This window comes from Crinia signifera, chromosome 2, assembly GCF_055691185.1.
Source record: "Crinia signifera chromosome 2, ASM5569118v1, whole genome shotgun sequence".
Taxonomy (NCBI): Eukaryota; Metazoa; Chordata; class Amphibia; order Anura; family Myobatrachidae; genus Crinia; species Crinia signifera.
In genome coordinates, this window is record NC_139218.1 from 17,846,110 (window position 1) to 17,990,288 (window position 144,179).

At 47.2% G+C, this 144,179-nt stretch overlaps 1 protein-coding gene and 2 long non-coding RNA genes across 3 annotated transcripts; all 3 read right to left on the reverse strand.

The window, feature by feature from the left end:
- Positions 1-14,245: 14,245 nt before the first annotated feature.
- On the reverse strand, positions 14,246-68,321 carry LOC146058679 (uncharacterized). Its single transcript, XR_014469895.1, has 5 exons — positions 68,201-68,321; positions 18,179-18,274; positions 15,877-16,026; positions 15,670-15,750; positions 14,246-15,290 (listed from the first exon to the last, which is right to left on the reverse strand). It is a non-coding gene; the product is annotated as an uncharacterized LOC146058679 (long non-coding RNA).
- Positions 68,322-89,480: 21,159 nt separating this feature from the next.
- LOC146058680 (uncharacterized) lies at positions 89,481-92,144 on the reverse strand. Its single transcript, XR_014469896.1, has 4 exons — positions 92,003-92,144; positions 90,175-90,324; positions 89,968-90,048; positions 89,481-89,587 (listed from the first exon to the last, which is right to left on the reverse strand). It is a non-coding gene; the product is annotated as an uncharacterized LOC146058680 (long non-coding RNA).
- A 44,728-nt stretch (positions 92,145-136,872) lies between these two features.
- On the reverse strand, positions 136,873-143,471 carry LOC146058681 (uncharacterized). Its single transcript, XM_083170940.1, has 5 exons — positions 143,319-143,471; positions 140,661-140,756; positions 138,518-138,667; positions 138,313-138,393; positions 136,873-137,932 (listed from the first exon to the last, which is right to left on the reverse strand). The coding sequence occupies exons 1-5, from the start codon at positions 143,451-143,453 to the stop codon at positions 137,840-137,842; spliced, it is 555 nt and encodes a 184-aa protein (XP_083027066.1). The 5' UTR covers positions 143,454-143,471; the 3' UTR covers positions 136,873-137,839.
- Positions 143,472-144,179: the final 708 nt, after the last annotated feature.

Consider the following 144,179-nt stretch of genomic DNA (forward strand, 5'->3'; position numbering starts at 1 on the left):
ACACCAGAAAAGTAAACCAAAGCCAACAACTCCTGAGTTATCGGAGAGATGGAATGAAGCAGACCAGTTCAGAAGGGAGCACCACAGACTGACAGAGAGGCTGGAAAGCAGTGGCTGGAACCAGGAACACGCTGACTGAGGCACAAACAAAGCTGGTACACAGGACGTTGGATACAAGGTGCTGGGACCGGGAACACTCTGGAGCAGGAACCCTGACAAACAGAATTGCACTAAGAACTATAAATGGCACGGTCTGAAAGCTGGGAGAATACCTAAATACCCAGAGGCCTAGCAGGCAGCCACACCCAAAGACCAAGGTGTGCATGAAACCCAGGCAAGGTGGATCAGCAAAACCCAGAGCACTGATCCAGCTAACAAATACAAAACCCCCACAGAACATAGTGACTGCAGAGTTACACTGACCTGCTGGAGGTGGATCGTAATAATAAGAAACCTGATAACTTTTTTATTCTGGGATATGGGAGAGGATGATATCCCAGTGGGAATCTCCCCGTTTCTTTTTTCTATAATCAGGACTAGAAAACTGCAGGGGTACAATAGTAAGGTTTTTTTGGGGGGTGACTAGAAGAAAGTGAAGAAGACGGTAATGGTAAATTGTCAAAAATATGATGAAGACATTGAAGAAGATGACAATGCCGAAGTTGCCTCCTTCATCTTTGTCTTCTAGTTTGACATAATGTTCTTGTTTTGAAAAATCTTGCTTGTTGGTGCCTTCTTGATCCTTAATTATCAGTTTGTTCTATGTCAGTGAATTGTCATTTTATCGATGTCCTGTTGTTTGTCTATGGCTTGTTTTTTGTGTTCGCTGGTGGCATGTTTCTCTATGGCTTGTTGTTTGTCTTTGTCTTGTTGTTTTTTGCCAGTGGCTTGTTGTTTGTCTGTTCAGCTTGTGGTTCTTAAGTATTTCCATATGTTCTTGAAGAATGTTGGAATATAACGAAGGATTCTCCTGATCTCTAAGGTGACCATTCCCCAGGCGCAGTCTGTATATTTCTGGAAAACAGGATAAGAATCAGGTTAGTTAGACAGTAAAAGTGAAGTAATAGCTGTGTTACAATATGTATCATCCCTCTCAGATGCTGGACAACTTGGGAGATGCATTCAATCAGACTGACATTTCTGCAGTGCCACCTAGTACCTTATTCAGTGGTGCAGTTATGGTGGTAGGGGTGGTACAGCATACCATTAAGACATATTTAGCCAGAACAATGTACCCTGTACCACCAGCCCAAGTGATGGCACTCCAGGGTGCAGTGTCTCTGTCAACATGGACAGAGACCCTGTGCCCTTCCAAAATTCACCACCATCTTGGTCCTATTGGAGCACTAGCATCTGTCAGGGGAGCATTGGATTCCATGCAGTAAGCATAAGCGCCTACCCCCAGACAAGTAGAATGTAACCCCCATGACAAGGAGAATGTAACTCCTGGGCAAACAGCATGAAACACCTTGCAATGAGCATGTAGGGTCCTACTAGGGGCATTATGTTTAAACGGCATTACAGGGGGCACTATGTCAGGTATGTGGCATTTTATGTAATGGGGACAATGGTGTGTGGCATTACTGTGTATGGCATAATGTGCACTAGCCATTATGGTGTGTGGCATAATGTGTAATGGGCATTACGCGGTGTGGTATAATATGTAATGGGCATTATGGTGTGTAGCATAATGTGTAATGGGCAATACAGTTTATGGCATAATGTGTAATGGACAATATGATATATTGCATAATGTGTAATGTCATTATGGTGTGTCACAATGTGTAATGGGCATTACGGGCTGTGGCATAATGTGTAATAGGCATTACAGTGTGTGGTAAAATACATAATGGGCATTAGGGTGTGTGGCATAATATGTAATGGGAATTATGGTGTGTGGCATAATGTGTAATGGGCAATATGGTTTCTGGCATAATGTGTAATGGACATTATGATGTACTGTATTGCATAATGTGTAATGGCATTAGGGTGTGTGGAATAATGTGCATTAAGCATTTATGGTGTGTAATAATATGTAATAAACAATTATGGTTTGTGTCATAATATGTAATAAGCAATTATGGTTTGTGTCATAATATGAAAAAGGCATTATGGTGTGTGGCATAATGTATAATGGGCATTACTGTGTGTGGTATAATATGTAAGTGGCATTATTATATGTGGCATAATGTGGCTACGCCCTTATTGTCATTTATCCAATCCCTAGTTTTGTGTGACCTTGCACCCTCTTAACACGTAACCACACCCATTTTGGTGCACATCTGCAGAGCATGCTATCAATACCACAAAAAAAAAACTCTGCGTGCACCACTGATTATTATACTGTAGTATAAACCACTTGCTCATTATACAGGTAGATGTACTATGATACTATTTATGTTGTGTCAGACCAAAGGAGGATTTTCCACAAGGCAACCTAGGCACTTACCTAAGGCCCAGCAGGTTCCAAGGGGCCCCATTAATATATGCTGGCTGTCCAAAATGTTCCAGGAGGAGCATTGTGCGACTACCACGTGACGCCATGACTTCCCATGGACCCACCCACATTCCCAAAGTCCCTTTGATGTTCATTAATAGGATAAAAACTATTTGGACTCCCAAAATAGTTTCATCCACTGTATGTGAGCAGTGAGTTACTATACACATGACACAGGTATTACACCTACTTCCAAAACACCCAGAGTCTGGTTCAGATGAGCATTTATCGGTAGACTGTGCCTGTACCTAGGTTCTCTACCGCTGCCGCTAACAATCAGCAGCAAAATTATAGTGCTATGTATTGTTTGAAGGAAGGAGGGCCCCAAACTGGTATCTTGCCTAGGGCCCCATGAGGGCCAAATCTGCCTCTGTGTCAGACAATTCCCATAACATGCCCAAAGCTTACCTCCTTTTCCAAAAAGTTCCAGAGCTTGGAGAAGTGATCTTCTTTATATGAGTATGTTGATTGCTGCTCTCTGCCGCCTGAACAAAGTACAAGAAATATCCACATAAATCATTGGGGAGAGGGATCACTACATTCAATACATTGGGGAGAGGGATCACTACATTCTGGTGTAAAGACAGTAAGGGGTAAATTTACTCAAATCGAATGGCTACGAATGAGGCATTTCATCCAGGAATCCCATTTCGGAAATATCATTTACAAAAAAAAAGTCAGAGTTTGTATAATACGAACAAAATTCATGGTCGATCATATATGTATAAATCAATAGACCATCAGCCAAACCATCAATCAAACTTGGCAAGACATTGTGGAAGTACTATATATACATATATATATATATATATATATATACTATAATTTGTATTAGCAAACTCTGCCGATAGACCGCCTTTTGGCAGCAGGGTTTGCAGAAGCCTGCTCAGATCAGTCAGATCCATGCAGTGCTTATGTGTGTAAAAGTAAAAGATTAAAAAGGTTTTTATTAAATGCGTTGAGTCCCCTTCCTAAGCATGTTTATTGAGAGATGATTTTAGCGGCGTTAAAAAACTTGTTTGACATCTAACTTGGTCAATATAATGATCTGCAATAATTAAACTCCATTTGTAAATTGCATGCGACTTCTTAGACAGAAGTGACACAAAAGGGGTAGAAGTGAGGCATAAACAGGAGGTTAGGATGAGAGATGGATGGGTTTAATGAAATACTGGGTCTTCCTCTGAAATTGTCACATCCAGTCGCATTTTGGGTGTAAATGTCGCTCACATTTTCCGAGTTGCAAACTATTCCGACAGTCTAGCATCCGAACTTGAGCCGCAAAAAAAGTCTCTCATTACATCCCAGCCTATGTCTCTTTTCCACTATATTTTTGGAACCAGCAAGCCCAGGGCTGGTTATGATTCACCATCGGAAAACACTAATCCATAAAACAGACCCGATCACATTCGTAGCCATGCAAGTTATAAATCGCCTGGAACACGGCAGCTTAGTAAATTTTGCCCTTACTGTATGGCAGGAGCCAATGAGTGAAATAAGCAGAGGCGGATTTTCCACCAGGCAACCTAGGTACTTGCCTAGGGCCTAGCAGGTCCCAAGGGGCCTCATAAGGTTACCCTGGTCATCCAAACTGTTCCCAGAGGAGCATTGTGCTACTATGTGTGATATCATGACATCAGGTGAACCTTCCCGCACTCTTTGATGTTCTATGAAAGTATAAAAACTGTTTGTAAAGGGAGGGAGCCCCACACTGGTATCTTGCCTAGGGCCCCATGAGGTGTAAATCCGCCTCTGGAGCTAAGTGACATTATACTTACACAGTCAGGCAGCAGTCCCGTCATCTCATGTAACAGACTCTTTATCTTCTCACATTGCTGCTGCTGCTGTCTGTAAGGTCCTTGGTTGTGGCAGCAAAAAAATCTGAAGCTTTGGATCATAACATCTCCCATAAGGATTGCCGCATCGTCCACCTGAAAGTCAGACGTACATCTATATAATAACATATATAATATATTCCAGGATGTGACACAGAGGGACATTATCTCTGCTCTACCTGCTCGTTATTATATTGAGTGATAGATAGAAATGAGTCTGTAATTTATACACATAAAATGCAGCATTAATCATCTATATGTCATGTTGTGGTGTGTGTAAGAATTGTGTACCCTGACATACACAGTACGGATGCATTCTGTAACTCCCAACATTGGTGGTCTTCTAATAGGGACCTGCCACTCCGGAGGTGCACAGAGGATATAGCAGGGTGGGGCTATCTCACTGGCTCAAAATGCCACAATTCGCAGCTATTTATGGGGTGAGGCTCGATGCCAGGACTAGCCCGCCCCCAACAGAGTTTTCTACAGCTGCTGGCATCAGCTAATATTTGCTCCCACTCCCTCTCATTCTCTTTCTGCTCTTCCAATTATTTACTTCTCTTCATGGCATAATGTGTAACAGGGGGACTGTCTGGCATAATGTGTTACAAGGGTTTGCCCTACTGTAACATATGATGGCTGGAAGCATTTTGGCCTAAGGAAGCTCTGCCTGGAATAATGTGTAATGAGAGATCTACTTGGTGTATTGTGTATAAGGGGTATCTACCTGGCATATTGAAGATAAAGGGTCTCTACCTAACATAAGGTGTTATGAGGATGTGACTAATGTAGTAGTAGTAGTAGTAGTAGTAGTACGTTTATTTATAAGGCGCCACAAAGTGTCCGCAGCGCCGTACATAGCAAAAAAAAAAATTACAAGGTAACGTACAGGGTGTGTAGAAAGATACAGTATAAATAGGGGTATAGCTGGTAGAACTAAAATCAGCATCAGTTCAGAAGTAGGTGTCAAAATAGTCAAGGAGACCGAAGATGAAGTAGAGGAAGGGAAGAACAGGACAGGAGCACAGGTGAGGTAATGAGGTAGGGTGAGTACGTGAGGAAGGAGGGCCCTGCTCATAAGAGTTAACATACTAAAAATAGGTGGGTGGACGAACGAAATACAATAGGATAAGTAGGAACGGAGGCAGGATAGGAGGATCAAAAGAGGTTAGGAGGAGGGATAGGCTAGTCGAAAAAAGTGGGTTTTGAGGGAGCGCTTGAAGGAGGTAAGGGAATCAGATAGCCTGATGGGTGGTGGGAGGTTGTTCCAGTGCAGGGGGGCAGCGCGAGAGAAATCTTGGACACGGGAGTGGGAGGAGGTGATTAGGTGAGAGGTCAGTCGGCGGTCAGCGATGGAGCGAAGAGGACGGGAGGGAGTGTGGATAGAGATCAGTGAAGAGAGGTAAGGAGCGGTGGAGGAGGAGAGAGCCTTGTAGGTGGTGGTGAGGAGTTTAAAGAGAACTCGGAAAGGAATGGGGAGCCAGTGAAGAGATAAACAGAGGGGGGAGGCGGAGGTAGAGCGGCGGGAGAGGAAGATGAGCCTAGCAGCAGCGTTAAGAATGGATTGGAGAGGTGCGAGGCGGGTGAGAGGTAGCCCAGAGAGAAGGATGTTGCAGTAGTCAAGGCGGGAGATGACAAGAGAGTGAATGAGAATTTTGGTCGCGTCAGTGGAGAGGAATGGTCTGATGCGTGAGATGTTGCGTAGGTGAAAGCGGCAAGACTGTGAGAGAGCACGAATGTGGGGGGTGAAAGAGAGGGAGGAGTCAATGATGACACCGAGGCAGCGCGTTTGGTCGGTGGACGTGATCTCGGTTTCACCAATGCTGATGGAGATAGTGGGAGAAGAGGGGATGTTCGGGGGATGGAAGATTAGAAGTTCAGTTTTAGCCATGTTTAGTTTCAGGAAGCGTTGGGTCATCCAGGCTGAGATGGCCGTGAGGCATTCGGAGACCTTGGACAGAAGTGATGGGGATAAGTCGGGGGAGGAGAGATAGATTAGGGTATCGTCAGCATAAAGGTGGTAATGAAAACCATAGGAGCTGATGAGGGTGCCCAGAGAGGTGGTGTAGAGGGAGAAGAGGAGAGGGCCAAGGACTGACCCTTGGGGAACACCGACTGGCTGGGGGGTAGTAGGAGAGGAGGAGCTCGGAGTGGAGACGGAGAAGGAGCGATCGGAGAGGTATGAGGTGAACCAGGAGAAGACCGTGCCAGTGATGCCAAAGGAGCGGAGGGTGTTGAGCAGGAGAGGGTGGTCAACAGTGTCAAAGGCAGCCGACAGATCAAGCTGGATGAGGATAGAGAAGAGGCCTTGTAATGTAATGTGTAATGAGGGCTCTACCTGGAATAATGTACATTAGGGTATCTACCTGGAGTTATGTGTAATGGGGACTCTGCCTGGCGTAATGGGTGCTCTGCCTGGCATAATGTATGTAAATGGGCTCTACCAGGAGTAATGTGTAAAAGTGATCTCTACCTGGCATAATGTGTAAAAGGGGCTCTACCTGGAGTAATGTAGGGGTTCTAGTTGCTGTAGGTTATATGAGGGATCAACGTGGCGTAATGTATACGATGGGCTCTACCTGGCATAATGTTCATGAGGGCTCTACCTTGTGTAATGTGCATAAGTGGCAGTGCTGTGTGGCATAAATTGAATAATGAAGACTACTGTGCTGCAAAACATGAATTAGGACAGTTGGGAGGTATATGGCTGGTGTAGAAACACAACATACCCGGGACACAGTGAATAGGGATTTGCTGTCAGATCTGTAAGCAGAGAACGTAGATGTGTTGCACTCAAGGGTCTGTGGAGGTTCCCAGCTGAAGCTCTGGGGAGGAAAACACAAAAATAAGAGTATAAGTAATGTCATTCCCCCCTCTGACATAACAGGAGCAGTGTGCCAATAGTGCAGTATACGGGTATGACAGCCAGATTTACACACAGAATAATACAGGTATGACTATAAAAGTTATTACAATAATAAATACATATATATGATATATAATATATAATATGATATATTATATTATAAGGTATACTGGACAGATTTATTAAGCTCGGTGAAGTGATAAAGTGGCTGGCACTTTGGATCCAATTCAGTCCTGATCGCATGACAAATTTGTTTTCAAAATGGGCAAAACCATGTGCACTGCAGGTGGGGCAGATGTAACATGTGCAGAGTGAGTTAGATGTGGGGGAGTTATTTTGTTTCTGTGCAGCGTAAATACTGGCTGCTTTATTCTTACACTGCAATTTTGATTTCACTTTGAACATAACTCACTAAAATCTAGGTCTCTGAACAATTTTTCTCTGCAATCAAGTCTGAATGAGGCCCTTTATCGCTGACCAATCAGCTCCGAACTGCCAAGTTACAGGCTGGGTTTAAAATATGACAGTACCATCCACTTTATCACTTCACCGAACTTAATACATCTTAATAAATCTGCCCCACAATCAGTGGTGGTTTTTAGCAATGGGCTGCAGGACTGCAGCCTCTCCAGGTTAAATCCGCCACTGTTCTCTGCCTAAGTAATGCCAGATGCTCTGGCTTCACTGTGACTGGCACTGACTTCCTATTGGAAGTCCCACCTGCCAGTCACCCAAGGCAGTCCCATTAGGAGGTGTTCCTTCCTTCCGAGACGCCTCTACATTGATTGCTAAGCGTCAGACCATAAAAACCGGGTTCTGCGCATGTGCAGTACGAGTACGATACTGCGCATGACCCAGGACACTGAATATGCTTATGGGGGAAGCTACAAAGGCAGCCCGTAGAGTCTGGGGGACAGCACATGTGCAGCACCGAAGCAGCTGCACATGCGCCAGCCCCGCGGCGGGGACCAGGATTGGTGGTGGCAGCGGCGGGGACCGCGAGCACAGCGATGGCAGCGAAGGGGGCCCGCATCACACCAGCCCCCTCCTCCGCAGAGGTAAGAGCCGCCACTGCCCACAATTACTTTGTATTATTCTTATGATTTTATAGTCATATCTGGAGTATACTGGAGTATGAGAGGTTCGGCTCTGCCTCCCATGTAACTAACGTTATCACCATGTTAACCTATTGTCAATGTCAATCTAATGTATGTCATCCTTTTGTCAGTGTCACTCTATTGAATGTCTACCTAGACACTGTAGACGTTCCAACTACTTTCCATCTCTGGAAACATGGCGCCAGCAGAGGAGAAAGCAATGCGTCAGTCTGCCTGCTATCTCTTGTGCATGGCCATCATTCTGAAGGCAACACTAGCAACTGGCACAGGTGCCCAGTGGCATGGGGTAAGCATGCTGGAAGGGAGAGGCGGGCAGCATTTTGGGCCTCACAGGGATGCTGCGATTGTGAGTCACATCCCTATTTTCGTGGCTTTGAGCTGCTGGCCATGCCCTCAGTCCATCTATCTCTGTGAATAGATAGACGCATGCGCATGCCCACCATGTCGATCCACCGCCTCTCTGGTAAACAGAGCAGTGAATGACAGGGGATTCCCAACTGCCCCCACCAAGGGACACCGCTGCCCGCGGGACAGTCATGATTTGTGGTGACAATCGGATGCCTCATGTACAGAACAAGTTTTGCCATTGGGGATACTGGAGACTACATGGGGAGTAGGATCCTTCGGTACTTGTTTCCTAGCACGGCCACAATCGTAACTAATCGTGTCCCTTAATTAAGGGACACGATTAGCCCGATGGACCCGATTTCCTTTGAAATCAGGTCCATTTTGCCGGCTAGGAAACAAAAATCGGGGGCATCGCGTCGGTCGGGACCATTAACATTGGTCCCGACGCGACCGACGCGATGCCCCCGATATTTGCATTGACTTCAATGTTAAAAAAATTTTTAACATTGAAATCTTGTCGGGAACTGTAAAATATCGGGGGCATCGCGTCGGTCGGGACCATTAACATTGGTCCCGACGCGATGCGACGCGATGCACCCGATTTTTACATAGGATTCAATGTTAAAAAAATTTTTAACATTGAAATGGTGTAAAAATGTTAAAAAATGTGAAATGGGTCAATATGACCCATTTCACATTAAAAATGTCCCCGTCGTCGCCCCACGATAGACGGCAACCCGAAGCGTGGCGAGCGCAGCGAGCCCGCGAGGGGCGGCGGTACGCGTCCTCCGACCTTTTCATGCCCTACTATCCACTAGGGCGTGGAGTGAGAATAGAATAGTGTGGCGAGCGCAGCGAGCCACCGAGCCCGAAGCGTGGCGAGCGCAGCGAGCCCCGCGAGGGGACGCGGATACCTTCACAGGTAAACGCGTCCCTTCGCGGGCTTCACAGGTGTCCGTGGCGACGCCGACAACTGTGAAGCCCGCGAAGGGACGCGATTACCTGTGAAGGTATCCGCGTCCCCTCGCGGGGCTCGCTGCGCTCGCCACGCTTCGGGCTCGGTGGCTCGCTGCGCTCGCCACACTATTCTATTCTCACTCCACGCCCTAGTGGATAGTAGGGCATGAAAAGGTCGGAGGACGCGTACCGCCGCCCCTCGCGGGCTCGCTGCGCTCGCCACGCTTCGGGTTGCCGTCTATCGTGGGGCGCTGTGTACACGCTTCAATTTGGGGGGGTTTGGAATTTTTTTCATTAAATCCAATGTAAAATTGGGTCCCAGGGACCCAATTTACATTGGATTTAATGAAAAAATCGGGTCAAAAATCGGTCGGATCGGTCGGTCGCATCGCATGCGACCAAATCGCATGCGATGCGACCGACCGATTTTTTTCAGCACGACCACCCCGATCTTAATCGGTGTGGCCGTGCTAGGAAACAAGTACCGATCCTTCTGCTGACACATGTGGGGGAACTTTGCTTTTGCACAATCATCTTTCTGCTGAAGCGCAGAAGGGATTTAGAGCAAGTGCTCTATGGTGAGGAACCCACCGCGCTCAGCAGGGTCTTAGAGAGCTCCATCACCACATCTCTCTTTGGTAGTTTATAGCCACTGTCTAATCCCAGGCTGAGCAGAAATACACAGACTATGTAAATCTTAGCAGTCATTATGGCTATGTTGCTGACAGATTCCTTGTATGAGTACAGAAATGCTTCTTCTCACCTCAATACCTCATGTTCCTAGTGTGATGTTAGTAGGGGATAAATCTATGCAGCCCTAGACACAATTAAATGAAGGTGCCCAGGCTCATTATTACAGCGAGATCTCTTATAACAAGACAAGCATATCCAGCGCCTGCTATCACCATGTCATAAGTAAAACGCTTTGTTCTATTGATGGGAATCGAACCTGGGTCTGTTGCGTACATGGTGAGAGACGTAACCTGATGTGCCACAGAAGCTCACCAAGTAGTGTCTGTGTTTAGAGATACTTAAACATTGACAGTGTCTCTAAACTCCGCCCATTTCCTGTAACTGCAGCCAATCCCACAGAAGGTGCAAGAAATTATGCAAATAAGTAAAATATGCTCCTGTACGCACAGGCTGCTTCAGATAGTTGCTGGGTATTGTAAATAATAAAAATCCATAAACCATACAATGGAGAAGACGTATCTATAGCAATAAACAAAGTGAGGAACAAAAAATAACAAAACTAAACATAAAATAAAACTCTCCCTCATATAAACGTTTTCTGGTGTATGGAGACATAAATACCAGAGTGACAGGCAGAGCTGCCAAGTCAGCTTATAAGGAGCAGATTTGGGCTTGTTATTTTTTGGAGTTGCTTATTTTTTTGGGATGGTTCCTTGTTGCTTGTTTTTGGGCTTATCTTTTTTTTAGTAGCTTGTTTTGGTGACTGTTCTGTGAAAATTGGGACCGTTGGGAGATAGGTGATGCCTCATGTACAGAACAAGTTTGGCCATTGGGGATACTGGAGACTACATGGGGAGTAGGATCCTTCTGCTGACACATGTGGGGGAACTTTGCTTTTGCACAATCATCTTTCTGCTGAAGCGCAGAAGGGATTCAGAGTAAATGCTCTATGGTGAGGAACCCACCGCGCTCAGCAGGGTCTTAGAGAGCTCCATCACCACATCTCTCTTTGGTAGTTTGTAGCCACTGTCTAATCCCAGGCTGAGCAGAAATACACAGACTATGTAAATCTTAGCAGTCATTATGGCTATGTTGCTGACAGATTCCTTGTATGAGTACAGAAATGCTTCTTCTCACCTCTATACCTCATGTTCCTAGTGTGATGTTAGTAGGGGATAAATCTATGCAGCGCCAGACACAGTAAATGAAGGTGCCCAGGCTCATTATTACAGTGCGATCTCTTATAACAAGACAAGTTTGTTACCTTTATCCAATGCCTGCTGTCATCATGTCATAAGTAAAACGCTTTGTTCTATTGATGGGAATCGAACCCAGGTCTGTTGCGTACATGGTGAGAGACGTAACCTGATGTGCCACAGAAGCTCACCAAGTAGTGTCTGTGTTTAGAGATACTTAAACATTGACAGTGTCTCCAAACTCCGCCCATTTCCTGTAACTGCAGCCAATCCCACAGACGGTGCAAGAAATTATGCAAATAATTAAAATATGCTCCTGTACGCACAGGCTGCTTCAGATAGTTGCTGGGTATTGTAAATAATAAAATCCAAAACCCATACAAAGGAGAAGACGTATCTATAGCAATAAACAAAGTGAGGAACTAAAAAAATAACAAAAATAAACATAAAATAAAACTCTCCCTCATATAAAAGAGTTCTGATATAAGGAGACATAAATACCAGAGCGCCAGGTTGTTGGCTGTGTGCATTTATAACAATTGCTGGCTTTCCTGTTCATTTTCCTTTGGCCGGTGAGAAGAAAAGAAGATGTCGTCCCTGTGTGTCTGAACCTGCTGCCGGAGTAATGTGACACCCTCAGCCACAGTCCCTGATGTGATGTATATACCGATGGAGCACCTCTCATTCAGCGCTGGGACTCGCTAGGATTCCACCGCTGGCGAGATGGTGCTCCATGTGACTGGGACGCATGAGTGTCCCACACACGAACGTCCCAGTTTACAGGATACGCGAACCCTGGCGGCGGCGGCGGCGGTGGAGGCTAGCATCGGGGAAGATTTATATTTAATGTATGAAAACCATCCAGACAACACGGATAAAAACTAGACCGCATTCACCGTATGCGTGTCTGTGCACAGAAATATAGCAAAAGTCCAAAATAACTGAGTAAACAATCCAAAAAAAAGGCCTTATACAGTCCATATAAAAAAAAGGTACTTGTTTCCTATCTGGGCGCCCAGGTTTTCTACGTACGGCACCGTAATGAAATCGGATCGCATCGCATCGTACACATACACGATATTGAACGATGCGATGCGATGCGATCCGATTCGATTTCCCATAGGAAACAATGTGAAATGGCTCAATTTAGCCAAATTATCATAGGAACAATAGTAAATGGGCCAAAAACACCCCTGAACATTGAAATGTCCCCCCAAAAGTAGTTGACGCCACCCCGCCATCAACGTGAACCCGAAGCGTGGCGAGCGCAGCGAGCCCGCGAGGGGCGGCGTTACGCGTCCTCCGACCTTTTCATGCCCTACTATCCACTAGGGCGTGGAGTGAGAATAGAATAGTGTGGCGAGCGCAGCGAGCCACCGAGCCCGAAGCGTGGCGAGCGCAGCGAGCCCCGCGAGGGGACGCGGATACCTTCACAGTTATACGCGTCCCCTCGCGGGCTTCCCAGGTGTCCATGGCGACGCGGACACCTGGGAAGCCCGCGAAGGGACGCGTTTACCTGTGAAGGTATCCGCGTCCCCTCGCGGGGCTCGCTGCGCTCGCCACGCTTCGGGCTCGGTGGCTCGCTGCGCTCGCCACACTATTCTATTCTCACTCCACGCCCTAGTGGATAGTAGGGCATGAAAAGGTCGGAGGACGCGTACCGCCGCCCCTCGCGGGCTCGCTGCGCTCGCCACGCTTCGGGTTCACGTTGATGGCGGGGTGGCGTCAACTACTTTTGGGGGGACATTCCACTGCTCTGTGGGTTTTTTTGGGGTTTCTGGCCCATTTACCATTCTTCCCTATGCTGATTTGGGTAAATTGATCCATTTAACATTGTTTCCTATGGGAAATCGAATCGGATCGCATCGCATCGCATCGCATCGTTCAATATCGTGTATGTATACGATGCGATGCGATCAGATTTCTCTACGGAGAATAGCATGGTGCGCAATTAACTTAGTGGGCGCCCAGATAGGAAACAAGTACCAAAAAAAATATATAAAGAAAGTAAAAAATAGAAAAAAACATTTAAAAAAAGGAAAGTGTTTAAAATTCCTTCATACATACAATCAGTGGCTAGAAGGTAGGTGATGGCTGCTCACACACTGGATCCACCAACGCGTTTCGGTCGAATTACCTTCTAGCCACTGGTTGTATGTATGAAGGAATTTTAAACACTTTCCTGGTGAACATCAGTGGTAATTGCTCAATTCAGAGATTTCTTGATCACAGATAGAAGGCCCAACGCGTTTAGTCAAATCATGACTTCATCAGGGGCAGAAATTGCAATCAGCAGTAACTATGAATGTTCAGTACAAAAAAGACTTAGGAGTCAGGTGTCTCAGAAATAATCCGGTAAGCTTCCAGCAATCAGAAAAAATAAGGGATTTTTCTAGCTTGGTATAACCAATCAAAGATATTTGCCAGATGTGATAGAATCCTCAAAGCAAATTGGCAAGGATAAGAGCAGTCACATACAGCAGGGGTTCACCATACCGGCGCCCCCCTGCTCCCGGGCCGGAATCAAGTCCCAATCCGCCCCTGTGCACACATTCCACTGAGGCAGCTCCTCTGTAATATTCTCCTTATGCATGTGGCACCTTTGTCACCTTCATTTTAAAGACTTGCTTCATTGTTAAATAAAATATACAGTATTTGAGACTGAGACATAAATCTAATATACAGTAAATAACATTTTATTTCTTTGGCATATATTCTTAATTGTTCTGTTATCTCTGATATTCAATGAATACAAATATACTTCACATATTTTCATAAAAGTGTATTTGTAATGATGAAAAGTCCTCAGATGCCAGGAAATTGCTTTTTATGCACTGTAATAGGATCACTATAATATAACAGGTAATAGCAGTAAAAGCCGCACACGCAGATGTAGAAGTTTGTAGATGTACAGAGCATAAGAAGTTATTATAGAAGTGGTGGAATCCCTGAGACATTGGAGGCAGTCGCTACCTGGCACCAGGTGTCATAGGGGCACCAAGAAAGAAAGAAGTGTGGGGGGGGGGGGGGGGCGGTTTGAGCTAGGAGTTTGTTTCTGGTTACAATGCAACTGCCAAGAGACAACACAACAGCGGGAGGTATACAATATACACAGACAACGTGGAGCACAGTGTATATTACTTTACAGATATTGGTTTGGGGCATACTACAATTGTTCAGTTGATGGACGGCTTGGGGAAGAAGCTTTTTAAGCTTCTAGTTGACTTTACAGGAATAGCTCTGAAGCGTCTGCCAGATGGAAGCATTTTGTGCAAGACGTGTCCAGGATGCAAATGGTCTTCTACGATTTCCAACACGTTTCTTGATCCTGGACAAGTACAGATGCTGAACAGGGGGGAGGTTGGTACTGATATTTTCAGCCGTCCTCACCACCCTTTGTAGCCTGCGTCTGTCCCCCTCACTGGTGGATCCATACCAGACTAGGTGAGGGCCACTTATATCTTTGAGGTGGATCAACACCAGTCACTCAACACTTTCATGACCACAGACATTAGCGCATTTGGTCTGTAGTCATTTAGGGACGTGATAGATGATTTCTTAGGGATCGGGACAATGATAAAACATTTGAAGCAGGAGGGCACCTTGCGCAGGTCCAGTGAGGTGTTAATGATCCTGGTGAATATGAGGGCAAGCTGGGCAGCCTCTGTCTGATCAGCCGGTGATGCGTTATTGTTCTATGCGGGAGCAGTGTTGATGAGCTTGTATAAGGAGTCTCCTGATCTTATTGATAATGCTCCCCCTGGTGCACACATCAACACTCTAGGAAACAGAATAAGAATCAGGTTAGTTGGATACAGAAAGCAACAACATGTAATCTGTCTCCTCCTCTCAGAATCTGGCTGGCTGTGGAAATCTGCTGATACTGACACTGTGCCTCCTTAACATTTTAAAGTTCCTCATCAGGACTCATGCACTCCCAAAAGGGGTGTGGCTTGTGAAAAGGAAGTGTATCCATACAACAATGCTGCAGTTGCGATCCACACCCCTTTTTTTCACATCACTATGGGGGCGTGGCCAACGCTATGTGAGCTTTACTCAACAGTAAGATGTACCCATGTCAGGCCGAGAATCAATGTGTACCCTGTACTAGGGGACGGATGTTAGATAAGTCACATTACATACTGCACACACATCTCACCTTTTTATCTCTCACAAGGTCCCGGAGTGTGGAGAAGTAATCTCTTATTCCCTTACTGATACCCGGACGAGTTCTCATACTCTGAAACAGAAAATGACAAATAAATCCCCTGGTTCCTACAGTCTGGGTCTGACGCACAACAGAGAACACACAGTAATGACTGTAATTATGTGATGGGAACACCAGGTGGCAGTATCATACACTTACACAGTCTGGTAGCAGCCCAGTACGGCCATGTACGATCCCCATTATCTTCTCCACGTCTTGCTGTTTGTACTCGAGCACTTGGTAGTGACAGTAGATGAATATGGCGACTTGTTCCATAACTTCATTAACAACGGCGGCTGCGTCCTCCTTCTGATGGCAGATGTACAACTGTATAAGTTACTGTATTCTGTGATGTGCGAGGAACAGATCTCCCTTCTAGATGCTCTTCAGTAGATGAAGAGTATGGGGCCTTTATAGGGATAGCTACTAGTGTATGGGGGCCTTTATAGGGATAGCTACTAGTGTATGGGGGCCTTTATACGGATAGCTACTAGTGTATGGGGGTCTTTATACGGATAGCTACTAGTGTATGGGGGCCTTTATAGGGATAGCTACTAGTGTATGGGGGCCTTTATAGGGATAACTACTAGTGTATGGGGGCCTTTATAGGGATAACTACTAGTGTATGGGGGCCTTTATAGGGATAGCTTCTAGTGTATGGGGGCCTTTATAGGGATAGCTACTAGTGTATGGGGCCTTTATAGGGATAGCTACTGGTGTATGGGGGCCTTTATACGGATAGCTACTGGTGTATGGGGGCCTTTATAGGGATAGCTACTAGTGTATGGGGCCTTTATAGGGATAGGTACTGGTGTATGGGGGCCTTTATACGGATAGCTACTAGTGTATGGGGGCCTTTATAGGGATAGCTACTAGTGTATGGGGCCTTTATAGGGATAGCTACAAGTGTATGGGGGCCTTTATAGGGATAGCTACTAGTGTATGGGGGCCTTTATAGGGATAGCTACTGGTGTATGGGGGCTTTTATACGGATAGCTACTAGTGTATGGGGGCCTTTAAAGGAATAGCTACTGGTGTATGGGGCCTTTATAGGGATAGCTACTGGTGTATGGGGCCTTTATACGGATAGCTACTGGTGTATGGGGGCCTTTATAGGGATAGCTACTAGTGTATGGGGCCTTTATAGGGATAGCTACTGGTGTATGGGGGCCTTTATACGGATAGCTACTAGTGTATGGGGGCCTTTATACGGATAGCTACTGGTGTATGGGGCCTTTATACGGATAGCTAATGGTGTATGGGGGCCTTTATAGGGATAGCTACTGGTGTATGGGGGCCTTTATACGGATAGCTACTAGTGTATGGGGGCCTTTATAGGGATAGCTACTAGTGTATGGGGGCCTTTATAGGGATAGCTACTAGTGTATGGGGCCTTTATAGGGATAGCTACTGGTGTATGGGGGCCTTTACACGGATAGCTACTAGTGTATGGGGGCCTTTTTAGGGATAGCTACTAGTGTATGGGGGCCTTTATAGGGATAGCTACTGGTGTATGGGGGCCTTTATACGGATAGCTACTAGTGTATGGGGGCCTTTATAGGGATAACTTCTAGTGTATGGGGGCCATTATAGGGATAACTACTAGTGTATGGGGGCCTTTATAGGGATAACTACTAGTGTATGGGGCCTTTATAAGGATAGCTACTAGTGTATGGGGTCCTTTATAGGGATAACTACTAGTGTATTGGGGCCTTTATAGGGATAGCTACTTGTGTATGGGGCCTTTATACGGATAGCTACTAGTGTATGGGGGCCTTTATAGGGATAGCTACTAGTGTATGGGGGCCTTTATAGGAATAGATACTAGTGCATGGGGGCCTTTATAGGGATAGCTACTAGTGTATTGGGGCCTTTATAGGGATAGCTACTAGTGTATGGGGGCCTTTATAGGGATAACTACTAGTGTATGGGGGCCTTTATAGGGATAACTACTAGTATATGGGGGCCTTTATAGGGATAGCTACTAGTGTATGGGGGCCTTTATACGGATAGCTACTAGTGTATGGGGGCCTTTATACGGATAGCTACTAGTGTATGGGGGCCTTTATAGGGATAGCTACTAGTGTATGGGGGCCTTTATACGGATAGCTACTAGTGTATGGGGGCCTTTATAGGGATAACTACTAGTGTATGGGGGCCTTTATAGGGATAGCTACTAGTGTATGGGGGCCTTTATAGGGATAGCTACTAGTGTATGGGGGCCTTTATACGGATAGCTACTAGTGTATGGGGGCCTTTATAGGAATAGATAATAGTGTATGGGGGCCTTTATAGGAATAGATACTAGTATATGGGGGCCTTTATAGGGATAGCTACTAGTGTATGAGGGCCTTTATACGGATAGCTACTAGTGTATGGGGCCTTTATAGGGATAGCTACTAGTGTATGGGGGCCTTTATAAGGCGTGTGGGCCGCACCCCCCTAGTGACGCCACTGGTACCTTTGAGTAGATAAATAGGGATTTGATTTGACGGATGTCTTCGGACGGATCTGTGCGATTGCACTCAGTGGTTTGAGGAATTTTGCTGCCTGAGATCTGTAAAGGAAAAGAACATTTTAGAAATGCAATGGCTGCAAATGAAGCTTTGGGTGTAGCTGGAAGCCCAGGGCCTAATTCTAATGCTGATGCTGTCACACACACACAGGGACCATGGGCGATGTTCTCGCACTAGACCAACTGACGCCTGACTGCACATATGCTGCATTCACAATGGACATGCCCCAACAGGGCTGCCATCAGGAATTTTAGGGCCCGGGACTCATTTCATGTCCGGGCTGTAACATTTGTCTTGACGTCTCATTTGGAGTTGGCGGCCCGTCCGTCCCGATGCTACACCTCACTAATATCAGTACTTGTAACAATAACTTTGCACGGGCCTGCCCGGAGTCATCCGTCCAATCACAGTGGGAGAGCGGCAGCCGATTGCTGATAGAGGGCAGAACAGGAAATAATGTATTTACTGTTTATTTTCCGATGGCGTTAGAGTTTGCGTTTGAGTTAGCATTTCCGTTAGAGTCATTGGCCCGTCCGTCCCGAGCCTATGGTTTATTTTCCGATGGCGTTAGAGTTTGCGTTTGAGTTAGCATTTCCCTTAGCGTCATTGGCCCGTCTGTCCGTCCCGAGCGAATGGTTTATTTTCCGATGACGTTTGAGTTTGCGTTTGAGTTAGCATTTCCGTTAGCGTCATTGGCCCGTCCGTCCCGAGTCGTTGGCTTATTTTCCGATGACGTTTGAGTTTGCGTTTGAGTTAGCACAGGCATTCCCAACCACGGTCCTCAAGGCACACCAATAGTGCAGGTTTTGTAGATATCCAGGCTTGAGCACAGGTGACTTATTTAGTATCTGAGGGATTTTGATTAAACCATCTGTGCTGAAGCCTGGATATCACTGAAACCTGCACTGTTGGTGTGCCTTGAGGACCGTGGTTGGGAATGCCTGAGTTAGCATTTCCGTTAGCGTCATTGGCCCGTCCGTCCCGAGCCAATGGTTTATTTTCCGATGGCGTTAGAGTTTGCGTTTGAGTTAGCATTTCCATTAGCGTCATTGGCCCGTCCGTCCCGAGCCGTTGGTTTATTTTCCGATGGCGTTAGAGTTTGCGTTTGAGTTAGCATTTCCATTAGCGTCATTGGCCCGTCCCGAGCCGTTGGTTTATTTTCCGATGATGTTTGAGTTAGCATTTCCGTTACCGTCATTGGCCCGTCCGTCCGTCCCGAGTTGTTGGCTTATTTTCCGATGGCGTTAGAGTTTGAGTTAGCACAGGCATTCCCAACCACAGTCCTCAAGGCACACCAACAGTGCAGGTTTTGTAGATATCCAGGCTTGAGCACAGGTGACTTATTTAGTATCTGAGGGATTTTGATTAAACCATCTGTGCTGAAGCCTGGATATCACTGAAACCTGCACTGTTGGTGTGCCTTGAGGACCGTGGTTGGGAATGCCTGAGTTAGCATTTCCGTTAGCGTCATTGGCCCGTCCGTCCCGAGCCAATGGTTTATTTTCCGATGGCGTTAGAGTTTGCGTTTGAGTTAGCATTTCCATTAGCGTCATTGGCCCGTCCGTCTCGAGCCGTTGGTTTATTTTCCGATGGCGTTAGAGTTTGCGTTTGAGTTAGCATTTCCATTAGCGTCATTGGCCCGTCCCGAGCCGTTGGTTTATTTTCCGTTGGCGTTAGAGTTTGCATTTGAGTTAGCATTTCCGTTAGCATCATTGGCCCGTCCTTCCGTCCCGAGTCGTTGGCTTATTTTCCGATGGCGTTAGAGTTTGCGTTTGAGTTAGCATTTCCGTTAGCGTCATTTGCCCATCCGTCCCGAGCCAATGCTTTATTTTCCGATGGTGTTAGAGTTTGCGTTTGAGTTAGCATTTCCGTTAGCGTCATTGGCCCGTCCCGAGCCGTTGGTTAATTTTCCAATGGCGTTAGAGTTTGCGTTTGAGTTAGCATTTCCGTTAGCGTCATTGGCCCGTCCCGAGCCATTGGTTTATTTTCCGATGGCGTTAGAGTTTGCGTTTGAGTTAGCATTTCCGTTAGCGTCATTGGCCCGTCCCGAGCCGTTGGTTTATTTTCCGATGGCGTTAGAGTTTGCATTTGAGTTAGCATTTCCGTTAGCATCATTGGCCCATCCTTCCGTCCCGAGTCGTTGGCTTATTTTCCGATGGCGTTAGAGTTCGCGTTTGAGTTAGCATTTCCGTTAGCGTCATTTGCCCGTCCGTCCCGAGCCGTTGGTTTATTTTCCGATGGCGTTAGAGTTTGCATTTGAGTTAGCATTTCCGTTAGCATCATTGGCCCGTCCTTCCGTCCCGAGTCGTTGGCTTATTTTCCGATGGCGTTAGAGTTTGCGTTTGAGTTAGCATTTCCGTTAGCGTCATTTGCCCGTCCGTCCCTAGCCGTTGGTTTATTTTCCGATGGCATTAGAGTTTGCGTTAGCATTTCCGTTAGCGTCATTTGCCCGTCCCGAGCCGTTGGTTTATTTTCCAATGGCGTTAGAGTTTGCGTCTGAGTTAGCATTCCGTTTAGTGTCATTTGCCCGTCCATCTGTCCCGAGCCGTTGGTTTATTTTCCAATGGCGTTAGAGTTTGAGTTAGCATTTCCGTTAGCGTCATTGGCCCATCCGTCCCGAGCCGTTGGTTTATTTTCCGATGGCGTTAGAGTTTGCCTTTGACTTAGCATTTCCATTAGCGTCATTGGCCCGTCCGTCCGTCCCAAGCCGTTGGTTTAATTTCCGATGGCGTTAGAGTTTGTGTTTGAGTTAACATTTCCATTAGCGTCATTGGCCCGTCCGTCCGTCCCGAGCCGTTGGTTTATTTTCCGATGACGTTTGAGTTAGCATTTCCGTTAGCGTCATTGGCCCGTCCGTCCCGAGTCGTGCTTTATTTTCCGATGGTGTTAGAGTTTGCGTTTGAGTTAGCATTTCCGTTAGCGTCATTGGCCTGTCCCGAGCCGTTGGTTTATTTTCCGATGATGTTTGAGTTAGCATTTCCGTTAGCGTCATTGGCCGTCCCGAGTCTTTTGCTTATTTTCCAATAGCGTTAGAGTTTGCGTTTGAGTTAGCATTTCCGTTAGTGTCATTGGCCCGTCCGTCCGTCCGTCCGTCCCGAGCCGTTGGTTTATTTTCCGATGGTGTTTGAGTTAGCATTTCCATTAGTGTCACTGGCCCGTCCGTCCCGAGCCAATGCTTTATTTTCCGATGGTGTTAGAGTTTGCGTTTGAGTTAGCATTTCCATTAGCGTCATTGGCCCGTCCCGAGCCGTTGGTTTATTTTCCGTTGGCGTTAGAGTTTGCATTTGAGTTAGCATTTCCGTTAGCATCATTGGCCCGTCCGTCCGTCCCGAGTCGTTGGCTTATTTTCCGATGGCGTTAGAGTTTGCGTTTGAGTTAGCATTTCCGTTAGCGTCATTTGCCCGTCCGTCCCGAGCCAATGCTTCATTTTCCGATGGTGTTAGAGTTTGCGTTTGAGTTAGCATTTCCGTTAGCGTCATTGGCCCGTCCGTCCGTCCCAAGCCGTTGGTTTAATTTCCGATGGCGTTAGAGTTTGTGTTTGAGTTAGCATTTCCATTAGCGTCATTGGCCCGTCCGTCCGTCCCGAGCCGTTGGTTTATTTTCCGATGACGTTTGAGTTAGCATTTCCGTTAGCGTCATTGGCCCGTCCCTCCGTCCCGAGTCGTTGGCTTATTTTCCAATAGCGTTAGAGTTTGCGTTTGAGTTAGACTTTCCGTTAGTGTCATTGGCCCGTCCGTCTGTCCCGAGCCGTTGGTTTATTTTCCGATGGTGTTAGAGTTTGTGTTTGAGTTAGCATTTCCATTAGCGTCATTGGCCCGTCCGCCCGTCCCGAGCCAATGCTTTATTTTCCGATGGTGTTAGAGTTTGCGTTTGAGTTAGCATTTCCGTTAGCGTCATTGGCCTTTCCCGAGCCGTTGGTTTATTTTCCGATGGCGTTAGAGTTTGCGTTTGAGTTAGCATTTCCGTTAGGGTCATTGGCCCGTCCTGAGCCGTTGGTTTATTTTCCGTTGGCGTTAGAGTTTGCATTTGAGTTAGCATTTCCGTTAGCATCATTGGCCTGTCCTTCCGTCCAGAGTCGTTGGCTTATTTTCCGATGGCGTTAGAGTTTGCGTTTGAGTTAGCATTTCCGTTAGCGTCATTTGCCCGTCCGTCCCAAGCCGTTGGTTTATTTTCCGATGGCGTTAGAGTTTGCGTTTGAGTTAGCATTTCCGTTAGCGTAATTTTCCCGTCCGTCCCAAGCCGTTGGTTTATTTTCCAATGGCGTTAGAGTTTGCGTTTGAGTTAGCATTTCCGTTAGCGTCATTGGCCCGTCCCGAGCCATTGGTTTATTTTCCGATGGCGTTAGAGTTTGCGTTTGAGTTAGCATTTCCGTTAACGTCATTGGCCCGTCCTGAGCCGTTGGTTTATTTTACGATGGCGTTAGAGTTTGCATTTGAGTTAGCATTTCCGTTAGCATCATTGGCCCGTCCTTCCGTCCCGAGTCGTTGGCTTATTTTACGATGGCGTTAGAGTTTGCGTTTGAGTTAGCATTTCCGTTAGCGTCATTTGCCCGTCCGTCCCGAGCCGTTGGTTTATTTTCCGATGGCGTTAGAGTTTGCGTTTGAGTTAGCATTTCCGTTAGCGTTATTTGCCCGTCCCGAGCCGTTGGTTTATTTTCCAATGGCGTTAGAGTTTGCGTCTGAGTTAGCATTCCGTTTAGTGTCATTGGCCCGTCCATCTGTCCCGAGCCGTTGGTTTATTTTCCAATGGCGTTAGAGTTTGAGTTAGCATTTCCGTTAGCGTCATTGGCCCATCCATCCCGAGCCGTTGGTTCATTTTCCAATGGCGTTAGAGTTTGCCTTTGACTTAGCATTTCCATTAGCGTCATTGGCCCGTCCGTCCGTCCCAAGCCGTTGGTTTAATTTCCGATGGCGTTAGAGTTTGTGTTTGAGTTAGCATTTCCATTAGCGTCATTGGCCCGTCCGTCCGTCCCGAGCCGTTGGTTTATTTTCCGATGACGTTTGAGTTAGCATTTCCGTTAGCGTCATTGGCCCGTCCCTCCGTCCCGAGTCGTTGGCTTATTTTCCAATAGCGTTAGAGTTTGCGTTTGAGTTAGCATTTCCGTTAGTGTCATTGGCCCGTCCGTCTGTCCCGAGCCGTTGGTTTATTTTCCGATGGTGTTAGAGTTTGTGTTTGAGTTAGCATTTCCATTAGCGTCATTGGCCCGTCCGTCCGTCCCGAGCCAATGCTTTATTTTCCGATGGTGTTAGAGTTTGCGTTTGAGTTAGCATTTCTGTTAGCGTCATTGGCCTTTCCCGAGCCGTTGGTTTATTTTCCGATGGCGTTAGAGTTTGCGTTTGAGTTAGCATTTCCGTTAGGGTCATTGGCCCGTCCTGAGCCGTTGGTTTATTTTCCGTTGGCGTTAGAGTTTGCATTTGAGTTAGCATTTCCGTTAGCATCATTGGCCTGTCCTTCCGTCCAGAGTCGTTGGCTTATTTTCCGATGGCGTTAGAGTTTGCGTTTGAGTTAGCATTTCCGTTAGCGTCATTTGCCCGTCCGTCCCAAGCCGTTGGTTTATTTTCCGATGGCGTTAGAGTTTGCGTTTGAGTTAGCATTTCCGTTAGCGTAATTTTCCCGTCCGTCCCAAGCCGTTGGTTTATTTTCCAATGGCGTTAGAGTTTGCGTTTGAGTTAGCATTTCCGTTACCGTCATTGGCCCGTCCTTCCGTCCCGAGCCATTGGTTTATTTTCCGATGGCGTTAGAGTTTCCCTTTGACTTAGCATTTCCGTTAGCGTCATTGGTCCGTCCGTCCGTCCCGAGCCGTTGGTTTATTTTCCGATGGTGTTAGAGTTTGAGTTTGAGTTAGCATTTCCGTTAGCGTCCCGGGCCGTTGGTTTATTTTCAGTTTGTCTCTGGCCATTGGCGTCCCGACGTCCCGTTGGCGGCCCGTCCGTCTGTAACCTGTTCATCAGCGTGTGTCGCGCTGTTACCTGTCATTTGGTAGTGATCCTATTCCAGTGCATGAAAGCCTGATATACTGTACATGCATCATTTACTGATCGCAAATCTCACTACACTACATTAATATCAGTAATCCATACAACAACGGCATTGCTACGACAATGGCATCACTATGACTATATAATCCATACAACAACGGCATCAATGCAACAAAGGCATCCATCCGACGACGACATCCATATGACAACGGCAGCGTTTAATATATTAAAGATCTAGCCGCACTTACCCAAATCGTTAAGACCTTTGAGATGTCTCCTCTTGCCAGTAATCCCATGTAGTTGGTTGCACTCAGATGTATTAGAAATGTAGAGAATATAATAAGCTTGGCAGCCTTTCCCAATAAGATGGTGAGTGAGGCCATGGTGCATTATGGCGAGAGTCTGTGTTGTTCCATTCTTTTATAGTGGAGCTCAATGGTGGTTGAGTTGACACGAGGATATTCCGCCCCCAACACGAGCCCCCAACACGAGCCGTTGGGAGTCCGCCCCCAACACGAGCCGTTGGGAGTCCGCCCCCAACACGAGCCGTTGGGAAACTGTAACAGACTTCAGGCCAGCAACGCGTTTGCGTTTGCGCATTTCCGTCCGTCCCGATCCATTGGGAAACCATAACAGACGTCGGGCCACCAACGCGTTTGCGTTTGCGCATTTCCATCCGTCCGTCCCGATCCGTTGGGAAACCGTAACAGACGTCTGGCCACCAACGATTTTGTGCATTTCCGACCGTCCCGATCCATTGGGAAACCATAACAGACGTCGGGCCACCAACGCGTTTGCGTTTGCGCATTTCCATCCGTCCGTCCCGATCCATTGGGAAACCGCAACAGACGTCGGGCCACCAACGCGTTTGCGCATTTCCGTCCGTCCCGAGCCGTTGGGAAACCGTAACAGACGTCAGGCCATCAACGTGTTTGCGTTTGCGCATTTCCGTCCGTCCGTCCTGAGCCGTTGGGAAACCGTAACAGATGTCGGGCCACCAAAGCATTTGCGCATTTCCGTCCGTCCGTCCCGAGCCGTTGGGAAACCGTAACAGACGTCAGGCCACAAATGCATTTGTGCATTTCCGTCCGTTCCGATCCGTTGGGAAACTGTAACAGACGTCGGGCCACCAACGCGTTTGCGTTTGCGCATTTCCATCTGTTCCTCCCGAGCCTTTGGTTTATTTTCCATTTTTCCCTGGCAATTGTAGTCCCGACGACCCGTTGGGATTGGCGTTAGCGTTGGCGGCCCGTCCGCCTGTAACGGGTGTTTCCGGGATTTAGCCGCCAATATTACTTTATAAATGCGGCCCTAAGCCTGAAGCTGGGGACACAAAAGCCAGCATATAAGTGACATACTCATATGGTCATTAATACAACTCACCCATTTGAGGTAGGTCGTCTATTTTGCTAAGAATAGCTGAAGGGTATATTCCAAGAGCCGCAGAACAGTGCATGTGTCACCACTACATATAGCAATTACTGTGTAGCAACTGTGAGAACCTGATGTGAATAAAATGTTGCAACTGTGTAGTTAAAATCATTACAGTGTATGTGATACCCTCCACACATAGCAGTAGATCTGTTTATACGCATTGACAGCAATTGCAACTTTCTATAAGTCAATAAAGATACAACACAAATCAAAAATCGTTTATTAATCTCTTTACACATTGGCAGAGCAAGATTTGCATCAGAGACGATTCTGAATCTTCAATCATCTTTCTTCTTTCTGTACCTACCTTACACGTACTTTTACATTTGCACATATTGTACTGTTATTCCAAGTCATGTGTGACTTAGTGGATGAGGAGTGCATCCCAGCAAAACTGATTTTCCTTTTTTTCTTTGTTTTTTCTGATACTCAATATCAAACTTAGAGCTGCGTTGGGTGAGAAAGACACACATGCTGATGTGGGAGGAAGACGAAAATCCCTCCTTGTGGAAGGAAGACAAAAATACCGATATCCGAGCTCTTGGGTGAGAAATGTGACACACTGATGTCCGAGTTGTTGTGGGAGGAAGACACACATGATGATGTACAAGCTCTTTGGCATGGACGACTCAAATGCCGATATCCGAGCTCTTGTGGGAGGAAGACACACATGATTATGTCCGAGATCTTGGGTGAGAATTGTGCACACACGGATGTCCGAGTTGTTCGGCCTGGAAGATGCAGACACGTATATATAAATTTTCAGGCTTATAATTTGCACATGCAGATGTACGCGCTCTGGGTGAGGAATATGCACACGCCGATGTCCAAGCTCTTCTGGGTGAGGAATATGCACACGCCGATGTCCAAGCTCTTCTGGGTGAGGAATATGCACACGCCGATGTCCAAGCTCTTCTGGGTGAGGAATATGCACATGCCAAGCTCCCAGGCAATGTCCAAGCTCCCAGGCAAAGAAGAAGCACACGACGAGTTGTTTCAGCTCTCACAGCTTAATCTCCAATACTATTAATTAGTTGTGCAGCTCCTACACATTCTCTTATACCGCACCTTGTCAAGGTGCGGTCTGAAAAGGCCACCACGGGTCGAGCAACACAGGTGTTCAACCCTGGTAATGACCAGGGTTGAACACGGCTGTGACCCGTGTCAAGTGTAGTGTGAGCGGGTGCCTGGATCGAGCGACCCGTGTCCTGTTCACAGTATGGAGGAGGCAGCACTGTCAGCTCCAAGTACGGCCTCCTCCAGAGCCCCCGCTGACGCCCCGCCACCCAGCTCCGCCCCCTGTGATGTCACCGTGTCAGTGTTATCCCTCCGCCCCCTGTGATGTCACCGTGTCAGTGTTATCCCTCCGCCCCCTGTGATGTCACCGTGTCAGTGTTATCCCTCCGCCCCCTGTGATGTCACCGTGTCAGTGTTATCCCTCCGCCCCCTGTGATGTCACCGTGTCAGTGTTATCCCTCCGCCCCCCGTCAAAACTTTCAGACCGCATTGCCGTGTTGCTCTGGGGATGGGACCCGTGTCCTAATCCCGTGTGCGACACAGCACTTGCGGTCTGAAAGTAGTAATATAGGAAACAGGGCAGCCCCCACCAATGTGGCGTGTTAGAGAAGGATCCATCGTCATTGGCTAGTTGCAGATCTCACTACATCTTACATCAGTACGTGTAGCAATCACTTTGCAGGGGCCTGGCCAGAGTCATCCGTCCGATCACATGTGGAGAGCAGAAGCCAATTGCTGCAGGAAGGCGGGACAGGAGAACAAGTATTTCCTGTTCATTTTCATTTGGCCGGGGAGAGGAGCAGACACCGTCCCTGTGTGTCTGAGCCTGGCAGCCGCTGCTGGAGCGATGTGACCCCCCCCCCCCCAGGCCGCAGTCCCTGATGTCATGTACATATGCAGCAGGTGCTGTGTCCTTACCCACAAGGAAGAGATGTGCAATAGAGCTGTGAGAGTGGCACGGAAGCACTGCCTGTATGGTAACACGGAAGCCAGTAACACGCGCTGCCTGTATGGTAACACGGAAGCCAGTAACACGCACTGCCTGTATGGTAACACGGAAGCCAGTAACACATGCTGCCTGTATGTTAACACAGAAGCCAGTAACCTGCGCTGCCTGTATGGTAACATGGAAGCCAGTAACACGCGCTGCCTGTATGGTAAAACGGAAGCCAGTAACACGCACTGCCTGTATGGTAACACGGAAGCCAGTAACACGCACTGCCTGTATGGTAACACAGAAGCCAGTAACCTGCGCCGCCTGTATGGTAACACGGAAGCCAGTAACACGCGCTGCCTGTATGTTAACACAGAAGCCAGTAACCTGCGCCGCCTGTATGGTAACACGGAAGCCAGTAACACGCGCTGCCTGTATGTTAACACAGAAGCCAGTAACCTGCGCCGCCTGTATGGTAACACGGAAGCCAGTAACACGCGCTGCCTGTATGTTAACACAGAAGCCAGTAACCTGCGCTGCCTGTATGGTAACACGGAAGCCAGTAACACGCACTGCCTGTATGGTAACACGGAAGCCAGTAACACGCGCTGCCTGTATGGTAACACGGAAGCCAGTAACCTGCGCTGCCTGTATGGTAACACGGAAGCCAGTAACCTGCGCTGCCTGTATGGTAACACGGAAGCCAGTAACACGCGCTGCCTGTATGTTAACACAGAAGCCAGTAACACGCGCTGCCTGTATGGTAACACGAAAGCCAACAACACATGCTGCCTGTATGGTAACACGGAAGCCAGTAACACGGGCTGCCTGTATGGTAACATGGAAGATAACAACACATGCTGCCTGTATGGTTACACGGAAGCTAACAACACATGCTGCCTGTATGGTAACACGGAAGCCAGTAACACGCGCTGCCTGTATGGTAACACTGAAGCCAGTAACACGCGCTGCCTGTATGGTAACACGGAAGCCAGTAACACGCGCTGCCTGTATGGTAACACGGAAGCCAGTAACACGCGCTGCCTGTATGGTAACACGGAAGCCAATAACACGCGCTGGCTGTATGGTAACACGGAAGCCAGTAACACGCGCTGCCTGTATGGTAACACGGAAGCCAGTAACACGCGCTGCCTGTATGGTAACACGGAAGCCAGTAACACGCGCTGCCTGTATGGTAACACGGAAGCCAGTAACACGCGCTGCCTGTATGGTAACACGGAAGCCAGTAACACGCGCTGCCTGTATGGTAACACGGAAGCCAGTAACACGCGCTGCCTGTATGGTAACACGGAAGCCAGTAACACACGCTGCCTGTATGGTAACACGGAAGCCAGAAACACGCGCTGCCTGTATGGTAACACGGAAGCCAGTAACACGCGCTGCCTGTATGGTAACACGGAAGCCAGTAACACGCGCTGCCTGTATGGTAACACTGAAGCCAGTAACACACGCTGCCTGTATGGTAACACGGAAGCCAGTAACACGCGCTGCCTGTATGGTAACACGGAAGCCAGTAACACGCGCTGCCTGTATGGTAACACGGAAGCCAGTAACACGCGCTACCTGTATGGTAACACGGAAGCCAGTAACACACGCTGCCTGTATGGTAACACGGAAGCCAGTAACACGCGCTGCCTGTATGGTAACATGGAAGCCAGTAACACGCGCTGCCTGTATGGTAACACGGAAGCCAGTAACACGCGCTGCCTGTATGGTAACACGGAAGCCAGTAACACGCGCTGCCTGTATGGTAACACAGAAGCCAGTAACACACGCTGCCTGTATGGTAACACAGAAGCCAGTAACACGCGCTGCCTGTATGGTAACACGGAAGCCAGTAACACGCACTGCCTGTATGGTAACACGGAAGCCAGTAACACGCACTGCCTGTATGGTAACACGGAAGCCAGTAACACGCGCTGCCTGTATGGTAACACGGAAGCCAGTAACACGCGCTGCCTGTATGGTAACACGGAAGCCAGTAACACGCGCTGCCTGTATGGTAACACAGAATATCTCCGGCACTGTGAGGGATAACACTGACTGGGTTATATCACACCTGACCTGCAGGGTATTTGTGTATCACACACATGATGGAAAGGACAGGGCTCTTACTCACTAGTCCGGGCACTACCTGAGGAAGGAGTCAGTTGCACCGGGAACACGTTGTGAGTGCCCTTTACTGTATGTGAGAATTGTATCATAATATCTTTTATTTTATTGGTTTTCTTTAAAAGTGATTTTTTTTCATTGTCATTCTTGTTACAGATGTTTCTATTGGACCAGAAATAATGTCACATATTTTCCTTATAATAAATTTATACTGAAGTTTATTTTATGAGAATGAAGAGGTAACCAGGGCCGGTGCTAGGGTGTCCGGCGCCCTCCTGCAAACCATACATTTTGCGCCCTTTCACATTGCCTTTGCAACAAGCTGCAGCCCGATTGTGGGAGTGTATGCAACATGCGATCCTATGGAGGATCTCGGGTGCATGTACATGTATGCATAAACCATCTCAGTGCTGTGTCCGCAAAATGTTGCAGGCACTAAAGGTGCCCATATACGCTGGGAGAATCGCATATGTTATTGGCTAGATGGCATTGCACGTCATGCATGCAATGTGTGTGCGATGCGATCCGAAAGCAGTACAAAAAGTATGTGCAGCACTCGTGACTGAGGGGGAGAGAAGGAGGAGATGGAAGAAGAGGGGATGAGATAGAGCGGAGTGTTGAGGACTGGCAGTGGCACTGGCACAGCACACTGAGAAGAGGGAAGGAAGGGGAGGCGGCGCTGCTGCCTGTTCGTCATTTGATTGACAGCTGACAGGCGCAGGGAGCAATGGGTAGGGGGCGGATCCGGACATGACATGTCATCCAGGCATTCACAGACAGCGCTACATGACTCAGCGCAAGTGTCCGTGAGGAAGAGGGGGCAGGTCGCAGGAGGAGGACCAGGGCCGGCGCCACCACTAGGCAGCCTTAGGCATTTGCCTAGGGCGTCGGCCACTGGAGGGCGGCAATTGTGAGCAGCCCCCCCCCCCCCCCCCCTGGATGGAGGTAAGTTCCGCCGCTGCATCACCCCCCCTTCCCCCTCTGTAAAGTGATTTCTCTGTGAGCGACGCAGCATCACCCCCCCTTCCCCCTCTGTGAAGTGATTTCTCTGTGAGCGACGCAGCATCACCCCCCCCCCCCCGTGAAGCGACCCTACGGCCGCTTCGCGCGAACATTCCCTCCCCCCCCCCTGTGAACCTACGCAGCCAGCAGTGCAGCATTGCCCAGCGGCAGTATCACCCGGGCGCAACGCACCTTACCATGGAGCAACGTGGCGGCCACAACTCAGCCGTCCCCCCGCCCGTTGGAACAGGTGAGCACCGGGGCGCCCCCCTCCCTATCCCGCCTGGGGCGCTCTGGTGACTTGCACCGGCACTGAGGAGGACAGTGTGTGCACGGTGCAGGGAGCTGCTCAGCTTCTCCATACTGCCGCCCGCTGTCAGACAGGCACTGCGGGCAGCATGCAGGAGGCGGTGACAGTGAGGGCTGAGGCAGCTTTAGCAGAGCAGGGAGGGAGACAGCGCCTTTTCAGCATGGCGCCTCCCTGCTTTGCAGGAGCTGCTGAGTGGGTAGCGCCGGCCCTGGAGGTAAGCCCTCTGTGCACATTGTAGTCTGCATTATGGCCATATACTGGGAACACCCCGGCTACTATATACAGTGTCTCGGTTATACGCCTGTGAGAAACAAGACAAAGTCTAATAGCTCTGTGACACTGAGGACACTTGTGCAGCATGGTTGGTGCAGTGGTTAGCATTACAGCCTCAGGGCACTGGGGACTTGGGTTTGTATGTGTGGTTTACATCTGTAACCTGTTCCTCGGTGTGTGTCACACTGTGACCTGTCATTTGGTAGTGATCCTATTCCAGTGCATGATAACCTGATATACCTGCATCACCTCTACACGGGTGTGGGTTGTTAGGTCTACACTAATTAAGTCGACAAACATTGGGTCGACACCACTAGGTCGACAGGCATCAAGTTTGACATTGGTTTAGGTCAACATGGGTCAAGGTTGACATGGGTGTAGGTGGGCATGGGTCTAGGTCGACAGAACATTAGATCGACACAAGCATTAGGTCGACACGGCAAGGTCAACAGTCAAAAGGACATGGACACAGTTTGCTGTGCGCTTCGCTTGCGATGCTTCGGGCACGGTGCATCGCAACGCTTGGCACATTATTTTATTTTCGTATCACGCCCTAGTGGATGGTAGGGCATGAAATACCGCCTGTCGGCACTGAAAACCCCCATGTCGACCTTGCTGCCTGTCGACCTACTGGTGTCGACCCAATGCTTATCGACCTAGTTGGTGTAGACCTAATGACTGTATCCCCTGTACACAGGGCCGGCACCACCACTAGGCAGGTCTAGGCATTTGGGCCACTGGAGGGCGGTAGTGAGCTGGAAAGCTATCACCGCAGCAGCAGCAGCATAGGAGCTGGAGAGCCAAAGGAAGGAGCAGGTGTTCGGCGAGTGAGCATCACACTCCCCCCCTCCAGCAGCACGGCGGCCACATCCCACTCCCCCCACCCACCCCCCGGCGGCCGGACAGACCACATCGCGGCCACACCCCCCCCCCCCCCCCCCCGGCATCCGGGTAGCCACATTGGTTACATCAAGTGATCACCGATGTAATCAAGTGATCGAGTCACCGAGCGCTCGGGCCAGTACACATGAGAAATACTTGCCCGAAAACAGCACGGGCGAAATGTAATAGGGTGGGATTTTTTGACTTTTGCGATATTTGGTCCAAAACCGCAATTTTTCTAAAAATCCCACATGTAATAGGGTGCGATTCGCGGGAAAAAGCGCATTTTTTCCCGTGAATTCGCACATTTAAAAGATGCAATTTTCAGTCACACTGAAAATCGCATCCAGATGTTTTCCCATAGGAAACTATAGAACTCGCATATGTAATAGGATGCGAGTTCTAAAGTCACATATGGGACCTTACCGAAAAGCGCAAAAAAAATAGACCAGCTTCTTGCTGGCGATTTTTACAGAAACATGCACAGATCATTGAGATCTGTGCATGCTTCTGTTGTAAAAAAAATAGCTAAAACAAAAATTAAATAAAAAAAACGGCGTGCGGTCCCCCCCTAAGCATAACCAGCCCCGGGCTCAAAAAGCCGGTGCTGGTATCATAAAATCAAAGGAACAATCAAGTTGGGGTTCCCTGGATTTTATAAAACCAGCACCAGGCTCAAGGTCCGGCGCTGGTTCCCAAAATACGGGGGACAAAATGACTAGGGGTCCCCCGTATTTTAAGAACCAGCACCGGACACAACCAGCCAGCAGGGTAATGCCACAGCCGGGGGAAACTTATTATATAAGCTCCCGCGGCCAAAGCATTAACCCCCTGGCTGGTCAGCATGGGCAGGGGTCCTGGGGAAGTGGGGACCCCCCCAAATGAAGGGGTCCCCCCCTCCAGGACTTACCAGCCCATGCTGATAGTCCGGGGCTGTGTAAAAAAAAAGAAGTAAAACTATTGTTTTGTACTGGCGAACTATGAGTCCCAACAAGCCTACCCCGCATGCTGGGACTTGGAGAACCACAAGTCCCAGCATGCGGGGCATTAAAGGGCCCGCTGGCACTTGTAGTTCTGCAGTACAAAAAATAGTTAACAAAAACACACTGACACACTGTAAAATAAAAGTTTAATACACACAAAACACACACACACTGATTCTTACCTACCTTGAGCCCGTAGGTCGGTCCCTGGGTCCGGGCTCCGGGGCAGAAGAGTCCGGTTCCGGGGCCTTGGTCCTGGTTCCGGGGCTGGTCCTGGGGTTCCGGGGCTCCTGGGCTGAAGAATCCGGGGTCCGGGATCCGAGGTAGTCCCCAGGGGTACCTAAGGAAGGAAATCCTACTCACCTGGTCCCCGGCGACGACCTCGGCATCCTCTCCGGTGACAGCGCTGCTCCCATCTGGTACCCGGCTCGCAGGACTTTGACAGGCGCAGAGATGTTTCCTCCTCGGCGTCTCTAGTCAGAATGATTTCTGGCCAATCAGGAGCCGAGAAAGTCGGCTTCTGATTGGCCAGAAATCATTCTGAATATAGACACCGAGGAAGTAACATCTCTGCTCTAGATGCGCAGAGATGTTACTTCCTGGGCGTCTATATTCAGAATGATTTCTGGCCAATCAGGAGCCGACTTTCTCGGCTCCTGATTGGCCTGAAATCATTCTGACTAGAGACGCCGAGGAGGAAACATCTCTGCGCCTGTCAAAGTCCTGCGAGCCGGGTACCAGATGGGAGCAGCGCTGTCACCGGAGAGGATGCCGAGGTCGTCGCCGGGGACCAGGTGAGTAGGATTTCCTTCCTTAGGTACCCCTGGGGACTACCTCGGATCCCGGACCCCGGATTCTTCAGCCCAGGAGCCCCGGAACCCCAGGACCAGCCCCGGAACCAGGACCAAGGCCCCGGAACCGGACTCTTCTGCCCTGGAGCCCCGGAGCCCGGAACCAGGATCCAGGGACCGGTGTGTGTGTTTTGTGTGTATTAAACTTTTATTTTACAGTGTGTCAGTGTGTTTTTTGTTAACTATTTTTGTACTGCAGAACTACAAGTGCCAGCGGGCCCTTTAATGCCCCGCATGCTGGGACTTGTGGTTCTCCAAGTCCCAGCATGCGGGGTAGGCTTGCTGGGACTCATAGTTCGCCAGTACAAAACAATAGTTTTACTTCTTTTTTTTACACAAGCCATCAGCCCGATGCCCACCGCCCAGGGGCATCGGGGACAGCCCCAGACTATCAGCATGGGCTGGTAAGTCCTGGATGGGGGGCACCCCTTCATTTGGGGGGGTCCCCACTTCCCCAGGACCCCTGCCCATGCTGACCAGCCAGGGGGTTAATGCTTTGGCCGCGGGAGCTTATATAATAAGTTTCCCCCGGCTGTGGCATTACCCTGCTGGCTGGTTGTGTCCGGTGCTGGTTCTTAAAATACGGGGGACCCCTAGTCATTTTGTCCCCCGTATTTTGGGAACCAGCGCCGGACCTTGAGCCTGGTGCTGGTTTTATAAAATCCAGGGAACCCCAACTTGATTGTTCCTTTGATTTTATGATACCAGCACCGGCTTTATGAGCCCGGGGCTGGTTATGCTTAGGGGGGGGCCCGCACGCCGTTTTTTTTGTTTTTTTTAAACCAAAATCGCATATATGAAAATGCGCACATTTTCAGGACTGAAAATCGACCGAAATTGCGGCAAATCACATTTTTTGCCGCTAATTCGCATCTCATTACATATGCGATTTAGCGTCAAAAAACGCGATTTTTAAAGGTGCGATTTCTGGCGAGTTTGGAACTCGTCCAAAAATCGCACCCTATTACATTTCGCCCCAAGTCTCACTTCTCGCAGCCCAGCCGCCTCAGCGGGCCCACATTCGGACATTCAACACGCACAATAGCAACATTACTTTCAGCTGCACACAGTACACATACATGCAGCATAGAGGTTTCTCTCATTTATCAATTACCTAACTACATGGCAGCAACACGGGAAGCGCACTTTTAAACTTTAACCATTTACACTTTTCTGCGTTCATTTCTCTTACATATTTCATTGCTTTTACACACAAATGTAGCTCTATTCTTATCTGCTATTAGTGTAGTGTAATTGGGGAAGGCAATTAGTTAATTGAATGCAATAAATAACCCCCGCACCCCTTCCTTCTGTGGAACAAATACCAGCATATTCTGTGCCCCAGGATAAAATATTACTGCATGGCAACAACATGTGGGTGGTTATGGTACAGGGGTGGCCAAAATGTCGACTGTGATCTACCGGTAGCTCTCACCGGTAGATCGCGACCAACTCCTGACTCTGAAGCCTCTCAAGCAAGGAGAAGCTAAGCGCTCCCAGTAATGCAGTGTGCGGCTGACGTAATGACTGTTGGATCTGCCTCTAACCTCCTCTAATTACCGGCACCTTACACAAATGACGGTACGCCACTGTCACGATCCTAGGCGACGATTCCCCAGATACACCAATCCCTGCCATCTGACACTCTTACTGGGTACCCCAAGCGTTTGTTTATTTCACCACGATTCCGCTTGCCACCAATCAATGTACCCTTTTTGGACATAGTCCACAACAGCTTTGATTCTGCCGACACACCAAAATATGAATTACACTTTAGCACTCTGGCGCATTCGTCAGAGGCTTGGGCTGGATAACCAGCAGACACCAAAACTAAATTATGATTTTTAATTTAAGTGAAAACACTACAAGGCTTACAGTATATTACAGAAAACATAGGTTACAAGATATATAGTTAAAAGTTAAGTCATGCGTAAAAAGACAATTTTAGAGAAAAATAAAAACTTTGGAAATAAAAACCCACCAATCCGATAAGACTGTGGGATGGAGTGGAAATCTCTCCGGGTACTGGAACATTCCGGAGACAGGTATCAGACCCGTCTCATTCTAAGGATAATGAACATTATTTCTTGTGTGCCACACACTTTTAAGATCTGTGCTCCACCCAGCCACCCTCCTTTCAGGAATCTTCACTGTCACATGGGGTCTCCTGATGATATACACAGGGGCTGGTTAATTTACTTTCCTTTTGAAGCTGAGCAATTAGCCATCAAGGACCAAAGATTTGACTTTTGTATACGGAGCACCCTCCTGGGGTCAGAATCAATAAACTGTGTTGAGACATACCAGGCAGACCGGATCTTGATCTGGATTCTAAAGGCCCCCATACACTAGGGCGACTTGTCCTTAGGACAAGTCGCCCCCGACTTCCCCCTGAGCTTCCCCGGCTGCTCCCCGGGGGAGCTTGATTAGATTGGCACTTGATGTGCCATTTTTTACATGTGATAAATCGTCTCGATTTATCACATGTAAAAAACCCGGGGAGCAGGGGGGGGGGCTACAGAGGTGGGAGCTGGTGGGAGCAGGGGGGCTGGGGATGCTGCGGGGGACACGTCTGTGTCTCCCGCTGCTGGGGACGCTGCGGGGGACAGCGTCTGTGTGAGGCGGTAGAGGGAGCAGGGGACGCTGCGGGGGACACAGGCGGCATAGAGCCGGCCGGGAGCTGTCAGTAATGAATAAAAAAAAAAAAAGCCCATACAATGAATGGGCAGCCTGTGATTGGCTGCTGAGCGCTCTCTCAGCCAATTGCTGACTGGCTGAGAGAGCGCTCAGCCAATCACAGGCCGCCCATTCATTGTATGGGCTTTTTTTTTTTATTCATTACTGACAGCTCCCGGCCGGCTCCCCCTGCCCGGCTCTATGCCACCTGTGTCCCCCGCAGCGTCCCCAGCCCCCCCCTGCTCCCTCCACCGCCGCGCCGCCCCACTAGGTCCCAAGTCGGGTGGTCGGACGTGCAGCAGGTCCGACCACCCGACGCAGATCTGAGGGGACATCAAAACTAGCCGATTTTGGTCCGATTTCGGCCAGATCCGACTGATCTGGCTGAAATCTGACCAAAATCGGCTAGTGTATGGGGGCCTTAAGGGAATTACTCCCATTGATACTTGGCTGAGGAGATAGCACCACACTATCAGAAACATTATTATAAACAGAGCGTATGGACTTCAAAGTAAAGGGAACCCATCTGCTTTCCTGTTTCACCCACCATTTCCTCCTAACCATCCAGGGTAAATGCAGGTCACTTCTCAATTACATTTTATACATTAGACAGTTAGGCCAGAATGGCGTGGTACAGTTACGCCCATTCTGGCATAAAAATGACAGTCACTCATGACAGGATGGCGTCCAATCATGACACCCACAATTAACAGCACCCCCTGTCTGGGGTTGTTGTCTGTACCTGATGAAGGGGGTCAAATCCTGAAAGCTTGTTTTAATACAGACTTTTTTTCACTTTACTGAAATCGCCTCCTGAGTGCGGGTTTCCATTGGATGTGCATGCAGTTTTCTGATTCAGGCATGCTGTTTTTGGAGACGATTAGAGAGCCAGCTGATTTGGACTATATCTCTTATATATTTGGCTACATCTGTCACTCAAAGTGTGTCTGACTCTCTAACGCTGGGTGGAGCCTCTGACTCACATGACTGACTCACATGACAGAGAACCAGCCCAGTGAGACACCCTCTGCCTCCCCATGTTACCCAGCAAAGACACAGCTACTCACCAGACACACCAGGTGAGCGCCCCCCGCTGCCCCCCCGCGATTCACGGCACCCCCCCACCCCCCCTCCCGCGATTCACGACCCCCCCTCCCGCGATTCGCAGCACCCCCCAACCCATCCCCCGCGATTCGCGGCACACCCCCCGCGACCCCCTCCCGTGATTCGCGGCAATCCTTCCCCCTCGCGACCCCCCCTCCTGCGATTTGCAGCAAAAACCTCCCCCCCGCCCACCCTCCCGCGATTCGCGGCCCCCAGCCCCCCCCCGCGACCACCCCTCCCGCAATTCGCGGGGCCCCTTCCACGATTCGCGCGCTCCCCCGTCCCCACGACCCCCCCTCCGGCGATTCGGGGCACCCCACCCCCACGCGACCGCCCTCCTCCTGCGATTCGCGTCCCCCCTTCCACGATTCGCTGCAACCCCCTGCGCCCATCCCCCCTGCACCCCCTGCGACCCTCCCGCGATTCCCGGCACCCTCCCTGACACCCCCTCCCAAGATTTGCGGCAAACCCCCCGGCCCCGCGACCCCCCTCCCACGATTCTCTGCAACTTCCGCGCCCCCCCCCCCCTCCCGCAATTCGCAGCACCCACCCCCGCGACCCCCCTCCTGCAATTCATGGCACCCCCCCCGCGACCCCCCCTCCCGCGGACACCCCCCCAGCCGCCGCGATTCACAGCAACCCCAGGATCAAATGGCACATGCAAAACACTGACACGGCTATGGTCGACGATGAAAAAGGTTGACATGAGTTTTTGAAGATTTATTTTTCATTTTAATATTGTTTTCATATTCATTCTCATGTGTCGACATGGTCACCAATGAAGTGCCACACTTATGTCAACATTTAATGTGTTGACCTTTTTGTGTTGATTTTTTCTTGTGGCGATTTGCGGCACCCCAGCGGCCCCCTCCCGCAATCCGCGGTACCCCCCCCCCACGCGATTTGCATCACCCACCCCCCAGGACCCCCCCTACCGCAATTCGCGGCACCCCCCGTGACCCCCGCCCCCGCAATTCGCAGACACCCCCCACCTCCCTCCCCCCCCCATTCACGGCAACCCCACGATTAAATGGCACAGGCAAAACACTGACATGGCTATGGTCGACAATGAAAAAGGTTGACATGAGTTTTTGAAGATTTCTTTTTCACTTTTTGAATGTTTTCATATTCCTTCTCATGTGTCGACATGGACACCAATGAAGTGCCACACTTATGACAACATTTACGTGTGTTGACCTTTCTGTGTTGATTTTTTCTTGTGGCGATTCCCGGCACCCCCCCCCCGCGATTCGCAGCACACACCCCGCAATTCGCGGCACCCCCCACAACTCCCACGATTCGCTGACCCACCCGGTGACACCCCCCCTCCTGCGATTCTTGGCACCCCGCGCCCCCCCCCCCACCCAGTTACTATAACCAAAGCGGATACTTTTGTTTTGTAGATTGGAGTCCCGCACTGAGTATCCTGACAGTCGGCTTATTTGTAATCCAAAAGGGGAGGTAAATCAGATAATAATTGCTGGTAGAGATGTGCACCGGACACTTTTTCGCGTTTTGGGTTTTGGGTTCTGATTACCTTCAGGTTTTGGGTTCTAATGGGTTTTGCCAAAACACCCCCTAAAGGTTTTGGGTTTTGGGTTTTGGGTTCTGATTTTTTTGAAAAAAGCATAAAAATGGTTAACATTGCATAATTTAGGTGTTTTTTTGCTCCTATGCTATTATTAACCCCATCAGCTTTCTTCTCCACTCATTTACAGTCTATTCTGAAGACCTCACACCTCACAATATTGTTTTTAGGCCAAAATGTTGCACCGAGGTAGCTGGATGACTATGATAAGCAAGACAAATGGGCGGCACAAACACGTGGCCCATCTAGGAGTGGCACTGCAGTGGCAGATAGAAAAACTAGGCCCCAAAGAGCACATTATTCAAAAGAAAAAAAGAGGTGCAAGATGGAATTGTCCAAGGGCCCTCCCACCCAAACTAGGCCCCAAAGAGCACATCATTCAAAAGACAAAAAAGAGGTGCAAGATGGAATTGTCCTATTGCACTCCCACCCAAACTAGGCCCCAAAGAGCACATTATTCAAAAGACAAAAAAGAGGTGCAAGATGGAAGTGTCCAAGGGCACTCCCACCCAAACTAGGCCCCAAAGAGCACATTATTCAAAAGACAAAAAAGAGGTGCAAGATGGAAGTGTCCAAGGGCACTCCCACCCAAACTAGGCCCCAAAGAGCACATTATTCAAAAGACAAAAAAGAGGTGCAAGATGGAATTGTCCTATTGCACTCCCACCCAAACTAGGCCCCAAAGAGCACATTATTCAAAAGACAAAAAAGAGGTGCAAGATGGAAGTGTCCAAGGGCACTCCCACCCAAACTAGGCCCCAAAGAGCACATTATTCAAAAGACAAAAAAGAGGTGCAAGATGGAAGTGTCCAAGGGCACTCCCACCCAAACTAGGCCCCAAAGAGCACATTATTCAAAAGACAAAAAAGAGGTGCAAGATGGAATTGTCCTACGGCACTCCCACCCAAACTAGGCCCCAAAGAGCACATTATTCAAAAGATAAAAAAGAGGTGCAAGATGGAAGTGTCCAAGGGCACTCCCACCCAAACTAGGCCCCAAAGAGCACATTATTCAAAAGACAAAAAAGAGGTGCAAGATGGAATTGTCCTACGGCACTCCCACCCAAACTAGGCCCCAAAGAGCACATTATTCAAAAGACAAAAAAGAGGTGCAAGATGGAATTGTCCTACGGCACTCCCACCCAAACTAGGCCCCAAAGAGCACATTATTCAAAAGACAAAAAAGAGGTGCAAGATGGAAGTGTCCAAGGGCACTCCCACCCAAACTAGGCCCCAAAGAGCACATTATTCAAAAGACAAAAAAGAGGTGCAAGATGGAATTGTCCTACGGCACTCCCACCCAAACTAGGCCCCAAAGAGCACATTATTCAAAAGACAAAAAAGAGGTGCAAGATGGAATTGTCCTTGGGCCCTCCCACCCACCCTTATGTTGTATAAACAGGACACGCACACTTTAACAAACCAATCATTTCAGCCACAGGGTCTGCCACACGACTGTGGCTGAAATGATTGGTTCGTTTGGGCCCCCACATCACAAGCTGCCATTTAATATGTCCCTGCACAAACTGGCTCTACAGAGGCAAAAGGTCGTCCTCATCCTCATCCAGCGATTCCTCACCACCATCAGTATCTTGTTCTTCCTCACCCTCACAGAGTATTAATTCGTCCCCGCTGGAATCCACCACCACAGGTTCCTGTGTACTTTGTGGACGCTGGTCTTTCTCGTAGAATTGATAATTCATTTTTATGAACATCATCTTCTCCACATTTTTTGGAAGCAACCTCCTACGCTTATTGCTGACAAGGTTCCCAGCTGCACTAAAAACTCTTTCGGAGTACACACTGGAGGAAGGGCAACTGAGGTAATATAGAGCCAGTTTGTACAGGGGCTTCCAAATTTCCTTTTTTTTCTGCCAGTACTGGTAAGGACTCTCTGACATGCCTACTTGGGTGCTGTCACCCATATAATCCTCCACCATTCTGTCAATGGTGATAGCATCATAGGCAGTGGAAGTAGACATGTCAGAAATTGTTGGAAGGTCCTTCAGCCCAGACCAAATGTCCAAACTTGGTCCTTTATCACCACCAGCGGGGGGTTTAGGAAATCGCAGTTGTTTCCTTGCAGAACCAGTTGCTGGAGAAAATGAAGGAGAAGGTGCTGCTGAGTCACTTTCCACTTCAGAAGATGACAGTTTTCTAACCAGCAGTTCTTTGCACTTCTGCAGGCTTGTGTCCGCCGGAAAGAGTGACACCACGTAGGCTTTAAACCGAGGATCGAGCACGGTGGCCAAAATGTACTCCTCTGATTTCAAAATTTGTACCACCCTCGAATCCTGGCAAAGCGTATGAAGGACTTCATCCACAAGTCCCACATGCTTAGAGGACTCGCTCCGTCTCAGCTCCTCCTTCACTTTCTCCAACTGTTTCTGCAAAAGCCTGATGAGGGGAATGACCTGACTCAAGCTGGCAGTGTCTGAACTGACTTCACGTGTGGCAAGTTCGAAGGGTTGGAGAATCTTGCACAACACTGAAATCATTCTCCACTGTGCTTGAGTCAGGTGCATACCCCCTCCTTTGCCTATGTCATAGGTGGATGTATAGGCTTGAATGGCCCTTTGCTGCTCCTCCATCCTCTGAAGCATATAGAGGGTTGAGTTCCACCGCGTTACGACCTCTTGCTTCAGCTGATGGAGGGGCAGGTTCAACAGTGTTTGCTGCCGCTCCAGTCTTTGGCATGCAGCCGCCGAATGACGAAAGTGGCCACAAATTTTTCGGGCCACCGAAAGAGTCCCCTGCACAGCTCTGTTGTCTCTTAGAAAACTCTGGACCACCAAATTTATCGTGTGAGCAAAACAGGGCACATGCTGGAATTTGCCCTGCTTTAATGCCCGCACGATATTGCAGGCATTGTCTGACACCACAAATCCCCAGGAGAGTCTAAGAGGGGTAAGCCATTGCCCAATGATTACCCTCAGTTTCTGTAAGAGGTTATCGGCGGTGTGCCTTCTACGGAAAGCGGTTACACACAACGTAGCCTGCCTAGGAAGGAGCTGGCATTTCCCAGGTCCTACTACTGGTGCTGCTGCTGTTGTTGCTGCTGGACAAGGTGATTCATCTACCCAGTGGGCTGTCACGGTCATGTAATCCCTAGTCTGCCCTTTTCCACTTGTCCACATGTCCGTTGTTAAGTGGACAGTGGGTATGACCGCATTTTTCAGGGCACTGAGAACACTTTTATGCACTTTACTGTACAGCTTCGGTATCGCCTGTCTAGCGAAGTGGAATCTTGACGGTATTTTGTAACGGGGACACACTAAGTCCATCAATCGTCTAAATCCTACTCCAGCAGTTATGGACACCGGAAGCACATCTAATACAATCAGATCTGCTAAGGCCTCAGTTACCCGCTTTGCCATTGGATGACTGCTGTCATACTTCATCTTCATGGCAAAGGACTGTTGGACAGTCAATTGCTTAGTGAAATAAGTGTTCCGACTTCCCCTCCGGGATGATGAATGACTCCCAGCAGCAACAGCAGCAGCGGCAGCAGTAGGAGGCGTAGCAATGCAGGATCCTCCAGAAGAATCCCGGATAGGAGAGGAGTCAGTCAGGCAAGTAACATGGCCTATAGGACTACTCCCAATCCTCATTGAGGAAGAAATTGACGAGGAGGGACTTTGCGGTGTAGTTGGGCACGTGGACACAACAGGACAAAGGGATTTAGTTGTCCCTGGACTGTGTACATTCTTAGCCACAGTTTCTGAACTAAACAGCAACTTATGAACGCTCTTCAAGTGACGTAGAAGGGAGGATGTCCCTAGGTGGGAAACGTCCTTACCCCTGCTTATTTGAGCTTTGCATAAGCTACATATGGCAAAACAATTGTTGGACGGTTTGGGATAAAAATAATTCCAGACCGAAGAGGTGGATTTATTGGTCTTCTGTCCAGGCATGGTGATGCCCTTTGGGATCTCACGGACAACAACTGTCTTGCCCGGTGCCTCATTTAAGCAAACCGCATCAGCATCGTCCTCCTCGTCAATTTCTCCCTCAGCACCAGCTTCATCAATATCCTCCTCCTGGTGTACAACACTGACACCTTCATTATCGACATCTGCAACTGCACTGTCTGTGATCCTTCCAGCACATGCAGAGGGTGTGCTGCGAATGCTGAAAGGAGCATCCTCTTCCCGTACAGTGATGGGAAGGTCAGGCATCGCAACCACCAACACCCTTGGACTCTCCACTGGGATTTGTGATACCATGTCTTCTTTGGAAGGCAGAGTTGTTTGCTGGATTTTTGTTGGTGACACCTTAAATCTCTTAAATTTTAAAGTGGGAGGAGGAGGAGGAGGAGGAGGAGGAGGACTTTGATCATCTTGTGAAGCTGAGCCACTAGTCATGAACATAGGCCATGGCCGTAGCCGTTCCTTGCCACTCCGCGTTGTAAATGGCACACTGGCAACTTTAAGTTTCTCCTCCAATGATTTGCTTTTTCTTTTTAAAAGCCTTTTACTCAACTTTGGCTTTTTGGATTTTACATGCCCTCTACTTTGACACTGGGCATCGGCCTTGGCAGACGACGTCGATGGCATTTCATCGCCTATGTCATGATGACTAGTGGCATCAGCTTCAGAAGCACGACGAAGTGGCTCCTCATCTTTTCCTTTTTTTTTATCCTCCATATTTTGGATATCTAACGGTAGGCAGCGGTGTCAGCAAACTGGATACCGAGATATCAGCTGGTTGTTGTCACTATCCAGTGACAACAGCAGCAAGATACAAAAGTGGATATATATCAGTAACACAACAAGTGGCGTCAGCAAACCAGAGTTATGTACTGCGATATCTAACGGTAGGCAGCGGTGGCAGCAAACTGGATACCGAGATATCAGCTGGTTGTTGTCACTAGCCAGTGACAACAGCAGCAAGATACAATATTTATTTTGTGGATAGTTACACTGGTAGGTAACACAACAAGTGGCGTCAGCAAACCGGAGTTATTTACTGCGATATATGTAACGGCAGCAGTGGCAGCAAACTGGATACCCAGATATCAGCTGGTTGTTGTCACTAGCCAGTGACAACAGCAGCAAGATACAATATTTATTTTGTGGATAGTTACACTGGTAGGTAACACAACAAGTGGCGTCAGCAAACCGGAGTTATTTACTGCGATATATGTAACGGCAGCAGTGGCAGCAAACTGGATACCCAGATATCAGCTGGTTGTTGTCACTAGCCAGTGACAACAGCAGCAAGATACAAAAGTGGATACACTGGTAGGTAACACAACAAGTGGCGTCAGCAAACCGGAGTTATTTACTGCGATATATGTAACGGCAGCAGTGGCAGCAAACTGGATACCCAGATATCAGCTGGTTGTTGTCACTAGCCAGTGACAACAGCAGCAAGATACAAAAGTGGATACACTGGTAGGTAACACAACAAGTGGCGTCAGCAAACCGGAGTTATTTACTGCGATATATGTAACGGCAGCAGTGGCAGCAAACTGGATACCCAGATATCAGCTGGTTGTTGTCACTAGCCAGTGACAACAGCAGCAAGATACAATATTTATTTTGTGGATAGTTACACTGGTAGGTAACACAACAGGTGGCGTCAGCAAACTGGAGTTATTTACTGCGATATATGTAACGGCAGCGGTGGCAGCAAACTGGATACCCAGATATCAGCTGGTTGTTGTCACTAGCCAGTGACAACAGCAGCAAGATACAATATTTATTTTGTGGATAGTTACACTGGTAGGTAACACAACAGGTGGCGTCAGCAAACCGGAGTTATTTACTGCGATATATGTAACGGCAGCGGTGGCAGCAAACTGGATACCCAGATATCAGCTGGTTGTTGTCACTAGCCAGTGACAACAGCAGCAAGATACAATATTTATTTTGTGGATAGTTACACTGGTAGGTAACACAACAAGTGGCGTCAGCAAACCGGAGTTATTTACTGCGATATATGTAACGGCAGCAGTGGCAGCAAACTGGATACCCAGATATCAGCTGGTTGTCACTAGCCAGTGACAACAGCAGCAAGATACAATATTTATTTTGTGGATAGTTACACTGGTAGGTAACACAACAAGTGGCGTCAGCAAACCGGAGTTATTTACTGCGATATATGTAACGGCAGCAGTGGCAGCAAACTGGATACCCAGATATCAGCTGGTTGTCACTAGCCAGTGACAACAGCAGCAAGATACAATATTTATTTTGTGGATAGTTACACTGGTAGGTAACACAACAAGTGGCGTCAGCAAACCGGAGTTATTTACTGCGATATATGTAACGGCAGCGGTGGCAGCAAACTGGATACCCAGATATCAGCTGGTTGTCACTAGCCAGTGACAACAGCAGCAAGATACAATATTTATTTTGTGGATAGTTACACTGGTAGGTAACACAACAAGTGGCGTCAGCAAACCGGAGTTATTTACTGCGATATATGTAACGGCAGCGGTGGCAGCAAACTGGATACCCAGATATCAGCTGGTTGTCACTAGCCAGTGACAACAGCAGCAAGATACAATATTTATTTTGTGGATACACTGGTAGGTAACACAACAAGTGGCGTCAGCAAACCGGAGTTATTTACTGCGATATATGTAACGGCAGCGGTGGCAGCAAACTGGATACCCAGATATCAGCTGGTTGTTGTCACTAGCCAGTGACAACAGCAGCAAGATACAAAAGTGGATACACTGGTAGGTAACACAACAAGTGGCGTCAGCAAACCACAGTTAAAAATTTAATTACTGAGTCTGCGATATCTAACGGCAGCCAGTGGTGTCAGCAACAACAACAACTTAATTATTTTTTTTTATATTTTTATATATTTTTAATTTTTTTTTTATTTTTTTTTATATACTCTGAGAGGTAGGTACAAGGTAGTGGCACTGGCAACAACAGAGGTGACTGCCTGGTAGGTGTTTACAACCATATAACAGGTAGCCAGGCAGCACAAAAACCCTCTCTGGCAGCACAATAAAAATTATTAAACCCCCCTCTGTCTGTAGTATTCTGTAGCAGGCTAGCAGCAGCAGTGACACAATTAGAGATGAGCAGGCTATAGCAATATAGAAAGAAAACCCCCTCTGCGGCAGTACAATAAACCCCCCTCTGTCTGTAGTATTCTGTAGCAGCAGCAGTGACACAAATTACAGATGAGCAGGCTACAGCAATATAGAAAAAAAAAATCACTCTCCAGCAGCACAATAAAAATGATTAAACCCCCTCTGTACTTGCAGCTCTTTAGCAGCAAGCAGCACAGTGACACACACAACGCTCCAGCAAACCCCCCTCACGGAGCAATAAATAAAACCCCCCTCTCTGGCAGCACTGCTGCCTGCTCTGCGTCGCCCCACAGAATGAAGATGGCGGCGGCGGGTCCCGGCTTTTATGTAATCCGGATCTCGCGAGAATCCGACGTCACCAATGTGACGTCGGGCCTCGATTTCGGCTCCGGGCCTGCGCGGGAGTCCGCGGACGTCCTGGATCCGGATTCGGATTCAGGACGTCCGTGCGGATCCGGATCTCGGAGATCCGGACCCGCTCATCACTAATTGCTGGTGTTCTCACTTTGTAACAACACTGTATATTTCCTCTCTGCACTTTCCTTCATATCCTTTGCCTAAACGTGTAACTCGCTGTGTAAAGTCTTTACACTTTATTGCTTGTTACGGTCGCTATTTCTCCATCAAATAATATTAGTTAGGGAAAGATTCTTATTTTCTCCTTCTGATGAGGAAGCACATTAATGTCTGCCTGATGTACAGCAGGGTTGCCGACCCTCCCGGAATTTCCGGGAGTCTCCCGAAAATCGGGTCCCCCTCCCGGCCCCCCGGAAGGGTGGGCAACCCTCCCGGATTCAGGGGGTACCCCCGCTGTCCCCCGGATCGCGGCATTAAAATGCCGCAATCCTCGGGTCTCAGAGGAGGGGACGGAGCTAAAATGACACAATCGCGTCATTTTAGCACTGCCCCCTCCACGGATATCCGTGAATGCACTGGTTTACCATCATGGGGGCGCAGCTTAGTGATGTCATGCTTAAGCCCCGCCCCCCCTGAGCGGCTGCTGAAACTCTCCTTTCCGGGCTTCTCCCAGAGAGGAGAATAATAAATTCGGCAACCCTGATGTACAGTTATCATCTGAGGTAAACACAGTCTTTTTGTTAACCCTGCCTTAGGTTGTTAGCTTCTTTTAACCTTCCTCAGATAATAATTCTTTCAATATATACATCTAGGCGAGAGAAGAGCGTATTACAGCCTTTCTGAGGTAAAATGTCCTTTTCTGAGGTAAAATGTCCTTTTCTGAGGTAAAATGTATTTAAACTGTATACAGCTGTGTAGGTAAATATGAGAAAACCCCTTTCCTGGGCTGGTACAGGTATGTATGTATGTATGTATTTTGGGACTGGACTCACTACACCTCTCCTTTTATCATTTACAGTCTGACAGACTTCTCACAGACTGCACTGCCCAACTGCTCACCCTCCTTCTGACACAGGTCATGTGACCAACTCCTGACCTCTTAAACAGTTGCAGAGGCTGCTGGGAATTGTTCACCACTGTAAACAAATTTACTAGAGTTGGGCAAAACGGATCATTAAGCTGAGCCGGGACCCGGTGGATCTCTCAGCGGAAAGATGCGAATCTTTTAGGCGGGTCCTCGGCTCGCTTTTGAAAAAAAGGGGAAATATACATGACCGAGTAAAAACACTGATCGATGGCTGGGTGCAGAATCGCCATCAATGGCAACCATCGATGGCGTCTGCACCGATGGCCATCCCTGGCAGCAACAGCTAATCTTTCTATCACTTGTAGTCACAGCACTGTACTCAGTCTCCAGAGGTAGTACATCTCAGCTGCCACAGGTGGCAGCACTGAGATCAAGAAAATGCATTGTAATGGAAAACGAAAAAGACACGGATCACCTTTTTGGGATCGGCGGCTCACTCGTTCTTGAATGGGATCCGTTCAAAAGATCCGGTTCATTCGCGAACGACCCATCTCTAAAATTCACTATAGCATGCTTCATCATGACACACAATACATTGTATAGTAGGTTATTACATAGGGAGCTGACACACACACACACACTGAGTGATACATTACCTGCGCTAATATACCAACACTGACAGTGATGCGGCACCTAACCCGCAGGTGACATCACGCACACTAGCAGCTGGCCTGGGGCTACAGTGTCCCTGAGCAGGGTATCGGAAGGTAACTTGGTAGCAATCCCATGAAGTACGAGGACCTCAGGGTAATGTGTGTGGTATTACAATGAGCAGAATAAACCATTTATTACAGAGATCAGTCAGGGCCAGATTAACAATGGGGCGGATGGAGATACAGCACCAGGCCTATATAACAAGGTCCATCATCGCGACAGTAGGATTATAGTTGGCCACTCATCGGCTATAAATTATTGGTTTTAAAAAATATTTCTATTTTCTCACAAAATTCTACAATGTTATCATTTTTATGATTTTGTGAGATAGTTGGTCTGATAGAGTAGCGGTTGTGCACACCCACATGCCATTGGCCACACCCACACATCACTGACCACACCCATATGGCACTGATCACATGGTAATTGCTAAATCCTAGTTGGGTAAAGGACCTTTCACGCCCAGGAGGAGGAGGAGGAGAAAGGATGGGGGCTCATGCCCAATGGGAGGCCTGACAGTGACACTATCCACACCCCCACTGGATGCCTCTAGTAACCAGGTGCCCGAAGCATGGCAAGCGCAGCATGCCCGCGAGGGTATGCTTTGGCTGGTTTCTTCCGATCTTGCTCCTCCCCCTGTTCTGACCGGTCACATGACAGGTCCTTAGCCCACTAGGATATAGACCTATCCCTGACCACACCCACATGGCACTGATCACACCCACACAGCACTGGTCTCAGCCCCAGGCCCATGTGGACCCTCATCCAGCCCTACAATCAGTACTGCTGCACCTTGCAGAAAGAAAACCCTCAGAAGAAATACCCTATCTATATAAGTATGTGCAGAAAAACAGTAGATAGAGTAACTTTGTCATAGAGCAGCAGATACCAGGTGATACGTAATGTTCCGAAATGGAGAATAAAGTCTATGGGGCCAACTCCGTTATCTGTGTGGGGACGAATTACTATCCAAACTGATTCTAAACATTAATGGCGAGTATCTGCTGCAATGGGTGCGGTGTAGTAGGTCGGCAATTTCTAGGCCCACAATGGGCCTTATTCTAGTTCACTCTTAGAGGCAAATACCTTCTTAGCTGGACAAAACCATGTGCACTGCAGGTGGGGCAGATGTAACATGTGCAGAGAGAATTAGATTTGGGTGGGGTTTTTATTCAAAGTGAGATCTATATTGCAGTGTAAAAATAAAGCAGTCAGTATTTTCCCTGCACAGAAACAAAGAACTCACCCAAATCTAATTCTCTCTGCACATGTTACATCTGCCCCCCTGTAGTGCACATGGTTTTTCCATCTAAGAAGGAATTTGCCTCAAAGAGTGAACTAGAATAAGGCCCACAATATCTCAGTCAACTCCAAAAAGTTTAAAAAGGCAAATTTTGCAGTTACAAAATGTGGAAACAAGCAAAAAGTTGACATGAAAAAGGTTAAAACATGAAAAGGGTGACATGAAATTTTCACATAAACTCCACACAGACATAGGCATTCATCCACACTCACTCCACTTATCTAAGAAATAAAGACGCGTACAACTGAATGGGCTTAAAGGGGACGGCTTATTTATTTTGAGCAGGGGCGGCCTATTTGAATCTAACTAAAATTTATGTCCCTGCTCTAACTAAGGTGGCGGGCAAAGAACGGCATGCAAAATAAATAACATTGCTGTAAAATAACAAAGTAATAAAAATAACAAACTCCGGATCTAAGGGCCTCCTGCCCTTAATTGCCAAGGACCGGCCACCTGCCAGCGTCCAAGACAACGGCTCAATTATGAAGCGGACTTTTCAAAAGGGGCCAATTGCCCTTAAGGTCAGGGGGTTGACCTTCTGCTTCTGCCCCTGACCTCGCAAATATCACTAAGGCAGAGCTCACCACTCTGCCCGAGTCATCAAAAAATTGGGCCACCTGCCCTAAACTACAAATGTCCGCATGAATTTACGCTATCCGAAGTAGATGATCGTTAAGGTCCAGATGCGGGCCCACCTGGATCGGTGATGCCCACATCTCGACATCAACCACCAGCTAAGTGTAAATACAGCTCTAATTTAACTACCGTTCTTTCCGCCATATCAGTTCAACTTGAACTGACCCGCCACCAACCTAATTCCAAATACTCCCTCAACTAAAACTCTAAACTTCTCAATGCGTCTATTAAATTCTGAAAAAACAAATCCATCCCGACTAAAGAGAGATGCACCCCATCTGGCCTATACAGGGTCTCGTTTCTAAAGGATATGGCCTCGTGCCTGACGACCACTCCGCCCTCCGTTACTATAGCCCTGCCGACTACGGAATTGATCCGCCTACGTACCAAATCAATGGCACCCGGATTGAGTGCATCTCTCCAAACCCTCCTAGGTATAATCTCCGACCAGAGGAAACGGCAAAATCTCCATTCTCTGATCAGGTCCAGCAATAAATTCCTAATCTCAAATCGAATATTGAGACCGGAATTATGCGTGAGGTCGTTGCCCCCCAAGTGGATGATGACAAAGATTGGGTTATAAAACGCCCTAACTGACTCCTCCAAGAGACCCCTCAACGCGGACCACCTCATACCTCTACGCCCCAGCCAACGGATAAATCGCGTCTCAGGGAAACGTTCCGTATCCGTGGTTACCTGGGACAAGGACAACCAATAGATAAATGAATGCCCCACCATCCAAATCATATTGGTGTCCAAGCGTTGACCTGTAAGTTGAAATGATATATACTGTTAGAAAATTTGAAATAAATGCAAACATCTGGCAAAATTTTAAAGGGGGGGGCCCGGGAGATTCCCTTAATGGTGATTTTGGAGTTCTATATTAAATTGTTGATAACTAATCGGACTGTGATTGGGTGATCTATTTAAGACTAATTGATTATTTGACCCACTCAAATTATGAATAATCCCTACCTGTTGTTTCTAATTCTATGGTGGAAGGGGGGGGGTGGGTCACCCGATTTGACTTGAGGCAAAAAACACAAATCTTCCACCAGTTGGCTAGAGCCTAATTTAAGACTGGTGATAACACAAAAAATTCCTCAAGGCCCCTCAAACACTAAAGCGTGTTTGGGCGAGCGGCTACTCCTCAAATGGGCTCACTGGACTATGTCGGCCTGATGTATCGCCTAAATGCACCAGACCGCCATCTTCCGAGTGCTCGTATGTCGACCTGAGACCAACCCGCCGCAGCGGCTGCCGAAGCGGCGCCGATACGGAAAGAGTGTGTCCCAAAATCGGCTGGAGAAAGACCCTGATGCACTATACAGCGCCTGAAAACCGACCTGAACTGGAAGTTAGTAAGGGGGGACCCGTCGATATGCATCAGCCAGGCCCCGGGCAATTGGGGCCGCAACTCCACGTAAGCCAGAGCCGCCGCCACCGGACAGATCCGGCGGTCGCCACTCCGACCCAAATGGACCCACTGCCCCCTGCCCGCTACGTCAGTCTTTGAGCGCTGTATCTTGCACCATAAACCGTCGTGGTGCACGTCGACATGGCCGAACAGCATAGGCGAGGGAGATGCCCTGGTTGCGGACACCAGTTCGCCTACTCTGAACGCCCCATGGAAAGCCATGGAAAAGGCCAGCCTGAAGAGTCGAACCTCGTAATCGTTTGAGCAAATTACTCTTAGGGACCTCGAGATTCGACGCAACAGGCCGGCATCAATCGGCCGTCGCCTGTCGGGCAAAACCGGCCTGGCTCTGGCCCATCCCTTTAGCATCCTGGAAAGCATAAAAGACTTGGTGATGTCTCTCTTCCCACCAAGACGCAAAAAGAATGATATGCCTGCCAGAGAGCGTCCAACAAAACTTCTGGACTTACCCTCCGTATACAGGTTCCATACATAGGCATTAATAAGACGCTTAGAGCTCTTACCTGTGCCACCCTGTTCAAGCATGAACTCGTTCCAGCGCTCCCATGAGGCCAGATAAGCTCTAAATGTAGCTGGCGCTAGCGACCGCAGGGCCAGCTCCTCTACTCCTCCAGAGGCACCTGCCATAAAAAAGATGGACATTGTTCACCATACTTCTGGGCTAAAGGCACAAGTTGCCTGAATCTCACCCATTCGAAACGGGACAATGCATCCGCTACTTCATTGAGAACGCCTGGGACGTGCTTGGCTCGCAACGTAATGTTGTTCGCCAAGCACATCATCACCATCCGTGCTAAAATACGCAAAACGGGGAGAGAGGTTGACCTTAGTTGTGTAATGGATTGAACCACCCCTAGGTTATCACACCAAAAGACAACCTCCCTGTTTCCCAGTTCTGAGCCCCAGAGCTCTAAGGCGACCATTATTGGAAATATTTCCAATAATAGCATATTCTTGGTCATGCCGTCTCGTGCCCAAGATTCGGGCCAGGACTCTGCGCACCAACGTCCCGCATAAAATGCGCCGAATCCGGAAGATCCTGCGGCATCTGTATATAATTCCAACTCCGCATTAGCAACGGCTGGAGCTTGCCATATGCATATGCCGTTGAAATTATCCAGAAACATTTCCCACACTTTCAGATCCCTCTTCATTTCTGAAGATAGACGTAGAAAATGGTGGGGTTTGCGAATCCCGACGGTCGCCCGCTGAAGTTTTCTACAAAATATTTTGCCCATGGGTATAACTCTACATGCGAAATTAAACAGGCCCAATAAAGATTGAGCCTGTCTAAGTGTTAACTTAGCAGCCGCGATGGCATAACGTATTTCGTCATGCAACCGGCGTACTTTATCTAGAGGAAGTTTACACAGACCTAGCTCGGAATCAATTTCAATTCCGAGGTACACCAAATCAGTAGTAGGTAGGGTGGCCAATCCCGGGATCGGGATCGGCGGGATCCCGGGATTTGGCGCCCAAAACACCGGGATTTCAATCCCGGGATTGGAGATTCCAATCCCGGGATTTCGGGATTAGACTGCGCATGCGCAGTCTAATGCCGGGCAGCGTCTGAGCACACGCTCAGACTCTGCCCGGCTTCTCCCATACCCGGAGAGCACTGCGCAGCGTGACCTCTCAGCGTGACATCAGAGGTCACGCTGCGCAGGAAGGCTGAGATCACGCCCGCCCACAGCAAGCGACACTGCAGAGTCCGCAGTCCCGCTCCCCCATGGCTCCCGGACTACGAAGGCGCACTCCAGCCCGCCCACCTAGCCAGCAAACAACAACCCGGGGTCTTGGCAGTATGAAACTGCCCACCCACCCAGCAACCCAGCCACAAAAGTAAGCAAATGCGGGGCGGCCAGGGTGTTTTTTTTATTAGGAAAGTCAATCCCGGGATTCCGGGAATCCCGGGATTGAGCATTTTTCAATCCCGAATCCCGGGATTGAAAAAATGCCCCGGGATTGGCTTCCCTAGTAGTAGGTCCCTCGGTTTTTTCCCCTGCCACGGGAACCCCGAAATCTCTAAATAAATCAAGCGCTGCCTCTAGTAACCTAAGGCACAGGTCAGAATTTGGAGGACCCACTAAAAGAAAGTCATCCAAATAATGAGTAATGCTGTCAGCTCCCGACACTTCCTGCAGGCACCACTGCAAAAATGTGCTAAAGCGCTCGAAATAAGCACATGAAATGGAGCAACCCATGGGCAAACATTTATCTATGTAAAAACCCCCATTCAATTTAAATCCCATGTACTGAAATGCGTTCTTATGTAAAGGTAATAGTCTAAAAGCTGATTCAACATCCAATTTGCACATGAGGGCACCAGGACCAATTTTTCGAATGATGTCTATGGCATCTTCAAATAAACAATAATTAACTGTGCAAAAATCGTCATTGATGGCGTCATTGACAGACGACCCTCTAGGACAAGAAAGATGCTGAATCAGCCTGAACTTCCCCTTAACTTTTTTGGGAACCACCCCAATAGGGGACAAAATTAGTCCCTTAACAGGTGGTGTTGAAAACGGGCCAGCCATGCGACCTAGTTTTACCTCGGCTTCAACTTTTTGTGATATTATGTCAGGATGCTCCATGGCTGAGCGTAAGTTTCCTTTAGTTCCCGCACTAATTGGAGCGGAAACAGGTAATTGAAAACCTTCAGAAAATCCGGACTGCAAAAATCTTGCTCCATCTCTGTCCGGATACCGTTCCAGCCATGGTAACATCCTGACCAATACTATTGGAGTTGGGGCCCTATCCAACGACAGGTGCCGCTGGACCACGGCTTTGTTTTGTCGTGGACTGAGCCCCACCTCCCCCACCAGTTGGAGGTTTTGAGCAATCCTTGATTGCGTGTTGACCTCCGCATCTGATACAAAGGTGCCGAAAACGACACCGGTTTCCCAGGCTGCATTGCCCATTATTAAATGAGTAGCACCTACCATGGCCATGCTTCGTATTACCTCCCTTATTAATATTATTGTAAGGCCTGCTCCCATACTGTCTTACCCACCCCTTATTTTCAGGAGCCCTAATAGGTGTAGCAGATTCGGCAACTTCCCAGTATAATTCTACGTCTTTCTTGCCAAAATCGTACACCTCCCGGCCATGCTGCTTCCTCCTAAACTCTTTGTCATAGACCCGCCAACCGGGACCGACGTAAGAGGTGTAGAGTTTATGAATAAGGAACTGGTATCTCACCAGGTTCACATATTCATCTGGATGTGTCTCTAAATAACAGGCCGCAAAAATAAGTATGCCTCTAACCCAGTTATTATAACTTCGAAAGGCATCCTCGCTAGCGGGTCCTTTTTTCCTTGCGGCTAGGAGGGCCCGCCTATCCTTGCTTGTTAAAGCAAAGATATCTACATACCGCCCTTTTCTAATCCTATCCCTAGCCCTAGGGCGCAAACCCCGCTTAACAGCGGTGTTCGCGCACTGTACTGCATCGGACTCAACCGATACATTAGAGGATCCGGAGCTATGGGACCTATATTCCCTACGCCTCTTTCGCTTGCGCCTGCGCACGCCGCCGTCCGAAGATGAATTACCTTCAGAAGACGTCGACGCCAATGAAGAATCAGAAGTTTCATGTCTGCGTCGCCTCTTACGAGACTTGGCAGACCTTTTACGCTTAGACTTCTCTGGTGAAGATGAGCCCCCCGACCCATCGCTACCCGAAATGGCATTACCCTCACTAGTCCAGTCTGGATCATTAGAGGACTCACCCGCTTCAGATGCTCCAGCTCTTCGTCCTGCTCCTTCATTGTTGCTACGGCTCGACGACGGTCGGTCCATATCTTGCCGTGAAAATCCTCGACCTGCCAATATAGTATCATTAACGACACCGATAACAGGCACATCAACAGGCGATGGATTTTCCCTCTCACAAATTGCTCTTTCGCCCCCCTGCGCGGCAATGGTAGGCGCTATGGCTCGGGCTATGATGTCAGACACCGAAGCCACTGTAGCCGTAGGAGCAGCACTCCCTTGTCCACCTGGGCCGGTGGTCAGCAAAGGAGCCACTGCGGATACCACCGCCGCGCAAATGGACGTCAGAGTCGATGAATTTAAAGTCACCGTATCTCCGGCCCGATTAGACCCCCTCACTGCATCCGCATAGGAGCGACCAGGCAGTATCTTGTTACCCTGTATACTTACAACACTTTGCCTGGCTGGTTCGTCTGCTAACCTCCTGCGTTCCCTACGCCTCGATCTTGCGTTACTTACCAAAGCCCTATCCTGCGCCTGACCTTGTTGCTCGCTCTCCTGGCTGCCATCCGACGACCCCCTCTGGTGGCCGGATGGACCCTGCAAATTTTGAGAACCACTGCCGTTACTACTGCAAACAGTCGTCCCTGAAGACCCATCGGACGACCTTGAATCGTCCGATGAGTCACTGTTGGACTGCCAATCCTCCATAACGGACTCTAGCATATGAAATTCCCTTTCTGACAATTTATTCCTAAATTGTTGAATAAATAGGTGCCTGTCCATGTTATTTCTAGTCGCGCCACTAGATGGCGCAGCAGGCTCATTATTAATTTCACTGCCAGCATTTTCACTATTATGTCTGCGGCGGCCACTTCTCACAGCAGCCACCGCAGTAATGCTCCCAGTGCCATCCGGCACTGCACCCTTTCCCTTGCCTCGTTTTTTATTTTTTTTACTTCTGTTGCTAGGGGCAACGGGGCGTCTATCCCGTCCCCTAGCGCGCCCGCCATTTTTTTTTTGAACAGGGGGAGAGGGAGCCGGGCCGGGCTGTATCCCGGCATCCCCCTCGCCCACCACATCTAAACTGTTGTGCGCCGTGGTGTCTGCGGCCAGGCGCGACACCCGGCGCTTATTGCGTACACGGGCGGGGGGAGAAGAGAGCAGCGATGGTGGAGAGGGAGCCGGGCCGGGCTGTATCCCGGCATCCCCCTCTCCCACCCCGTCAGCTGCGTGCTGAGCCGCGCATAACGCTGCGGCACGCGACCCCCGGCGTCTACTGCCTACCCGGGCGGGGGGAGGAGAGACCAGCGACGGTGCTGCTGACTGAGCACCGCGCGATCTCCCCCGCTGCCCGCCGCCATTGAAATTGGCTGCACGCGGCGTCGCGGATTGAGCTCCGCGACGCCCTGCACCAGCCATGGAAGTGCTGGGCAAAACTTGTGCAGGGGGAAGAACCCTGGCGCCCACATTTCTTCTGCGCGGCGAAGGGGATAAGCCCCTTACATCGCCGCGCACCGGAGGCCTGGCCCTGGCCCTAATATCAGCCTCATCAAGGCTGACATATCTAGTGGGAGCCCCCACAGAATGCTTGGGCCTGGTAGACATTAGAAATAGAGGGGATAGAAACAGGTAGAAAAGAAAGGAAAGGTGACAGAAAGAGGAGGTTTAGTATCTAGAGAAATATAGATGGGTGAACAAAGGTTTTTTAATGGAAAACACAGCAATTAAGTTCAGAATCTAGCTAATCAAATGAATCTTTGTACTTAACAGTCCAACGTTCCCTGAAGCAAGAGACAGAATCTTCTGGAAGCAAGAACATCACCCCATCAATCTCCACCTCTGACCTCAACCAGCCTATCCTGAACCGTCATTCAAATCAGCCAACCCGTCAATCAAGATAAGCCGAACCCCCGGGCCCAGATCAAGTGTGTGAGCTAAGGATTCCTGCCAATAGCCAGGTGAGTTTATGCTGTTTTCAGCCAGACAAGCTGGCTTCTACAGTCTTTCTTTTGGTGTCAATGTCGACACCTATGCATGTCCCCTCGCATGGCTTGCTTCACTTGCCATAATTCGAGCCAGGTGCCTCATTCTGCTACCTGTCTGGGAACTTCTGCACTTGTGTCGACCTTTTGACCATGTCGACCACAAGCAGGTTAACCGCATGGTGACATATTGATTGTCGATGTAGACATTGTCGATCTACCATCCAGATACCTGCTCCAATAATTCCATCATTATTGCTGTTGTCACCAAGGTCATTGTGCGCTGAATATTGCTGTGTGCTTTTATTTATTTTTATCCTTTCATTACTTTCACTTCTGTGGTTTTATATGTATATATGCTTATGCAAGAATAAAATGACCTATTTGATTGAAGTACTTTTGGAGTGCGGCGCTATATACCGGGGAAATATATGTACAGGTTGAGTATCCCTTATCCAAAATGCTCGGGACCAGGAGAATTTTGGATAACGGATTATTCCGTATTTAGTAATATTAATATTTCAATGATGTATCTTGCATTTATGTTGTACATATACATCAAACACATGAAATAAACACAAATATATTGTATTTGTGCATAAAACAAGGTTTCAAAACATGAAACAAAGTTTGTGTACTATCTCAGGCACTGAATTGAAATGCCAAGCAATCATTGTCTTGCACTTATATAGTGCCAGTTACAGATGTCCCCAGTAGTGCTGTTACAGATGTCCCCAGTAGTGCCAGTTACATATCATGTCCTCAGTAGTGCTGTTACAGATGTCACCAGTAAGTTTTTATCAAAAAAAATGTTGGTTCACTTTCTGGAATGTATGGTTTTCGGAATAATTCGGATAACGGATATTCGGATACGGGATACTCAACCTGTATATATTTCAGGGACATGCTGGTCAGAATGGATGTGACCAAAAGGACAAGACCACAAACACGAACCAAACCAGGTGGCTGTTACAAGTGTGTAGGCTGCACAACATGCAGCTGCATGATTTCTGGTAGGGTCTTTTACCATCCGCACTCAGGTATAAAATACACCATCCATACACCCTTGACATGTACCAGCACATACGTGGTGTATCTCATCAAATGCCCATGTGGCCTATGCTATGTGGGTAAGACTATCAGGACTCTTAGAACCAGGATGGCCCTTCACCGCTCGGCGATCAAGGGAGCATTAGAGAAAAAGGACAGTGAGCAACCTGTTGCTTATCATTTCAAGGAGAAACATAGCTTGGCTACTCTGTGCAACATGGCTATAGACCAAGTACCTGAGGACATACGGGGAGGCAACAGAGGAAAAAGATTGCTCCAATTGGAGACCAAATGGATCCATGAACTGTGAGGGCTCAATAAACAGATACAGGGGGAAATTCTCTAAAGCAGGAATGCGGTAAAAACCCCATTATCGGGATTTTTACCGCATTTTGATATGCCGCAAAACCCGCACGGCGGGTTTTCGCTGCGGGGGTATCACCAGCAAAAGTTGGCGATACCCGGGGGGCGTGGCCTGGCAGCCAGTCGGAGCGGACGCATCTCTCCAGAGCTCCTGCTTCCAACTCCCAAAAATCCACTTTCTTACCCTAAAACCCTGCTCCTTCCTCGCTACATCGCCTCCCCTTCGTCCCCCCTTTGCTCCGGTCGCCTGTTGGCCCCAGCTGCGGAGCCGGAAAGCGCTTTTTAGCGCTTTTGCAGGTTGCGGCCTGGTCACCCGGCCGGAGCCGGGACCTCGATTTTGCCCGGAGGCGCCGCTGAGGAGACGGACGGACGCGGCCGGAGGCGCTGGAGAGGCCCCCCGCCGTCACCGCTTACCACCAGGGGACCCGAGCGGAGGAGCGGACACCCCTGCAGAGTCCTGCAGCCTCACCGCCCGCCCGCACATCGGCGCTCCACGCCGGGACAGAGCCAGCGTCGGAGCTAAATACCGACTTACCCGGCCCCCGCTGGACGTCCTCAGCCCAGACACTCGGAAAAAGTGAGTACCCCTCAGGCAACCCCCAGTTAGACGCCCGCCGAGACACTGAACGGGTCACAGCCGCCATCACACCCATCCCGCCATCTTGGGAGAGGCATCCCAGATAGCTGGCAGCATCAGGGCGCTCACACCCTCTCAACCCCAGGCTGCATCCTCTTCAAAGTGAAACAGGGCACACACACAGCTGGTGAGCGAGGAGGCCCCAAGCTGAACTCCACAGGGCAGCAGAGGAGAGAGACAACGCCACTGCTATAAAGCTACCACCTTAGTGACACTCTCTCACGGAAGCCTCTCCTCACAGCCCCACAGAATTTACCCCATCTCCCACAGGCAAGTCTGGCTAACACTCAGATTACCTCTGAGCTGCTCCACCAACCTACAGCACCTCTTAAACCCTGCCAGCAAAAACACAGGCACTGAGCAGAGATAACCTCTGGAGGATAAGCCTCATTTTCCTGCCTATACTTATTACAAAGTAAGGAAGAAGCAGACCCTGGTGATAGTTCTTATAAGACTGTTGTGATCTCACTTCTCATTTGTAAACCAAGACTGCCCTCTAGTGCTTGCAACAACAAACTACAATTACTGCTCTAAAAAAGAGCCAGCTTGCGAAAAGAAAGACACTTCACAATTTAACACCCGTGCCTGCGTACGCAATGTAAGCTAACCTTACGCTACTGACCAACAGCAGCGTACAACACAATCGGTGAAGAGGAGGGGTCGGGGACCCTCAATATAAAAAAAAAAAGAGACAATGATGCGTCCTAAGTAAGGATGTCTCCATAAAGCCAGGCCCCCGGGAGTCACCGCCCGATGAGTTAAGCCACACAGATGTGAGTGTAACCTAGATAACCCCCCCAATCTCAAGATCTAGCCGCCTACTGTTTCTACCCGAAGCTTCTGAGCTAATTATGGTCAAAGGCAAAAAGGCTCTTCCAAAAGGTAATACGCCTCTTCCCAAAGAAAACATGTCCCAAACTGATATGAGACCCTTTTTGCAATCCACTCTCTCTACACAAGCAGATGTTTCTCCAGTTCACGCCCCACCCACTGCTCAGCAGGACTTCCAGACCTCACTGCTGGCAACGGAACTGGCAGAAATTAGAAATACCCTGTCATACATGAAAACCCTCCCAACGAAGCAGGATATTCAAGACACAATCCGCCAAGAATTAGCTACAGTTCGGCAAGACTTGTCTCAACTCTCCCAACGTACAGATTCTCTGGAAAAAAGCCAAGAAGAAACTTACACTTTCTGCAACTCCCTTACAGAGACTCTAGCTGCCCAATCGGCAGAGATCCGCTCTCTACAAATGCATCTAGTAGACCTGGACAACAGAGGGAGAAGAAATAACCTCCGGCTCCGGGGCCTGCCCGAGGAAGTCTCCCAGGAAAACCTGCCAGACATCCTCTTCAAGATCTTCAACGAGATCCTTGGAAACGACCCCCCAGAATCGATACCCCTCGATAGAGCACACAGGGCACTAAGACCCAGAGGATCGCCGTCTGATCGCCCACGCGATGTGATCTGCCGTTTACACTACTATGCACAAAAAGAAAGTATTGTACGCAAGATACGCCAGCTGGATGGAATAGACTTCAATGGTTCCAATGTACAAATCTACCAAGATCTTTCCTGGCACACACTTCAGCAGCGGAAGGCATTGCGACCAATCACCTCCGAACTCCGCAAGAGACAACTGAAGTATAAATGGGGCTTCCCCTTCAACCTCCAAGTTACCTCCGCAGGGAGACAACACACCCTAAACTCCTACTCCGAAATCCCGACGTTCTGCACAGCGTTGGGCCTGCCGATCATGGACATACCCAACTGGGAGTTCAATCATCCGGACCTCCCGCCACTCCAACAGCAAGGACACGGCCCTCCTTGGCAAGAAGCCCGATACGGCAAAAAGAAACAAGGCCAAGCCCCGCCCACCAATACAAACCCCCCCTGAGACCTACAAGCCGACATATATCAAGACTACTCTCTACTTCGGGATCAGACCCGGGACTGGTGAATATAATGTTTAAATTACAAAACTACCTTGGTTCCAACTTAAGTTGACTGTTTATACCTCACTGGTCCTCTACTCCTAGGTTTATGTTTGGAAGAAAATAGTTCAGGCAGCTTTATTTAATACCACTACCAATACTCACCAGCAGAGTTACAGTGGTGGGTAGTTATTTTTTAGGTTAATGTTTATAGGGGGTTGGCTCAGACCACCCTGTTAGTTCCATTGTGGTTATCTACCTGCAGGACCCAGGTAATGGACATTTCTCGGGCTGACCCCGAGTTGATTTCTCGGGTAAGGTTAGATACTTATGCTCTACGTTTAGGCTAAGCGGGAGAGTACCTATATGGTCTACACTAGCACTATTTTAAGCATCTATACACAAGAAGTTCTTATAGATAAGCTATGTAAACTTGACACACTCACTTTCTCAGTACTAACTCCCAAAAGGGAGATCACATAACACTTGTTAGCGGTGACTCCCCCTACCCCATACCCGCCTCAGGCTCTTTGCCTTCTGAGACACTGGAGGCCTTTTACCGCCAGTCGCCTCTTAGCGGGATTTTTCTTTTTCTACTAGTAATGTTGTTAATTAGTATGTTTAATTGTATTTCCCTTTCCCATGTTTTTCCTTCCCCACCTTTCCTACCCCCATCCCTGACCTTTCAAAACGCATCGCAGACTATGTTCCACCTCCTCAGACATGACCACACCAGGTAAACTGAAGATCCTCTCCATTAATGCAAAAGGCCTTAATACCCCAGAGAAAAGGAGTAGCTTACACAGGACCCTATGGGCGGAGAGAGCTGATGTAGCCATGATCCAGGAAACACACTTTAGACGATCCGCTAGAAACCCATCCCTATCTAACCATCGCTTCCCCACCGCATATTACTGCAATACACCTGACAGTAAATCTAAGGGGGTAGCAATTTTGTTTTCTAAACATCTCCAACTAACTGATGTATCCATAATGAAACCGGTCCCCGGAAGAGTACTCCTCATTAAATGTAAAATATCTACTCAACCCTACACCTTTGTAGTGGTATATGCCCCCAACCAAGACCAACACTCATTCTTCCTCTCACACCTGGCACACTTAGACTCCCTCTTTGAGGGCACGACAATTTTGGGAGGTGATCTCAATTGGACCCTAGACCCAACTATAGACACATCTACTGGCACCAGCAGGTTTCCGACTCACAAATATCAAAAGGTAAACAAAATTCTCCATGACCTCCAACTTGCCGACTCCTGGAGGATTCTTAATCCCTCAGGCAGAGACTACTCATTCTACTCTCATCCCCACCAGACCTACTCTAGACTAGATTACATATTCCTAAGTCATAAACACCTCCCACTACTTCTAGACGCAACAATAGGTCCCATCACATGGTCGGATCATGCCCCGATCTCAATAACCTTAGCCACACACCAACAGCCCCCTGGCCAATGGACATGGAGGCTCAATGAATTATTACTACAGGACACACAATGCAAAGCAGAGCTGGTCAAGACATTATCAGAATATTTCAAGTTAAACGATACTCCAGACATATCCGCGATTACCCTATGGGAAGCACATAAATGCGTCATCAGAGGCAAAATGATACAATTGAGCACATATATGAAAAAGCAAAAAACCGCGAGAATATCTGCATTATTAGCAAACATCCATAGACTTGAAACAATGCACAAATCTGGCGCCTCCCCATCTCCACTTGCAGAACTAGTTGAGTCTCGTCATAACCTTAATAAACTCTTAGCCGAACGCACCAAACTAGAAATGCGAAAGTGTAAGAGTAAGTATTACCAGTGGGGTAACAAGCCAGGCCGCCTATTAGCGCAAGCCCTTAGAACCCAAAGAGCTGCTTCTTTTATCAATAAGATAAAGAAGGATGCAGATGTTCTTTGTTATAAAACCCCGGAAATTGCATCATGCTTCCGAAACTATTACTCTTCACTTTACAACCTTCAGGAAACTCCCACATCAATAGAATACCTACACAAAACACTGTTAGCAAAGGAATACTTGACCTCAGCGGCCTTCCCCTCTTTATCCTCCCCTGACAGAGATTTACTAGAAAAACCATTTTCCCAGATAGAACTAGAATCAGCTATATCCTCCCTACCCTCGGGCAAAAGCCCCGGCCCGGATGGCTTCACAGCAACCTACTACAAGGCATTTAAAGACATACTCACCCCAAAACTGTTGCAAGCCTTCAACACCATCTCAGCAGACTCACACTTTTCTAAACAGTCCCTAGAAGCTCATATAACAGTGATCCCGAAACCAGGAAAGGACCCCTCCGTGTGCTCCAGCTATAGACCCATCTCCCTTTTGAATGTCGACATCAAACTCTTCGCAAAATTAATGGCAAACAGGTTGAATAAATTTCTCCCCGCCCTGATCCAGAATGATCAGGTGGGATTCGTCCCCGGCCGTGAGGCAAAGGACAACACTACCAAAATTCTGAATCTGATCCACCTGGCCTCATGCCATAAAATCCCCACCGTTCTTGTCTCTACAGATGCCGAAAAGGCATTCGACAGGGTCTGCTGGGGATTTATGCGGGCTGTACTGGAGCACATTGGATTGGGTACTTTGGCCCTCCACAGAATTTTAGCCCTTTATCACAGGCCCACAGCAAGAGTGAGGACTAACGGCTATCTGTCTGACTCCTTCCCTATTAGCAACGGAACAAGACAGGGCTGTCCCCTCTCGCCACTAATTTTCGTTTTGTGTATGGAAGCACTAGCTAGGACGATAAGAGCCAATGCAAATATCTCGGGTATACAAGTAGGAGAAGCCAACTACAAATTGGCATTATTCGCCGACGACCTTCTGGCAATAGTCACCCAACCAACTACATCCCTTCCCCATTTCATACAAGAACTAGACCGTTTTAGCTCTCTCTCTAACTTCAAAGTCAATATGACCAAATCCAGTATTCTTAATGTTTCAGTGCCCCCCGCCTTGGTCCCCCAACTTAAGAGCTCATTCCCATTCACATGGCAACCCTCCCACATTACATACCTAGGAATCAACCTACCCTGCGATTTGACCCGACTATACACCTTAAATTATCAGCCCCTTCTAGGATCTATCCGTGCAGATTATAGTAGATGGCACAACAAACAACTATCCTGGTTAGGGAGAATAAATGTAATTAAGATGAACTCCCTGCCCAAACTACTTTACATACTCCAAACCTTGCCAATCCAGGTCCCAGAGACATGGTTTAAAACTATCCGAACCCTGACCCAACAATTCATCTGGCAACGAAAAAAGCCCAGAATTAAACGTGAGATTTTGGCTAGAAGCACTGAAAGGGGGGGGTTCCGCCTTCCAGACTTTAGGAACTACTACCATGCCATCCTCCTAAACAGAATCCTGGACTGGACCAGGAATCGTAGAAGTAAGCAATGGGTGGAACTGGAAGGGGTTTGTATGGGCCTCTATCCCGAAATATTCCCCTGGCTACCCACTCTCCCCAACCCGCCAACATCTCATCCCACCATTCCCCCTACACTACAAGCATGGAAATCTCTACGGCTAAATCCACTCATCTCTTCCAAATTTGGCCCATTAACTTCATTTTTAAATAATCCAGATTTCCGACCTGGTTTGAATATTCCAGACTTCTCAAAATGGGCCATAGAAGGACTTTTTAGGGTGGGCCAGATGATGCTAGGCTCCAGTATGTGCTCCTTCTCGGAATTGCAAGTAAAATGGGATATCCCATCGAGAGATTTCTGGAAATTCCTACAGGTTAGGCATTATATACAAACAGGCTCTAGATCTCGCCCAACATCCCGTGAACTGACCGCGTTTGAAAGATTGTGCATATCCACATCTGAACCTGTTCACACTATCTCGCTATTATACAAACTCTTACAAGATTTAAACAACGACACCTCCTCCACTTTCACACGGGCATGGGAAAGAGATCTCAATCTAAACATATCCGACAAGGAATGGGAATCCATTTTCATGAAGGCCCATGCCAGCTCTATATGTATACAAACTAGAGAAACACAATATAAGCTGATTATGCGATGGTACAGACACCCCTCCATGTTACACATCATGAACCCAAATATTCCTGCAACTTGCTGGAGGTGCAAGAGCTCCACCGGATCCCTCATGCATATATGGTGGGAATGCCCTTTAATCACCCCCTTCTGGACAGAAGTCATTAAGATTTCACAAACTATTCTCCGTAACCCTGTCCCAGTGACTCCTGCTTTTTGGTTGTTAAACCTATCCCCCACACCTCTCACCTCCTATAAAACCTCATTGATCAGGCACCTTAGCAATGCGGCGAGGGCTAGCATCCCCATCCTATGGAAATCAATAATCCCGCCCACATGTAAATCATGGTTTTCCAAAATTGATCACTATATGTCAATGGAGGATGTTATGATGTCATCAGTGGATAAACACACTGAGTTCGCAGCCACATGGCTCCCCTGGATGGAGTACAAAACTTCCCAAGAGTATAAGGCAATTTCCCTGTGAATAAATCGCCTGGTCTGACTCTGGATAACACCATCTTAAACTGCACATAGGACTACACGAGAGGGAAAGGTCATTCCCCCCCACCCACCCCCCCCCCCCCTTCCCTGTTATTCTTTTCCTTCCCCCCACCCCCCTTTTTTTTTCATCTTTCTCGATATAGTAATTCTATAGATTGTATAATAGGGAATTGAAAGGGATAGTAGAGATGTAACCTACCCAGTACAACACATTTTAAATGCCATGTAATATTGTCTCAAGATAATAATGTTAACTACTGGAACACTGTATGAAGAAATGAAGCGTGTATCTCGCTGCGTCGAGAATTGTTGGCTGTTCATTTTCACCAACCCTTGCTTCCCTGTTTGTATTTTCTTTTTTCCTTTGAAAATCAATAAAAAATGATTATACAAAAAAAAAAAAAGTTGGCGATACCCAATAGAAGCCTATGGGCTTCTTAATGCACCCACGCCGCCCCGAACGGACCCCCGCCACCTCGCACCGACACCACCCCCTCACCTGTGTCCAGGCAGCACAGCGCAGTGCTGCCTGGACCTGTGACCTCCTCCTTCCTGCACTGTATCCTCTTCTGGGTGCAGGGAGGAGGAGGAGAGCCCACACACGCATGCAGCAGCAGCCCCGGGTAATGGAGGGAGGGGGGAGACGCCGGGACCTGCAGCGCATCGCCGGCAAGATCGCAAAGGAAAGCTCTTAACGCAAGAGCTGTCCATTGCCATAATTATCGCATATGTTAGAGCATATGCGATAATTAGGTCTGCGGTAGCCCGCGTTGTGCGGCGAACAGGGGGCGCGGATGTTACAGCATTCCGCCCATTATGTGTTCCTTTAATAATGCTATAGATCATGCCTCATTGCTCTCCAGCACCTTAAACATTCCATCTATTTCTTTTATAAAATTATTTTGTCTTTCACTAATGCTATATCGTGCACTTTCTCATGTATAGTTGTATATTACACCTTGTTTATATATTTTAGACTTTTTTAGTTAGATAGTCTGTCACCTATTTCACACTTATCACGTTGAGACTTTTTTAATATGTGCAGTGTTTTATCCGGGTTCCCTTGGTAACAAAGACACTAACACGCTGAGCTGGTCCCTGGTAACCGGCCAGGAGGTCGCCGGAGTTGCTAGGGACGCTGCACGGATGGGACGCACTGACGTGTCAGTGAGATGACGCACTTCCGGGTCACCGGGGACGGCGGCTGGCATCATGTGGTATGCTAAGTGGACCCCCTCACCACTATAGGTATAGGTAAGAGTGTAAGCCTTCTGATTTTGTCTTGCACCAGATGTTTTGCTTTGAAAAAGGGAATTTAATCCCGAAACGTTAGCTTATCTTAGAAGCTGTGTCAGAGTCTTTTCTTGTGAAGTCCGCGGGAGTGCCATCGTTGTCATTTGGTTTGCATATGTGCTCTTGTTGGTGGGCTTGTTCCAAGTGGGATCTTTTAGGAGTGCCGGTCTTTGGAAAACGTATATATGTGTGTGTGTGTGTGTGGGGGGGGGGGGGGGGGAGGGGGTGGTGTTGTGCAGTGAGAACTACAACATTATGAATATTGTACCAAGTGTTTACACAAAATAGTGATGTGCAATTAATAAAGATACAATAACACTACAAGAAGGTGCAAGTAGCTGCAAAGCTTTCAAAGTGCTTTGTTTTTCCGACAAAGCTAGGTTCCTGTAAGGAAGCTGGTAATACAAAAAAACTGTGAAGCTGTGACTAGTGGTGATTTAGCCACATCTGTCCCTAGTCTGGACCCTAACTTAATTATCCCCCCTCAGTGGTCCACTGGTGCCTGCGGGCTAGTCTTCGCCTGTAACCGCCCCAGCTGTAAGGGCGACTTAGGTCCGCCCAGACTCCGTTGCAGCATGGACTTATGTTGGAGACACGGCAGCAGAGGAGACCGTGAGGTGACAAGAGGAAAACTAACTGAAACAACAAACAATACAAAACAGACTATAATACAGGGACTGACAGACTGGACATAGGGGAGAGAAGTACAAAGGCAACAATGCCAGAAGGTGATACCGGATTAAATGAGCGTGGCCAAGTTGTCCTATGTGGACTGCAGCTCCCTGACAGACAGACGAGACAGCTGTAGTGACGCGGCTCAGCACGGCAGGGACACCAGGCTGCAGCTTCACAACCAAATGACAGGACTATGGCAGAACTCTGCAGGAAAGGGCTACACAGGCTGCAGGACAGGAAACAACACTGTACAGACAGGATCTCTCAGGACTGCGGACCAGGAACAAGACTGAAACCAGACTCTATAACCAGCACCCAGTGCTGGTGTGAACAGACTATAAAGCCCACTAATGAGCACACAAACCACACCTGAGCAGCCTGACAGAACACCCAAGCTACAGGTCTAATTGGAGCAGCTGTGCTGCACAGGCTGCAATCCCATAGATACAAAGTCAAGTGAATAAAGCTAAATCCGGAGAGAACGTACAAACAAAACACAGAACATAAAAACTACATAACAAAATACCAAAAGAGGAATGAGACACTCTGTGGCTCATAACAGTTCCATGTTCATCAAGGGTAAAGTTCCTGCGCCTTCAGTATTAACTTAGTGAAAATCCTTAGCAGTGTGTATCAAATATGTGTACTGGACAATGGGAAAATGTTTGCATGTGGCATTGTCTTTAACCCGTCGTTCCTCCCTGAAGTCTCTCTCATTCATAAGTCCGAGAAATTTAACCCCTGAGGAAGTCGCAAACATAACAAAGGGCCTTATTCTGGTCGATGCGTTAATTTCTGAATTTTTTCGGTTGGCGTTTTTTAGCCGTCTGCGCATGCGTGGGCAACGCTATGTGCATGTGCCACGCACGGTCTCCGTACTTGTTCTCACTAATACCGTACAGAAATGTGCACCGCATTCACTCGTGAAATATGGGCGTATTAGGGGCGTCATTCGGAAGTACACAGGGGCGTAGTTTCAAAGTGGGCTAAACTGGGCGTAAACATGGGCGTACACGAGGGAGTGCACTAATTCTGGTAGGCGTGCATTCGGACAGAACACCGACTGCAAACGAACCAACAGCCAGGAAATATGCGGTCTTCATAAGTAAGTTTCACTTTGCGGACACCATTCGGTCATGCGCTAGGCATTCGGATCGCCCAATTAGTACGGCCGCACCTGAACCACAGTCAGCTGAACACAATACAATCCACTCCTCTACTCATTACTCATTAATTACACTCTTTTCATTGCTTCAATTGGAACCAATTACTAAACACACAAATATATGCTGAAAGCACGGCTGCATTTTTTACACACATTTACACTGCAAGCAATGGACAGAACTTGCTATCACTAATATAAATATGCATGTCCCTTTTACATTCAGCAATAACAGCACACATTTGGTAACAATGAATGAATAGCACTTCACATGATGTAAGGTTTAATGTAATGTGGTAGTAATGTGTTTAGGATTTAATTGATTCAAATTACTAACAAACACTTTTAAATGTGGTTGCCTAATTGCATAAGTGTGTCATGTGACCGAATTATGAGTTCAGATAATAGTCGTGAGTTTTGCGTTAATACACCGCATCGGTGCGTACGGGCAGGTTCCCGTCCGTTCTGATGCTGTAAGACCGTGCAGACGCTGTAAGACCGTGCAGAATATGTGTGTGTCCACCGCACACGCAAGGTTTGGATGTCGTCCGTAAACACACCCTCTTCTGAAAGAGTGAGTCCGTCCGAATGCGGAGGACCGTTGGACGTTTCTTCGTACGATGTCCGAACTGCGTGGCGTGCGGTCCGCTCCGAAAGAATTCGGAAATTTACGCACCAACCAGAATAACCTCCAAAGTGACAACACGCATTGGGAACGACTACCTACCTCTCCATGAGTGATGCTGTATACACCAGATAAGCTTTTATAATTTGTTTATTGTACAAGTCCATTTTTTGTTTTTTACTTGTATTTAATGTAATAAATATGTAAAAACTTTATTACACTGAGATTTTTTTCCCCTGGTAGGAGCACTTTCTTTTGATTTTAAGGTACACATCCCAAGAATAATGATGGGTCAAGCATGGACACGTAAATAATGTGAATTTTATGATTCTATTTAGATCACATTGGGTGTGCTATAACTATATTTAACCACATGGTGGCAGCACACACATATACTGTACATATATATTTATGTGGAATATGGGATAGGGGTCCAGCGACTATAATGTCATGCGACAAACAAGTATGTGTAGGATAAACAAAAGATTTTTATTTTTACAATGTGCAGGTATATATCAAAGATATTTGTTTCAATTTTTTTTTAAAGAGTAGACAAAAAATGACAGGAAAAAGAAAAAACAAGAAGTCCAGTTTTTAAAAAAAAATATATATATTTTTTCTTTTTTCTGTCATTTTTTGTCTACTGTTTAAAAAAAAAGTTGAAACAAATATCTTTTATATATACCTGCACATTGTAAAAATAAAAATCTTTTGTTAATCCTTCACATAGGGTGACATTCTATGGGATGAGATCTGCTTTTTTTGGCGTTAATTAGACCACAAAATGGCGATATCGCATTTTTCCATTAAATCGCCAATTTAATGGGATGTGCTAAGGGACTAAAATCGCATATTATGTGCGTTAAGGTATGCTGAGTAAAAGTGCGAGATTAATTTGCATTTTTATCGCATCCAGATGTTTTCGTACAGAAAAGTATACAACTCGCTTATTTAATGCAATGCGCATTTGCACATTGCACTTTTTAGGTGTCTAATTAGCGCAGCTATTTCAGACCAGGTTCTGTTTGGCGAAATAGCCAGAACCCTGCACAGATTACAATGTTCTGTGCAGGGTTCTGCTGTAAAAAAATAAAACAAAGGGTTAAAATGAAAAAAAAAAAAACGAGCGCGGGGCCCCCCGCCAGAGCATAACCAGCCCCGGGCTCACTGAGCCGGTGCTGGTGACATAAAATCAGGGTCCCCGACAAATAGGGGTCCCCTTGATTTCATGAAACCAGCACCAGGCTCAAGGTCCGGCGCTGGTTCCCAAAATACGGGGGACAAAATGACTAGGGGTCCCCCGTATTTTAAGAACCAGCACCGGACACAACCAGCCAGCAGGGTAATGCCACAGCCGGGGGAAACTTATTATATAAGCTCCCGCGGCCAAAGCATTAACCCCCTGGCTGGTCAGCATGGGCAGGGGTCCTGGGGAAGTGGGGACCCCCCCAAATGAAGGGGTCCCCCCCCCTCCAGGACTTACCAGCCCATGCTGATAGTCCGGGGCTGTCCCGATGCCCCTGGGCGGTGGGCATCGGGCTGATGGCTTGTGTAAAAAAAAGAAATACAACTATTGTTTTATACTGGCGAACTATGAGTCCCAGCAAGCCTACCCCGCATGCTGAGACTTGGAGAACCACAAGTCCCAGCATGCGGGGCATTAAAGGGCCCACTGGCACTTGTAGTTCTGCAGTACAAAAAATAGTTAACAAAATCACTGACACACTGTAAAATAAAAGTTTAATACACACAAAACACACACACACTGATACTTACCTACCTTGAGCCCGTAGGTCGGTCCCTGGATCCTGGGTCCGTCCTCCGGGGCTCCATTGCAGAAGAGTCCGGTTCCGGGGCCTTGGTCCTGGTTCCGGGGCTGGTCCTGGTGTTCCGGGGCTCCTGGGCTGCAGAATCCGGGGTCCGGGATCCGAGGTAGTCCCCAGGGGTACCTAAGGAAGCAAATCCAACTCACCTGGTCCCCGGCGACGACCTCGGAATCCTCTCCGGTGACAGCGCTGCTCCCATCTGGTACCCGACTCGCAGGACTTTGACAGGCGCAGAGATGTTTCCTCCTCGGCGTCTCTGCACAGAATGATTTCTTGGCCAATCAGGAGCCGAGAAAGTCGGCTCCTGATTGGCCAGAAATCATTCTGAATACAGACGCCGAGGAAGTAACATCTCAGCGCATCTAGAGCAGAGATGTTTCCTCCTCGGCGTCTCTAGTTAGAATGATTTCTGGCCAATCAGGAACCAGCGCCGGACCTTGAGCCTGGTGCTGGTTTCATGAAATCAAGGGGACCCCGATTTGTCAGGGACCCTGATTTTATGTCACCAGCACCGGCTCAGTGAGCCCGGGGCTGGTTATGCTCGGGCGGGGACCCCGCGCTTGGTTTTCAGACATGAAAATCGCACATTTTCAGGACTAAATACAGCGCACCACTTCGCCGCAAATCGCCCCTCTTCGCACTTTTCAGCCTCCAATGCGCATCACATTAAATATGCGCATTTTGACTGAAAAGTGCGAATTGAAAAAAGGCGATTTGGGCGATGTGGTGCGCGAATAGAACATGCGCATTTAGCGCAAAGCATAGAATGTCACCCATTATATCTTTTAATTGTTGTTTTTGCATTGTACACTTTTGTATATTGATTTACAGCATCATTACATGCGCCACCAGATCACTATTCTTCCACCCCCTTTTCTTTGCTTTACACTTGTGTAGATATAGTAAAACCTGTATCTCATCTGGGTGAATAGATCAGGAGGCAGCAGTGCGCCCTAAATTCACAACACTATAAACTCCCTTTTCTCCCAACAAACTGGAAAAGCAGTACGAGTACACCTTTGAAATCTCGACCAGACAATTTAATAAATTAATTATATTACACGTACATATAAGTGATAGGAAGGGCATGTACCAGCACTCCGTTGTGGACCCCTTGCTGTCCTGATTGCCTCCTGCGAACTAGGCTTCACCAATAACAGCCACGTTCGAATAGGTAGATTATTTCCACCTCAACCCCGGTGCCGCCTGGTCTTACGGAATACAAGGCTGCTACAGGAAGCAGGGTACCGCAAGAGAAACTGGGTAAGTTACATGCACCTTCAGCACCGAGTAATAAATGCTACAGTGCAGAAAGATGATATCAGAGAATAGAAATACTAAATGTAACAATACACCAGATGGAACCCTAAGTAATAATATCAAAAGAGAGTAAATGCAACAATTAAATAATATGGTACCTAGGTAATAAGACAATAATAAATGCAACAATGCAAGAAGATGACACCAGAAAAGTAAACCAAAAGCCAACAACTCTTGACTTATCTAGGAGATGGAATGAAGCCGACCAGTTCAGGAGGGAGCACCACAGACTGACAGACAGGCTGGAAAGCAGTTACTGGGACCAGAAACACGCTGACTGAGGCACAAACAAAGCTGGTACACAGGACGCTGGATACAAGGTGCTGGGACTGGGAACACTCTGGAGCAGAATCCCTGACAAACAGAACTGCACTAAGAACTATAACCGGCAGGGTCTGAAAGCTGGGAGAATACCTAAATACCCAGAGGCCTAGCAGGCAACTACACCCAAAGACCAAGGTGTGCATGAAACCCAGGCAAGGTGGATCAGCAAAACCCAGAGCACTGATACAGTGAACAAATACAACCCCCCCACAAAACATAGGGACTGCAGAGTTACACTGACCCGCTGGAGGCAGATCGTAATAATAAGAACCCTAATAACTTGCAGGGGGCATGGTACAATAATAAGTTTTTTTTTTGGGGGGGGGGGGAATAGAAAAGGTGAAGAAGACAGTAATGGCAAATTGTCAAAAATATGATGAAGACATTGAAGAAGATGACAATGACGAAGTTGCCGCCTTCATCTTTGTCTTCTAGTTTGACATCATGTTCTTGTTTTGAAATATCTTGCTTGTTGGTGCCTTCTTGATCCTTAATTATCAGTTTGTTCTTAGTCAGGGGATTGTCATTTTATCGATGTCCTGTTGTTTGTCTATGGCTGTTTTTTGTGTTCGCCGGTGGCTTGTTTCTCTATGGCTTGTTGTTTGTCTTTGTCTTGTTTTTTGTTGCCAGTGGCTTGTTGTTGGTCTGTTCAGCTTGTGGTTCTTAAGTGTTTCCATATGTTCTTGTAGAATGTTGGAATATAACGAATGATTCTCCTGATCTCTAAGGTGACCATTCCCAAGGCGCAGTCTGTATATTTCTGGAAAACAGGATAAGAATCAGGTTAGTTAGACAGTAAAAGTGAAGTAATAGCTCTGTTACAATATCTATCATCCCTCTCAGATGCTGGACAACTTGGGAGATGCATTCAATCAGACTGACATTTCCGCAGTGCCACCTAGTACCTTATTCAGTGGTGCAAGTATAGGGGTAGGGGTGGTAACGCATACCATGAAGACAAATTTAGCTAGAACCATGTACCCTGTACCACCAGCCCAAGTGACAGCACTCCAGGGTGCAGTGTCTCTGTCAACATGGATAGAGACCCTGTGCCCTTCCAAAATTCACCACCATCTTGGTCCTAGCGTCTGTCAGGGGAGCACTGGATTCCGTGCAGTAAGCGTAAGTGCCTACCCCCAGACACGGAGAATGTAACCCCCAACACCTTGCAATGACCATGTAGGGACCCTACATGAGTCCTACATAGTAGGACCCATGTAGGGTCCTACTATGGGCATTATGTTGAAGCGGCATTACAGGGGGCATTATGCTAGGTATGTGGCATAATAATATGTAATGGGGAATATGGTGTGTGGCATTACTGTGTATGGCATAGTGTGCACTAGGCATTACGCTTTGTGGCATAATGTGTAATGGGCATTACGGGGTGTGGCATAATGTGTAATGGACATTATGATGTATTGCATAATGTGTTATGTCATTATGGTGTTTTATAATGTGTAAGTGGCATTACAGTGTGTGGCATTATGGGGTGTGGCATAATGTGTAATAGGCATTACAGTGTGTGTTAAAATATGTAATGGGCATTAGGGTGTGTGGCATAGTATGTAATGGCCATTATGGTGTGCGGCATAATCTTTGTGGTATAATGTGTAATGGACATTATGATGTATTGTATTGCATAATGTGTAATAGGCATTATGGTGTGTGGAATAATGTGTAATAAGCTTTTATGGTGTGTCATAATATGTAATAAGCAATTATGGTGTGTGGCATAATGTGTAATAGGAATTAAGGTGTGTGGCATATTGTGTAATGGGTATTATTTTGCGTGGCATAATGTATAATGGGCATTACTTTGTGTGGTATAATGTGTAAGCGGCATTACAATATGTGGCATAATGTGGCTACGCCCTTATTGTCCTTTATCCACTTCCTCTTGACACTTGACCACACCCATTTTGGTGCGCATCTGCAAAGCACACTATCAATACCACTAAGAAAAAAAATCTGCATGCACCACTGTTTATTATAATGTAGTAAATACTACACTTGCCCATTATACAGGTAGATGTACTATGATAGTATGTATGTTGTGTTAGGATTTCCCACAAGGCAACCCAAGGCCCAGCAGGTCCCAAGGAGCCTTATTAAGATCCTGGCTGCCCAAAATGTTCCAGGAGGAGCATTGTGCGACTACCACGTGTCGCCATGACATCCCATGGACCCGCCCACATTCCCAAAGTCCCTTTGATGTTCTTTAATAGGATAAAAACTATTTGGACTCACAAAATAGTTTCATCCACAGTATGTGAGCAGTCAGTTACTGTACACATGACACAGGTATTACGCCTACTTCCAAACACCCAGAGCCTGGTTCAGATGAGCATTTATCGGTAGACCGTGCATGTACCAAGGTTCTCTATCGCTGCCGCCAACAATCAGCAGCAAAAGTATAATGCTATGTATATTTGAATGGAGGAGGACCCCAAACTGGTATCTTGCCTAGGGCCCCATGAGGGCTAAATCTGCCTCTGTGTCAGACAATTCCCATAACATGCCCAAAGCTTACCTCCTTTTCCAAAAAGTTCCGGAGCTTGGAGAAGTGATCGTTTATGTTCTTTATACGAGTATGTTGATTGCTGCTCTCTGCCGCCTGAACAAAGTACAAGAAATATCCACATAAATCATTGAGGAGAGGGATCACTACATTCATTACATTGAGGAGAGGGATCACTACATTCTGGTGTAAAGACAGTAAGGGGTAAATTTACTCAAATCCAATGGCTACGAATGAGGCATTTCATCCGGGAATCCCATTTCAGAAATGTCATTTACAAAAAAAAAAATATCAGAGTTTGTATAATATGAAAAAAAAATCACAGTAGATCACATATGTATAAATCAATAGACCATCAGCCAAACTCAGCAATACTTTCCATAGGCACCAAGACAACATGGAAAATTACTATCATTTGTATTAGCAAATCCTGTCAATAATTAATCTCAAAATAAGATTTTCAAATAGACCGCCTTTTGTCAGCGGAGTTTGCAGGAGCCTGCTCAGATCAGTCAGATCCATGTAGTGCTACAGTATGTGTGTAAAAGTAAAATAAAGATTAAAAATTTTTTTGTATTAAATGGCGTTGAGTCCCCCTTCCTAAGCATGTTTATTGAGAGATGATTTTAGCGGCGTTAAAAATCTTGTTTGACATCTAACTTGGCCAATATAATGATTTGCGATAATTAAACTCCATTTGTAAATTGAATGTGACTTCTTAGACAGAAGTGACACAGAAGGGGTAGAAGTGAGAATAAACAGAAGGTTAGGATGAGAGATGGATGGATTTGATTAGGAACTGGGTCTTCTTCTGAGGCCATACAGTTTTCTAGGGAGGTGCATTGCTTTGCTTTCCAGTTGGTCCAAATAAATTGGACGCTTCCGGTTCCAAAAATCATGAGTCACATCCAGGCGCATATTGGGTGTTAATGTCGCTCACATTTTCCGAGTTGCAAACAATTCCGACAGTCTAGCATCCGAACTTGAGCCGCAAAAAAAGTCTCTCATTACATCCCAGCCTATGTCTCCTTTTAACTATATTTTTGGAACCAGCAAGCCCAGGGCCGGTTATGATTCACCATCGGAAAATACGAATCAACAAAACAGACCCGATCACATTCGTAGCCATGCAAGTTGTAAATCGCCTGGAACACGGCAGCTTAGTAAATTTTGCCCTTACTGTATGGTAGAAGCCAATTAGTGAGATAAGCAGAGGCGGATTTTCCACCAGGCAACCTAGGTACTTGCCTAGGGCCCAGCCGGTCCCAATGGGCCTCATAAGGTTACCCTGGTCATCCAAAATGTTCCCAGAGGAGCATTGTGCTACTATGTGTGATATCATGACATCAGGTGAACCTTCCCGCACTCTTTGATGTTCTATGAAAGTATAAAAACTGTTTGTAAAGGGAGGGAGCCCCACACTGGTGTCTTGCCTAGGGCCCCATGAGGTGTAAATCCGCCTCTGGAGCTAAGTGACACTATACTTACACAGTCAGGCAGCAGTCCCGTCATCTCATGTAACAGACTCTTTATCTTCTCACATTGCTGCTGCTGCTGTCTGTAAGGTCCTTGGTTGTGGCAGCAAAAAAATCTGAAGCTTTGGATCATAACATCTCCCATAAGGATTGCCGCATCGTCCACCTGAAAGTCAGACGTACATCTATATAATAACATATATAATATATTCCAGGATGTGACACAGAGGGACATTATCTCTGCTCTACCTGCTCGTTATTATATGGAGAGATAGAAATGAGACAGTATCTAATTTATACACATAAAATGCAGCATTAATCATCTATTTGTCATGTTGTGGTGTGTGTAAGAATTGTGTACCCTGACATACACAGTACGGATGCATACTGTAACTCCCAACTTTGGTGCTCTTCTAAATTCTAATAGGGAGCTGCAACTCCGGAGATGCACGGAGGATATAGCAGGGTGGGGCTATCTCACTGGCTCAAAATGAAACAATTCGCAGCTATTTAGGGGGTGGGGCTCGATGCCAGGAATAGCCCGCCCCCAACAGAGTTTTCTGCAGCTGCTGGCATCAGGTAATATCTGCTCCCACTCCCTCTCTGTCTCTTTCTCTCTCCCTCTCTGCCTCTCATTCTCTTTCTGCTCTTCCAATTATTTACTTCTCTTTATGGTTTAATTTGTAACAGGGGCTTTGTCTGGCATAACTTTTATTGAGGCTCTGTATGGCATAACGTGTAACAGGGGAACTGCCTGGCATAATGTGTAAAAATGGTTCTGACTTGGTGTAACGTATGATGGCTGGAAGCATTTTGGCCTAAGGAAGCTCTGCCTGGAATAATGTGTAATGGTAGATCTACTTGGTGTATTGTGTATACGGGGGATCTACCTGGCATATTGTAGATAAAGGGCCTCTGCCTATCATAAGGTGATATGAGGATCTGCCTAATGTTATGTGTAATGGGTTGCCCTGGATGGTGTCAAGTATAATGAGGGCTCTAACTGGAATAATGTACATTCGGGTATCTATGTGTAATGGGGTCTCTGCCTGACGTAATGGGTGCTCTGCCTGGCATAATGTATTAAATGGATTGTACCTGGCATAATGTGTAAAAGTGTACTCTAACTGGAGTAATGTGTAATAGGGGGCTCTACCTGGCATAACGTTTAAAAGGGGTCTCTACCAAGAGTAATGTGTAAAAGTGAGCTCTACCTGGCATAATGTGTAAAAGGGGCTCTACCAGGAGTAATGTGTAAAAGTGAGCTCTACCTGGCATAATGTGTAAAAGGGGTCTCTACCAAGAGAAATGTGTAAAAGTGAGCTCTACCTGGCATAATGTGTAAAAGGGGCTCTACCAGGAGTAATGTAGGGGTTCTAGTTGGAGTAGGTTTTATGAGGGATTAACTTGGCGTAATGTATACGACTCTACCTGGCATAATGTTCATGAGGGCTCTACCTTGTGTAATGTGTATAAGTGGCAGTGCTGTGTGGCATAATTTGAATAATGAAGACTACTGTGCTGCGCAACATGAATTAGGACAGTTGGGAGGTATGTGGCTGGTGTAGAAACACAACATACCCGGGACACATTGAATAGGGATTTGCTGTCAGATCTGTAAGCAGAGAACGTAGATGTGTTGCACTCAAGGGTCTGTGGAGGTTCCCAGCAGAAGCTCTGGGGAGGAAAAAACAAAAATAAGAGTATAAGTAATGTCATTCCCCCCTCTGACATAACAGGAGCAGTGTGCCAATAGTGCAGTATACGGGTATGACAGCCAGATTTACACACAGAATAATACAGGTATGACTATAAAAGTTATTACAATAATAAATACATATATATGATATATAATATATAATATGATATATTATATTATAAGGTATACTGGACAGATTTATTAAGCTCGGTGAAGTGATAAAGTGTCTGGCACTTTGGACCCAATTCAGTCCTGATCGCATGACAAATTTGTTTTCAAAATGGGCAAAACCATGCTGCACTGCAGAGGGGCAGATGTAACATGTGCAGAGTGAGTTAGATTTGGGGGAGTTATTTTGTTTCTGTGCAGGGTAAATACTGGCTGCTTATTCTTACACTGCAATTTTGATTTCACTTTGAACATAACTCACTAATATCTAGGTCTCTGAACAAATTTTCCCTGCGATCAGGTCTGAATGAGGCCCTTTATCGCTGACCAATCAGCTCCGAACTGCCAAGTTACAGGCTGGATTTAAAATATGACAGTACCATCCACTTTATCACTTCACCGAACTTAATACATCTTAATAAATCTGCCCCACAATCAGTGGTGGTTTTTAGCAATGGGCTGCATGACTGCAGCCTCTCCAGGTAAAATCTGCCACTGTTCTCTGCCTAAGTAATGCCAGATGCTCTGGCTTCACTGTGACTGGCACTGACTTCCTATTGGAAGTCCGACCTGCCAGTCACCCAAGGCAGCCTCATTAGGAGGTGTTCCTTCCTTCCGAGACGCCTCTACATTGGTTGCTAAGTGTCAGACCATAAAAACCGGGTTCCGCGCATGTGCAGTACGAGTACGATACTGCGCATGAGCCAGGACACTGAATATGCTTATGGGGGAAGCTACAAAGGCAGCCCGTAGAGTCTGGGGGACAGCACATGCGCCAGCCCCACGGCGGGGACCAGGATTGGTGGTGGCAGCGGCGGGGACCGCGAGCACAGCGATGGCAGCGAAGGGGGCCCACATCACACCAGCCCCCTCCTCCGCAGAGGTAAGAGCCACCACTGCCCACAATTACTTTGTATTATTCTTATGATTTTATAATCATATCTGGGGTATACTGGAGTATGAGAGGTTCGGCTCTGCCTCCCATGTAACTAACGTTATCACCATGTTAACCTATTGTCAATGTCAATCTAATGTATGTCATCCTTTTGTCAGTGTCACTCTATTGAATGTCTACCTAGACACTGTAGACGTTCCAACTACTTTCCGTCTCTGGAAACATGGCGCCAGCAGAGGAGAAAGCAATGCATCAGTCTGCTGCTATCTCCTGTGCATGGCCATCATACTGAAGGCAACACTAGCAACTGGCACAGGTGCCTAGTGGCATGGGGTAAGCATGCTGGAAGGGAGAGGCGGGCAGCATTTTGGGCCTCACAGGGATGCTGCGATTGTAAGTCACATCCCTATTTTCGTGGCTTTGAGCTGCTGGCCATGCCCTCAGTCCGTCTATCTATGTGAATAGATAGACGCATGCCCACCATGTCAATCCAGCACCTCTCTGGTAAACAGAGCAGTGAATGACAGGGGGATTCCCAACTGCCCCCACCAAGGGACACCGCTGCCCATGGGACAGTCACGATTTGTGGTGACTATTCTGTGTAAATTAGGATCGTTGGGGGATAGGTGATGCCTCATGTACAGAACAAGTTTGGCCATTGGGGATACTGGAGACTACATGGGGAGTAGGATCCTTCTGCTGACACATGTGGGGGAACTTTGCTTTTGCACAATCATCTTTCTGCTGAAGCGCAGAAGGGATTCAGAGCAAATGCTCTATGCTGAGGAACCCACCGCGCTCAGCAGGGTCTTAGAGAGCTCCATCACCACATCTCTCTTTGGTAGTTTGTAGCCACTGTCTAATCCCAGGCTGAGCAGAAATACACAGTCTATGTAAATCTTAGCAGTCATTATGGCTATGTTGCTGACAGATTCCTTGTATGAGTACAGAAATGCTTCTTCTCACCTCTATACCTCATGTTCCTAGTGTGATGTTAGTAGGGGATAAATCTATGCAGCTACCAGACACAGTAAATGAAGGTGCCCAGGCTCAGTATTACAGTGCGATCTCTTATAACAATTGCTATTAAGTTTGTTACCTTTATCCAGCGCCTGCTTTCACCATGTCATAAGTAAAACTTTTCATTCTATTTATGGGAATCGAACCCGGGTCTATTGCACACATGGTGAGAGACGTAACCTGATGAGCCACAGAAGCTCACCGAGTGTTCACTGTATTTAGAGATACTTAAACATCAGCAGTGTCCCAAAGCTCCACCCATTTTCCGTATCTGCAGCCAATCCCAGAGAAGGCGCAAGTATTTATGCAAATAAGTAAAATATGCTCCTGTACGCACAGGCTGCTTCAGATAGTTTCTGGGTATTACAATAATAAAATCCATAACCCATACAAAGGAGAAGACGTATCTATAGCAATAAACAAAGTGAGGAACTAAAAAATAAGCAAAAAGTAACATCAAATAAAACTCTCCCTCATATAAAAGAGTTCTGATATAAGGAGACATAAATACCAGAGTGACAGGATGTTGGCTGTGTGCCTCTATAACAATTGCTGGCTTTCCTGTTCATTTTCCTTTGGCCGGTGAGAAGAAAAGAAGATGGCGTCCCTGTGTGTCTGAACCTGCTGCCGGAGTAATGTGACACCCTCAGCCACAGTCCCTGATGTGATGTATATACCGATGGAGCACCTCTCATTCAGCGATAGGATTCCACCGCTGGCGAGATGGTGCTCCATGTGACTTGGACGCATGAGTGTCCCACACATAAACGTCCCAGTTTACAAGGGACGCGAACCCTGTCGCCGGCGGAGGTGGAGGCGAGCATCGGGGAAGATTTATATTTAATGTATGAAAAACATCCAGACAACATGGATATAAACTAGACTGCATTCACCGTATGCGTGTCTGGTCACAGAAATATAGCAAAAGTCCAAAATAACTGAGTAAACAATCCAAAAAAAGGCCTTATACAGTCCATATAAAAATATATATATAAAGAAAGTAAAAAATAGAAAAAAATATTTTAAAAAAGTAGAATGTTTAAAATTCCTTCATACATACAATCAGTGGCTAGAAGGGAGGTGATGGCTGCTCACACACTGGATCCACCGACGCATTTCGGTCGAATTATCTTCTAGCCACTGGGTGTATGTATGAAGGAATTTAAACACTTTCCTTTTTTAAAATATTTTTTTTTCTATTTTTTACTTTATATATATATATATATATATATATATATATATATAATATATATATATACCAGTACAATGTCCGGCACTCCTCGCCTCTCATCAGCTTCTTGTGCCCGGGTGCCTTCCCTTTGTGGTGCACTTACCACCGATATAGTATGGGAATAATGGGCGTCACTCCGGGACTTGGTGAAAAAAAGTGAAAATTTATTTCTCTGTGCGGTCTACGCCGTTTCGGGACAAACCCTTCGTCAGGACCAGAAATATAAAACAAGTGCAAACAACAAAGTGATACAGAAAAAAGAACTTACATGTAGGGGACCCGCCGTGTAGCGTCCTCCTCCGTCTGGGACTCCTGATGACGACTTCCGGGTACTCCCGGAAGTGACCCGTCCATCCTGGCAGCGGAGGAGGCCACACTGTGGGAAAAGTGAACAGTGCCAATAGTTATAAATTTCATAATAAAGTGCTTGTGCTTACAGTAATCATTATATTGATATAAAGTGCTAGTGAATATGCATTAAAAACACAAAACAACATATAATACGTTTTATACAAATTAAAACGTTGCACTTTCCCTGGACCTGTTTTTTATGGCCACTAGATGGAAAATGTTGGGCCGGAGAGCCATCTAGTGGCCATAAAAAACAGGTCCAGGGAAAGTGCAACGTTTTAATTTGTATGAAACGTATTATATGTTGTTTTGTGTTTTTAATGCATATTCACTAGCACTTTATATCAATATAATGATTACTGTAAGAACAAGCACTTTATTATGAAATTTATAATTATTGGCACTGTTCACTTTTCCCACAGTGTGGCCTCCTCCGCTGCCAGGACGGACGGGTCACTTCCGGGAGTACCCGGAAGTCGTCATCAGGAGTCCCAGACGGAGGAGGACGCTACACGGCGGGTCCCCTACATGTAAGTTCTTTTTTCTGTATCACTTTGTTGTTTGCACTTGTTTTATATTTCTGGTCCTGACGAAGGGTTTGTCCCAAAACGGCGTAGACCGCACAGAGAAATAAATTTTCACTTTTTTTCACCAAGTCCCGGAGTGACGCCCATTATTCCCATACTATATATATATATATATATATATATATATATATATATATATATATATATATATATATATATATATATACAAAAAAAATATATATATATTTATATATATTTTTTTTTATTTGGACTGTAATGCGGTCTGGTTTACTTTTTATCCGTGTTGTTTGATGTTTTTTGTACATTAAATATAATTTTTTACCACACCTGGAAATGTCCCATTTTTTTGGTCGTACTTTAAAGGCTAAATACTCTGGAGACAAAAGAAACCTTTATGTGGGTTACACCATTGTATACAATGTCCATTATTATATTATATAAGGTTTTGGGAGGAACTCCAAAAGATACATTTATGTGAGGTACACCATTGTACACCATGTGAGTAATGGTACGCAGCATTTAAAACCGTGCATCTGATATACGAAAATAACCTCTTTACAATTGCCTACCCCACACGTGGAGGTAAGAGAGGTACGTCTGGAAAAGTAACCTCTATGTGCACTGTCAAAACCACTACTACTGATCGGGGTGCGCCTCCTATAAAACCACCATTTAAAGCTATCTCTACGTGTTTTTATGCCCGTCAATCAGAGGGGAGTGAGATACACCCACAGAGAACATTTACATTTTTATTTTTTCTTCTCTTGATTTATTTAATCCAGAATGGATATATGTTAATTATACACTCCCCTCACATTTGTTTTTTATTTATGCTTTTTCACGTATATTGAGTGAACATCATCACATTGGACTGCAAGGAATTACTCCTCACATTGGAATATCGACTACAAAATCATAACACCGACCACGTAACTTTTCCACTAAAAGAACTTTATTTCACCAAAGGATCCACCGACATCGTCAAAAGGGACGTATTATATCTTTTAATTGTAGTTTTTGCATTGTACACTTTTGTATATTGATTTACAGCATCATTACTTTTTTTATGTATTTTTTATTATACAATAACACAGTACATTTACACAAATATCTTTTTACATTCACATTTAAGTTTATCCTCAATAAAAAAGAAAAATATCATTAAGGCATAGTCATAATACACAGTTAAACTTGTAAGTATGTTATCGTAGTGAGTACCTCTGGCCTTATACGATCTTTCTAGCACCGGACTTTGCCAGCAGGTTGCATATTCAAAACTAAGCATTACAATATATCGAAAGACAGGACGTGGTGAGATATCTTCACCCTAGTCACCTCTACACTATTTCCATTCTATAGGAGAGAAACAGATCTTGATTTTTTCCTGTATTTGCGGAGAGAGAGATAATATAAATTCACCTCAATTTTCCAGGAACATATCCTGATTCTTCTTGTTTTTTACACAGTATCATTACTTGCGCCACCAGATCACTATTCTTCCACCCCCTTTTCTTTGCTTTACACTTGTGGAGATATAGTAATACCTGTATCTCATCTGGATGAATAGATCAGGAGGCAGCAGTGCGCCCTAAATTCACAACACTATAAACTCTCTTTTCTCCCAACGAACCAGAAAAACCGTGTGAGTACAACTTTGAAATCTTGACCAGACAATTTATTAAATTAATTATATTACACATACATATAAGTGTTAGGAAGGGCATATACCAGCACTCTGTTGTGGACCCCTTGCTGTCCTGATTGCCTCCTGCGAACTAGGCTTCACCAATAACAGCCACGTTCGAAGAGGTAGATTATTTCCACCTCAACCCCGGTGCCGCCTGGTCTTACGGAATACAAGGCTGCTACAGAAGGCAAGTTACCGCCAGAGAAACTGGGTAAGGTACATGCACCATCAGTACCGAGCAATAAATGCTACAGTGCAGAAAGATGATATCAGAGAATAGAAATACTAAATGTAACAATACACCAGATGGAACCCTAAGTAATAATATCAAAAGAGAGTAAATGCAACAATGCAATAAGATGGTACCTAGGTAATAGGACAATAATAAATGCAACAATGCAAGAAGATGACACCAGAAAAGTAAACCAAAGCCAACAACTCCTGACTTATCTGAGAGATAGAATGAAGCAGACCAGTTCAGGAGGGAGCACCACAGACTGACAGACAGGCTGGAAAGCAGTGACTGGGACCAGGAACATGCTGACTAAGGCACAAAAAAGGCTGGTACACAGGACGCTGGATACAAGGTGCTGGGACCGGGAACACTCTGGAGCAGGAACCCTGACAAACAGAAGTGCACTAAGAACTATAAACGGCAGGGTCTGAAAGCTGGGAGAATACCTAAATACCCAGAGGCCTAGCAGGCAGCCAGACCCAAAGACCAAGGTGTGCATGAAACCCAGGCAAGGTGAATCAACAAAACCCAGAGCACTGATCCAGTGAACAAATACAAAACCCCCACAGAACATAGTGACTGCAGAGTTACACTGACCCGCTGGAGGCGGATCGTAATAATAAGAACCCTAATAACTTTTTTATTGTGGGATATGGGAGAGGATGGATATCCCAGTATGAATCTCCCAGTTTCTTTTCTCTATAATCAGGACTAGAAAACTGCAGGGGGCATGGTACAATAGTAAGGTTTATTTATTTATTTTTTGGGGGGGGGGGGGGCTAGAAAAGGTGAAGAAGACAGTAATAGTAAATTGTCAAAAATATGATGAAGACATTGAAGATGACAATGACGAAGTTGCCGCCTTCATCTTTGTCTTCTAGTTTGACATCATGTTCTTGTTTTGAAAAATCTTGCTTCTTGATCCTTAATTATCAGTTTGTTCTTTGTAAGTGGATTGTCATTTTATCGATGTCCTGTTGTTTGTCTATGGCTTGTTTTTTGTGTTCGCTGGTGGCTTGTTTCTCTATGGCTTGTTTTTTGTCTTTGTCTTGTTGTTTTATTACCAGTGGCTTGTTGTTTTTCTGTTCAGCTTGTAGTTCTTTAGTGTTTCCATATGTTCTTGTAGAATGTTGGAATATAACGAAGGATTCTCCTGATCTCTAAGATGACCATTCCCCAGGCGCAGTCTGTATATTGCTGGAAAACAGGATAAGAATCAGGTTAGTTAGACAGTAAAAGTGAAGTAATAGCTGTGTTACAATATGTATCATCCCTCTCAGATGCTGGACAACTTGGGAGATGCATTCAATCAGATTGACATTTCCGCAGTGCCACCTAGTACCTTATTCAGTGGTGCAAGTATAGGGGTAGGGGTGGTACGGCATACCATGAAGACATATTTAGCCAGAACCATCTACCCTGTACCACCAGCCCAAGTGACAGCACTCCAGGTTGCAGTGTCTCTTTCAACATGGACAGAGACCATGTGCCCTTCCAAAATTCACCACCATCTTGGTCCTATTGGAGCACTAGCCTCTGTCAGGGGAGCATTGGATTCCGTGCAGTAAGCGTAAGCGCCTACCCCCAGACAAGGAGCATGTAACCCCCATGGCAAGGAGAATGTAACTCCTGGGCAAACAGCATGAAACACTTGACATTGAGCAAGAAACACCTTGCAATGAGCATGTGGGGTCCTACTAGGGGTATTATGTTTAAGCGGCATTACAGGGGGCATTATGCCAGGTATGTGGCATAATATGTAATGGGGATTATGGTGTGTGGCATTACTGTGTACGGCATAGTGTGCACTAGGCATTACGGTTTGTGGCATAATGTGTAATGGGCATTACAGTGTGTGGTAAAATATGTAATGGGCATTAGGGTGTGTGGCATAATATGTAATGGGAATTATGGTGTGTGGCATAATGTGTAGTGGGCAACACGGTTTCTTGCATAATGTGTAATGGACATTATGATGTACTGTATTGCATAATGTGTAATGGCATTATGTTGTGTGGTATAATGTGTAATAATCATGTTTGGTGTGTCATAATATGTAATAATCAATTATGGTTTGTGGCATAATATGAAAAAGGCATTATGGTGTGTGGCATAATATGTAATAGGAATAACGATGTGTGGCATCACATGGACCCGCCCACAATCCCAAAGTCCCTTTGATGTTCTTTAATAGGATCAAAACTATTTGGACTCCCAAAATAGTTTCATCCACTGTATGTGAGCAGTCAGTTACTATACACATGACACAGGTATTACGCCTACTTCTAAACACCTAGAGTCTGGTTCAGATGAGCATTTATCGGACTGTGCCTGTACCAAGGTTCTCTACCGCTGCCGCCAACAAACAGCAGCAAATATATAGTGCTATGTATTGTTTAAAGGAAGGAGGGCCCCAAACTGGTATCTTGCCTAGGACCCCATGAGGTCTAAATCCAGCTCTGTGTCAGACAATTCCCATAACATGCCCAAAGCTTACCTCCTTTTCCAAAAAGTTCCAGAGCTTGGAGAAGTGATCTTTTATGTTCTTTATACGAGTATGTTGATTGCTGTTCTCTGCCGCCTGAACAAAGTACAAGAAATATCCACATAAATCATTGGGGAGAGGGATCACTACATTCTGGTGTAAAGACAGTAATGGGTAAATTTACTCAAATCGAATGGCTACGAATGAGGCATTTCATCCGGGAATCCCATTTCGGAAATGTCATTAACCAAAACAAAATGTCAGAGTTTGTATAATACGAACAAAAATCATGGTAGATCATATATGTATAAATCAATAGATCATCAGCCAACCTCGGCAAGACAACGTGGAAGTACTATATATACAGTATATATATATATATCTAGTGCTGCTGCTGCTCCTCCTGTAATCTCCGGACAGCGGCCATCTTGGTTGAGGCAGAGTGGACAGCTGCGACCTTTGCCTGCTGCATACTGACTACCTTCTGTCACCTCACAGAAAGAAGCAGGAGGTGAGCCGTCGCTACCCCCCAACCCCCCCCCCCCCGCATTACATACCGCAGCACACACACACACACACCCCGCGCACATTACATACCGGTGCACACACACCCCCGCGCATTACATACCGGCGCCCCCCTGTTCCCGGGCCGGAATCAAGTCCCAATCCGCCCCTGTGCACACATTCCACTGAGGCAGCTCCTCTGTAATATTCTCCTTATGCATGTGGCACCTTTGTCACCTTCATTTTAAAGACTTGCTTCATTGTTAAATAAAATATACAGTATTTGAGACTGAGACATAAATCTAATATACAGTAAATAACATTTTATTTCTTTGGCATACATTCTTAATTGTTCTGTTATCTCTGATACTCAATGAATACAAATATACTTCACATATTTTCATAAAAGTGTATTTGTAATGATGAAAAGTCCTCAGATGCCAGGAAATTGCTTTTTATGCACTGTAATAGGATCACTATAATATAACAGGTAATAGCAGTAAAAGCCGCACACGCAGATGTAGAAGTTTGTAGATGTACAGAGCATAAGAAGTTATTATAGAAGTGGTGGAATCCCTGAGACATTGGAGGCAGTCGCTACCTGGCACCAGGTGTCATAGGGGCACCAAGAAAGAAAGAAGTGGGGGGGGAGGGCGGTTTCTGCCAAGAGACAACACAACAGCGGGAGGTATACATTATACACAGACAACGTGGAGCACAGTGTATAGTACTTTACAGATATTGGTTTTGGGGCATACTACAATTGTTCAGTTGATGGACGGCTTGGGGAAGAAGCTTTTTAAGCTTCTAGTTGACTTTACAGGAATAGCTCTGAAGCGTCTGCCAGATGGAAGCATTTTGTGCAAGACGTGTCCAGGATGCAAATGGTCTTCTACGATTTCCAACACGTTTCTTGATCCTTGACAAGTACAGATCCTGAACAGGGGGGAGGTTGGTACTGATATTTTCAGGCGTCCTCACCACCCTTTGTAGCCTGCGTCTGTCCCCCTCACTGGTGGATCCATACCAGACTAGGTGAGGGCCACTTATATCTTTGAGGTGGATCAACACCAGTCACTCAACACTTTCATGACCACAGACATTAGCGCATTTGGTCTGTAGTCATTTAGGGACGTGATAGATGATTTCTTAGGGACCGGGACAATGATAAAACATTTGAAGCAGGAGGGCACCTTGCGCAGCTCCAGTGAGGTGTTAATGATCCTCGTGAATATGAGGGCAAGCTGGGCAGCCCCTGTCTGATCAGCCGGTGATGCGTTATTGTTCTATGCGGGAGCAGAGTTGATGAGTGTGTATAAGGAGTCTCCTAATCTTATTGATAATGATCCCCCTGGTGCACACATCAACACTCTAGGAAACAGAATAAGAATCAGGTTAGTTGGATACAGAAAGCAACAACATGTAATCTATCTCATCCTCTCAGAATCTGGCTGGCTGTGGAAATCTGCTGATACTGACACTGTGCCTCCTTAACATTTTAAGATTCCTCATCAGGACTCATGCACTCCCAAAAGGGGTGTGGCTTGTGAAAAGGAAGTGTATCCTTACAACAATGCTGCAATTGCGATCCACACCCCTTTTTTTCACATCACTATGGGGGCGTGGCCAACGCTATGTGAGCTTTACTCAACAGTAAGATGTACGCATGTCAGGCCGAGAATCACATGTGTACCCAGTACTAGGGGACGGATGTTAGATAAGTCACATTACATACTGTACACACATCTCACCTTTTCATCTCTCACAAGGTCCCGGAGCGGGGAGAAGTAATCTCTTATTCCCTTACTGATACCAGGATAAGTTCTCATACTCTGAAACAGAAAATGACAAATAAATCCTCTGGTTCCTACAGTCTGGGTCTGATGCACAACAGAGAACACACAATAATGACTGTAATTATGTGATGGGAACACCAGGTGGCAGTATCATACACTTACACAGTCTGGTAGCAGCCCAGTACGGCCATGTACGATCCCCATTATCTTCTCCGCATCTTGCTGTTTGTACTCGAGCACTTGGTAGTGACAGTAGATGAATATGGCGACTTGTTCCATAACTTCAGTAACAACGGCGGCTGCGTCTTCCTTCTGATGGCAGATGTACAACTGTATAAGTTACTGTATTCTGTGATGTGCGAGGAACAGATCTCCCTTCTAGATGCTCTTCTGTAGGTGAAGAGTATGGGGCCTTTATAGGGATAGCTACTAGTGTATGGGGGCCTTTATAGGGATAGCTACTAGTGTATGGGGCCTTTATAGGGATAGCTACTGGTGTATGGGGGCCTTTATACGGATAGCTACTGGTGTATGGGGGCCTTTATAGGGATAGCTACTAGTGTATGGGGGCCTTTATAGGGATAGCTACTAGTGTATGGGGGCCTTTATACGGATAGCTACTAGTGTATGGGGGTCTTTATACGGATAGCTACTAGTGTATGGGGGCCTTTATAGGGATAGCTACTAGTGTATGGGGGCCTTTATAGGGATAGCTACTAGTGTATGTAGCTACTAGTTATAGGGATAACTACTAGTGTATGGGGGCCTTTATAGGGATAACTACTAGTGTATGGGGGCCTTTATAGGGATAGCTTCTAGTGTATGGGGGCCTTTATAGGGATAGCTACTAGTGTATGGGGCCTTTATAGGGATAGCTACTGGTGTATGGGGGCCTTTATACGGATAGCTACTGGTGTATGGGGGCCTTTATAGGGATAGCTACTAGTGTATGGGGCCTTTATAGGGATAGGTACTGGTGTATGGGGGCCTTTATACGGATAGCTACTAGTGTATGGGGGCCTTTATAGGGATAGCTACTAGTGTATGGGGCCTTTATAGGGATAGCTACAAGTGTATGGGGGCCTTTATATGGATAGCTACTAGTGTATGGGGCCTTTATAGGGATAGCTACTGGTGTATGGGGGCCTTTACACGGATAGCTACTAGTGTATGGGGGCCTTAATAGGGATAGCTACTGGTGTATGGGGGCCTTTATACGGATAGCTACTAGTGTATGGGGGCCTTTATAGGGATAACTTCTAGTGTATGGGGGCCATTATAGGGATAACTACTAGTGTATGGGGGCCTTTATAGGGATAACTACTAGTGTATGGGGCCTTTATAAGGATAGCTAATAGTGTATGGGGTCCTTTATAGGGATAACTACTAGTGTATGGGGGCCTTTATAGGGATAGCTACTTGTGTATGGGGCCTTTATACGGATAGCTACTAGTGTATGGGGGCCTTTATAGGGATAGCTACTAGTGTATTGGGGCCTTTATAGGGATAGCTACTAGTGTATGGGTGCCTTTATAGGGATAACTACTAGTGTATGGGGGCCTTTATAGGGATAACTACTAGTGTATGGGGGCCTTTATAGGGATATCTACTAGTGTATGGGGGCCTTTATACGGATAGCTACTAGTGTATGGGGGCCTTTATAGGGATAGCTACTAGTGTATGGGGGCCTTTATGCGGATAGCTACTAGTGTATGGGGGCCTTTATAGGGATAACTACTAGTGTATGGGGGCCTTTATAGGGATAGCTACTAGTGTATGGGGGCCTTTATACGGATAGCTACTAGTGTATGGGGGCCTTTATAGGAATAGATAATAGTGTATGGGGGCCTTTATAGGAATAGATACTAGTGTATGGGGCCTTTATACGGATAGCTACTAGTGTATGGGGGCCTTTATAGGGATAGCCACTAGTGTATGGGGGCCTTTATAAGGCGTGTGGGCCGCACCCCCCTAGTGACGCCACTCGTACCTTTGAGTAGATAAATAGGGATTTGATTTGACGGATGTCTTCGGACGGATCTGTGCGATTGCACTCAGTGGTTTGAGGAATTTTGCTGCCTGAGATCTGTAAAGGAAAAGAACATTTTAGAAATGCAATGGCTGAAAATGAAGCTTTGGGTGCAGCTGGAAGCCCAGGGCCTAATTCTAATGCTGATGTTGTCACACACACACAGGGACCATGGGCGATGTTCTCGCACTAGACCAACTGACGCCTGACTGCACATATGCTGCATTCACAATGGACATGCCCCAACAGGGCTGCCATCAGGAATTTTAGGGCCCGGGACTCATTTCATGTCCGGGCCGTAACATTTGTCTTGACGTCTCATTTGGAGTTGGCGGCCCGTCCGTCCCGATGCTACACCTCACTAATATCAGTACTTGTAACAATAACTTTGCACGGGCCTGCCCGGAGTCATCCGTCCAATCACAGAGCGGCAGCCGATTGCTGATAGAGGGCAGAACAGGAAATAATGTATTTACTGTTTATTTTCCGATGGCGTTAGAGTTTGCGTTTGAGTTAGCATTTCCGTTAGAGTCATTGGCCCGTCCCGAGCCGTTGGTTTATTTTCCGATGGCGTTAGAGTTTGCGTTTGAGTTAGCATTTCCCTTAGCGTCATTGGCCCGTCTGTCCGTCCCGAGCGAATGGTTTATTTTCCGATGACGTTTGAGTTTGCGTTTGAGTTAGCACAGGCATTCCCAACCACGGTCCTCAAGGCACACCAATAGTGCAGGTTTTGTAGATATCCAGGCTTGAGCACAGGTGACTTATTTAGTATCTAAGGGATTTTGATTAAACCATCTGTGCTGAAGCCTGGATATCACTGAAACCTGCACTGTTGGTGTGCCTTGAGGACCGTGGTTGGGAATGCCTGAGTTAGCATTTCCGTTAGCGTCATTGGCCCGTCCGTCCCGAGCCATTGGTTTAATTTCCGATGGCGTTAGAGTTTGTGTTTGAGTTAGCATTTCCATTAGCGTCATTGGCCCGTCCGTCCCGAGCCAATGGTTTATTTTCCGATGGCGTTAGAGTTTGCGTTTGAGTTAGCATTTCCATTAGCGTCATTGGCCCGTCCGTCCCGAGCCGTTGGTTTATTTTCCGATGGCGTTAGAGTTTGCGTTTGAGTTAGCATTTCCATTAGCGTCATTGGCCCGTCCCGAGCCGTTGGTTTATTTTCCGTTGGCGTTAGAGTTTGCATTTGAGTTAGCATTTCCGTTAGCATCATTGGCCCGTCCTTCCGTCCCGAGTCGTTGGCTTATTTTCCGATGGCGTTAGAGTTTGCGTTTGAGTTAGCATTTCCGTTAGCGTCATTTGCCCGTCCGTCCCGAGCCAATGCTTTATTTTCCGATGGTGTTAGAGTTTGCGTTTGAGTTAGCATTTCCGTTAGCGTCATTGGCCTGTCCCGAGCCGTTGGTTAATTTTCCAATGGCGTTAGAGTTTGCGTTTGAGTTAGCATTTCCGTTAGCGTCATTGGCCCGTCCCGAGCCATTGGTTTATTTTCCGATGGCGTTAGAGTTTGCGTTTGAGTTAGCATTTCCGTTAGCGTCATTGGCCCGTCCCGAGCCGTTGGTTTATTTTCCGATGGCGTTAGAGTTTGCATTTGAGTTAGCATTTCCGTTAGCATCATTGGCCCATCCTTCCGTCCCGAGTCGTTGGCTTATTTTCCGATGGCGTTAGAGTTTGCGTTTGAGTTAGCATTTCCGTTAGCGTCATTTGCCCGTCCGTCCCGAGCCGTTGGTTTATTTTCCGATGGCGTTAGAGTTTGCATTTGAGTTAGCATTTCCGTTAGCATCATTGGCCCGTCCTTCCGTCCCGAGTCGTTGGCTTATTTTCCGATGGCGTTAGAGTTTGCGTTTGAGTTAGCATTTCCGTTAGCGTCATTTGCCCGTCCGTCCCTAGCCGTTGGTTTATTTTCCGATGGCATTAGAGTTTGCGTTAGCATTTCCGTTAGCGTCATTTGCCCGTCCCGAGCCGTTGGTTTATTTTCCAATGGCGTTAGAGTTTGCGTCTGAGTTAGCATTCCGTTTAGTGTCATTTGCCCGTCCATCTGTCCCGAGCCGTTGGTTTATTTTCCAATGGCGTTAGAGTTTGAGTTAGCATTTCCGTTAGCGTCATTGGCCCATCCGTCCCGAGCCGTTGGTTTATTTTCCGATGGCGTTAGAGTTTGCCTTTGACTTAGCATTTCCATTAGCGTCATTGGCCCGTCCGTCCGTCCCAAGCCGTTGGTTTAATTTCCGATGGCGTTAGAGTTTGTGTTTGAGTTAGCATTTCCATTAGCGTCATTGGCCCGTCCGTCCGTCCCGAGCCGTTGGTTTATTTTCCGATGACGTTTGAGTTAGCATTTCCGTTAGCGTCATTGGCCTGTCCCGAGCCGTTGGTTTATTTTCCGATGATGTTTGAGTTAGCATTTCCGTTAGCGTCATTGGCCGTCCCGAGTCTTTTGCTTATTTTCCAATAGCGTTAGAGTTTGCGTTTGAGTTAGCATTTCCGTTAGTGTCATTGGCCCGTCCGTCCGTCCCGAGCCGTTGGTTTATTTTCCGATGGTGTTTGAGTTAGCATTTCCATTAGCGTCACTGGCCCGTCCGTCCCGAGCCAATGCTTTATTTTCCGATGGTGTTAGAGTTTGCGTTTGAGTTAGCATTTCCATTAGCGTCATTGGCCCGTCCCGAGCCGTTGGTTTATTTTCCGTTGGCGTTAGAGTTTGCATTTGAGTTAGCATTTCCGTTAGCATCATTGGCCCGTCCATCCCGAGTCGTTGGCTTATTTTCCGATGGCGTTAGAGTTTGCGTTTGAGTTAGCATTTCCGTTAGCGTCATTTGCCCGTCCGTCCCGAGCCAATGCTTTATTTTCCGATGGTGTTAGAGTTTGCGTTTGAGTTAGCATTTCCGTTAGCGTCATTGGCCCGTCCCGAGCCGTTGGTTAATTTTCCAATGGCGTTAGAGTTTGCGTTTGAGTTAGCATTTCCGTTAGCGTCATTGGCCCGTCCCGAGCCATTGGTTTATTTTCCGATGGCGTTAGAGTTTGCGTTTGAGTTAGCATTTCCGTTAACGTCATTGGCCCGTCCTGAGCCGTTGGTTTATTTTACGATGGCGTTAGAGTTTGCATTTGAGTTAGCATTTCCGTTAGCATCATTGGCCCGTCCTTCCGTCCCGAGTCGTTGGCTTATTTTACGATGGCGTTAGAGTTTGCGTTTGAGTTAGCATTTCCGTTAGCGTCATTTGCCCGTCTGTCCCTAGCCGTTGGTTTATTTTCCGATGGCGTTAGAATTTGCGTTTGAGTTAGCATTTCCGTTAGCGTTATTTGCCCGTCCCGAGCCGTTGGTTTATTTTCCAATGGCGTTAGAGTTTGCGTCTGAGTTAGCATTCCGTTTAGTGTCATTGGCCCGTCCATCTGTCCCGAGCCGTTGGTTTATTTTCCAATGGCGTTAGAGTTTGAGTTAGCATTTCCGTTAGCGTCATTGGCCCATCCGTCCCGAGCCGTTGGTTCATTTTCCAATGGCGTTAGAGTTTGCCTTTGACTTAGCATTTCCATTAGCGTCATTGGCCCGTCCGTCCGTCCCAAGCCGTTGGTTTAATTTCCGATGGCGTTAGAGTTTGTGTTTGAGTTAGCATTTCCATTAGCGTCATTGGCCCGTCCGTCCGTCCCGAGCCGTTGGTTTATTTTCCGATGACGTTTGAGTTAGCATTTCCGTTAGCGTCATTGGCCCGTCCCTCCGTCCCGATTTGTTGGCTTATTTTCCAATAGCGTTAGAGTTTGCGTTTGAGTTAGCATTTCCGTTAGTGTCATTGGCCCGTCCGTCTGTCCCGAGCCGTTGGTTTATTTTCCGATGGTGTTAGAGTTTGTGTTTGAGTTAGCATTTCCATTAGCGTCATTGGCCCGTCCGTCCGTCCCGAGCCAATGCTTTATTTTCCGATGGTGTTAGAGTTTGCGTTTGAGTTAGCATTTCCGTTAGCGTCATTGGCCTGTCCCGAGCCGTTGGTTTATTTTCCGATGGCGTTAGAGTTTGCGTTTGAGTTAGCATTTCCGTTAGGGTCATTGGACCGTCCTGAGCCGTAGGTTTATTTTCCGTTGGCGTTAGAGTTTGCATTTGAGTTAGCATTTCCGTTAGCATCATTGGCCTGTCCTTCCGTCCAGAGTCGTTGGCTTATTTTCCGATGGCGTTAGAGTTTGCGTTTGAGTTAGCATTTCCGTTAGCGTCATTTGCCCGTCCGTCCCAAGCCGTTGGTTTATTTTCCGATGGCGTTAGAGTTTGCGTTTGAGTTAGCATTTCCGTTAGCGTAATTTTCCATTCCGTCCCAAGCCGTTGGTTTATTTTCCAATGGCGTTAGAGTTTGCGTTTGAGTTAGCATTTCCGTTACCGTCATTGGCCCGTCCTTCCGTCCCGAGCCATTGGTTTATTTTCCGATGGCGTTAGAGTTTCCCTTTGACTTAGCATTTCCGTTAGCGTCATTGGTCCATCCGTCCGTCCCGAGCCGTTGGTTTATTTTCTGATGGTGTTAGAGTTTGAGTTTGAGTTAGCATTTCCGTTAGCGTCCCGGGCCGTTGGTTTATTTTCAGTTTGTCTCTGGCCATTGGCGTCCCGACGTCCCGTTGGCGGCCCGTCCGTCTGTAACCTGTTCATCAGCGTGTGTCGCACTGTTACCTGTCATTTGGTAGTGATCCTATTCCAGTGCATGAAAGCCTGATATACTGTACATGCATCATTTACTGATCGCAAATCTCACTACACTACACTAATATCAGTAATCCATACAACAACGGCATCGCTACGACAATGGCATCACTATGACTATATAATCCATACAACAACGGCATCAATGCAACAAAGGCATCCATCCGACGACGACATCCATATGACAACGGCAGCGTTTAATATATTAAAGATCTAGCCGCACTTACCCAAATCGTTAAGACCTTTGAGATGTCTCCTCTTGCCAGTAATCCCATGTAGTTGGTTGCACTCAGATGTATTAGAAATGTAGAGAATATAATAAGCTTGGCAGCCTTTCCCAATAAGATGGTGAGTGAGGCCATGGTGCATTATGGCGAGAGTCTGTGTTGTTCCATTCTTTTATAGTGGAGCTCAATGGTGGTTGAGTTGACACGAGGATATTCCGCCCCCAACACGAGCCCCCAACACGAGCCGTTGGGAGTCCGCCCCCAACACGAGCCGTTGGGAGTCCGCCCCCAACACGAGCCGTTGGGAAACTGTAACAGACTTCAGGCCAGCAACGCGTTTGCGTTTGCGCATTTCCGTCCGTCCCGATCCATTGGGAAACCATAACAGACGTCGGGCCACCAACGCGTTTGCATTTGCGCATTTCCATCCGTCCGTCCCGATCCGTTGAAAAACCGTAACAGACATCTGGCCACCAACGCTTTTGCGCATTTCCGACCGTCCCGATCCATTGGGAAACCATAACAGACGTCGGGCCACCAACGCGTTTGCGTTTGCGCATTTCCATCCGTCCGTCCCGATCCATTGGGAAACCGCAACAGACGTCGGGCCACCAACGCGTTTGCGCATTTCCGTCCGTCCCGAGCCGTTGGGAAACCGTAACAGACGTCAGGCCATCAACGTGTTTGCGTTTGCGCATTTCCGTCCGTCCGTCCTGAGCCGTTGGGAAACCGTAACAGATGTCGGGCCACCAAAGCATTTGCGCATTTCCGTCCGTCCGTCCCGAGCCGTTGGGAAACCGTAACAGACGTCAGGCCACAAATGCATTTGTGCATTTCCGTCCGTTACGATCCGTTGGGAAACTGTAACAGACGTCGGGCCACCAACGCGTTTGCGTTTGTGCATTTCCATCCGTTCCTCCCGAGCCTTTGGTTTATTTTCCATTTTTCCCTGGCAATTGTAGTCCCGACGACCCGTTGGCATTGGCGTTAGCGTTGGCGGCCCGTCCGCCTGTAACGGGTGTTTCCGGGATTTAGCCGCCAATATTACTTTATAAATGCGGCCCTAAGCCTGAAGCTGGGGACACAAAAGCCAGCATATAAGTGACATACTCATATGGTCATTAATACAACTCACCCATTTGAGGTAGGTCGTCTATTTTGCTAAGAATAGCTGAAGGGTATATTCCAAGAGCCGCAGAGCAGTGCATGTAGCAATTACTGTGTAGCAACTGTGAGAACCTGATGTGAATAAAATGTTGCAACTGTGTAGTTAAAATCATTACAGTGTATGTGATACCCTCCACACATAGCAGTAGATCTGTTTATACGCATTGACAGCAATTGCAACTTTCTATAAGTCAATAAAGATACAACACAAATCAAAAATCGTTTATTAATCTCTTTACACATTGGCAGAGCAAGATTTGCATCAGAGACGATTCTGAATCTTCAATCATCTTTCTTCTTTCTGTACCTACCTTACACGTACTTTTACTTTCATTTGCACATATTGTACTGTTATTCCAAGTCATGTGTGACTTAGTGGATGAGGAGTGCATCCCAGCAAAACTGATTTTCCTTTTTTTCTTTGTTTTTTCTGATACTCAATATCAAACTTAGAGCTGCGTTGGGTGAGAAAGACACACATGCTGATGTGGGAGGAAGACGAAAATCCCTCCTTGTGGAAGGAAGACAAAAATACCGATATCCGAGCTCTTGGGTGAGAAATGTGACACACTGATGTCCGAGTTGTTGTGGGAGGAAGACACACATGATGATGTACAAGCTCTTTGGCATGGACGACTCAAATGCCGATATCCGAGCTCTTGTGGGAGGAAGACACACATGATTATGTCCGAGATCTTGGGTGAGAATTGTGCACACACGGATGTCCGAGTTGTTCGGCCTGGAAGATGCAGACACGTATATATAAATTTTCAGGCTTATAATTTGCACATGCAGATGTACGCGCTCTGGGTGAGGAATATGCACACGCCGATGTCCAAGCTCTTCTGGGTGAGGAATATGCACACGCCGATGTCCAAGCTCTTCTGGGTGAGGAATATGCACACGCCGATGTCCAAGCTCTTCTGGGTGAGGAATATGCACATGCCAAGCTCCCAGGCAATGTCCAAGCTCCCAGGCAAAGAAGAAGCACACGACGAGTTGTTTCAGCTCTCACAGCTTAATCTCCAATACTATTAATTAGTTGTGCAGCTCCTACACATTCTCTTATACCGCACCTTGTCAAGGTGCGGTCTGAAAAGGCCACCACGGGTCGAGCAACACAGGTGTTCAACCCTGGTAATGACCAGGGTTGAACACGGCTGTGACCCGTGTCAAGTGTAGTGTGAGCGGGTGCCTGGATCGAGCGACCCGTGTCCTGTTCACAGTATGGAGGAGGCAGCACTGTCAGCTCCAAGTACGGCCTCCTCCAGAGCCCCCGATGACGCCCCGCCGCCCAGCTCCGCCCCCTGTGATGTCACCGTGTCAGTGTTATCCCTCCGCCCCCTGTGATGTCACCGTGTCAGTGTTATCCCTCCGCCCCCTGTGATGTCACCGTGTCAGTGTTATCCCTCCGCCCCCTGTGATGTCACCGTGTCAGTGTTATCCCTCCGCCCCCTGTGATGTCACCGTGTCAGTGTTATCCCTCCGCCCCCCGTCAAAACTTTCAGACCGCATTGCCGTGTTGCTCTGGGGATGGGACCCGTGTCCTAATCCCGTGTGCGACACAGCACTTGCGGTCTGAAAGTAGTATTATAGGGAACAGGGCAGCCCCCACCAATGTGGCGTGTTAGAGAAGGATCCATCGTCATTGGCTAGTTGCAGATCTCACTACATCTTACATCAGTACGTGTAGCAATCACTTTGCAGGGGCCTGGCCAGAGTCATCCGTCCGATCACATGTGGAGAGCAGAAGCCAATTGCTGCAGGAAGGCGGGACAGGAGAACAAGTATTTCCTGTTCATTTTCATTTGGCCGGGGAGAGGAGCAGACACCGTCCCTGTGTGTCTGAGCCTGGCAGCCGCTGCTGGAGCGATGTGACCCCCCCCCCCAGGCCGCAGTCCCTGATGTCATGTACATATGCAGCAGGTGCTGTGTCCTTACCCACAAGGAAGAGATGTGCAATAGAGCTGTGAGAGTGGCACGGAAGCACTGCCTGTATGGTAACACGGAAGCCAGTAACACGCGCTGCCTGTATGGTAACACGGAAGCCAGTAACACGCGCTGCCTGTATGTTAACACAGAAGCCAGTAACCTGCGCTGCCTGTATGGTAACGTGGAAGCCAGTAACACGCGCTGCCTGTATGGTAAAACGGAAGCCAGTAACACGCACTGCCTGTATGGTAACACGGAAGCCAGTAACACGCACTGCCTGTATGGTAACACAGAAGCCAGTAACCTGCGCCGCCTGTATGGTAACACGGAAGCCAGTAACACGCGCTGCCTGTATGTTAACACAGAAGCCAGTAACCTGCGCCGCCTGTATGGTAACACGGAAGCCAGTAACACGCGCTGCCTGTATGTTAACACAGAAGCCAGTAACCTGCGCCGCCTGTATGGTAACATGGAAGTCAGTAACACGCGCTGCCTGTATGTTAACACAGAAGCCAGTAACCTGCGCTGCCTGTATGGTAACACGGAAGCCAGTAACACGCACTGCCTGTATGGTAACACGGAAGCCAGTAACACGCGCTGCCTGTATGGTAACACGGAAGCCAGTAACCTGCGCTGCCTGTATGGTAACACGGAAGCCAGTAACCTGCGCTGCCTGTATGGTAACACGGAAGCCAGTAACACGCGCTGCCTGTATGTTAACACAGAAGCCAGTAACACGCGCTGCCTGTATGGTAACACGAAAACCAACAACACATGCTGCCTGTATGGTAACACGGAAGCCAGTAACACGGGCTGCCTGAATGGTAACATGGAAGATAACAACACATGCTGCCTGTATGGTAACACGGAAGCTAACAACACATGCTGCCTGTATGGTAACACGGAAGCCAGTAACACGCGCTGCCTGTATGGTAACACTGAAGCCAGTAACACGCGCTGCCTGTATGGTAACACGGAAGCCAGTAACACGCGCTGCCTGTATGGTAACACGGAAGCCAGTAACACGCGCTGCCTGTATGGTAACACGGAAGCCAATAACACGCGCTGGCTGTATGGTAACACGGAAGCCAGTAACACGCGCTGCCTGTATGGTAACACGGAAGCCAGTAACACGCGCTGCCTGTATGGTAACACGGAAGCCAGTAACATGCGCTGCCTGTATGGTAACACGGAAGCCAGTAACACGCGCTGCCTGTATGGTAACACGGAAGCCAGTAACACGCGCTGCCTGTATGGTAACACGGAAGCCAGTAACACGCGCTGCCTGTATGGTAACACGGAAGCCAGTAACAAGCGCTGCTTGTATGGTAACACGGAAGCCAGTAACACGCGCTGCCTGTATGGTAACACGGAAGCCAGTAACACACGCTGCCTGTATGGTAACACGGAAGCCAGAAACACGCGCTGCCTGTATGGTAACACGGAAGCCAGTAACACGCGCTGCCTGTATGGTAACACGGAAGCCAGTAACACGCGCTGCCTGTATGGTAACACGGAAGCCAGTAACACGCGCTGCCTGTATGGTAACACTGAAGCCAGTAACACACGCTGCCTGTATGGTAACACGGAAGCCAGTAACACGCGCTGCCTGTATGGTAACACGGAAGCCAGTAACACGCGCTGCCTGTATGGTAACACGAAGCCAGTAACACGCGCTACCTGTATGGTAACACGGAAGCCAGTAACACACGCTGCCTGTATGGTAACACGGAAGCCAGTAACACGCGCTGCCTGTATGGTAACACGGAAGCCAGTAACACGCGCTGCCTGTATGGTAACACGGAAGCCAGTAACACGCGCTGCCTGTATGGTAACACGGAAGCCAGTAACACGCGCTGCCTGTATGGTAACACAGAAGCCAGTAACACACGCTGCCTGTATGGTAACACAGAAGCCAGTAACACGCGCTGCCTGTATGGTAACACGGAAGCCAGTAACACGCACTGCCTGTATGGTAACACGGAAGCCAGTAACACGCACTGCCTGTATGGTAACACGGAAGCCAGTAACACGCGCTGCCTGTATGGTAACACGGAAGCCAGTAACACGCGCTGCCTGTATGGTAACACGGAAGCCAGTAACACGCGCTGCCTGTATGGTAACACGGAAGCCAGTAACACGCGCTGCCTGTATGGTAACACAGAATATCTCCGGCACTGTGAGGGATAACACTGACTGGGTTATATCACACCTGACCTGCAGGGTATTTGTGTATCACACACATGATGGAAAGGACAGGGCTCTTACTCACTAGTCCGGGCACTACCTGAGGAAGGAGTCAGTTGCACCGGGAACACGTTGTGAGTGCCCTTTACTGTATGTGAGAATTGTATCATAATATCTTTTATTTTATTGGTTTTCTTTAAAAGTGATTTTTTTTCATTGTCATTCTTGTTACAGATGTTTCTATTGGACCAGAAATAATGTCACATATTTTCCTTATAATAAATTTATACTGAAGTTTATTTTATGAGAATGAAGAGGTAACCAGGGCCGGTGCTAGGGTGTCCGGCGCCCTCCTGCAAACCATACATTTTGCGCCCTTTCACATTGCCATTGCAACAAGCTGCAGCCCGATTGTGGGAGTGTATGCAACATGCGATCCTATGGAGGATCTCGGGTGCATGTACATGTATGCATAAACCATCTCAGTGCTGTGTCCGCAAAATGTAGCAGGCACTAAAGGTGCCCATATACGCTGGGAGAATCGCATATGTTATTGGCTAGATGGCATTGCACGTCATGCATGCAATGTGTGTGCGATGCGATCCGAAAGCAGTACACAAAGTATGTGCAGCACTCGTGACTGAGGGGGAGAGAAGGAGGAGATGGAAGAAGAGGGGATGAGATAGAGCGGAGTGTTGAGGACTGGCAGTGGCACTGGCACAGCACACTGAGAAGAGGGAAGGAAGGGGAGGCGGCGCTGCTGCCTGTTCGTCATTTGATTGACAGCTGACAGGGCAGGGAGCAATGGGTAGGGGGCGGATCCGGACATGACATGTCATCCAGGCATTCACAGACAGCGCTACATGACTCAGCGCAAGTGTCCGTGAGGAAGAGGGGGCAGGTCGCAGGAGGAGGACAGTGTGTGCACGGTGCAGGGAGCTGCTCAGCTTCTCCATACTGCCGCCCGCTGTCAGACAGGCACTGCGGGCAGCATGCAGGAGGCGGTGACAGTGAGGGCTGAGGCAGCTTTAGCAGAGCAGGGAGGGAGACAGCGCCTTTTCAGCATGGCGCCTCCCTGCTTTGCAGGAGCTGCTGAGTGGGTAGCGCCGGCCCTGGAGGTAAGCCCTCTGTGCACATTGTAGTCTGCATTATGGCCATATACTGGGAACACCCCGGCTACTATATACAGTGTCTCGGTTATACGCCTGTGAGAAACAAGACAAAGTCTAATAGCTCTGTGACACTGAGGACACTTGTGCAGCATGGTTGGTGCAGTGGTTAGCATTACAGCCTCAGGGCACTGGGGACTTGGGTTTGTATGTGTGGTTTACATCTGTAACCTGTTCCTCGGTGTGTGTCACACTGTGACCTGTCATTTGGTAGTGATCCTATTCCAGTGCATGATAACCTGATATACCTGCATCACCTCTACACGGGTGTGGGTTGTTAGGTCTACACTAATTAAGTCGACAAACATTGGGTCGACACCACTAGGTCGACAGGCATCAAGTTTGACATTGGTTTAGGTCAACATGGGTCAAGGTTGACATGGGTGTAGGTGGGCATGGGTCTAGGTCGACAGAACATTAGATCGACACAAGCATTAGGTCGACACGGCAAGGTCAACAGTCAAAAGGACATGGACACAGTTTGCTGTGCGCTTCGCTTGCGATGCTTCGGGCACGGTGCATCGCAACGCTTGGCACATTATTTTATTTTCGTATCACGCCCTAGTGGATGGTAGGGCATGAAATACCGCCTGTCGGCACTGAAAACCCCCATGTCGACCTTGCTGCCTGTCGACCTACTGGTGTCGACCCAATGCTTATCGACCTAGTTGGTGTAGACCTAATGACTGTATCCCCTGTACACAGGGCCGGCACCACCACTAGGCAGGTCTAGGCATTTGGGCCACTGGAGGGCGGTAGTGAGCTGGAAAGCTATCACCGCAGCAGCAGCAGCATAGGAGCTGGAGAGCCAAAGGAAGGAGCAGGTGTTCGGCGAGTGAGCATCACACTCCCCCCCTCCAGCAGCACGGCGGCCACATCCCACTCCCCCCACCCACCCCCCGGCGGCCGGACAGACCACATCGCGGCCACACCCTCCCCCCCCCCGGCATCCGGGTAGCCACATTGGTTACATCAAGTGATCACCGATGTAATCAAGTGATCGAGTCACCGAGCGCTCGGGCCAGTACACATGAGAAATACTTGCCCGAAAACAGCACGGGCGAAATGTAATAGGGTGGGATTTTTTGACTTTTGCGATATTTGGTCCAAAACCGCAATTTTTCTAAAAATCCCACATGTAATAGGGTGCGATTCGCGGGAAAAAGCGCATTTTTTCCCGTGAATTCGCACATTTAAAAGATGCAATTTTCAGTCACACTGAAAATCGCATCCAGATGTTTTCCCATAGGAAACTATAGAACTCGCATATGTAATAGGATGCGAGTTCTAAAGTCACATATGGGACCTTACCGAAAAGCGTAAAAAAATAGACCAGCTTCTTGCTGGCGATTTTTACAGAAACATGCACAGATCATTGAGATCTGTGCATGCTTCTGTTGTAAAAAAAATAGCTAAAACAAAAATTAAATAAAAAAAACGGCGTGCGGTCCCCCCCTAAGCATAACCAGCCCCGGGCTCAAAAAGCCGGTGCTGGTATCATAAAATCAAAGGAACAATCAAGTTGGGGTTCCCTGGATTTTATAAAACCAGCACCAGGCTCAAGGTCCGGCGCTGGTTCCCAAAATACGGGGGACAAAATGACTAGGGGTCTCCCGTATTTTAAGAACCAGCACCGGACACAACCAGCCAGCAGGGTAATGCCACAGCCGGGGGAAACTTATTATATAAGCTCCCGCGGCCAAAGCATTAACCCCCTGGCTGGTCAGCATGGGCAGGGGTCCTGGGGAAGTGGGGACCCCCCCAAATGAAGGGGTCCCCCCCTCCAGGACTTACCAGCCCATGCTGATAGTCCGGGGCTGTGTAAAAAAAAGAAGTAAAACTATTGTTTTGTACTGGCGAACTATGAGTCCCAGCAAGCCTACCCCGCATGCTGGGACTTGGAGAACCACAAGTCCCAGCATGCGGGGCATTAAAGGGCCCGCTGGCACTTGTAGTTCTGCAGTACAAAAAATAGTTAACAAAAACACACTGACACACTGTAAAATAAAAGTTTAATACACACAAAACACACACACACTGATACTTACCTACCTTGAGCCCGTAGGTCGGTCCCTGGGTCCGGGCTCCGGGGCAGAAGAGTCCGGTTCCGGGGCCTTGGTCCTGGTTCCGGGGCTGGTCCTGGGGTTCCGGGGCTCCTGGGCTGAAGAATCCGGGGTCCGGGATCCGAGGTAGTCCCCAGGGGTACCTAAGGAAGGAAATCCTACTCACCTGGTCCCCGGCGACGACCTCGGCATCCTCTCCGGTGACAGCGCTGCTCCCATCTGGTACCCGGCTCGCAGGACTTTGACAGGCGCAGAGATGTTTCCTCCTCGGCGTCTCTAGTCAGAATGATTTCTGGCCAATCAGGAGCCGAGAAAGTCGGCTCCTGATTGGCCAGAAATCATTCTGAATATAGACGCCGAGGAAGTAACATCTCTGCTCTAGATGCGCAGAGATGTTACTTCCTGGGCGTCTATATTCAGAATGATTTCTGGCCAATCAGGAGCCGACTTTCTCGGCTCCTGATTGGCCTGAAATCATTCTGACTAGAGACGCCGAGGAGGAAACATCTCTGCGCCTGTCAAAGTCCTGCGAGCCGGGTACCAGATGGGAGCAGCGCTGTCACCGGAGAGGATGCCGAGGTCGTCGCCGGGGACCAGGTGAGTAGGATTTCCTTCCTTAGGTACCCCTGGGGACTACCTCGGATCCCGGACCCCGGATTCTTCAGCCCAGGAGCCCCGGAACCCCAGGACCAGCCCCGGAACCAGGACCAAGGCCCCGGAACCGGGCTCTTCTGCCCTGGAGCCCCGGAGCCCGGAACCAGGATCCAGGGACCGGTGTGTGTGTTTTGTGTGTATTAAACTTTTATTTTACAGTGTGTCAGTGTGTTTTTTGTTAACTATTTTTTGTACTGCAGAACTACAAGTGCCAGCGGGCCCTTTAATGCCCCGCATGCTGGGACTTGTGGTTCTCCAAGTCCCAGCATGCGGGGTAGGCTTGCTGGGACTCATAGTTCGCCAGTACAAAACAATAGTTTTACTTCTTTTTTTTACACAAGCCATCAGCCCGATGCCCACCGCCCAGGGGCATCGGGGACAGCCCCAGACTATCAGCATGGGCTGGTAAGTCCTGGATGGGGGGCACCCCTTCATTTGGGGGGGTCCCCACTTCCCCAGGACCCCTGCCCATGCTGACCAGCCAGGGGGTTAATGCTTTGGCCGCGGGAGCTTATATAATAAGTTTCCCCCGGCTGTGGCATTACCCTGCTGGCTGGTTGTGTCCGGTGCTGGTTCTTAAAATACGGGGGACCCCTAGTCATTTTGTCCCCCGTATTTTGGGAACCAGCGCCGGACCTTGAGCCTGGTGCTGGTTTTATAAAATCCAGGGAACCCCAACTTCATTGTTCCTTTGATTTTATGATACCAGCACCGGCTTTATGAGCCCGGGGCTGGTTATGCTTAGGGGGGGGCCCGCACGCCGTTTTTTTTTTTTTTTTAAACCAAAATCGCATATATGAAAATGCGCACATTTTCAGGACTGAAAATGCGCACATTTTCAGGACTAAAAATCGACCGAAATTGCGGCAAATCACATTTTTTGCCGCTAATTCGCATCTCATTACATATGCGATTTAGCGTCAAAAAACGCGATTTTTAAAGGTGCGATTTCTGGCGAGTTTGGAACTCGTCCAAAAATCGCACCCTATTACATTTCGCCCCAAGTCTCACTTCTCGCAGCCCAGCCGCCTCAGCGGGCCCACATTCGGACATTCAACACGCACAATAGCAACATTACTTTCAGCTGCACACAGTACACATACATGCAGCATAGAGGTTTCTCTCATTTATCAATTACCTAACTACATGGCAGCAACACGGGAAGCGCACTTTTAAACTTTAACCATTTACACTTTTCTGCGTTCATTTCTCTTACATATTTCATTGCTTTTACACACAAATGTAGCTCTATTCTTATCTGCTATTAGTGTAGTGTAATTGGGGAAGGCAATTAGTTAATTGAATGCAATAAATAACCCCCGCACCCCTTCCTTCTGTGGAACAAATACCAGCATATTCTGTGCCCCAGGATAAAATATTACTGCATGGCAACAACATGTGGGTGGTTATGGTACAGGGGTGGCCAAAATGTCGACTGTGATCTACCGGTAGCTCTCAACGGTAGATCGCGACCAACTCCTGACTCTGAAGCCTCTCAAGCAAGGAGAAGCTAAGCGCTCCCAGTAATGCAGTGTGCGGCTGACGTAATGACTGTTGGATCTGCCTCTAATCTCCTCTAATTACCGGCACCTTACACAAATGACGGTACGCCACTGTCACGATCCTAGGCGACGATTCCCCAGATACACCAATCCCTGCCATCTGACACTCTTACTGGGTACCCCAAGCGTTTGTTTATTTCACCACGATTCCGCTTGCCACCAATCAATGTACCCTTTTTGGACATAGTCCACAACAGCTTTGATTCTGCCGACACACCAAAATATGAATTACACTTTAGCGCTCTGGCGCATTCGTCAGAGGCTTGGGCTGGATAACCAGCAGACACCAAAACTAAATTATGATTTTTAATTTAAGTGAAAACACTACAAGGCTTACAGTATATTACAGAAAACATAGGTTACAAGATATATAGTTAAAAGTTAAGTCATGCGTAAAAAGACAATTTCAGAGAAAAATAAAAACTTTGGAAATAAAAACCCACCAATCCGATAAGACTGTGGGATGGAGTGGAAATCTCTCCGGGTACTGGAACATTCCGGAGACAGGTATCAGACCCGTCTCATTCTAAGGATAATGAACATTATTTCTTGTGTGCCACACACTTTTAAGATCTGTGCTCCACCCAGCCACCCTCCTTTCAGGAATCTTCACTGTCACATGGGGTCTCCTGATGATATACACAGGGGCTGGTTAATTTACTTTCCTTTTGAAGCTGAGCAATTAGCCATCAAGGACCAAAGATTTGACTTTTGTATACGGAGCACCCTCCTGGGGTCAGAGTCAATAAACTGTGTTGAGACATACCAGGCAGACCGGATCTTGATCTGGATTCTAAAGGCCCCCATACACTAGGGCGACTTGTCCTTAGGACAAGTCGCCCCCGACTTCCCCCTGAGCTTCCCCGGCTGCTCCCCGGGGGAGCTTGATTAGATTGGCACTTGATGTGCCATTTTTTACATGTGATAAATCGTCTCGATTTATCACATGTAAAAAACCCGGGGAGCAGGGGGGGGGCTACAGAGGTGGGAGCTGGTGGGAGCAGGGGGGCTGGGGACGCTGCGGGGGACACGTCTGTGTCTCCCGCTGCTGGGGACGCTGCGGGGGACAGCGTCTGTGTGAGGCGGTAGAGGGAGCAGGGGGGGCTGGGGACGCTGCGGGGGACACGTCTGTGTCCCCCGCTGCTGGGGACGCTGCGGGGGACAGCGTCTGTGCGGCGAGGCGGTAGAGGGAGCAGGGGACGCTGCGGGGGACACAGGCGGCATAGAGCCGGCCGGGAGCTGTCAGTAATGAATAAAAAAAAAAAAGCCCATACAATGAATGGGCAGCCTGTGATTGGCTGCTGAGCGCTCTCTCAGCCAATTGCTGACTGGCTGAGAGAGCGCTCAGCCAATCACAGGCCGCCCATTCATTGTATGGGCTTTTTTTTTTTATTCATTACTGACAGCTCCCGGCCGGCTCCCCCTGCCCGGCTCTATGCCGCCTGTGTCCCCCGCAGCGTCCCCAGCCCCCCCCTGCTCCCTTCACCGCCGCGCCGCCCCACTAGGTCCCAAGTCGGGTGGTCGGACGTGCAGCAGGTCCGACCACCCGACGCAGATCCGATGCGCACGGGACCGCGCATCGGATCTGAGGGGACATCAAAACTAGCCGATTTTGGTCCGATTTCGGCCAGATCCGACTGATCTGGCTGAAATCTGACCAAAATCGGCTAGTGTATGGGGGCCTTAAGGGAATTACTCCCATTGATACTTGGCTGAGGAGATAGCACCACACTATCAGAAACATTATTATAAACAGAGCGTATGGACTTCAAAGTAAAGGGAACCCATCTGCTTTCCTGTTTCACCCACCATTTCCTCCTAACCATCCAGGGTAAATGCAGGTCACTTCTCAATTACATTTTATACATTAGACAGTTAGGCCAGAATGGCGTGGTACAGTTACGCCCATTCTGGCATAAAAATGACAGTCACTCATGACAGGATGGCGTCCAATCATGACACCCACAATTAACGGCACCCCCTGTCTGGGGTTGTTGTCTGTACCTGATGAAGGGGGTCAAATCCTGAAAGCTTGTTTTAATACAGACCTTTTTTCACTTTACTGAAATCGCCTCCTGAGTGCGGGTTTCCATTGGATGTGCATGCAGTTTTCTGATTCAGGCATGCTGTTTTTGGAGACGATTAGAGAGCCAGCTGATTTGGACTATAGCTCTTATATATTTGGCTACATCTGTCACTCAAAGTGTGTCTGACTCTCTAACGCTGGGTGGAGCCTCTGACTCACATGACTGACTCACATGACAGAGAACCAGCCCAGTGAGACACCCTCTGCCTCCCCATGTTACCCAGCAAAGACACAGCTACTCACCAGACACACCAGGTGAGCGCCCCCCGCTGCCCCCCCGCGATTCACGGCACCCCCCCACCCCCCCTCCCGCGATTCACGACCCCCCCTCCCGCGATTCGCAGCACCCCCCAACCCCCCCCCCCGCGATTCGCGGCACACCCCCCGCGACCCCCCTCCCGTGATTCGCGGCAATCCTTCCCCCTCGCGACCCCCCCTCCTGCGATTTGCAGCAAAAACCTCCCCCCCGCCCACCCTCCCGCGATTCGCGGCCCCCAGCCCCCCCCGCGACCACCCCTCCCGCAATTCGCGGGGCCCCTTCCACGATTCGCGCGCTCCCCCGTCCCCACGACCCCCCCTCCGGCGATTCGGGGCACCCCACCCCCACGCGACCGCCCTCCTCCTGCGATTCGCGTCCCCCTTCCACGATTCGCTGCAACCCCCCGCGCCCATCCCCCCTGCACCCCCTGCGACCCTCCCGCGATTCCCGGCACCCTCCCTGACACCCCCTCCCAAGATTTGCGGCAAACCCCCCGGCCCCGCGACCCCCCTCCCACGATTCTCTGCAACTTCCGCGCCCCCCCCCCCTCCCGCAATTCGCAGCACCCACCCCCGCGACCCCCCTCCTGCAATTCATGGCACCCCCCCCGCGACCCCCCCTCCCGCGGACACCCCCCCAGCCGCCGCGATTCACAGCAACCCCAGGATCAAATGGCACATGCAAAACACTGACACGGCTATGGTCGACGATGAAAAAGGTTGACATGAGTTTTTGAAGATTTATTTTTCATTTTAATATTGTTTTCATATTCATTCTCATGTGTCGACATGGTCACCAATGAAGTGCCACACTTATGTCAACATTTAATGTGTTGACCTTTTTGTGTTGATTTTTTCTTGTGGCGATTTGCGGCACCCCAGCGGCCCCCTCCCGCAATCCGCGGTACCCCCCCCCCCCACGCGATTTGCATCACCCACCCCCCAGGACCCCCCCTACCGCAATTCGCGGCACCCCCCGTGACCCCCGCCCCCGCAATTCGCAGACACCCCCCACCTCCCTCCCCCCCCCCATTCACGGCAACCCCACGATTAAATGGCACAGGCAAAACACTGACATGGCTATGGTCGACAATGAAAAAGGTTGACATGAGTTTTTGAAGATTTCTTTTTCACTTTTTGAATGTTTTCATATTCCTTCTCATGTGTCGACATGGACACCAATGAAGTGCCACACTTATGACAACATTTACGTGTGTTGACCTTTCTGTGTTGATTTTTTCTTGTGGCGATTCCCGGCACCCCCCCCCCCCCCCGCGATTCGCAGCACACACCCCGCAATTCGCGGCACCCCCCACAACTCCCACGATTCGCTGACCCACCCGGTGACACCCCCCCTCCTGCGATTCTTGGCACCCCGCGCCCCCCCCCCACCCAGTTACTATAACCAAAGCGGATACTTTTGTTTTGTAGATTGGAGTCCCGCACTGAGTATCCTGACAGTCGGCTTATTTGTAATCCAAAAGGGGAAGTAAATCAGATAATAATTGCTGGTGTTCTCACTTTGTAACAACACTGTATATTTCCTCTCTGCACTTTCCTTCATATCCTTTGCCTAAACGTGTAACTCGCTGTGTAAAGTCTTTACACTTTATTGCTTGTTACGGTCGCTATTTCTCCATCAAATAATATTAGTTAGGGAAAGATTCTTATTTTCTCCTTCTGATGAGGAAGCACATTAATGTCTGCCTGATGTACAGCAGGGTTGCCGACCCTCCCGGAATTTCCGGGAGTCTCCCGAAAATCGGGTCCCCCTCCCGGCCCCCCGGAAGGGTGGGCAACCCTCCCGGATTCAGGGGGTACCCCCGCTGTCCCCCGGATCGCGGCATTAAAATGCCGCAATCCTCGGGTCTCAGAGGAGGGGACGGAGCTAAAATGACACAATCGCGTCATTTTAGCACTGCCCCCTCCACGGATATCCGTGAATGCACTGGTTTACCATCATGGGGGCGCAGCTTAGTGATGTCATGCTTAAGCCCCGCCCCCCCTGAGCGGCTGCTGAAACTCTCCTTTCCGGGCTTCTCCCAGAGAGGAGAATAATAAAGTCGGCAACCCTGATGTACAGTTATCATCTGAGGTAAACACAGTCTTTTTGTTAACCCTGCCTTAGGTTGTTAGCTTCTTTTAACCTTCCTGAGATAATAATTCTTTCAATATATACATCTAGGCGAGAGAAGAGCGTATTACAGCCTTTCTGAGGTAAAATGTCCTTTTCTGAGGTAAAATGTCCTTTTCTGAGGTAAAATGTATTTAAACTGTATACAGCTGTATAGGTAAATATGAGAAAACCCCTTTCCTGGGCTGGTACAGGTATGTATGTATGTATGTATTTTGGGACTGGACTCACTACACCTCTCCTTTTATCATTTACAGTCTGACAGACTTCTCACTAGGGATGGCCATCGATGATTCAAAATCATCGATGGTTCATGGCCGATGTCGAATACTTTTGCCATCGATGGGGGAGAGCCAGATGTTTTTTTTTTTTTCAAAGTGCTGGGATACTTTGCATAGCTCCGCCCCCTGACAACCGCGAAGCCCCGCCCCGTGTTTTGATTGGCCCACAGCCCAATCAGTCAAACACAATGGATGACCATCGATATGTAAAAATATCGATGGTCATCCATTGCGTAGTTTAGCACTATCGATGGCCTGTTGCAGAATTGCCATCGATGGCAACCATCGATGGCAATGGCAACGATGGCCATCCCTACTTCTCACAGACTGCACTGCCCAACTGCTCACCCTTCTTCTGACACAGGTCATGTGACCAACTCCTGACCTCTTAAACAGTTGCAGAGGCTGCTGGGAATTGTTCATCACTGTAAACAAATTCACTATAGCATGCTTCATCATGACACACAATACATTGTATAGTAGGTTATTACATAGGGAGCTGACACACACATACACACACTGAGTGATACATTACCTGCGCTAATATACCAACACTGACAGTGATGCGGCACCTAACCCGCAGGTGACATCACGCACACTAGCAGCTGGCCTGGGGCTACAGTGTCCCTGAGCAGGGTATTGGAAGGTAACTTGGTAGCAATCCCATGAAGTACGAGGACCTCAGGGTAATGTGTGTGGTCTTACAATGAGCAGAATAAACCATTTATTACAGAGATCAGTCAGGGCCAGATTAACAATGGGGCGGATGGAGATACAGCACCAGGCCTATATAACAAGGTCCATCATCGCGACAGTAGGATTATAGTTGGCCACTCATCGGCTATAAATTATTGGTTTTAAACAATATTTCTATTTTCTCACAAAATACTACAATGTTATCATTTTTACGATTTTGTGAGATAGTTGGTCTGATAGAGTAGTGGTTGTGCACACCCACATGCCATTGGCCACACCCACACATCACTGACCACACCCATAGTGCACTGATCACATGGTAATTGCTAAATCCTAGTTGGGTAAAGGACCTTTCACGCCCAGGAGGAGGAGGAGAAAGGATGGGGGCTCATGCCCAATGGGAGGCCTGACAGTGACACTATCCACACCCCCACTGGATGCCTCTAGTAACCAGGTGCCCGAAGCATGGCAAGCGCAGCATGCCCGCGAGGGTATGCTTTGGCTGGTTTCTTCCGATCTTGCTCCTCCCCCTGTTCTGACCTGTCACATGACAGGTCCTTAGCCCACTAGGATATAGACCTATCCCTGACCACACCCACATGGCACTGATCACACCCACACAGCACTGGTCTCAGCCCCAGGCCCATGTGGCCCCTCATCCAGCCCTACAATCAGTACTGCTGCACCTTGCAGAAAGAAAACCCTCAGAAGAAATACCCTATCTATATAAGTATGTGCAGAAAAACAGTAGATAGATTAACTTTGTCATAGAGCAGCAGATACCAGGTGATACGTAATGTTCCGAAATGGAGAATAAAGTCTATGGGGCCAACTCCGTTATCTGTGTGGGGACGAATTACTATCCAAACTGATTCTAAACATTAATGGCGAGTATCTGCTGCAATGGGTGCAGTGTAGTAGGTCGGCAATTTCTAGGCCCACAATGGGCCTTATTCTAGTTCACTCTTAGAGGCAAATACCTTCTTAGCTGGACAAAACCATGTGCACTGCAGGTGGGGCAGATGTAACATGTGCAGAGAGAATTAGATTTGGGTGGGTTTTTATTCAAAGTGAGATCTATATTGCAGTGTAAAAATAAAGCAGTCAGTATTTTCCCTGCACAGAAACAAAGAACTCACCCAAATCTAATTCTCTCTGCACATGTTACATCTGCCCCCCTGTAGTGCACATGGTTTTTCCATCTAAGAAGGAATTTGCCTCAAAGAGTGAACTAGAATAAGGCCCACAATGTCTCAGTCAACTCCAAAAAGTTTATAAAGGCAAATTTAGCAGTTACAAAATGTGGAAACAAGCAAAAAGTTGACATGAAAAAGGTTAAAACATGAAAAGGGTGACATGAATTTTTCACATTCTTTTGGTGTCAATGTCGACACCTATGCATGTCCCCTCGCATGGTTTGCTTCACTTGCCATAATTCGAGCCAGGTGCCTCATTCTGCTACCTGTCTGGGAACTTCTGCACTTGTGTCGTCCCTTTTGACCATGTCGACCACAAGCAGGTTGAGCGCATGGTGACATATTGATTGTCGATGTAGACATTGTCGATCTACCATCCAGATACCTGCTCCAATAATTCCATCATTATTGCTGTTGTCACCAAGGTCATTGTGCGCTGAATATTGCTGTGTGCTTTTATTTATTTTTATCCTTTCATTACTTTCACTTCTGTGGTTTTATATGTATATATGCTTATGCAAGAATAAAATGACCTATTTGATTGAAGTACTTTTGGAGTGCGGCGCTATATACCGGGGAAATATATGTACAGGTTGAGTATCCCTTATCCAAAATGCTCGGGACCAGGAGAATTTTGGATAACGGATTATTCCGTATTTAGTAATATTAATATTTCAATGATGTATCTTGCATTTATGTTGTACATATACATCAAACACATGAAATAAACACAAATATATTTTATTTGTGCATAAAACAAGGTTTCAAAACATGAAACAAAGTTTGTGTACTATCTCAGGCACTGAATTGAAATGCCAAGCAATCATTGTCTTGCACATATATAGTGCCAGTTACAGATGGCGCCGGGCTTGTCTTTGCTGGGGATGGCGGAGGACTCGCCACCCGCCATCCCCCGCCCCGCGCCATCTGTATGTCGGAAGGGGACGCGCGTGCACGAGGTGCACGCGCGTCCCGTTCCGACGGTGCTTTTCCCCGGGTCCCCCGCCGGCTTCCCGGGGTCCCCGCCGGTCCACACCGCCCCCCCGCAGCCCCCCGCAGCCCTGCCCGTCTCCCTGAAGCTTTAGACGGGCAGGACTGCACCCGCCGCGCCGCCTCGCCGCCCGGCTATTGAGACGCTCGTGCGTGGGAAACGCACGAGCGTCTCATTCAGCCAGAGCGCCAGATTGCTGGCGGATCGCCAGGGACACGGTCCTGGCGCTCCGCCAGCAATAATAAGCCCGGCTCCATCTGTACATATCATGTCCTCAGTAGTGCTGTTACAGATGTCCCCAGTAGTGCCAGTTACATATCATGTCCCCAGTAGTGCTGTTACAGATGTCCCCAGTAGTGCCAGTTACATATCATGTGCCCAGTAGTCAGCGGTGTAGCTAGGTGTCATGAAGCCCGGAGCAAGGCCATATTTCGCGCCCCTCCCCCCCGGGAATGAATTGGGGGCGTGGCTAACATGTGTTGGCATGTTACATTTGAAATATATAAGACGCTGTAACGGAATCTGCTGCGCTATATAAGACACTGTAACGGAATCTGCTGCGCTATATAAGACACTGTAACGGAATCTGCTGCGCTATATAAGACACTGTAACGGAATCTGCTGCGCTATATAAGACGCTGTAACGGAATCTGCTGCGCTATATAAGACGCTGTAACGGAATCTACTGCGCTATATAAGACGCTGTAACGGAATCTGCTGCGCTATATAAAACACTGTAACGGAATCTGCTGCGCTATATAAGACGCTGTAACGGAATCTGCTGCGCTATATAAGATGCTGTAATGGAATCTACTGCGCTATATAAGACACTGTAACGGAATCAGCTGCGCTATATAAGACACTGTAACAGAATCTGCTGCGCTACATAAGATGCTGTAACGGAATCTGATGCGCTATATAAGACACTGTAACGGAATCTGCTGCGCTATATAAGACGCTGTAACGGAATCTGCTGCGCTATATAAGATGATGTAATGGAATCTACTGCGCTATATAAGACACTGTAACGGAATCAGCTGCGCTATATAAGACACTGTAACAGAATCTGCTGCGCTACATAAGACGCTGTAACGGAATCTGCTGCGCTATATAAGACGCTGTAACGGAATCTACTGCGCTATATAAGACGCTGTAACGGAATCTGCTGCGCTATATAAAACACTGTAACGGAATCTGCTGCGCTATATAAGACGCTGTAACGGAATCTGCTGCGCTATATAAGATGCTGTAATGGAATCTACTGCGCTATATAAGACACTGTAACGGAATCAGCTGCGCTATATAAGACACTGTAACAGAATCTGCTGCGCTACATAAGATGCTGTAACGGAATCTGATGCGCTATATAAGACACTGTAACGGAATCTGCTGCGCTATATAAGACGCTGTAACGGAATCTGCTGCGCTATATAAGATGATGTAATGGAATCTACTGCGCTATATAAGACACTGTAACGGAATCAGCTGCGCTATATAAGACACTGTAACAGAATCTGCTGCGCTACATAAGATGCTGTAACGGAATCTGATGCGCTATATAAGACGCTGTAACGGAATCTGATGCGCTATATAAAACACTGTAACAGAATCTGCTGCGCTATATAACACGCTGTAACGGGACCTGCTGCGCTATTATTTCTAGTTATGCCACTGGGTGTGAATTGAGGGATACATTTGATATATTATTTAATTTCCTGCAGTGACAGAATGGGAATAAGCTGGGTTTTGGGTTACTCACACTGCTGTTGTGCCCCCCACTCCAGTGCACTGTAGCTTGGCTGTGAGTCTCCAATCAGGGAAAAGCTGCTGGTGTTGAGACTCAGTTCCATTCTAGAACAGTTTAAAACTGACTTTTTTCTCTGGTGTGCTTAGCTTCAACAGCCCCTCGTTTGATGTCCATGGCGGGTTGGTGATGTCACCACCTCCGCACACAGCGCTGGAGCCGGCGTCTGAGTAGCAGCAGAGAGAGATGAGGAGCGGGGTGTGCTGCTAGGTAACATCAGACGCCCGGCACAGTAGCCAGCCACAGCGCAGCCAGGATTCTGCATGGCTGACTGCTCGTGCGACACTGTGTGTGACATCAGCACACAGCGCTGGAGCCGGCATCTGAGCAGCAGCAGTCAGCAGAGAAGAGATGAGGAGCATCCAGCGCAGCAGACAGACACACGACCCGGCTACAGTGGTGAGCTTGTTGGATTGGGGCACTAAGCCACCCATCAGCCGGGATGTTCCGCCACTGGCGTCACGGGCGGCATCAGAACACCTTCTAGAAGACTCAGGCAGGTGACTCTGGGAGGAGTCTGTAGAGCTTCGCTGCGCTGCCCGGAAGCCGGACCGACCGAGCAGCAGCAGCAGCAAGGAGAGAGGACATAGGAGTGTCAGCCCGCCGCCCGGCCTCACCGTCTGTGACGCTTGGCGGCAGGGACCGGGCGAGCAGGGCAGGAGGCAGGCGCCGAGGGCAGCTGCCGGCGCACGCTGCCCGTTACTTGTGCACTGTGCAGGGATCATTTGCGGAGGGGGGGCGGGCCAGTGGCGCCATTTGACCAATCTGCGCCCGGAGCATGAGCTCCGGTGGCTCCGCCCTCCCTACGCCTCTGCCAGTAGTGCCGTTACAGATGTCCCCAGTAGTGCTGTTACAGATGTCCCCAGTAGTGCCAGTTACATATCATGTCCTCAGTAGTGCTAGTAACATATGTCACCAGTAATTTAAAAAAAAAAATTTTTGGTTCACTTTCTGGAATGTATGGTTTTCGGAATAATTCGGATAACGGATATTCGGATACGGGATACTCAACCTGTATATATTTCAGGGACATGCTGGTAAGAATGGATGTGACCAAAAGGACAAGACCACAAACACGAACCAAACCAGGTGGCTGTTACAAGTGTGTAGGCTGCACAACATGCAGCTACATGATTTCTGGTAGGGTCTTTTACCATCCGCACTCAGGTATAAAATACACCATCCATACACCCTTGACATGTACCAGCACATACGTGGTGTATCTCATCAAATGCCCATGTGGCCTATGCTATGTGGGTAAGACTATCAGGATGCTTAGAACCAGGATGGCCCTTCACCACTCGGCGATCAAGGCAGCATTAGAGAAAAAGGACAGTGAGCAACCTTTTGCTAAAGTTTTCAAGAAGGAGAAACACAGTTTGGCTACTCTGTGCTACATGGCTATAGACCAAGTACCTGAGGACATACGGGGAGGCAACAGAGGAAAAAGATTGCTCCAATTGGAGACCAAATGGATCCATGAACTGGATACCATCAGTCCCAGAGGGCTCAATAAACAGATCTCATACAGGGGGAAATTATCTAAACAGGAATGCGGTAAAGCCCCGTTATCAGAATTTTACCGCATTTTGATATGCAGCAAAACCCGCACGGCGGGTTTTCGCTGCGGGGGTATCACCAGCAAAAGTTGGCGATACCCAATAGAAGCCTATGGGCTTCTTAATGCACCCACGCCGCCCCGAACGGACCCCCGCCACCTCGCACCGACACCACTCCCTCACCTGTGTCCAGGCAGCACAGCGCAGTGCTGCCTGGACCTGTGACCTCCTCCTTCCTGCACTGTATCCTCTTCTGGGTGCAGGGAGGAGGAGGAGAGCCCACACACGCATGCAGCAGCAGCCCCGGGTAATGGAGGGAGGGGGGAGCCGCCGGGACCTGCAGCGCATCGCCTGCAAGATCGCAAAGGAAAGCTCTTAACGCAAGAGCTGTCCATTGCCATAATTATCGCATATGTTAGAGCATATGCGATAATTAGGTCTGCGGTAGCCCGCGTTGTGCGGCGAACAGGGGGCGCGGATGTTACAGCATTCCGCCCATTATGTGTTCCTTTAATAATGCTATAGATCATGCCTCATTGCTCTCCAGCACCTTAAACATTCCATCTATTTCTTTTATAAAATTATTTTGTCTTTCACTAATGCTATATCGTGCACTTTCTCATGTATAGTTGTATATTACACCTTGTTTATATATTTTAGACTTTTTTATTTAGATAGTCTGTCACCTATTTCACACTTATCACGTTCAGACTTTTTTAATATGTGTATTTTTTGCAGTGTTTTATCCGGGTTCCCTTGGCAACAAAGACACTAACACGCTGAGCTGGTCCCTGGTAACCGGCCAGGAGGTCGCCGGAGTTGCTAGGGACGCTGCACGGATGGGACGCACTGACGTGTCAGTGAGATGACGCACTTCCGGGTCACCTGAGCCGGGGACGGCGGCTGGCATCGTGTGGTATGCTAAGTGAACCCCCTCACCACTATAGGTATAGGTAAGAGTGTAAGCCTTCTGATTTTGTCTTGCACCAGATGTTTTGCTTTGAAAAAGGGAATTTAATCCCGAAACGTTAGCTTATCTTAGAAGCTGTGTCAGAGTCTTTTCTTGTGAAGTCCGCGGGAGTGCCATCGTTGTCATTTGGTTTGCATATGTGCTCTTGTTGGTGGGCTTGTTCCAAGTGGGATCTTTTAGGAGTGCCGGTCTTTGGAAAACGTATATATGTGTGTGTGTGTGTGGGGGGGGGGGGGGGGGGAGGGGGGGGGTGTTGTGCAGTGAGAACTACAACATTATGAATATTGTACCAAGTGTTTACACAAAATAGTGATGTGCAATTAATAAAGATACAATAACACTACAAGAAGGTGCAAGTAGCTGCAAAGCTTTCAAAGTGCTTTGTTTTTCCGACAAAGCTAGGTTCCTGTAAGGAAGCTGGTAATACAAAAAAACTGTGAAGCTGTGACTAGTGGTGATTTAGCCACATCTGTCCCTAGTCTGGACCCTAACTTAATTATCCCCCCTCAGTGGTCCACTGGTGCCTGCGGGCTAGTCTTCGCCTGTAACCGCCCCAGCTGTAAGGGCGACTTAGGTCCGCCCAGACTCCGTTGCAGCATGGACTTATGTTGGAGACACGGCAGCAGAGGAGACCGTGAGGTGACAAGAGGAGAACTAACTGAAACAACAAACAATACAAAACAGACTATAATACAGGGACTGACAGACTGGACATAGGGGAGAGAAGTACAAAGGCAACAATGCCAGAAGGTGATACCGGATTAAATGAGTGTGGCCAAGTTGTCCTATGTGGACTGCAGCTCCCTGACAGACAGACGAGACAGCTGTAGTGACGCGGCTCAGCACGGCAGGGACACCAGGCTGCAGCTTCACAACCAAATGACAGGACTATGGCAGAACTCTGCAGGAAAGGACTACACAGGCTGCAGGACAGGAAACAACACTGTACAGACAGGATCTCTCAGGACTGCGGACCAGGAACAAGACTGAAACCAGACTCTATAACCAGCACCCAGTGCTGGTGTGAACAGACTATAAAGCCCACTAATGAGCACACAAACCACACCTGAGCAGCCTGACAGAACACCCAAGCTACAGGTCTAATTGGAGCAGCTGTGCTGCACAGGCTGCAATCCCATAGATACAAGGTCAAGTGAATAAAGCAAAACCCGGAAAGCTAAATCCGGAGAGAACGTACAAACAAAACACAGAACATAAAAACTACATAACAAAATACCAAAAGAGGAATGAGACACTCTGTGGCTCATAACAGTTCCATGTTCATCAAGGGTAAAGTTCCTGCGCCTTCAGTATTAACTTAGTGAAAATCCTTAGCAGTGTGTATCAAATATGTGTACTGGACAATGGGAAAATGTTTGCATGTGGCATTGTCTTTAACCCGTCATTCCTCTCTGAAGTCTCTCTCATTCATAAGTCCGAGAAATTTAACCCCTGAGGAAGTCGCAAACATAACAAAGGGCCTTATTCTGGTCGATGCGTTAATTTCCGAATTCTTTCGGATGGCGTTTTTTAGCCGTCTGCGCATGCGTGGGCAACGCTATGTGCATGTGCCACGCACGGTCTCCGTACTCGTTCTCACTAATACCGTACAGAAATGTGCACCGCATTCACTCGTGAAATATGGGCGTAATATGGGTGTCATTCGGAAGTACACAGGGGCGTAGTTTCAAAGTGGGCTAAACTGGGCATAAACATGGGCGTACACGAGGGAGTGCACTAATTCTGGTAGGCGTGCATTTGGACAGAACACCGACTGCAAACGAACCAACAGCCAGGAAATATGCGGTCTTCATAAGCAAGTTTCACTTTGCAGACACCACTCGGTCATGCGCTAGGCATTCGGATCGCCCAATTAGTAGGGCCGCACCTGAACCACAGTCAGCTGAACACAATACAATCCACTCCTCTACTCATTACTCATTAATTACACTCTTTTCATTGCTTCAATTGGAACCAATTACTAAACACACAAATATATGCTGAAAGCACGGCTGCATTTTTTACACACATTTACACTGCAAGCAATGGACAGAACTTGCTATCACTAATATAAATATACATGTCACTTTTACATTCAGCAATAACAGCACACATTTGGTAACAATGAATGAATAGCACTTCACATGATGTAAGGGTTAATGTAATGTGGTAGTAATGTGTTTAAGTATCTATTAGGTTTTAATTGATTCCAATTACTAACAAACAATGTGGATGCCTAATTGCATAAGTGTGTCATGTGACCGAATTATGAGTTCAGATAATAGTCGTGAGTTTTGCGTTAATACACCGCATCGGTGCGTACGGGCAGGTTCCCGTCCGTTCTGACGCTGTAAGACCGTGCAGACGCTGTAAGACCGTGCAGAATATGTGTATGTCCACCGCACACGCAAGGTTTGGATGTCGTCCGTAAACGCGCCCTCTTCTTAAAGAGTGAGTCCGTCCGAATGCGGAGGACCGGTGGGCGTTTCTTCGCACGATGTCCGCACAGCGTGGCGTGCGGTCCGCTCCGAAATAATTCTCCCGACACGCATTGGGAACGACTACCTACCTCTCCATGAGTGATGCTGAGTGATGCTGTATACACCAGATAAGCTTTTATAATTTGTTTATTGTACAAGTCCATTTTTTGTTTTTTACTAGTATTTAATGTAATAAATATGTAAAAACTTTATTACACTGAGATTTTTTTCCCCTGGTAGGAGCACTTTCTTTTGATTTTAAGGTACACATCCCAAGAATAATGATGGGTCAAGCATGGACACGTAAATAATGTGAATTTTATGATTCTATTTAGATCACATTGGGTGTGCTATAACTATATTTAACCACATGGTGGCAGCACACACATATTATACTGTACATATATATGTATGTGGAATATGGGATAGGGGTCCAGCGACTATAATGTCATGCGACAAACAAGTATGTGTAGAATAAACAAACGATTTTTATTTTTACAATGTGCAGGTATATATCAAAGATATTTGTTTCAATTTTTTTTTAAAGAGTAGACAAAAAATGACAGGAAAAAGAAAAAACAAGAAGTCCAGTTTTTTAAAAAAAAATATATATATTTTTTCTTTTTTTTGTCTACTGTTTAAAAAAAAAATTGAAACAAATATCTTTTATATATACCTGCACATTGTAAAAATAAAAATCTTTTGTTAATCCTACACATAGTTGTTTGTCGCATATCTGCTATATTTAGGGGATAGCTGATTCCCTAAGGCAGGCTTTCCCAACCACGGTCCTCAATGCACACCAACAGTGCAGGTTTTAGTGATATCCAGGCTTCAGCACAGATGGTTTAATCAGAATCACTCAGGTACTAATTAAGTCACCTGTGCTCAAGCCTGGATATCTACAAAACCTGCACTGTTGGTGTGCCTTGAGGACCGTGGTTGGGAATGCCTGCCTAAGGGATAGTCAATGCAAACACGTTACTGTTTTATCAATTTCAGGATATACATTGGCATATTAAACTCACCATCCGGTATCCCCCTGGCCCACCCCGACGGTTGATACACCTAAATACAAACTTAACTCTAAACCTTATATAACTTAACTTAAAATAAAGACACGACACAAAGTGCTGGCGTTTCAAAAAGAATGTCAAATTTATTTTGACAATTAACTAAGACTATGAATGGTGGCGGCACTAAAGAACGGTCACTATAGGAAAGGTGGGGTTAAAGATCACTAAGCATACATACAACACTGGGTGACCACTCTCCCTGGTCAGCCACCAGGCCTGGTGGTGACGGCCATCCCCCGGATAGAAGCATGGCCCATGACAATCGATGTCGAGGGAGAGTGCACCCCACTACCTACACACACACAGAGTTCTTAAAGAATGACTGTTCTTTACCGCCGCCGAAGAGGAAGAGAAATAGGGAAGGGTGGGTGGGGCTTCTTGAACAGAGGGTGGTCACTCTAAACTCGTGATCATTCCTACCCTGTCTAAACCCTCCCCCTGCTCTGATAGGCCTTGTGCCCATCCTCATTACAATGGCATGTGATCAACAGCAGAGTGTACCCTGGGAGAACCCTCAGTAGTTTATGTCACCTCAGGCTTATTCGGCCTTCTGTGTTTCTTTCATATACAGATTTAAATTGGCTGCACACAGCACAAATGACATCTATTTTCTATATATAACATATTGGTTGGGACACTGTCTTTCTTTCCCAAAAATATTTTATTATAGAACTGCAAACAAAATACAGATTGTAGAGCATGAAACATTTATATCAAGTAGAAAATATCATATAATCACAGAACAATATGACAAAATGATAAAAAGGGTAATATATCGGTCCCTACTTTTAGGAACAAACAAAAATTTGCACTTGAGATTCTCACACATAACAATGGCCCTTATTCTGATCGGTGCGGCCCGATCAGAATATGCGGCCGCAACCGTGCAGGCGAATCCCCGCCTTCCATACGGATCGCCACCTGCCGTCCGTACGCGGATATGTGGCGATCCGCATGAAATTGGACGGGGATACGCCTCCTCCGTCTTGGGAGCTGCCCCTGCATTCGATGGTCGTCGAACATCGAATGCAGGGCCGCACGCTCCACCAGGTCCCGCAACACAAGACCACACGGACACTTGTCCGTGTGAAATCATGTATGGGGGCGGGCAGCTGACATCCGGCGATGTCAGATGCCAGCCCCGTACCCACGCGTCACGGCCTCATTACCATGCATACGCCCCGCATTTGCATGGGAACGCCCATGAAACGCGGGGCGTATGCATAGGGTAATGAGGCTAAGTAGCCCCTCACGCCCCTCTACGCCCCCTGTGCGGCGTATAAAGAATCCATGCGGCGAAATCGCCTGCACATGCGCAGAGTGACCTCTGCACATGCGCAGACGATAAACATCGGCGGGCCGTACGCAAGCGGGAATATCCGCACCGATCAGAATAAGGGCCAATGTGATTAGGTGGCTTAGGGATCAGTGTTATGTTATAGTAATAAACTCAAAACCAACAGTGAATATTTACAGGTCAGAATGGAGATCTTTCTAATGATGAAACCTCCAAATTGTTCCATGAGGTTAGAGAAACAGCTGTATGACGAGAATCTCTAATGGGACTGGGAGAGACTGGAGGATGCATCTCAAAGAATTTTCCTAATCTTTTATTGTTATTGATGGACAATAGGGGACAAAGGGGAGCGAGATACACCCACAGAGAACATTTATATTTTTATTTTTTTTCTTCTCTTGATTCCTTTACTCCAGAATGGATATATGTTAATTATACACTCCCCATCCCATTTGTTTTTTATTTATGCTTTTTCACGTATATCGAGTGAACATCGTCACAAGGAATAACTCCTCACATTGGAATATCGACTACAAAATCAACACACCGACCACAGAACTTTTCCACTAAAAGAACTTTATTTCACCAAAGGACCCACTACCACCATCGTCAAAAGGGACGTATTATATCTTTTAATTGTTGTTTTTTCATTGTACACTTTTGTATATTGATTTACAGCATCATTACATGCGCCACCAGATCACTATTCTTCCACCCCCTTTTCTTTGCTTTACACTTGTGTAGATATAGTAATACCTGTATCTCATCTGGGTGAATAGATCAGGAGGCAGCAGTGCGCCCTAAATTCACAACACTATAAATTCCCTTTTCTCCCAACGAACCGGAGAAGCAGCGTGAGTACACCTTTGAAATCTCGACCAGACAATTTAATAAATTAATTATATTACACGTACATATAAGTGTTAGGAAGGGCATGTACCAGCACTCCGTTGTGGACCCCTTGCTGTCCTGATTGCCTCCTGCGAACTAGGCTTCACCAATAACAGCCACGTTTGAAGAGGTAGATTATTTCCACCTCAACCCCGGTGCCGCCTGGTCTTACGGAATACAAGGCTGCTACAGGAAGCAGGGTACCGCAAGAGAAACTGGGTAAGGTACATGCACCTTCAGTACCGAGCAATAAATGCTACAGTGCATAAAGATGATATCAGAGAATAGAAATACTAAATGTAACAATACACCAGATGGAACCCTAAATAATAATATCAAAAGAGAGTAAATGCAACAATTAAATAATATGGTACCTAGGTAATAAGACAATAATAAATGCAACAATGCAAGAAGATGACACCAGAAAAGTAAACCAAAAGCCAACAACTCCTGACTTATCTGAGAGATGGAATGAAGCCGACCAGTTCAGGAGGGAGCACCACAGACTGACAGAGAGGCTGGAAAGCAGTGAATGGGACCAGGAACACGCTGACTGAGGCACAAACAAAGCTGGTACACAGGATGCTGGATACAAGGTGCTGGGACTGGGAACACTCTGGAGCAGGATCCCTGACAAACAGAACTGCACTAAGAACTATAACCGGCAGGGTCTGGAAGCTGGGGGAATACCTAAATACCCAGAGGCCTAGCAGGCAGCCACACCCAAAGACCAAGGTGTGCATGAAACCCAGGCAAGGTGGATCAGCAAAACCCAGAGCACTGATACAGTGAACAAATACAAACCCCCCACAAAACATAGGGACTGCAGAGTTACACTGACCCGCTGGAGGCGGATCGTAATAATAAGAACCCTAATAACTTTTTTATCCTGGGATAGGGGAGAGGATGGATATCCCAGTAGGAATCTCCCAGTTTCTTTTCTCTATAATCAGGACTAGAAAACTGCAGGGGGCATGGTACAATAATAAGGTTTATTTTTTTTTTTGGGGGGGGGGGTACTAGAAAAGGTGAAGAAGACAGTAATGGTAAATTGTCAAAAATATGATGAAGACATTGAAGAAGATGACAATGACGAAGTTGCCGCCTTCATCTTTGTCTTCTAGTTTGACATCATGTTCTTGTTTTGAAATATCTTGCTTGTTGGTGCCTTCTTGATCTTTAATTATCAGTTTGTTCTTTGTCAGGGGATTGTCATTTAATCGATGTCCTGTTGTTTGTCTATGGCTGTTTTTTGTGTTCGCCGGTGGCTTGTTTCTCTATGGCTTGTTGTTTGTCTTTGTCTTGTTTTTTGTTGCCAGTGGCTTGTTGTTGGTCTGTTCAGCTTGTGGTTCTTAAGTGTTTACATATGTTCTTGTAGAATGTTGGAATATAACGAATGATTCTCCTGATCTCTAAGGTGACCATTCCCAAGGCGCAGTCTGTATATTTCTGGAAAACAGGATAAGAATCAGGTTAGTTAGACAGTAAAAGTGAAGTAATAGCTCTGTTACAATATGTATCATCCCTCTCAGATGCTGGACAACTTGGGAGATGCATTCAATCAGACTGACATTTCCGCAGTGCCACCTAGTACCTTATTCAGTGGTGCAAGTATAGGGGTAGGGGTGGTAACGCATACCATGAAGACATATTTAGCTAGAACCATGTACCCTGTACCACCAGCCCAAGTGACAGCACTCCAGGGTGCAGTGTCTCTGTCAACATGGATAGAGACCCTGTGCCCTTCCAAAATTCACCACCATCTTGGTCCTAGCGTCTGTCAGGGGAGCACTGGATTCCGTGCAGTAAGCGTAAGTGCCTACCCCCAGACACGGAGAATGTAACCCCCAACACCTTGCAATGACCATGTAGGGACCCTACATGAGTCCTACATAGTAGGACCCATGTAGGGTCCTACTATGGGCATTATGTTGGAGCGGCATTACAGGGGGCATTATGCTAGGTATGTGGCATAATAATATGTAATGGGGAATATGGTGTGTGGCATTACTGTGTATGGCATAGTGTGCACTAGGCATTACGCTTTGTGGCATAATGTGTAATGGGCATTACGGGGTGTGGCATAATGTGTAATGGACATTATGATGTATTGCATAATGTGTTATGTCATTATGGTGTGTCATAATGTGTAAGTGGCATTACAGTGTGTGGCATTATGGGGTGTGGCATAATGTGTAATAGGCATTACAGTGTGTGTTAAAATATGTAATGGGCATTAGGGTGTGTGGCATAGTATGTAATGGCCATTATGGTGTGCGGCATAATCTTTGTGGTATAATGTGTAATGGACATTATGATGTACTGTATTGCATAATGTGTAATAGGCATTATGGTGTGTGGAATAATGTGTAATAAGCTTTTATGGTGTGTCATAATATGTAATAAGCAATTATGGTGTGTGGCATAATGTGTAATAGGAATTAAGGTGTGTGGCATATTGTGTAATGGGTATTATTTTGCGTGGCATAATGTATAATGGGCATTACTTTGTGTGGTATAATGTGTAAGCGGCATTACGATATGTGGCATAATGTGGCTACGCCCTTATTGTCATTTATCCACTTCCTCTTGACACTTGACCACACCCATTTTGGTGCGCATCTGCAGAGCACACTATCAATACCACTAAGAAAAAAAATCTGCATGCCCCACTGTTTATTATAATGTAGTAAATACTACACTTGCCCATTATACAGGTAGATGTACTATGATAGTATGTATGTTGTGTTAGGATTTCCCACAAGGCAACCCAAGGCCCAGCAGGTCCCAAGGAGCCTCATTAAGATCCTGGCTGCCCAAAATGTTCCAGGAGGAGCATTGTGCGACTACCACGTGTCCCCATGACATCCCATGGACCCGCCCACATTCCCAAAGTCCCTTTGATGTTCTTTAATAGGATAAAAACTATTTGGACTCACAAAATAGTTTCATCCACTGTATGTGAGCAGTCAGTTACTGTACACATGACACAGGTATTACGCCTACTTCCAAACACCCAGAGCCTGGTTCAGATGAGCATTTATCGGTAGACCGTGCATGTACCAAGGTTCTCTATCGCTGCCGCCAACAATCAGCAGCAAAAGTATAATGCTATGTATATTTGAATGGAGGAGGACCCCAAACTGGTATTTTGCCTAGGGCCCCATGAGGGCTAAATCTGCCTCTGTGTCAGACAATTCCCATAACATGCCCAAAGCTTACCTCCTTTTCCAAAAAGTTCCGGAGCTTGGAGAAGTGATCATTTATGTTCTTTATACGAGTATGTTGATTGCTGTTCTCTGCCGCCTGAACAAAGTACAAGGAAATATCCACATAAATCATTGGGGAGAGGGATCACTCATTCTGGTGTAAAGACAGTAAGGGGTAAATTTACTCAAATCCAATGGCTACGAATGAGGCATTTCATCCGGGAATCCCATTTCGGAAATGTCATTTATAAAAAAAAAAATATCAGAGTTTGTATAATACGAAAAAAAATCACAGTAGATCACATATGTATAAATCAATAGACCATCAGCCAAACTCAGCAATACTTTCCATAGGCACCAAGACAACATGGAAAATTACTATCATTTGTATTAGCAAATCCTGTCAATAATTAATCTCAAAATAAGATTTTCAAATAGACCGCCTTTTGGCAGCGGAGTTTGCAGGAGCCTGCTCAGATCAGTCAGATCCATTTAGTGCTTATGTGTGTAAAAGTAAAAGAAAGATTTTATTTTTTTGTATTAAATGGCGTTGAGTCCCCCTTCCTAAGCATGTTTATTGAGAGATGATTTTAGCGGCGTTAAAAATCTTGTTTGACATCTAACTTGGCCAATATAATGATTTGCGATAATTAAACTCCATTCGTAAACTGAATGTGACTTCTTAGACAGAAGTGACACGGAAGGGGTAGAAGTGAGGCATAAACAGGAGGTTAGGATGAGAGATGGATGGGCTTGATTAGGAACTGGGTCTTCTTCTGAGCCCAGTTTTCTAGGGAGGTGCATTGCTTTGCTTTCCAGTTGGTCCAAATAAATTGGACGCTTCCTGTTCTAAAAATCATGAGTCACATCCAGGCGCATATTGGGTGTAAAAGTCGCTCACATTTTCCGAGTTGCAAACAATTCCGACAGTCTAGCATCCGAAATTGAGCCGCAAAAAAAGTCTCTCATTACATCCAAGCCTATGTCTCCTTTTCACTATATTTTTGGAACCAGCAAGCCGAGGGCTGGTTATGATTCACCATCGGAAAATACGAATCCACAAAACAGACCCGATCACATTCGTAGCCATGCAAGTTATAAATCGTCTGGAACACGGCAGCTTAGTAAATTTTGCCCTTACTGTATGGCAGAAGCCAATGAGTGAGATAAGCAGAGGCGGATTTTCCACCAGGCAACCTAGGTACTTGCCTAGGGTCTAGCAGGTCCCAAGGGGCCTCATAAAGTTACCCTGGTCATCCAAACTGTTCCCAGAGGAGCATTGTGCTACTATGTGTGATATCATGACATCAGGTGAACCTTCCCGCACTCTTTGATGTTCTATGAAAGTATAGAAACTGTTTGTAAAGGGAGGGAGCCCCACACTGGTATCTTGCCTAGGGCCCCATGAGGTGTAAATCCGCCTCTGGAGCTAAGTGACACTATACTTACACAGTCAGGCAGCAGTCCCGTCATCTCATGTAGCAGACTCTTTATCTTCTCACATTGCTGCTGTTGCTGTCTGTAAGGTCCTTGGTTCTGGCAGCAAAAAAATCTGAAGCTTTGGATCATAACATCTCCCATAAGGATTGCCGCATCATCCACCTGAAAGTCAGACGTACATCTATATAATAACATATATAATATATTCCAGGATGTGAAACAGAGGGACATTATCTCTGCTCTACCTGCTCGGTATTATATTGAGAGATAGAAATGAGACTGTATCTAATTTATACACATAAAATGCAGCATTAATCATCTATTTGTCATGTTGTGGTGTGTGTAAGAATTGTGTACCCTGACATACACAGTACGGATGCATTCTGTAACTCCCAACATTGGTGGTCTTCTAATAGGGACCTGCCACTCCGGAGGTGCACAGAGGATATAGCAGGGTGGGGCTATCTCACTGGCTCAAAATGCCACAATTCGCAGCTATTTATGGGGTGGGGCTCGATGCCAGGAATAGCCCGCCCCCAACAGAGTTTTCTACAGCTGCTGGCATCAGGTAATATTTGCTCCCATTCCCTCTCATTCTCTTTCTGCTCTTCCAATTATTTACTTCTCTTTATGGCATAATGTGTAACAGGGGGACTGTCTGGCATAATATGTTACAAGGGTTTGCCCTACTGTAACATATGATGGCTGGAAGCATTTTGGCCTAAGGAAGCTCTGCCTGGAATAATGTGTAATGAGAGATCTACTTGGTGTATTGTGTATAAGGGGGATCTACCTGGCATATTGAAGATAAAGGGTCTCTACCTATCATAAGGTGTTATGAGGATGTGCCTAATGTAATGTGTAATGAGGGCTCTACCCGGAATAATGTACATTAGGGTATCTACCTGGAGTTATGTGTAATGGGGTCTCTGCCTGGCGTAATGGGTGCTCTGCCTGGCATAATGTATGTAAATGGATTCTACCAGGAGTAATGTGTAAAACTGATCTCTACCTGGCATAATGTGTAAAAGGGGCTCTACCTGGAGTAATGTAGGGGTTCTAGTTGCTGTAGGTTATATGAGGGATCAACGTGGCGTAATGTATACGATGGGCTCTACCTGGCATAATGTTCATGAGGGCTCTACGTTGTGTAATGTGCATAAGTGGCAGTGCTGTGTGGCATAAATTGAATAATGAAGACTACTGTGCTGCACAACATGAATTAGGACAGTTGGGAGGTAAATGGCTGGTGTAGAAACACAACATACCCGGGACACATTGAATAGGGATTTGCTGTCAGATCTGTAAGCAGAGAATGTAGATGTGTTGCACTCAAGGGTCTGTTGAGGTTCCTAGCTGAAGCTCTGGGGAGGAAAACACAAAAATAAGAGTATAAGTAATGTCATCCCCCCCCCTGACATAACAGGAACAGTGTGCCAATAGTGCAGTATAGGGGTATCACAGCCAGATTTACACACAGAATAATACAGGTATGACTATAAAAGTTATTACAATAATAAATACATATATATGATATATAATATATAATATGATATATTATATTATAGGGTATACTGGACAGATTTATTAAGCTCGGTGAAGTGATAAAGTGTCTGGCACTTTGGATCCAATTCAGACCTGATCACAGGACAAATTTGTTTTCAAAATGGGCAAAACCATGTGCACTGCAGGTGGGGCAGATGTAACATGTGCAGAGTGAGTTAGATTTGGGGGAGTTATTTTGTTTCTGTGCAGGGTAAATACTGGCTGCTTTATTCTTACACTGCAATTTTGATTTCACTTTGAACATAACTCACTAAAATCTAGGTCTCTGAACAAATTTTCCCTGCGATCAGGTCTGAATGAGGCCCTTTATTGCTGACCAATCAGCTCCGAACTGTCAAGTTACAGGCTGGGTTTAAAATATGACAGCACCATCCACTTTATCACTTCACCGAACTTAATAAATCTTAATAAATCTGCCCCACAATCAGTGGTGGTTTTTAGCAATGGGCTGCATGACTGCAGCCTCTCCAGGTAAAATCCGCCACTGTTCTCTGCCTAAGTGAAGCCAGATGCTCCGGCTTCACTGTGACTGGCACTGACTTCCTATTGGTAGTCCGACCTGCCAGTCACCCAAGGCAGTCCCATTAGGAGGTGTTCTTTCCTTCCGAGACGCCTCTACATTGATTGCTAAGCGTCAGATCATAAAAACCGGGTTCCGCACATGCGCAGTAAGAGGACACTGAATATGCTTATGGGGGAAGCTACAAAGGCAGCCCGTAGAGTCTGGGGGACAGCACATGTGCAGCACCGAAGCAGCTGCACATGCGCCAGCCCCGCGGCGGGGACCAGGATTGGTGGTGGCAGCGGCGGGGACCAGGAGCACAGCGGTGGCAGCGAAGGGGGCCCGCATCACACCAGCCCCCTCCTCCGCAGAGGTAAGAGCCGCCACTGCCCACAATTACTTTGTATTATTCTTATGATTTTATAGTCATATGTGGAGTATACTGGAGTATGACAGGTTCGGCTCTGCCTCCCATGTAACTAACGTTATCACCATGTTAACCTATTGTCAATGTCAATCTAATGTATGTCATCCTTTTGTCAGTGTCACTCTATTGAATGTCTACCTAGACACTGTAGACGTTCCAACTACTTTCCGTCTCTGGAAACATGGCGCCAGCAGAGGAGAAAGCAATGCGTCAGTCTGCTGCTATCTCCTGTGCATGGCCATCATACTGAAGGCAACACTAGCAACTGGCACAGGTGCCCAGTGGCATGGGGTAAGCATGCTGGAAGGGAGAGGCGGGCAGCATTTTGGGCCTCACAGGGATGCTGCGTCACATCCCTTTTTTTGTGGCTTTGAGCTGCTGGCCATGCCCTCAGTCCGTCTATCTCTGTGAATAGATAGACGCATGCGCATGCCCACCATGTCGATACACCGCCTCTCTGGTAAACAGAGCAGTGAATGACAGGGGGATTCCCAACTGCCCCCGCCAAGGGACACCGCTGCCCGTGGGACAGTCACGATTTGTGGTGACTGTTCTGTGAAAATCGGATGCCTCATGTACAGAACAAGTTTGGCCATTGGGGATACTGGAGACTACATGGGGAGTAGGATCCTTCTGCTGACACATGTGGGGGAACTTTGCTTTTGCACAATCATCTTTCTGCTGAAGCGCAGAAGGGATTCAGAGCAAATGCTCTATGGTGAGGAACCCACCGCGCTCAGCAGGGTCTTAGAGAGCTCCATCACCACATCTCTCTTTGGTAGTTTGTAGCCACTGTCTAATCCCAGGCTGAGCAGAAATACACAGACTATGTAAATCTTAGCAGTCATTATGGCTATGTTGCTGACAGATTCCTTGTATGAGTACAGAAATGCTTCTTCTCACCTCTATACCTCATGTTCCTAGTGTGATGTTAGTAGGGGATAAATCTATGCAGCTATCAGACACAGTAAATGAAGGTGCCCAGGCTCAGTATTACAGCGCGATCTCTTATAACAAGACAAGCTTGTTACCTTTATCCAGCGCCTGCTATCACCATGTCATAAGTAAAACGCTTTGTTCTATTGATGGGAATCGAACCCAGGTCTGTTGCGTACATGATGAGAGACGCAACCTGATGTGCCACAGAAGCTCACCAAGTAGTGTCTGTGTTTAGAGATACTTAAACATTGACAGTGTCTCTAAACTCCGCCCATTTCCTGTAACTGCAGCCAATCCCACAGAAGGTGCAAGAAATTATGCAAATAAGTAAAATATGCTCCTGTGCACACAGGCTGCTTCAGATAGTTGCTAGGTATTAAAATAATAAAATCCATAACCCATTCAATGGAGAAGACGTATCTATAGCAATAAAGTGAGGAACTAAAAAATAACAAAAATAAACACAAAATAAAACTCTCCCTCATATAAAAGAATTCTGGTGTAAGGAGACATAAATACCAGAGTGACAGGCAGAGCTGCCAAGTCAGTTTATAAGGAGCAGATTTGGGCTTGTTATTTTTTGGAGTTGCTTATTTTTTTGGGATGTTCCTTGTTGCTTGTTTTTGGCTTATCTTTTTTTTTAGTAGCTTGTATTGGTGACTGTTCTGTGAAAATTGGGACCGTTGGGAGATAGGTGATGCCTCATGTACAGAACAAGTTTGGCCATTGGGGATACTGGAGACTACATGGGGAGTAGGATCCTTCTGCTGACACATAGTAGTAGTAGTAGTAGTACGTTTATTTATAAGGCGCCACAAAGTGTCCGCAGCGCCGTACATAGTTAACAAAAAAAACAAATTACAAGGTAAAGTACAGGGTGTGTAGAAAGATACAGTATAAATAGGGGTATAGCTGGTAGAACTAAAATCAGCATCAGTTCAGAAGTAGGTGTCAAAATAGTCAAGGAGACCGAAGATGAAGTAGAGGAAGAGAAGGACAGGACAGGAGCACAGGTGAGGTAATGAGGTAGGGTGAGTACGTGAGGAAGGAGGGCCCTGTGGGGGAACTTTGCTTTTGCACAATCATCTTTCTGCTGAAGCGCAGAAGGGATTCAGAGCAAATGCTCTATGGTGAGGAACCCACCGCGCTCAGCAGGGTCTTAGAGAGCTCCATCACCACATCTCTCTTTGGTAGTTTGTAGCCACTGTCTAATCCCAGGCTGAGCAGAAATACACAGACTATGTAAATCTTAGCAGTCATTATGGCTATGTTGCTGACAGATTCCTTGTATGAGTACAGAAATGCTTCTTCTCACCTCTATACCTCATGTTCCTAGTGTGATGTTAGTAGGGGATAAATCTATGCAGCTATCAGACACAGTAAATGAAGGTGCCCAGGCTCAGTATTACAGTGCGATCTCTTATAACAATTGCTATTAACGGAAGACAAGTTTGTTACCTTTATCCAGCGCCTGCTGTCACCATAAGTCATAAGTAAAACGCTTTGTTCTATTGATGGGAATCGAACCCAGGTCTGTTGCGTACATGGTGAGAGACGTAACCTGATGTGCCACAGAAGCTCACCAAGTAGTGTCTGTGTTTAGAGATACTTAAACATTGACAGTGTCTCTAAACTCCGCCCATTTCCTGTAACTGCAGCCAATCCCACAGAAGGTGCAAGAAATTATGCAAATAATTAAAATATGCTCCTGTACGCACAGGCTGCTTCAGATAGTTGCTGGGTATTGTAAATAATAAAATCCAAAACCCATACAAAGGAGAAAACGTATCTATAGCAATAAACAAAGTGAGGAACTAAAAAATAACAAAAATAAACATAAAATAAAACTCTCTCTCATATAAAAGAGTTCTGATATAAGGAGACATAAATACCAGAGCGCCAGGATGTTGGCTGTGTGCATTTATAACAATTGCTGGCTTTCCTGTTCATTTTCCTTTGGCCGGTGAGAAGAAAAGAAGATGTTGCCCCTGTGTGTCTGAACCTGCTGCCGGAGTAATGTGACACCCTCAGCCACAGTCCCTGATGTGATGTATATACCGATGGAGCACCTCTCATTCAGCGCTGGGACTCGCTAGGATTCCACCGGTGGCGAGATGGTGCTCCATGTGACTGGGACGCATGAGTGTCCCACACACGAACGTCCCAGTTTACAGGAGACGCGAACCCTGTCGCCGGCGGCGGTGGAGGCAAGCATCGGGGAAGATTTATATTTAATGTATAAAAACCATCCAGACAACACGGATAAAAACTAGACCGCATTCACCGTATGCGTGTCTGTGCACAGAAATATAGCAAAAGTCCAAAATAACTGAGTAAACAATCCAAAAAAAAGGCCTTATACAGTCCATATAAAAAAAAAATATATAAAGAAAGTAAAAAATAGAAAAAAAACATTTAAAAAAAGGAAAGTGTTTAAAATTCCTTCATACATACAATCAGTGGCTAGAAGGTAGGTGATGGCTGCTCACACACTGGATCCACCAACGCGTTTCGGTCGAATTACCTTCTAGCCACTGGTTGTATGTATGAAGGAATTTTAAACACTTTCCTTTTTTTAAATATTTTTTTCTATTTTTTACTTTTTATATATATATATATATATATAATATATATATATACAAAAGAGAGAGGCCCTTTCCTGCGCTAATGGAATGAGAGCAGCACCTCTGAAGGGTCCTCTGCTAGACAAGACCCAGTCAAATAGACATAAAAAAAGGGGGGGAGATCAGAGTGCGCTAATGAACAATAAATGTCACTTAGAAAATTGTATATTTAATTTAAAATATAAAAAGTACACATATACATCATGTACAATAAAAGAACCCTTCTTGGGGTATCACAAATACACAATTGGTGAACATCAGTGGTAATTGCTCAATTCAGAGATTTCTTGATCACAGATAGAAGGCCCAACGCGTTTCCTCAAATCATGACTTCATCAGGGGCAGAAATTGCAATCAGCAGTAACTATGAATGTTCAGTACAAAAAAGACTTAGGAGTCAGGTGTCTCAGAAATAATCCGGTAAGCTTCCAGCAATCAGAAAAAATAAGGGATTTTTCTAGCTTGGTATAACCAATCAAAGATATTTGCCAGATGTGATAGAATCCTCAAAGCAAATTGGCAAGGATAAGAGCAGTCACATACAGCAGGGGTTCACCATACCGGCGCCCCCCTGCTCCCGGGCCGGAATCAAGTCCCAATCCGCCCCTGTGCACACATTCCACTGAGGCAGCTCCTCTGTAATATTCTCCTTATGCATGTGGCACCTTTGTCACCTTCATTTTAAAGACTTGCTTCATTGTTAAATAAAATATACAGTATTTGAGACTGAGACATAAATCTAATATACAGTAAATAACATTTTATTTCTTTGGCATATATTCTTAATTGTTCTGTTATCTCTGATATTCAATGAATACAAATATACTTCACATATTTTCATAAAAGTGTATTTGTAATGATGAAAAGTCCTCAGATGCCAGGAAATAGCTTTTTATGCACTGTAATAGGATCACTATAATATAACAGGTAATAGCAGTAAAAGCCGCACACGCAGATGTAGAAGTTTGTAGATGTACAGAGCATAAGAAGTTATTATAGAAGTGGTGGAATCCCTGAGACATTGGAGGCAGTCGCTACCTGGCACCAGGTGTCATAGGGGCACCAAAAAAGAAAGAAGTGGGGGGGGGAGGGCGGTTTGAGCTAGGAGTTTGTTTCTGGTTACAATGCAACTGCCAAGAGACAACACAACAGCGGGAGGTATACAATATACACAGACAACGTGGAGCACAGTGTATATTACTTTACAGATATTGGTTTTGGGGCATACTACAATTGTTCAGTTGATGGACGGCTTGGGGAAGAAGCTTTTTAAGCATCTAGTTGACTTTACAGGAATAGCTCTGAAGCGTCTGCCAGATGGAAGCATTTTGTGCAAGACGTGTCCAGGATGCAAATGGTCTTCTACGATTTCCAACACGTTTCTTGATCCTGGACAAGTACAGATCCTGAACAGGGGGGAGGTTGGTACTGATATTTTCAGCCGTCCTCACCACCCTTTGTAGCCTGCGTCTGTCCCCCTCACTGGTGGATCCATACCAGACTAGGTGAGGGCCACTTATATCTTTGAGGTGGATCAACACCAGTCACTCAACACTTTCATGACCACAGACATTAGCGCATTTGGTCTGTAGTCATTTAGGGACGTGATAGATGATTTCTTAGGGACCGGGACAATGATAAAACATTTGAAGCAGGAGGGCACCTTGCGCAGCTCCAGTGAGGTGTTAATGATCCTGGTGAATATGAGGGCAAGCTGGGCAGCCTCTGTGTGATCAGCCGATGATGCGTTATTGTTCTATGCGGGAGCAGTGTTGATGAGCTTGTATAAGGAGTCTCCTGATCTTATTGATAATGATCCCCCTGGTGCACACATCAACACTCTAGGAAACAGAATAAGAATCAGGTTAGTTGGATACAGAAAGCAACAACATGTAATCTGTCTCCTCCTCTCAGAATCTGGCTGGCTGTGGAAGTCTGCTGATACTGACACTGTGCCTCCTTAACATTTTAGGATTCCTCATCAGGACTCATGCACTCCCAAAAGGGGTGTGGCTTGTGAAAAGGAAGTGTATCCTTACAACAATGCTGCAGTTGCGATCCACACCCCTTTTTTTCACATCACTATGGGGGCGTGGCCAACGCTATGTGAGCTTTACTCAACAGTAAGATGTACCCATGTCAGGCCGAGAATCACATGTGTACCCAGTACTAGGGGACGGATGTTAGATAAGTCACATTACATACTGTACACACATCTCACCTTTTTATCTCTCACAAGGTCCCGGAGCGTGGAGAAGTAATCTCTTATTCCCTTACTGATACCAGGATAAGTTCTCATACTCTGAAACAGAAAATGACAAATAAATCCTCTGGTTCCTAGTCTGGGTCTGATGCACAACAGAGAACACACAATAATGGCTGTAATTATGTGATGGGAACACCAGGTGGCAGTATCATACACTTACACAGTCTGGTAGCAGCCCAGTACGGCTATGTACGATCCCCATTATCTTCTCCGCGTCTTGCTGTTTGTACCCGAGCACTTGGTAGTGACAGTAGGTGAATATGGCGACTTGTTCCATAACTTCATTAACAACGGCGGCTGCGTCCTCCTTCTGATGGCAGATGTACAACTGTATAAGTTACTGTATTCTGTGATGTGCGAGGAGCAGATCTCCCTTCTAGAGGTGAAGAGTATGGGGCCTTTATAGGGATAGCTACTAGTGTATGGGGCTTTTATACGGATAGCTACTGGTGTATGGGGGCCTTTATAGGGATAGCTACTGGTGTATGGGGGCCTTTATAGGGATAGCTACTAGTGTATGGGGCTTTTATACGGATAGCTACTGGTGTATGGGGGCCTTTATAGGGATAGCTACTAGTGTATGGGGGCCTTTATAGGGATAGCTACTAGTGTATGGGGCTTTTATACGGATAGCTACTGGTGTATGGGGGCCTTTATAGGGATAGCTACTGGTGTATGGGGCCTTTATAGGGATAGCTACTAGTGTATGGGGGCCTTTATAGGAATAGATAATAGTGTATGGGGGCCTTTATAGGGATAGCTACTGGTGTATGGGGCCTTTATACGGATAGCTACTAGTGTATGGGGGCCTTTATAGGGATAGCTACTAGTGTATGGGGGCCTTTATAGGGATAGCTACTAGTGTATGGGGGCCTTTATAGGAATAGATAATAGTGTATGGGGGCCTTTATAGGGATAGCTACTGGTGTATGGGGCCTTTATACGGATAGCTACTAGTGTATGGGGGCCTTTATAGGGATAGCTACTAGTGTATGGGGCCTTTATAGGGATAGCTACTAGTGTATGGGGCCTTTATAGGGATAGCTACTGGTGTATGGGGGCCTTTATACGGATAGCTACTGGTGTATGGGGGCCTTTATAGGGATAACTACTAGTGTATGGGGGCCTTTATAGGGATAACTACTAGTATATGGGGCCTTTATAGGGATAGCTACTAGTGTATGGGGGCCTTTATAGGGATAGCTACTAGTGTATGGGGGCCTTTATAGGTATAACTACTAGTGTATGGGGCCTTTATAGGGATAGCTACTAGTGTATGGGGCCTTAATAGGGATAGCTACTAGTGTATGGGGGCCTTTATAGGAATAGATACTAGTGTATGGGGGCCTTTATATGGATAGCTACAAGTGTATGGGGGCCTTTATAGGGATAGCTACTAGTGTATGGTGGCCTTTATAGGGATAGCTACTAGTGTATGGGGGCCTTTATAGGGATAGCTACTAGTGTATGGGGCCTTTATAGGGATAGCTACTAGTGTATGGGGGCCTTTATAGGGATAGCTACTAGTGTATGGTGGCCTTTATAGGGATAGCTACTAGTGTATGGGGGCCTTTATAGGGATAGCTACTAGTGTATGGGGGCCTTTATAGGGATAGCTACTATTGTATGGGGCCTTTATAGGGATAGCTACTAGTGTATGGGGCCTTTATAGGAATAGCTACTAGTGTGTGGGGGCCTTTATAGGGATAGCTACTAGTGTATGGGGGCCTTTATAGGGATAGCTACTAGTGTATGGGGCCTTTATAGGGATAGCTACTAGTGGATGGGGGCCTTTATAGGAATAGATACTAGTGTATGGGGACCTTTATAGGGATAGCTACTAGTGTATGGGGGGCCTTTATAGGGATAGCTACTAGTGTATGGGGGCCTTTATAGGGATAGCTACTAGTGTATTGGGGCCTTTATAGGGATAGCTACTAGTGTATTGGGGCCTTTATAGGGATAGCTACTAGTGTATGGGGCCTTTATAGGGATAGCTACTAGTGTATGGGGGGCCTTTATAGGGATAGCTACTAGTGTATGGGGGCCTTTATAGGGATAGCTACTAGTGTATTGGGGCCTTTATAGGGATAGCTACTAGTGTATTGGGGCCTTTATGCGGATAGCTACTAGTGTATTGGGGCCTTTATAGGGATAGCTACTAGTGTATGGGGGCCTTTATAGGGATAGCTACTAGTGTATGGGGGCCTTTATAGGGATAGCTACTAGTGTATGGGGGCCTTTATAAGGCGTGTGGGCCGCACCCCCCTAGTGACGCCACTGGTGAAGGCGCCCAAACCTACCTTTGAGTAGATAAATAGGGATTTGATTTGACGGATGTCTTCGGACGGATCTGTGCGATTGCACTCAGTGGTTTGAGGAATTTTGCTGCCTGAGATCTGTAAAGGAAAAGAACATTTTAGAAATGCAATGGCTGAAAATGAAGCTTTGGGTGTAGCTGGAAGCCCAGGGCCTAATTCTAATGCTGATGCTGTCACACACACACAGGGACCATGGGCGATGTTCTCGCACTAGACCAACTGACGCCTGACTGCACATATGCTGCATTCACAATGGACATGCCCCAACAGGGCTGCCATCAGGAATTTTAGGGCCCGGGACTCATTTCATGTCCGGGCCGTAACATTTGTCTTGACGTCTCATTTGGAGTTGGCGGCCCGTCCGTCCCGATGCTACATCTCACTAATATCAGTACTTGTAACAATAACTTTGCACGGGCCTGCCCGGAGTCATCCGTCCAATCACAGTTGGAGAGCGGCAGCCGATTGCTGATAGAGGGCAGAACATGAAATAATGTATTTACTGTTTATTTTCCGATGGCGTTAGAGTTTGCGTTTGAGTTATCATTTCCGTTAGAGTCATTGGCCCGTCCGTCCCGAGCCATTTGGTTTATTTTCCGATGGAGTTAGAGTTTGCGTTTGAGTTAGCATTTCCATTAGCGTCATTGGCCCGTCCCGAGCCGTTGGTTTATTCTCCGATGGCGTTAGAGTTTGCGTTTGAGTTAGCATTTCCCTTAGCGCTATTGGCCCGTCCGTCCCGAGCCAATGGTTTATTTTCCGATGGCATTAGAGTTTGCGTTTGAGTTAGCATTTCCGTTAGCGTCATTGGGCCGTCCGTCCCGAGCCGTTGGTTTATTTTCCGATGATGTTTGAGTTAGCATTTCCGTTACCGTCATTGGCCCGTCCGTCCGTCCCGAGTCGTTGGCTTATTTTCCGATGGCGTTAGAGTTTGCGTTTGAGTTAGCACAGGCATTCCCAACCACAGTCCTCAAGGCACACCAACAGTGCAGGTTTTGTAGATATCCAGGCTTGAGCACAGGTGACTTATTTAGTATCTGAGGGATTTTGATTAAACCATCTGTGCTGAAGCCTGGATATCACTAAAACCTGCACTGTTGGTGTGCCTTGAGGACCGTGGTTGGGAATGCCTGAGTTAACATTTCCGTTAGCGTCATTGGCCCGTCCGTCCGTCCCGAGCCAATGGTTTATTTTCCGATGGCGTTTGAGTTTGCGTTTAAATTAGCATTTCCATTAGCGTCATTGGCCCGTCCGTCCGTCCCGAGCCGTTGGTTTAATTTCCGATGGCGTTAGAATTTGCGTTTGAGTTAGCATTTCCATTAGCGTCATTGGCCCGTCCGTCCATCCCGAGCCGTTTTGTTTATTTTCCTATGGCGTTAGAGTTTGCGTTTGAGTTAGCATTTCCATTAGCGTCATTGGCGCGTCCCGAGCCGTTGGTTTATTTCCCGATGGCGTTAGAGTTTGCGTTTGAGTTAGAATTTCCGTTAGCGTCATTGGCCCGTCCGTCCCGAGCCGTTGGTTTATTTTCCGATGACGTTTGAGTTAGCATTTCCGTTAGCGTCATTGGCCCGTCTGTCCGTCCCGAGTCGTTGGCTCATTTTCCAATGGCGTTAGAGTTTGCGTTTGAGTTAGCATTTCCGTTAGTGTCATTGGCCCGTCCGTCCCGAGCCGTTGGTTTATTTTCCGATGGTGTTAGAGTTTGTGTTTGAGTTAGCATTTCCATTAGCGTCATTGGCCCGTCCGTCCGTCCCGAGCCAATGCTTTATTTTCCGATGGTGTTAGAGTTTGCGTTTGAGTTAGCATTTCCGTTAGTGTCATTGGCCCGTCCCGAGCCGTTGGTTTATTTTCCGATGACTTTAGAGTTTGCATTTGAGTTAGCATCATTGGCCCGTCCTTCCGTCCCGAGTCGTTGGCTTGTTTTCTGATGGCGTTAGAGTTTGCGTTTGAGTTAGCATTTCCGTTAGCGTCATTGGCCCGTCTGTCCGTCCCGAGCCGTTGGCTCATTTTCCAATGGCGTTAGAGTTTGCGTTTGAGTTAGCATTTCCGTTAGTGTCATTGGCCCGTCCGTCCCGAGCCGTTGGTTTATTTTCCGATGGTGTTAGAGTTTGTGTTTGAGTTAGCATTTCCATTAGCGTCATTGGCCCGTCCGTCCGTCCCAAGCCAATGCTTTATTTTCCGATGGTGTTAGAGTTTGCGTTTGAGTTAGCATTTCCGTTAGCGTCATTGGCCCGTCCCGAGCCGTTGGTTTATTTTCCGATGGCGTTAGAGTTTGCGTTTGAGTTATCATTTCCGTTAGCGTCATTTGCCCGTCCGTCCATCCCGAGCCGTTGGTTTATTTTCCGATGGCGTTAGAGTTTGCGTCTGAGTTAGCATTTCCGTGTACTGTACGTGCATCATTTACTGATCGCAAATCTCACTACACTACACTAATATCAGTAATCCATACAACAATGGCATCGCTACGACAATGGCATCACTATGACTATATAATCCATACAACAACGGCATCACTACGACAATGGCATCACTATGACTATATAATCCATACAACAACGGCATCAATGCAACGAAGGCATCCATCCGACGACGACATCCATATGACAACGGCAGCGTTTAATATATTAAAGATCTAGCCACATTTACCCAAATCGTCAAGACCTTTGAGATGTCTCCTCTTGCCAGTAATCCCATGTGGTTGGTTGCACCCAGATGTATTAGAAATGTAGAGAATATAATAAGCTTGTCAGCCTTTCCCAATAAGATGGTGAGTGAGGCCATGGTGTATTATGCAGAGTGAGTGAGTCCATGTTGTTACATTTATTTATTCAAATTCAGTATCAGATCGTAAAGACATTTCGATTCGTTTTTTAAACCTTGTTTTTTGAACAAATAAAATATACTAGGTGATTCAGCGCGCCCTACGGGCGCTCTTCACACCATCGTAGGGGGCTGCGCCCCATTAAAATGACACTGACGGAATCTGCTGCGCTATATAAGACCCTGTAACGTAATCTGCTGCGCTATATAAGACACTGTAACGGAATCTGCTGCGCTATATAAGACACTGTCACGGAATCTGCTGCGCTATATAAGACACTGTCACGGAATCTGCTGCGCTTTATAAGACACTGTAACGGAATCTGCTGCGCTATATAAGACACTGTAACGGAATCTGCTGCGCTATACAAGACACTGTAACGGAATCTGCTGCGCTATATAAGACGCTGTAACGGAATCTGCTGCGCTATATAAGACGCTGTAACGGAATCTGCTGCGCTATATAAGACACTGGCGGAATCTGGTGCGCTATATAAGACACTAACGGAATCTGCTGCGCTATATAAGACACTGTAACGGAATCTGCTGAGCTATATTACACTCTGTAACAGAATCTGCTGCGCTATATAAGACGCTGTAGCGGAATCTGCTGCGCTATATAAGACACTGTAACGGAATCTGCTGCGCTATATAAGACACTGTCATGGAATCTGCTGCGCTATATAA

Excerpts from the sequence above, each read along its gene's own strand:
- LOC146058681 (XM_083170940.1), bottom strand. The coding sequence starts at position 143,453 with ATGGCCTCACTCACCATCTTATTGGGAAAGGCTGACAAGCTTATTATA. Across the intron at positions 138,668-140,660 it reads CCCTATTTATCTACTCAAAG|AAGGAGGACGCAGCCGCCGT; the intron begins GTAGGTTTGGGC and ends ATCTGCCATCAG. Across the intron at positions 137,933-138,312 it reads ACCTTGTGAGAGATAAAAAG|AGTGTTGATGTGTGCACCAG; the intron begins GTGAGATGTGTG and ends TCTGTTTCCTAG.